Source organism: Epinephelus lanceolatus, chromosome 12 (assembly GCF_041903045.1).
Source record: "Epinephelus lanceolatus isolate andai-2023 chromosome 12, ASM4190304v1, whole genome shotgun sequence".
NCBI classification, from domain to species: Eukaryota; Metazoa; Chordata; class Actinopteri; order Perciformes; family Serranidae; genus Epinephelus; species Epinephelus lanceolatus.
In genome coordinates, this window is record NC_135745.1 from 14533500 (window position 1) to 14670082 (window position 136583).

Here is a 136583-nt window from a genome sequence, read left to right on the forward strand (position 1 = left end):
TGGTGGCAATTTCTCTGATCCCTAATTTCAAACAGCAACAAGCAAGAGAGCAAGGCAACACCGTCTCCCTGGTTGTCTTCCCTGGCTGTCTCACACTGATTACAGCACGATCAGACATCATACAATCTGTGACTGAGAACAGAGGGGGGTGACAACATCAATCACTGTTATGATCATTATAACTACTTATTTTTTCCCCTAGTGGACAGCATGCTGAGAGACTGTACAAAGCCTACTTTGATGATAAGTCCAGCTGTCTACAAAGTTGCATCTAACAAGAAAAATCTTCTTGGTTGGTGTTTCTGTGGAAAACATCTCATCAAATGTTGATCCGTGGTCTGAAGCAGGGTTCCTGACATGAAAAGCTTGCTGTGGTTTTGAACTAGACATCTGTAGGAGCATGCACATCATGTCATATCAGTAACATCACAGTGGCTGAGCTGCACAGATCTCTCTGACCTCTACATGTTATTTCACACATGTGCTTCCCAGAATGCTGTGACAGGAGATAGTACAGTTGATAACTTTAGCTTTAAGCAGATAACGTCCCCTCAGAACTAATGTTGTTTAGAGGTTTTAAAGTATAAAACTAATCAGCATGTAAAGGAAATCCTAAAGCCCAGTGGAGAGCAAACACTCAGATAGCAGATCTGATGTGCATTTCTTGAGGTGCAGATATTAATTTTTCTGTGGATCTGATGCACCGCAGCAATCAGATGAGAAATCAGAGACCTGAAAACAGCAGGTAGAGAGTCAAAAATATTGGCAATTTCTCCAAAATATAAGATATGCCCACAGCAGAATGAAATAAGCTTTTGCCCTGTGCCAAATGTTTTGCTTCTGCCATCTTACACCAGGAAATCTCTGACAAAAGAATCCATTATTGAGGTTTAAATCAGACCAAACAAGATCTCATCTGAATCAATCGTTCTGCCTTTTTGAGCATCTGCATTGCAAAAGTTTACTTTGTGATTTGCCTTTAATGTGATTTTTGATTGTAATCACCCCTTCAAAATTGGTATATGACCTATCTATGTTCTTTTTAAAGCTTACCTTAAAAAGGTGAACAGTTTGCTCCCAGTGATACGAATTTTAGTGCCATGCAGGTTGACTGTCACAGGAAAATGTAATTCAGACCGTTAGTGTCTATTAGCATCACCTACTTTAGTTGAGCGATAAAATATTATAGCAATTCACATATAAAAACATGTTTTACACACATTTTCTCACCTGTTATTTTTGTTGCTGTTTTTAAAATTTCTTTTAAATGTCTTGTTCGTTTTATCTCTCGGTAGTTTCCGATGTTTCTATCACTATCTTATTCATTTCTAGCAACAAGAAAACTGCTATGTTTTATTTAGCTTTACAAAAGTTACTCTTCATTAAGATAGTTTTGACTTAGCACCGTTTTATCACAGACTTCAACATCTTTTTTAAAGATTTGCCTGTGACTATGCTTCCACTACACTAAACAATAATTTAAAAGTGACACTCTTCATTTTTGCTCCCAATTTTCACAGGTTTACGTTAAAGATCTGTCACAGAAAGATCTGTGATCTGCTACAAAAAGCCATCTCCAGTGTCGTTTCCGTGAATTTGCTGGTACATCCAACCAGCCTCAAAACTGCACAAGTTGGTTACAATGACAGTTTGTGCAATTCTTTGGTTGTGTAAAACCAATTGTTGCATCAGCTGTCCAGGTGGCTGGTCTCAGACAATCTTGCAAGTGAAGAAGCTGGATGTGGAGGTCCTGGGCTGGTGTGGATACACCTGGTTTGCCGTTGTAAGGTTGGTTGAATGTACTGCCAAATTCACAAAGACAACACTGGAGGACTTATGGTAGTGAAATGAACACCGGCAACAGCTCTAGTGGACATTACTGCAGTCAGTCAGTCAAATGTGTTGCATTTATTTTTTGTTCAGTCTAGCTGAATGTTGGAAATTGATGCAGCAATGTTGCTGTCATAGCACTATCAGTATTATTACTCCACCAGACAATTTCCCTGGACAGAATGGGCTTCCTTAAGTTTTACATTGGAAATTGATGCAAAAATCAGTTTGTTGGTAACATAATTCAAAACTACCTCAACTTTAATTTTTAATTGCAAGCTCAAACATTTAAATATAATACTGATACTCACCTCTTGCAGGGTTAAAATGTGTCTCCAAAAGGTTTATAGTTGACTTCTTGGAAGAAGGTAGTTGTAGTTAGCTAACGTTAATCAACTGTTAGCTGCTAATATTTAGCTTGGATTTACAGATTGAAACAGATTTACAGCTGTTTCAACGTGACCCATTATGACAACAAAAATGTATAAACTGTCCACAGAAACCTCTCTCGTAACTAAATACACCAAGCCTCGGTGTTTCTGTATATTCGCTACATTACGAAGTTGCTAATACGAGACTCTCTAAGCAGCCGCTTAGCTAACAGCTTAAGCTAACCGCGCTAGCAACAAACATGCTATTAGGGCATATTTTGGACCAGTGGGAGAAATAGCTGCTGTATTCTGGTTTCCCTACACAAATGCACTGGTTTCATTTCCTCTTTCTTGTGTCTATTCCAAACAGAAACAAAAAATGCTTGCAAAAAATGACAAGCTGTGTATCGGTGGTGTGTTTGCAGACCCTCACTGGACAGTTTATCAAGTAATGTCCATATCTCTGTATTTCTGTCCTAAAAGCTCAATAAAAATGGTTCCCTAGCCAAAATACCGGCTTTAGTTTTTTCCACGAAGACCTAACTTAAATTAAGGATGGTTAAATTCTATTTCGCTGCATTGATTTTTAGGATCCTTGTCTCCTTCATGCTTCCTCACTGTCACTCTCACTGGAGCACTTGAATATAACAGAGCCATCATTCGTGTTGTTAGTAACACCTGTGCTTTTTCCTAATGTGACAGGTCAAAATGTCTGCTGTGAGAATGGCCTGTTTAAATTAAAATACAAATGTGACAAACCGTCCTCCAGCCCAGGCCCCTTCATTCTGTGGCTCAGAGGAAGAAAACTATCCTCTCCACAGGTGGAGCTCATTAACAGAGGAATCACAGGTGTCTTTAGCAGTTAGGACTCTGTTGTGCATGCTGTCTTAGCCTGGCACAAAATGGAGTCAGGATGTGCCATAAAAAAAAAAAAAAAAAAAAAAAATCACAATAATATCAGCAATAGTGATGTTATATATATTCCTGACGGGGTGGAGAAAATGATAAAATATTGCGACATCTGAAATTAAAAATAATTTCTCATAGAGCATCAAAATTATGAGTAGAAATTATGACAGACAATCTTAAAATTTGAACTGTGTAAATCAAAGTTATGGCATGAGAAGTCAAATATGACATAAAGTCATATTTATCAAATATAAAGTCAGGTAATCAGTAATAAAATGTTGACTTTCTAAATCAATGGCAATAGTAAATAAAATAAAAAATTGAATTAAAATATCTAATTTTGTCTCAAAATTTTGTCTTTGTATCACAAAACCTTTATTAATCTTTTACTTTTTAAAATCGAAGAACCCCCCCTTTTTTTTTAAATTAAGGGCTTAAATCGGTTTTGTACTAGAAATAGATGCAGAAATTGTATAATATACAATCAAACCTACATGGAACTATTGTAGCAGAAGTCTGAATGCATGAACAATGCATGTTCTCTATCACTCTGCTATCCGGTTTGCTACAAATGCACCATTTAAAACACATCACTGCACTCTTTACTCCTCTGTAAACTGGCCATCCCTACACACCCGGCGTAATATTCACTGGTTTATGCTTATATATAAAACTCTCCTTGGTCTGTCTCCTCCTTATTTGTGTCGGTTGTTGCAAACCACATCTGCTGCCTATAACACTTGTTCCGCTCACCATATTCTGTTGAAAATCCTCAAAACAAATAGTGTACTTGGACAGTCGTCTTTCCAGGCTGCTGCAGCCAAGGACTGGAACGACCTGCAAAAAATGCTAAAGCTGGAAAACGTCATTCCCAAGTCAATTTTCAAGGGCACGATTTTGGACACTCTCACTGAAACATGCAGCTGCTCTTGACCCAGTAGTATTTCTTTCTAGAACTTCTGTCTGTAGGCTGCCTTCTGTTTGCTCGTATGCTTCCTCTTCCTGCTGCTATTGTTGTTGCTCTGCCAGTCTGTCTTGCTATTTGTTGTTTGTCTGTTTGTATGTTTGTTGTTGTTTGTTGCATTGCTTGTTTTGTTTTTGCTGATGTTGCATTGTCCGTCCTGCTGCATGTGTGCGCTATTTTTGTTGTTGCTGTGCTGCATGATGCTGCTCTCTGTTAGCCACTTCATGCTGTTTGTCCCTTATGTGGTGCACCTTGTATGTGTTGCTGTTTCTTTTATCTTTTGATACCCCTCTAATCCCTGTCCCCTTCTCCTCAAGAGGCTCTTGCCTTTTGCCAGGCCGCCATTGTAAATAAGAATTGGTTCTTAATGACTTGCCTGGTTAAAGGCGCTGTGTGTAAGAATGTGGCCAAAACGGTTACTGCATTCAAATTCAAAATACTGCCACGAGTTGTGTCCGCCCCCCCCTCCCCTACAGATTCGAGGTTGCTGGACAGCAGCACACTGGAGACTGATTTGTTTGCCCATGGGCGGCTGCCTTGGCAGGGCCGCGTCGCCGCGTCCTTTATCTCCTTTTTCCAGCGGACCATTGGAAAAACGCTGCTAACGCTGCTGCCGGTGTTGTGTCCCTACTGGTTTCCAATTTAACTGGTTTCCTTACCGAACAGCTGCAGATGTGCTTTGCCTCCGTCAGCAGATTTGTCACAAATTCACAAACATACACAACATATTACTGGCGATTTTAAAGTCGCAGCCCACATCTACCACAGCGAATATGCTTCTGTAAGTGAGCACTATGTACCAGCGACATTAAAAAAAAAAAAGAAAGGAAAGAAAATATGATATACACAAACTTGCGTCAAGCTGGACTCGATTTCACGTCAACAAAAGACAATATAACACAAACCACATGTCTACCTGTGTGAGCCACTGAGACTCACAGAGTGCACAGCTTTCCTCAGGTATTAGTAAATTACGTCAGCATCCAGGTAACATTTTGATTTGGGCTGACCTGAGACAACTGCTTACCCTCGGCTTGCCTTGAAAATACCCACACATATTTATCAATGTTTCTTGTTCTTTTTCCACGAGTCTACAAACATATTCAGTGCCGCATTACAGTCTGCATAACACTGCACACTATGACAAAGCCTGTCATGTTTAAAAAGTGACGATCTAACTCGCTCACTGTGTACCTGTAGAGACAGAGATAACAGCATGACGTCACCTCTCTCGGACCATGGCGACATTTCTTTTAGTGTGCGTCCATAATTGTGAGTTTGTTCTTAGAGCTCATATGTCTCCATCAGAGCTAGCTGCCAGGTTGTCATAGAGTGTAATAGGCCTACTATTATTATTGTGTCATGGTAGTTAACGCTTATACAATTCCGTTTGCTTTTTTAAAATTTCGGCCGACTTTTCTTTTTTTTACTCGGTCACGGAAGTCATTTAAAATGCAGCGAAGCATAATACTTAAATTAAAACATAGGCTACTGATGTAACACTCAAATTAGATTTTAAAAAGTGCAAGTACACAAAAAACTACTCAATTACAGTGATGTGAGTAAATCTAAGTCCTTGTTTCACCTCTGTAATGATCCAGTGGCTTTAAGTGCTTGGTTTTTATTTACATATTATTAAGCGTATTTTGAGAGCATTTTCCGAGTTAGATCGTCACTTTTTAAACATGACAGGCTTTGTCATAGTGTGCAGTGTTGTGCAGACTGTAATGTGGCACTGAATATGTTTGTAGACTCGTGGGAAAAGAACAAGAAACATTGATAAATATGTGTGGGTACTTTCAAGGCAAGCCGAGGGTAAGCAGTTGTCTCAGGTCAGGCCAAATCAAAATGTTACCTGGATGCTGACGTAATTTACTAATACCTGAGGAAAGCCGTGCACTCTGTGAGTCTCAGTGGCTCACACAGGTAGACATGCGGTTTGTGTTATATTGTCTTTTGTTGACGTGAAATCGAGTCCAACTTGACGCAAATTTGTGTGTCATATTTTCTTTCCTTTCTTTTTTTAATGTCGCTGGTATGTAGCGCTCACTTACAGAAGCATATTCGCTGTGGTAGATGTGGGCTGCGACTTTAAGATCGCCAGTAATATGTTGTGTATGTTTGTGAATTTGTGACAAATCTGCTGACGGAGGCGAAGCACATCTGCGGCTGTTCGGTAAGGAAACCAGTTAAATTGGAAACCAGTAGGGACACAACACCGGGATACAGCTGAGGAGGAGCCGGCTGCTAATGCTATGTACCAGGACACTGCTAATGCTGCTGCCGGGATACAGCTGAGGAGGAGCCGGCTGCTAATGCTATGTACCGGGACACTGCTAACGCTGCTGCCGGGATACAGCTGAGGAGGAGCCGGCTGCTAATGCTATGTACCGGGACACTCCTAATGCTGCTTGCCGTGCTGCTGTAGCTCAGTCGTAACTGTAACTGATGCTGAGACTCTACTGACTGCGTGACTGGTAGACGGCGGTGGGTGGCGCAACAGGCCAAAACACAAATTCAAAACATAAACATGATTTGACTGTAAATTTTTTTTTTAAATGCGAATATTCTGGCTGTACTATTGTTGTCGGTGAGATCAGTATGTTATATGAACATTATTCCTTAGTCTCTGTGACATATTAGGAGGATTTTACTACTATTTGCTTTAGATTTCTTACATATAGCTTCTTTAAATAAAGGTTAAAAAAAACAAGAGTAAAAACAGCATGAAGAATATCTCCTTTGGAAACATTTATTATTAGAGGTCTTTATTCCAGTTTGATGAAGCCAACAGTTACTCTCCACAGTTACATTCGACAACCACTACGTTCACCTGACACACAGGTAAACCTCCACATCCCCTGTTCACAACTTTATTCACATCTGTTGGTTACACAACCATCACAAAATAGTGATTTCTCCCTCGATTCATATTTTTAACATTCCAGGCATACATATTTATATTTACTATTTGTACAACATATTGCCATTAAATCCATTCATCCATCCACCCCACCCTCATTCACATGCACACACATGAACACTGTACAGATTTATCAGTGGAGACATGTTCAAAGGCTGTTTGCCTTAAGATCTGATATCTATGAGTCGAGGAAAGACACAGCTGAGTACCATTTGTTTCTTTTTCAAGCTCTGACTGCCGCAAGATGATTTGTTCTTAAAGCCAAATGGAGGAGGTGGAGTGCAGATATATTACAGAGTGACAACCTCTAATGTGTTCAGAGGACCCCGGTCCAGTATTTCATTAGGGGAAAAGGTAGGAGAGCCAGATTTAGAGAGAGATGGAAAGAGGTAGAAAGGGGATCAAAACATTTAAAATATAAGGAAAGTGAATGGGAGAAGATGTTCTTAAACATCATATATTTCCTAAATAAAAGACCTCCATATCATCCCTTCTTCTCCTTCTTTCCTCTCTTGGTGTCTAAATGTCTAAAGCCAAGCACAGCAGTTTGGTTTCTTCTGTTAGTTCCCCAGTGTGGTTCATACAGGCGTGATGAGTCTATACAGGTCATAGGATATACAGTACAGTACATTCTCCAGCCTCCAATACTGACGCCTCCTCTTTATTCAGAAGCTACTGAGGCCCATTCCTCTGCTTTGGTCTCAGCCAGTCTGTGCAGTAGTAGAGGCTTGTTTGGCCCCTGCATTAGTTTTAGGAATCCAGTGTCAGGACAGGAGCGCGTCACCTTTGCAGTAAAGTGGCACAAATGCAGCTGCAGGAGAAAAAGAGATACTGAAAAGTGCAGAGAGTCTAAACTTTTTTTTGGTCGCTAGTTAGTTACATCTACGCGTTGGTTCATGACATGTTTGCGTGGCTTTGGTCCGGAGGTTGTACAAGCGTAGAAGCCAGTGACCGCAGTTTGGTTTAAGATGAAGAGAAGCTGCCCGGGCCCAGACTGGACCGAGCCAAGCTAAGCCAAGCCAGGCTGGGGTGTTTATGGCAGGGCCTCGCTGGGTTAGGAGGAGCTCTGCATTGGGAGTGGAAGAGAGAGAAAAAACAAAAGAGGCTCATCCTCCAGCGTCTCTTTCTACCTGCCGAAAATGTTCTCGTACTCCAGCAGTATCAGCTCCACTATCTGGTTCTGGTAGACCATGTGGACCGCGATGTTCCAGGTCTCGGTTTCAGGCCGCAGCAGCGTGGGGCCGAACACGATGGCTACACTCTGGGTGGTCATACGGTTTTCCTCACCGTAGTCGATCACCCTGGAGGAACAAGGGAGAGTAAGACAGTGTCAAATATAAACACTCTAAAGGAATAATCAAGTCCCAATGTCCTCAACCAAGACGATAATAAAGTCCTAATGTCTACAGTGTCTACAGCTGTTGGTCAAATTTGTTGCCATATCAAATTATGTACATTATTTATCACAAATAAACAAGTTTCAACAAATAAATTTGATCAGGGTTTAGACCTTGTCTACTTTTGCGTCGGGATCGGCTGCAGACTGACTTGGCAGAGATGGCTGCCATCTTGTTTTTACATGGGTTAGTGTATTGCACTCTTACTACCACTAGATGGCACAAAAGAGTGTCCACGATTTCAGGATGACAAAGTAGCAGGAAATAGAAATACTAAAGTGAAGTAGCTCAAAATACCATTCAAGTAAATGTAAGTAAGTAAATGTACTTAGTTGCTTTCCACGACGGCTGGCTGATACAGTGGAGGACCTTCAATTTATGTGCTAAAGATAATATTTGTCAGTGTTTGGCTTCTGACAGGCTGTTAAAGAGTCACTGGTTTATCATGACCAAAAATATATAAAGTGATGACTTTAATAGGTCTGCATTCCTGGAAAAAACATCTCTACAGTGGTCAAATAATTTGTCAATTGACCGATCTGTCATCAGAGAATAATCACTGGATAATTGGAGTAAACTAAAACTACCGAACATTGTCTGGTTCCTGCCTCAGTTAGGAGAATTTGTTGCTTTTCTCCATACATGTTTGAAAATTGAATACTTCAAGTATTCCTACATTTGCAGATGTCACTTTGGACTCTGGTAAATAAAAGGGACATTTTTCACTGTTTCCTGTCATATTGTAGACAAAAAACAAAACAAAACAAAACAAAAAAAAAACATGAATAAACAATTAAAATAATCTTCTGTCAAGTGCTGCAGCCCTAAATCTCTATATACATTGTTGTATGTGTGTAGAGAATGGTGCCTACTCATTGTTGTTTTGTTGTTTAAATAGGGAAAAATAAATCAGTAAAAGACAGTGTTTTTCTTACTTCCTGAGGTGTTTGAAGAGAGCCTGCATGGTGTCGTGGTTAGGTCTGGGCAGCTGTCTGACCAGATCTTTGATGGACTGAACTCGCTGTTTGTAGTCTGGAATCTCTGCAGCAGAGAAAACACAACATTCATCAATTCAAGTCTGATGTGAACAATCTGGATTCATCAGAAAACAACATGCATTCTTATTTCATACTGTGTCACTGATGCAATGTAGGATAGAGTGCACCTTGATGCTAGTGGTTTATGGCCCCTAATCACTATGTGAATGGTTTTCTGTGTGGGGTTTGGGGGCTTAAGAGGTCCATGCAAGTTTCTGTTAGGTTTCCAAACTCAGTAATTTGATTTTAATTCCCAACTGGACAGTAAAAAAGAATAAAAGCTCAAATCAAACGTTTCACGATCAGAAAATATCAATGCATTCAATCTAAATTCTCCAAGTGAGCAACAAAATCTGTAACAAAAATCTCTTGGCAAGGAACTCCTGGAAAAATGCTTATTTATCTGAGATTCATGACAATGAGAATGTTGGCAAAATGGTGGCTAAAACCACTGTGAAATCTATTGAGTCCAGACTATCTGTGTATACAGGCTACATTTCAAAAATACAGACAATACATTCACTTTAGAGTGTGAATTAATGCATGAATAAATAGATACATGTGTGGTACAGCTGTGTGTGTCACATACTGATGGCGCTGACAAAGTCATGGAAGAGAGCGTAAGAGAAGAGAGGCTCCGGCAGCTCTCTGAAATACATCTTTAAAGCTCCAGTGGTCACATGGATGTCCTCCCACTTTGCATCTGCCAGGTTCACCTTCTCATCTGGACACACACAAAACATGTCCACAGATACTTACAAAGTCCTATCTGACCAAAAGAAAAAAACACTGCAGAAATACAAATGAGAATATTTCCACATTGTTCTCTATGTGTTTCCAGAAAGCAATAGCTTACCATGATTGACAGCAAAGCGTAGTTTTTGTATGATAGCCAGGTTGCCACTAACTCTGTACAGCCCGTCTATGCACAGACCTGCAGGGGATCATGGGAGGAAAACATTAATTAGTTCAGTCATATCTGCAGATTATTCTTATGGTTTGTTTCTTTGCGTCAAGCAACAGAGGAGAACCATAACAGTCCACACCCGCCCTATATGACATGACCTTTGTTATCTCAAGGCAGTAACCCCACCCTTCTTTTACTGCAGCTACATTAACTATCATTCCCTTCTAAAACAGGTCTGGTGCCGTGACACATATGAACCCACCATTATTCTCCACGTGGTCGATGCACATCTTGACAAAGATCGGTACAGTGCCGCTCTCCCTGTGACACAAACTGGACAGACTGCAGCCGAACACCTGATCTGAAGACACGGGGAGATAAAAACCACGGTCATAAAAGTGTCCAAAGTCCATGTTTTGTTGCAGCGTGAGTTTCATCGACACCTCCCTGTGCCTTATTACTTTATATTAGAGATAAAAGGACAGTTTTCTTTCTGTGGACTCTTTAATGTCATGTAGGCTGAACAGATCATGAAACAAACTTTTATTACTGAACTATAGAACAAGAACTTTTCCTGATTCCTGTGAGCAAACTGACTCATTGGATGATATGTAATATAAAAACAAGATAAAATTAAGGTTAGTGCAAATGGATTTACGTTAAGAAGCTCTTAAACCTGTGGTTAAAAACCAGCAGCAAATGTACAGCATCGACCTACAATAGTTCTATATTTCATTAAGGTAATCTGATAGCAAAACTAACTTGACATTTATTGATTTCGCAAAAGAAATTAATCAAACTTTTTGCTGCCTATAATGACTTTTTTAATTCCATAATATCTCAGGAACTATAAGAAACGCGGGAGAACTGAGCCTTTTTTTTTTTTTTTACAAATATGAGAAAATGTCTGTGGTTCTAAGGGGAACTCATTGCCCTCTGATACCTTTGATGTATCCCTTGTCTCTGACGGCCTGCAGGGTGGGACGGCGGGTCAGGAACTTCTTCAACTTGTGTCTGGTCTTCTTGTTGTCCGAGGCATCCATGCTGGCGGAGGGCTTCATGGCTGCAGAGGAGAAATGGGACAGGACAGCGTTGTCCACCGCTCGTCTCAACACACTGATCGGCATGACGGGTTTGGAGGAAATGAAACTGATATGCAGCTGTTTTATAGTGCAGGTAGGGCACATGGCAAATGACGATTTCATTTTCAGTCTTGTATAATGAACAGTATGCACCCTTTTAACCCTGTTAACATATTTGCTTCTTTACCAATTAATTAAACTGTGAAAACTCTCATTTTTTTGTTTCACAGAAATGTTTATGTAGTACTTTACTTTTCAAATACCACCACCACTGTATGTGTTCATTTATCTGTTCAACATAGTGCACAGACCTCGGCCTTTCTTTGAGTCTCTGTGTTCTTTCTCCTTGTCATGTTTCTCCACACCAGGCGACTCCGGCATGTCCTCCTCAATGGCCTCATCAGATTCCCAGGCCTAAGACACACACACACCCACAAACACACACAGATATACAGTAAGATACAGGTTATAAAAACCTTTATCTGCTGCACCTTTGGACTCTCAGAGCAGGAAAACAGCAAATTTTATCTGTTGATTATTAAGTGAGTTGACCTGAAAACAATGCCATCTCCACCTCCAGGGTTATTTCAGAAACAACTGTCAAATATATACAGTTTTTCCAATTTTCAATTCAATCAATCAATCAATTTTATTTATAAAGCCCAATATCACAAATCACAATTTGCCTCACAGGGCTTTACAGCATACAACATCCCTCTGTCCTTATGACCCTGAATTTTAATTCTGTTATATTTCAGTCTCAATTTTCGAAGTGAGTTGAGTGGTTGTCCATGAATTTTTAGTGTTACTCTTGAGTGTTTTAGCAGGGTGTGTTGCATTTTGGGGAAAATAAACATAACTATTGATTAATTGACCTGCAAACACCAAACACTTGTACTGTGTTTATCACACTACTGTTTATGTTAGTTTGCAACCTGCAATTAAAAAGAGTAGCTGCTGCTCAACTGATGATACTGCAGGGTTAACGGAAATCTGAAATAAAAGTGAACAATCTTTGGACGCTCTTTACTGATTGCATTATTTTAAGCTGAACAACAAATCCTCTAATTGTGGACAATTATGTTTCTAAACTAATCTTTACACTAAGTGCAAACACAGGCAAGTGTTGCCAGATTGGGTAATTTTCCATCAAGTCTGGCTACTATTCTATTTAACTGAGTGGATGAAAAACTGTTTTGGGCAGGTTGTGATAATTTGGGCTGCTTTTTGTCTAATCTGGCAACACTGGCAGGAGGCAGATGTTTTGGGACTGGGTGAAGGTGTCGGGTCCTCACATGAGTGCTGATGGTGTCCTGCAGTGCTCGGTACCAGTCGCTGACAAGGCTGTCGTTTTCTGACTGGATCAGTAGCTCCGTGCCCTGTCGAGTCTTCACCTACAACCAGGAGAGGCACAAAGTTATCAATACAGATCATCACATACACTCTGATTTATTATTTTTAAACCATCTTCATAGTTTGTTTTCTCATGTTAGCTTTCAGTAACAAACTCATGATACTACATCTGAAGGATGTTTTTTTGTTAGTATTCAAGACTCTTCAGTGCCTTCTTTAATCATACAAGAAACACATATAGATCATCAAATCAATGAAGATATCCAGGAACTCCTCCCCACCTCTATAACGTTCTTCTTGCTGGACTTGTCCTTGGAAGCCCATTCCACCGAGCCACCCCTCAGATCCACAGTGAACTCTGGTTTGGACTGACCGCCTCCAAACTGGACAGAGAAAGAACAAGTCAAAGGAGGGCAGATTAACATGTGGAAGGGCCTGTTTATGTCTACTTCTTCACTCTTGACTGTTCAAACATGCAACAATCTGTGTAGATGAGAAAAATAAATGCTTCTTTGATAATAAAGAACACGTTCACAGATAGGAAACAAAGTGTGGATTCACTTTTCTGATCAGAGCTTCTGCCAAATTAAAGCTACACCTTCCTGTGCAGCTATTTAGCAGCTCAGCTCGATTAAACAAATCATTGTCGTGTTATTTGTGCCACTTCCATTTTGTGAGTGATTATTGATTGTTGGTTTTGTTGTTGTGGAGCGCTGCTGTTTGTCTGACAACTGCCACACCAAAGACACTTCTGAAAATGTAATCATCAAAGCTAACTTAAAGACATGCACATTTTCTATATTGTATCTTTTTGATTTTGAGTTAAAGTAAAGGATATATTATTTGATGCATTTGCATTCTGGATTTAAATTCTCAAGATCAGGGAAAATGACCTAATGACACAATCAAACTTCATTACCATTTCTTTTACCCTGAGAGCTCATTAACTGCAGAGAAAACTTTGCAAAAACTTTAACTTTCAGATAAGCAAATGGGTCCATCACGCACAACTAAAAGCTGAACATAATCCTCCACAGATCTCCATGAACTTTACAACTTCTACATTTCAAAGAAAACATCTCTGATTTAACCTCACAAACTCCATCCTGCCCTTTGAGGCCTATAATGTATAATAAATGTGTCTATTTAAAGTCAAGTCAAGTCACAGAGTCAAACGATCGAGCAAACACTGACGCAGTAATACTGTCCCTAATCTTCGCCCCATGCCAGTGACTAATAACACACAGAGGGGTTGGGGTCATGACAGAAAGGAGAGAGGTGGCATGCAGAGGAGGAGACAGAGACAGAAGCACACAAAAGGAAGGAGGAAGCACATACAGAGGAGGCTCTGTCAAGCCCAGAGCAGCCAAAGGAGACGGCAGGACGTTTCTTAGCGGACGGCTTCCAGTTACTCAACAGTGACAGGAGAAATTCAGGGAAGGAGTCACTGTGGTAGTATGGCTGCATTGAGGGGATGGTGGGGGATGAAGACAAGGAAGATGGGGGGGGGGGGGGGTGAAGCCAAAGGTAAAGAGATAAAGGCATGGAAAGAGAAGGAAAAGGAAACATCTAGAAGAGAGAAAATTCAACCCCATCTCCCGTCCAGTAACCTGACAAACCAGTGAGGAAAATAAACTTTTAGACCCTATGGGCATTATAACTGAACCCTGCAGCGCTATGAAGGCAAAGCTTTACATCTCATCATGTGAATGAACAGTGGCTATTTCTTCATACTTCTGTCTACACAGGATCTTGTTGTGTTGTTGTGAAAAAAGTAAAAGGTTCCTGTCACTAACCCAGCTGGTCCCGCCTCCTTGGCCTTTGGCAAACAGCAACGTGGATCCTTGGAGCACTGTCCAGGAAGAAGTCCAGTTTTTCCTGCAACACACAGTTCACAAACACTGTCACAGTACTCAGTAAATTTAAAACTGCAAAGACCATCCCACTACATGAGGAAGAGGTTCAACATGCTTGAACCACCTCAAAAGGACTACCAGGCTATTAGAGTAGATTAACCTTTTAGAAATGTCAGAGATTTAGTCCAAAGTGTACCAGAGCTCACAGACTTGAAGTAACAATCTATAGAAGAGGACTAATGTTTTTAAGCACTCTGATGAAGATGCACCTGGTGTCGAAACATTAGTCCTCTAATAAAGTTTGTTGCCACAAGTCTGTGTTTCAGTACACTTTGGACCAAATCTCTGAGGTCTCTCCAGACCTTCCCACTATCCAGCATTACTCATAAATATCAAACCTCAATTATTTTCAGATAGTGATTGCTATGTGTCCAAATATTAATGCTATTAAGTATAAAAAAACTTTCTTTGTGATAAGATGTTTCCTAATTTTAATCATTTAGTCGGGCAGTTTTTCTAAAACTGTTTTGTATTAGGACAAAATATCATACTGATGCATTTTTTTTCCTATTTGATAAAATAAGACTCTGTACAAAACTGTTTTATATTTCTAACAGGAGATATCCCAAGAATGTTAATTTGGCATTGGCACTGAAACTGAGGTATTATACTGATATGGGTGCTGAAATTTTCATAAAGATACACAGACCTGTTCAGCAAAGGAACAGTAAGACAATAACTCTTATCCTTCTAGCTAAAATACACACTCCTCACATTCATGGAACAAGCTTGGCCAAACACATAGCGATGATGCTTTTATTTTTATATATAAAAAAATTCTATTATTATTATAATAGAGTGTTGCAGGGATGATGTTTTTTTTGTAAGCCAACACAGAAATTAGTTCCCTTGACAAAAACCTTTAATTGGATTTTTCATGGGATTTTGGATTATTGAAGAGAATAAGCTCTGTGGCACTTTTATAATTTTTCAAATATAAATGTAATCACCAGAAGTACAAAGCTAACATTAGGCTATGAATGAACAACACCTCGGTCGCATGACTTTAACATCACCACCACAACGAGGCTCTAAAGCAGTGTTCAGTGAGACGATGCTTTGGAGTCACATTTAGCCGCTTGTTAGCAACCATCTTTTTTTAAGACAAGCTTCAAAATTTAAAAGTGGGATTTTTACTAATGTATTATATGCCGTAGAAGAAAACGTGAAACTATCTTAAGCTTGTGTTAACCACACATTATTTTAGGCATCTAACCAAAAACAAAGCTAACGAATTTCCGGGTTTTACGACTCATTCCTGCAGCACTCTATTGGAACATAAATGGTGACACATAAGCAGTAATAGACAAATAAATTCAGCTGTAAGTTACTCTGTGGAGAAGCGCTACTGGAGGTCAAAATCTTCACAGCGTACCTTTAAGACTAACTGCATCATACAGTATAATATCAACACTTGCCTACTTTTAGTCCATACTACTCACCTTACTTTCTTGCCATTTTCGGTGATCTTAGTCACATTCAGAATGCCGCACTTTTCAGATGGCTTGAGAGAAAAAAAAAGCAGGTTACACACACATCAGTCACTCTGATTAAGAACCTCAGCAGGATGACAGCACAGAAAGCTGCTGTCAAAACTAAATATCGGTAAACAATAACAATGTGTCACTCCTTTGTATAACACCACCACCACCACAAAATACCCCGCCACCAGAACAATCCAGCATTCAGTCTGAAGGAAAAACATTATTCCAACTCAAGAAAAACAAGTGACTAAACACAAGACAGTGACATCACATTAAAATAAATACAAAGAAAGTTAAAATTAAAAGTTAAAACTACTTGTCCAGCATTTAGCTGGTGATCTTTGGATTGACACTTTAACACACAGGGGAATTTCTTGGGCAATCACTGCACCCAAATAACCCAACAACTTATTACGAATTTGGAAACGTTAACCATCAGCACTGCTTATTAACAGGGATTCTACACAGGCTCACTCTCTTACTGCAGCTTTATTCCTGCTGTATAAAGGTGCAACAAATCAGACTATGTGAGATCAGATGACAAAGCTCATTGTAATATTGAGACAAAATCCTTTTCTCTATTTATTTCAGATTTTCCACACCTGTGTAGAAACCCTGCAGTCAGGTACAACATGTGTGACTGCCTACGACCAGTAGCCGAGTTAAACCCTGCAGGACAGAGCCTAGTGAATGATGAAGATGTGAGGTGAGGGGTGAGTACTAACAGAGGTGGGGGGCTTGGGAGACGAAGGGCAGGAGTCAGAGTCAGGAGAGGGGGGCTTGGGGCCCAGAGGAGCGTCCTAGTGAGGAGACAGGGATGAAAAAACACACTGTCACATGGGCTAACAACAGAAGGTTAATGAGAAGATGATGAGAGGTTAAGGGGACACAGACAGCTGAAAGAGCGTGATGGCAATTAGCAGTGAGATTATGATTCTGCAAAGTGTGTCGAGTACCTGTGTGATGTCCAGGAGGCACAAGTGGATTATTAATTAGATGTGAAGGCAGGTATTTATCACAGTGCCCATGCTGCTACTACAAACTACTTCATCTTCAGTATTTTTTTTGAAGACAAATCATTTCTGTACCATGGCAGCCAAATAGTTTATCAAGTTCATGATTGAGTGTTCAGTTTCTTGGTGGAATGATTGAAATGAACTCAATCAACTCAGGGAATCAGGCGAAAACAATTTCACATGAAGATGGGGATGCAATGATTACTCCTGTTGTGTGATTATTATCATGCACCCTAATTGTCTGCTTGGATTAGGGGACAAGCCGCTGATTGGTCGGCCCGACAGGCTACTGACTTGATGTTTGTACGGGTGGAGACGGGCAGAGCCTGAGCGAAAACGCCTGGTTTTTAACAGCCGCTGAAAAGCAATCAGTCTACACCTGAAACTCTGGACTCATGTCATAATTCATCCTACCAGTGAACACATCAGATACCAGCTCCATTCAGAACAAACTCATTATGTACAGTCTGTACATAAGCACAACTGTCAGGTGTCAAAGAAACAGATTATAAAATTTACTTTTCTGTTGAAAGTTTCACTGGAGATTTAGCAGTGAAATAAAGTGTTTAAAGTAGTTTGCAGATGTGGGTGTCAGACCTTGTCGTTGGGATCTTGGACATAAGTGCTGTGTCTCCACTTGGTGAGGACGATGGGCTCCACTTGTCTCCTGTCCAGACTGCGACTCTTTGGGGCGTCTCCAGGCAGCTGAGGAGGGGAGTGGTTGTACTGGAGGGGGACAAGGATTCATACTGTATCAATGTACTGTTAATTTTATCTCATGCAAACCTGGATATAAGAAGTATGTATCCTCAGTTACAAGAGAACATTCATCTTAATCACAAAGTGGAGCAGCAGCTATGATGATACAAGCACAGCATCCCCGTAAACAGAAATCTGTGGCTAGAACCAACCTACTGAAATAATGCCAAATATTATAGACATAAAGTCACACTATAGTATCTCCAGTACAGGGACCGAGCTCTTCATCTTCAGAATGTTGCATTTCAGTGCTTGATTTTGGACAAAAAACTGCCGACCACTTTGATAATCCACTAATTATTTTGGTAATTTGGGAATGGCAAACATTTGCAGGTTTCAGGATTTACAATGTGAGGTGTCTCTCTTACTCATCTCGTTTTATATCATTGTCAGTTGTCTCTTTGCAGTTTGGGGCTGATTATATGATAAAAAGAGTAACTTAAATAAAGGTTGAAACTTGTGCTGGGCCCTATTTTTCCACATTATTTAGATTAACCCATAATAAAAAACAATCCTAAGCTGCACTAACTGGAGATTCTCTTTCATCACTTTGTAAAACAGCCAGGTTGATAACTGAGCAGGGCTATGTTATCATCAGTTTTACTATTTTTTACAGCTACATCACTTTATTTTTGGGTATATACAGTAAGTACTAACTTAAGTATTACCCAAACATATAAGTTTGAACCGTATACATCTGATAAAGGATTGCTACATAGTCTTACCTTTGGCAGCTCCCATTCTGACCTTGAACCATCTGCACTGTAGTAATATGGTCTGCCCTGCTCATCAACGTGTTTTAACCACTGGTGATGACAAACAGGAGAAACACAAGACTCATTCGTGTGATTCCTGATGTTACCCAAACATCTGTGCAAGAACATTTAAACTATTAACCCACAGACAAACTTAAAGGTTCACCCCTAGTTCAATAACACGTATTTCTCCTCTCACCTGTAGTGCTATTTATTAATGTAGATCATTTTGGTGTGAGGTGCAGAGTGTTGGGGATGACTAAAATAGAGATGTCTGCCTTATCTCCAATATAATGGAACTAGATGGCACTTGGCTTGTGGTGCTCAAAGCGCCAAAAAAACAAACAAAAAAACAAAAACAAAACACACATTTGAAAAACTCAACAGCAATGTGTCTTGACAGATATCAAGACCCAGTTACTCAAGATAATCCACACCCCTTGTTGTGAGCAGTTTCATGTAGGAACTATTTTCTTTCTACTTGAGTGCACCCGCTAACTGTATCACTATGCAGCAGAAAGCGAACATCTACTCATGGAAGAGAGGCTCGTGCTAACGGCAGCCATAGAGTGTAAAAATAATGGACGCAGCTACCGTGACGTCCTCCTCAGCTGAGCTGTAATGTAAGGCAGCTCGTGGTGCAAGGTAAGATTCATTTAGTCCAGCAGTAGGTGCATGCATGATACGGTTGGCGGGTGCAGTGTGATGAAAAGAATATAGTTCCTACATGAAACTGCTCACAACAAGGTCTGTGGATTATCTTGAGTGATGATTTCTGGAAAAAGACATTGCTGTTTAGTTTTCAAATGTATTTTTTTGAGCACCACAAGCCGAGTGCCATCTAGTTCCATTATATGTGAGAAAAGTAGACATCTCTACAGCTGATTATATCCAACATTCAGCTACTCACATCAAACAATCTACATAAATATATAGCACTACAGCTAAGAGGAAAAATATGTGTTTTTGATTTGGAGTGAACTGTCCCTTTAAATCATAGTGTTGTTCATAAAATAGACTATAATGCTGTGGAAAGTCCTGGACTGTAAGTCTTCACTTTTCTTTAAATCTACACAATAAATCAATTGTTTGGATGTGCATGTGTGATTTCAACTATTTCTCGATAAAGAGAAAGGGGCCGTCAGTGTCTTATGAGGGAAACTGTAGAAAACAGCTTGATATTTCCATCCTTTCTCTAGTAGTGATCATCATTTTCATGCTGCGTGGTTGTGGAGGAAACATTTGAGTTGTGTGCTGTAGGCGGACATATACCATAAATCAACCCAAAACAAGCTCCCACATGCATCCCCAGAAATCACCATAATAAAAAGACAGCAGATCAGCCCCGTGCAGCCTGTACCTTCTCATTAGTATAGTCGCTGACGTACAGCGTGTGACCGTGCTCGTCCATCTCCTCCGACCAGCCACGTGGCGGCGAGCCATACTGACTGTCTGACTGGCTAGAGTAGGTACTGAAGCAGGTGTCCTCCGACGACAGAGGCTGGAGTCGCCCGATGGAGAGCGAGAGGAAGGGAAGGAAAGACGGCGAGAGCGAGAGAGGGGTGGTCTACCATGAGTGCAAAGAGAGAACAGAGGGCATCTTTCACCATGGAGTCACAGGGGGAGAAAAGACAGTCATGCACCCAGAACCAGTAAATCATCAGGAACTACCCAACACCACTTAAATACAGTACAGAGGAGCAGAAGACCCACCAGAGAGCTAAACATCACTCATGTCCATGCTTGATTTTGGAGAGTATAGCGTAAATCTGAAGGTAACTGCTGCAGTGTGACAGAGTAATTAAAGTGACAGTGATTGCTTTGTGCCTGTAGGTGGCAGTGTGGTACAGATATTTAATGAAACAGAGGACGACTCGAAATCAGAGGCGACTCCCTAATGATTCAGACTAATCTGCTATGACAGAGTCTGCCTGTTTGTGAGTGTTTCTCATGAAAAACACATACTCATTCTTTGTTCATCAAATCAATCAAAACTGTAATCATTTCAGCTACGCAAAAGACTGCATGTGTTTTTTTTTAAATCATAGTTTTTCAATTATTCTAGTGAATCAATGTTTAATCAAGCTTCCTGTATGAAAGAACAAAAAAATGTTCTCTCTAGGATGTTTTTTGTCTTTACTAACAACCTGTCAGTGCTGGAAAAACAATTCTACAGATGCCTCGCTGTCTCTGCAGGTACTGCATTGTTAAACACAAGCCACTCACAATATGTGATGAGGCACTGGCTTGCTGTGTTTGTAATCTATTTATTATTTGTCTTTGACTGATGATGATTGGACTGAGTATGTGTACGCAAATGTGTGAGTGAGTTCTTGTTTTCTATGCTTGTGCGAACCAGTTTGGGTTCAGAGTGACACCATTGCAAATTTTCAGTTAGTTTATGGCAAGGAAAATATAAAAGAAGGAACAGTCATGAACCAGATTAAAACATGCATTATGTGATGCTTACTGATGTTTTTATCTACTCAAACACGGTCACTGATGTCATATTTTCTTTGGCTAGGGCAAATACTTTCAATTGATTTCAATAAAATAAAGATTCTGAATGAACTGAATCAAAGAATTACGTCTGACATCACCATAGAGGTTAAAAGCCAATTTACACTCTATTAGGAAAGATGTTCATAAAGCAGTGTTTGTTATAAACCTTATCCCAGTCACACCTGCTTTCTGTAGTGATTCACCAGGTGTTTACATGTGTGAAATGACAGGGGACTTGACTCCACATTTCTCAAATTCCTCCTTCCTCCCCTGTTAGTGTTTACACCTGAGCTGCACTGACTGCATCTGTGTTTGCTGTCATGGAGAAAAGGTGTGAAACGTGGCCATCTGAGTGTCACCTGTAAAAGCAATGTTTTCATTTCTGTAGCTTTATTTTTTATGCCTTATACCAACAACTACCTGTAGCATTATAATCCCCCCTCGCCCTCTCACTTTGATGACAGCTTCTCGCCCCTCCTTTGAGGGTATCTGCTTTTAAAAAGTGTTTAGGACAATAAGTGATCTAACTGGAAGTTCTTCATTAAGATGAATAAAAATAATCTGTGTAAATGGGTGTTTTCGTCCATCTGTACAGTACATGATCCGTACCTCGGAGCTCTCTCCTGTGCTGTGGCTCTCTCCTCTGGAGCTCCCAGTGCTGGTGTCCCTGGCTCGGGGCGGCTTCCAGGTCCTCTCCTGGGTGGAACGGTTGTAATAGAAGTGCCTGCCATTCTGGTCCTTGTAGGTCTCCCAGTCGCCCAGCACATGGAGCGGGGACCCGGAGGGGAAAGGGGGCAGGTTGGTCTGGGTGATCTTCAGTTCCTGGAGGTTGGTGTAGACAGGTGACTCGGAGCGGCCGTGGCCTGACGAAGATACCGTCTGATGGGGAGAAAAGAAAGAGTGTGAGAGTGTGGAAATGTGAGTCATCTGTGAGTGCATTTAAGTCTGTTATATAATCAGGGAAAAGTTCCTCGACAGAGCGTGCTGTCAGAAATTCACAGCTTTCAGTGTAAATCAACAGCTGCCCATGCAAGCTGGCAGAGAATGTTATCTAAAAACACCCCCTAAGCGCACGTCAAACACTTCACCCCCACACTGTTAATGCCATGTTCCTACTGAGCTCCACATGGAGTCAGTCACTTCATCTTTGCAGTGTTGGTGCTGAACACTGAGTGGCATTGGAGAATATAGGAAATGACTGAAATGTGAAATATCTCTCTGTAGTTAAAGCTGACATGGATGTTGTTGACCACAGCGAAACAGAACATTGAATGAACGGGAGGACAAGAGGGGAAGGAAATGCTGTTGTTATATAACCGAGAGTGGCAGTGACCACTGTCAGGTAGAAATAAGGAAGTAAAACTGACTATCAACACGCACTGGTAAGACTGTTTGTCCAGGTTCATCTGCAGACAAAGCCAAATGTGGAATTCTTAGTATAAAAAAGATATACAAGTATTTAATTAAATACAGATCCACTAAATTGTATAGAAAAATTGCATAATTACTACTTTTTCAACTTCTTATGGAGACTTAAGTGATAGCTATGTATGAACGTTATAACATGAACATTTACTTTGCATAAAACTGATTTACCCAAAAACAGAATTCATACATAAGGGACAAAATTCACATACAGAATAAGAAAATAATCACCACAGTTCTCTTGATTCTGCAAGTAATGGTTCATTTTATTACCAATTTATCTGCCGAATGATTTGATATTTAAGTTACTAATTGTTTTTCGAGACACAATCACAACATTCTGAAGCCCAAGGTCCTTAATTTGTCTGATTAACAGTCAAAAAAAATAAAACAAATTCAGTTCATTATAATGTAAGATAAGAATAATCAATACATCATCATATTTGAGAAGCTGGAACCATCAAATGTTTCGTCATTTTCGCTTAAAAAAAGGATCAAACAACTAACTGATTATCAAAATAGTTGCAAATTTACTTTCTGTCAATTGATTGCTACGTTCGATTGCTCTTTTTAGAATTAAATTTTAATCAGAAGAAGTCTCTACAGACTGCAAACATTTTCCTGTTAATCAGGATTGGAAACCTGACCAACCACACACCAAATAATTATCATGATATTACTACTAAGATGGAAGAGCGCACTGTAACTATCACTTTGTCAGATGACCAAATCATCAACAATAACGTGGGCTGACAAAGAGTTAGTTAAGGTGCTGAATGTGGGTATGAATTACAGCTCTACTGATTGAAAAGTTACAGCCTGTATCCAGTCGAAGTACAACATTTCCACAGTTGTAGTGCAGCCAGCATGCTGCCTCTAATGACAGAGCATCCTTCTTCAAAAACCCTGACGCGCGACAGATCCAGTCAATGGGCTGCTTGTCATGATTATTTCATGCTGGCATTACAGAGACGCTGCCTGGCTTCAGAGCGACAGGGCATGGAGAGAGCAATAAATAATGCCGGGGCCCCGAGGCCTCCTAACACCGGCTCTGTGATGTTTTTATTGCATGGGGATCAATAGGGATGAAATATGCAGGACCTGAGCAAACAGCTGGAGGTACCCAGAAGAATCGAATATTCAGTGGACTAAATGAAGACTGAGAAGTGTGCTGTTTGATACAGTATCAGTATCACTGATGTATCACTGATGTTTTGCTGTGCTGTATCACAGCACAGCAAAATAAAGGTGGAGAGGGCATATATTATGTATAATATATAGCCTATATTACATAATTTACCAAAGTTTCCCTGAACCTGAGAAGACCTGAGAAGCAAGAATTTTAACAAAAAGTCAGAGGCAAAACGGGGAAGCTCTCTTTATAAGTTCTACCATTGAACCATTAAGCAAAGCACTAGACTTCCTAAAAAAAAAAAGCCTTCTTTTACCAGAAAAGCTCTGTAACGCTGTTGTGCAAAAACGGTAGACTGTGAAGCAAGGTGCAGCTTAAAAATTAAGTTATGCTCAAATTAAAAGATATAAAGTATTACCTCTGGTGGCGAGCAACTTGTAAACACATCATCATCTTCTTCATGTATTGAGATAGCTCGTAAAAAGCTTCTCCTCAATCGGATAATTGCCATCGTCCGTGCTTAATATTTTGCCTTGCATGCACTGCTCACTGGTGACACTGCTCTGAGGTCTTCCTCTATAACGCTGAGTGAACATGTGATTTAGTGCATGGACCTGTCAAAGGGGAAGTCTGGTAGTCAATAGACTGTTATAAAAAGCCTGTCAGGTAGTATCCTACTTCAGTGGCGGCCACAAAACCACCTTTTCCTCCAAAGGCTGTTCTGAAATTAAACTTCACTTAAGTGGTTAAGAAACTCAATAAACTTTCCATAAAAATGTTTAAAGGTGTTTCCCCAGCAGAGCTACACAGAAATTTTTTTTACCAATTTACCTGCAACAGCATCGAGTGGATTTGTGGGGTGTTAATCACCGGAGGGCTCAAGAAGATCAGTTATCAGTATTTAGTCTTGGCTGCTCAGATGTACGGTAATATTAGGCAATCTGCTCCCTTTCACGCTTTTATTCAAGGGAGAAAAAGTTAAAGATGACACAGAAAAAAGGTTTAAGGGTTTAGATACAGCAGACTACAAGGAGAATATTGTGTTTTTCGCGGGCAAATAAATGTCTCATGTCCTCAAATGGCACCTTAACAGCAATTTCAAGAAGTAGCCTTATTGTCAGACTGAGGAAACGTTTAGAAATGGATTTATAAGCCACAACGTTGCGAAACCGCCTCCGTTCATGTTAAGCCTGACCATAACAACTTATGTCCTCCAATGACAGCAGCAATGCAGGCTATGTCAAATAACAGCACTCATTATGTAACCAAAGGCTGCACTGCCAGGTTGGCTCATTAAAAATGCACAGGGTGTCTTCTTGACTCAATTACAGCAGTGGTATATTCCTGCGCAGCTGGTGCTGGACATCTGCTGTGAACAGACTGACCACCTAATCAATACTGAGCTCTAAAACCACTGAACCACAGTGGGACATTAAGAGGTTGACCTCTAACATTGAGGGAGCTGTTCTCTTTGAAAGTACACCGCGCTTTAGTCGAGGTTGCCAGGCGTACAAGTGTTATCATGTACTTCAGAGTCGAGAAGTGGCAGGAGTTACTGTGGGCGTCCAGCAGGGATATGAAATTAAAAGCCTTGATCTTTTTCTGCTTAGGTTATGAGAGGTGGTGAGCAGTTGGAGAGACATAAAACTCTCCTGATTTAATCTTGAATTTTAAAAAATACGGAGTGCTTTGATAAAAAGTCTGAGGTACAAGCCCAAGTATAAATGTGAAAATATAAAGAGAACAAGGAGAATACAACTTCCAAGGAGTATCTCAGTAAAAATAAAATCCAATCAATGATCTTAAAATGATGCTGTAGCTGCATGCTAATGCTAATATTCACTGAAAACTGAAGATCAAGCTTCATAGATCCCTGACGTGACAAACCCTTTTGAAAATGGATGAACTGTTAAAGTAATTTATCAAACAAAAAGGTTAAACATTATCTGGTTTTAGCTTCTCAAATGTGAGTGTATGCAGTTTTTTCTCTTTGTTATATCATGACAAATGACGTATTTTGGGTTTGGGACTGTTGGTCGAACAATACAAGCTATTTCAAGACAGCACTTTGGGCTTTGGGGAGTTGTAAGACATGTTTCTTTCTATTTTCTGTCATTTTATAAATTAGAATGATCACTAAATCTGATTGTGTGGAGAAAAGATAGTCATTTGTTTAAGACCTCAAATTGAGTTGATATGACTAATTACAATACTGATCAGAAAGCCTCAATCGGCAGAAGTCGTCCGCAACCACACATGTACTGTACAGTCTGCAGTAAGAAGCACTGAGAGCACACGACACTGCAGCAGCCAAATAACAGTTCTGATTGCAGCTCAGCACTCACTCCTAATTTCCTATTTCAGGCTAGAGCAGGAGTTAATGGGTGGAGAATAGGAGGGAATGGAGAGTGACGCTACCAGTTCCAGATAGGAGACCTGCATAGTCTTATCGGTGCTGCCTGCAGCTCTGCAGTGGAATAATAATCAACTGGTCCAGTGTTCTTCAGTTGGAGATAAACCACATCACAGCCAGAGAGAAGAAGAAGAAGAGACGGAGAGAGAGAAATGAGAGAAAACTAAGGCTTCAGGCACTGAATGCATCGCAGCTAATATTAGACAGAAATGACTGCAGATGCTTTAGCATCACAGAGTTTATATTTGGACTGGTCTGGTGTGAGATTCAGAACGCCGTGTTCATTTTATGCAAAGCTGCTGTCCCAATTCACATGAAGTTCAAGAGTAAAACTGATGGCTTGCTTTACTAAAAGCAGAGCAAAGCTGGTCCTTTCACTGTTTGTTTCAGTTGTGGTTTCAGTGAACGCGTCGGTGGTGTTGGGTCTTTTGGTTTAACTTCTGATCACTTCCTTTGTCTGACCGGTGTTTCAAACACAAAAAGATATCCAAAGTACAATGTGACACAGAGAAAAGCACCAAATATCTTTACTAGGAGCAGCAAATACTTTGTAGTTTTGCTGTGGAAAAAAACAACTTAAATGGGTCAGCTGATGACCCAATTGATTTATCCGCTAATCATCTCAGTAACAACTACAGTATGATAACCAATATGCATTCTAAAAAAACTAAAGTTGTGTATATATTCCACAGACAACATGTTAAAACTCCTTAGCTGATACCAAACTACTAAAAAAACTTCTTCTCTTTTCTGGCCACTTCAAACACAAAGAGAAAGTCACAGTTGTGCAGAGGTGCAGGTATCAATGTCCTTTAGGTGGCAGCCTGACAACAAACTTGTGAAGTCTGAAAAAGGGTTGGCTAGTGACAGAGGAGTTGGAGGTGGGGCTCCACATGTTCACCTCCTCCCTCCTCCCTCCTCCCCTTTTCCTGTTAGACACTGATGAACCTGCTCTGCCGCATACCTGCAGGGAGCTGGGCCAAAAAACATACACACTAGTAAACATACACACACTTGCTGCCAACATGCACGCGCGTGAGTTCGACTTATACACAAACTTGTGCAAGTTAGCACATGTACAAACGTGCCTGCAAAAGAGAGAACGCCTACCTCTTTTCTAGTTCCTCGTCCATTCAGTGTTTAGTTTCACTGGGGCAAAGTGGCACAGCAGTTCTTTGATGAGAGGCCACCAAATGACATACATTGCATAACGTGAGTAGGAAATGTTTCTTAACATTTCCTTCTCTGGCAACACTTTTTCCTTCACACGTGGGACACAGGTTTCATGTTAAAGTCGGTCACTTTTTGATTAGGATCTGGACAGCATTCCCAGAAGGTACAAAATGTGCTCCTGAGGCAGGTAGTCTACTGTACATACACCTTATACATCCCAGTTTGTCTGCTGAGGACAGTTCTCATAATTTTGGCAACTTTGCAAAGTTACTCTAAGCATAGTGGACAACAAGAAACACAGACACCCCACTAAGAAAGCCAAATAGCTAACTTTAATTTAGTCCAACCTTTTGACTCATACTGTAACAAATATCTATTAAAAATAATTTTGAATGAATTACACATCCTTCTTTCTTAGCTGAAAAAAAATGTGACTGCAGAAGGTTCTGTTAAATGCCACCTCATTCCCACATCACATACCAGTTTGCAATGGAAGCAGTTACTAATATAATAGCACTAGGTGCTGCATTAATTGCCTGATGTGGGACAAATGACCAGTGAAACCAGTCAGGAGAGCATGACGGAGCCTGATCGAAACCGGAAGAAAAGAGGTTTTATCAAAGTGGAGTTGGAAAATGGCCAAGCTTTCTTTCCGGGTGAGATTACAGCACAGATGTTATCACATTCAAAAAGCCTCTAAGGTTTTTGAATTTATTAGCTGTTTGATGGCTATTTTGATATGTCAAGTTTCCAGGCCTGTATCTTTATTTCTAAATCTGTCTTCATTTCTCCGATACATATCAATGTTGTAGGGGGGAGCACTGAGAACATAAAAGAAAGAGAAAAAGTTAGAGATGATAATAAGTGTCCAGTATACGAATAATCATCCAGGAGCACAAAAAGATAAAACATTAACGTGACTGAGTGGCTTAAGCTAAAAGGATATCCCTTAGAGACCCTTATGAACCTCAGACTTAGAAAAATCTATGTCCATTACGGCCTGGTGTCTCATTCAGTTTGGTCTGAGGTAATCTCACGAAATCTGACTGAAACGAATAATAGGGAAGAAACAGTGGACAAACACGCTGCAAGTCAACACAAAAAGGCTTTGAAACACTGGCACCACCCAAGGCAATTATGCAACTCCAAAGCAATTACATTCAACAGGAGAAAAGAGGAGACAATGCAATGCAGGCAAAACACAGTGAATAGCCTGAGGTGAGTTTGAGCCCAGAGTAACCTCTTGAATCTCAGACAGGAAGCGGTGACCACAGGACACTTCACAGGCAGATACATCCATATTTAAATACGGAAACTAACCCATGTGGTTTTGGAACAATTTTCATTCATTCACATGTCTTCATATACGGAACTGAGAGAGTGCTTTTGAATATTGTAAGAAAGGAGTAAATTGTTGTATGAAATATCACAAAGAAAATAAAAACAACAACTGATTTCGGGCTACAACTAGGGCTGGATAGGCTGGATACTGGCACTGATTTTCAATCAAATTGTGATTCAGAAAAGTCTCAACTGGATACATTTCAATTTGAAAAAAAGGACTTACATTAGATATATAGGCTACCAATATTGCATAGTTAAGAAAAAGCCTTTTCGATTTGTCCTGGATCCCGATACCGGTTAATCTTTTTATTTGACAAAGAAGCAGCTATCATTAACATCAGATTGTGACTAATAACTGTTTTTTGCAGGTTATAATAATTCAGTTTCAACAAAACAAACGTTACACAACCTAGCTGTAATATTTACAACATATAAACTATAGTCGAATGAATACTGGATCATTACACTGACAATTAAATGACAATTAATTACACAAAAATCCAGCTATAGCTGCAACTAACCGTATTTATGACCAATTAACCTATTAGTTAATCATCATTTAGTCTACAGTAAAAAGGTTTCTAAATTTTTTTTTAAAAATGCTCATAAGCTCTGACACAAACAACAGACAAAACTCCCCAAATAGCTGATTAACGATAATATAAAGCACAGAAAAGCAACAAGTCTTCACATTTGAGAAGCTGTCCTTTTGTGCTTAATAGACTACTAGCAATATATTCCATTATCAAAACTACTGTCAGTTTATTTTCTGTCCTTCCAGGGTATCAATTATCATCTCACTGTTTCGGTTCTAAGTTGATTGGTGTCTAAAATTGGCCAGAGTCCATATTATCAGATGCACCAACTTGCCTGTGATTGATACCAGATGCATTCAGGTACTTTAACATTATAGGCCGACAGGTTGTCTGGTACAGTTTTGCCTCCTTTGTGATATTTTGTGACATGTGCATAAAATCTGTTTGGAGTGAAAAAGAACAAAAAAAAAAAAAAAAAACAGTTTCTGTACGGTGCCCTCTTTTACATAATCTTCCCTGAGTGTAACATCACTAAAGTCTGTCAGAGAAGTAGGTCCACAGAGGAATCCTGGTCTTGTTCTGAATCTATCTCTGATCTACTCGTGTCTCTACACGAGCTGCAAATAGGTCAAATGTAAGACACAGCAGGAGGGGGAGAGAAAGCAATGAAGGGAGGGATGCAGGAAGGAACGCAGAGAAGTTGCTCAATGATGTTCATTTGGTTATGTTTCATTGAGATTTATCGTCGAGCATTTATAGCACCTTGTGACGCAGCTTGATCTGATTAGAAATAACATACATGAGAAAAAAATAACATAAGTAGTTTAAACAGCTGCTCTCTGAGCAGAAGTTTGTTGAAGATATAAGCACATTAACTGACCGGCCCATGTTACTTCATAAATCCACTGTTACAACAGTGACCCATGATGGAGCTCCATGTGTTTTAGAAGGTGTTCAGACTGAAAACAGCCTTGGGTTAAAAAACAAAGCAATGCCATGTGGAGGAAGGCATGCTGTATCAGACATTGAGACAATGAAGTACAAACCAGGAAGAAAAATAAACCCAACAGTTTGAAGGTTTATGAAATATTATGAGGGAGGATTCAAATGGAAGTTTCTATTATTTTATCTTTCACTGCGATGGGAAGGTAGACAGTAAAAATGTGGCTTTAAGGTAACAAAGTACTGTAAATCTACGGGCGTTGGCAAGATGGTGTTACATTATACTGTGGCAGGAGCTGAGCCAGGTTCAACTCAGGGCTGAATTTACTCATGCAGGGGAAAAGTTGGTCTGATTCCTCTTAGTAATAAACCAAAAACCATGTGGTACAAAATTAGAATTTCCTGTTCACCTCCTTGATTTCAAAGCAGTACGTCACATCTTCTCCAGCGTATGATTCTCTGTGAGGACTTTACACACTGGACTGGAATGCGTGACACAGAGAGTGAAAAGTGATTAGAGTTGGCACTGCCCAAATGGAGGAGGAAACTAACTCTTCCAGATGTTAGCATGTGTTTTTCTCTTCTGTAAAGTGTATGACCATATGTCTGTCTTGAAAAGCAGCTGTCTGGTTGCTGCTGTCTTCTCCACAGGGGGAAGAGGGGTGTTCCCTGCAGGCCGGGGCATGATGCCTAAAGCCATAGTCACTCTTTTTGTGCAGAGAATCTAATTTTACAGAAAGACTCTTGGTTTTCAGACACCTTACTGACATTTTTAACCATAGAGATTTAAAACAAGTGAGTGGGAAGGAGCTCAGTGTTGCTCAGAGACATACTTCCCCTCACTAGGCTTAACACTTTTCCCATAGTGATAAAGACTTTCTTAATAGTCTAAAAATGGCTGTGTAACATTCTCAGAGTTGACTCAGCTTTAAACATATGATCAGTGCTGTAGTGACGTTGCTTTTTGAGGCTGCACAGTAGAACCAGCTCGGGGGAACGCAGAGCAACGAGGCAGCTGACAGCTTCCACCGAATGATTAATCCTCTAATTCCATCTACCTGACTGGTCCCGGCTAATGACGTTAATTCAACTAGCGTGGTGGTTGGCTGGAGTTTGGAGGGATCCACTAAGGACAGCTGGCGTGTATATATGTATAAAAATATATATGCCTGTGTGTGTGTGTGTATGTAGGTGATTATGTAAGAGGGTAGCAGGGGGACAGGTGAGGTCACTGCTCAGAACAAATGATGCAATGTTAGGTGACTTGGAAAGACGCTGTGTGTAGCGTTTGACTCCGATTTGGGCTCTCTGGGGGATTTAATGTTATCATCCAATGCAGAAATATTAAGCCCTGTTGCTAGGTAGAAAATGCATCCTTAAAGTGTCATTTTGTCACTGGCTAAAAGAAGAATTAGTTTTCAAAAGCCAAAAACAGAAGACTGAAATCCTTCAGTACAAGTTTCAACAACAGAATAATCCAAATTAGAAAGATAACTTTCTCACTTTCACAAAAGAAAAGCCTCAAACTCAGCAGGGATTAGCCTATCTGCTGCCGATTTGGCTGTATCTCTTGGAATTAAATGGCCGACCACATCACAACAGCCTTTCAGACAGTATCTAAATCACCACTGACAGAGGTTTACATCCTGACGCCTGTTATCTCAATCCGGCTCTGTTGAACCAACAGAGCTGAGGAGGAGGAGGAAGATAGGAACTCCTGCTCCTCGGTTAATGCCAGGCTCAGTCTCAGCCTCCTCCTGGAGACCTGTGGTTATCTGAATCTATCCTGTGCCACACCACAGGTATTAAATTGAGAACTTTATGAAAGTCCTGGGCAGAAAGACCTAATTTAATGTGTGTCTTTATTCAAACTGTGTTTATTTAACTTGGGAAGTTACACAAATTCTTCTTCAGCAGTGCCCTGTTTCATATTCATGAAGTTACACGCTCTCAGGCATAAAAGAAGGACTGTTTTCTACCGTTGGCTGCTGAGAAACTTCATTAGTACAGCTCTTTGTTTAATGCAGTTTTCATTTACTTTCCGACCAGATTTATCCCAGCCGGTCTGGGGATTTGAACCACTGACATTCTGGTCACAAACCCCACAAATGTACAGCTGCTCTTCAGTGAGTTTGAGCCAGCAAGATGACCTAGAAAACCAAAACAGCAGTAACTATGTAAGCAGGGCAAAAATTGACATTCATGTCCGGTTCTGACAAATTAATTATTGGTGCAATAAGAAGCAAGTATGGGTAAAATTCGGGGGTGGGGAGGGGGGGGTAGGGAAGAAAAATGTATTACCTCTACAAAAATATCTCTTGAGTTGAGCTGCTCAAGGGTCACTGACATATACAACCTGTTATGAGAGAATATGAGTAGATACAAAGCACTAAAAAAAAGTTGCTCAACAGGGACTGTGTGGTGATTTATATATAACTTTCAGTAATGGCATACCATCCCTCTGCAGGTATTGGCCTGCTTTTGAAAACATGCATCTTTTCTAATTTTTGAATGTATTCCTGTCAGGATATATTTTCATGGGCAAAATGATGAGTAAGAAAATGCCACAGACAAAGCGAGCAGAAAGGGGTGAGAGACTTTACAACCACAACAATATTTACTCCTCACTGTCTGCAGCAGCGGATGTCAACACAACAGCCCATACAGCATGCCTAATGTTTCCCACTAAATATAAAATGGGAAACTGTGGGTTACAGTGCAGAAGAGAGAGTGAAAAGAGAACACCTGCAGCCTGGTGCACCTGTCCACTCTTTTCCCTCAGCCTTTTATTCTGTACTGGAACACTGTGCATCACCATGTTACACCAGTATAACCACCACCTGACCTCTCAAGTGAAGAGGTCAGTCTCTCATAGCACAGTCTGACCTCAGCTACACATCTGAAGCGAGTGACAAAGGCATTTAACTTACTGTCAGATGCCGTTTAACCTTTGTCTGCCTAATTTGACAAACCAGACCTCTGATTTGATTTGATAGTGGTAAGACAGATGGCTGCGTATGTGTCTGTGTGTTGTAATCCCTCTGTGGCAGACAGGGCACATGCAGTTCATTTCCAATTCAGCAGCACATTAGAGAACACAAGTGGGAACACACAGCCTGGAGTCTACTCACAACGCGGTTATTTTTCAGCTCCATTCAGTACACTGTATATCTCAACAAAGTAACTGCAGTTAAATATTTAGCTGTGGCTAGAAAGATTTCTATTTTAAACATACTATTGATTTTGATTACACTCAAATACATTTTTGATTCTAACATCTTTTAAACTACTCTGATGAGTTAAGCTAAACCTGCATCAATGCAGCACTGCAGGGTTTTATTCAGATGGATAGAGAGGCGAAGGATTCCGAGAAAGAAACCACTCTAGCACTTCTGAAACAAGTGTACAACAGCACTGGATGTTAGAAATGTGAAATCCTTGACTAACAATGCAGTTGTTTATTAGGTTTTTTACAGATTCACAGCTGGCCCTCTGTAACTCCGTCCTGTAAATAATTCGTATCGCCTGTATTCGACATCTCTCTGTCTGCATCACCTGAGTCATCAGACGAACTGGAGGAAGATGTGCTGACGACTTCTTCATGCAGCTGAACAAAATTCAGAATACTGCTCAGGTAGATCCATATGTATTCAAAGATCAAACTTAACCCTGAATCTTCGCTGTCAGAGTCAGAGCTTGGCCGAGCTTCATCCTCCTTGTACTGCTGGAAAAAAGTTTTAAGACGCTTGCTTCCACTAACTTGGAGATTTGAATTGGGCTTGATGGCTAAATCCTTAGCTCTCCTATCTGCATGTCCATCATTGCATTGTTGTAGTAGATGTGTTCAAAGGACTTTAGACTGGTGTGCAGGTGAACAAGCTTGTCGTCATCATTTTCGCTGTCACTTAAGTTCTTCCCAGCCTCATAGTCGCTCTCATCTGACTGGAGGTCTAACGTTAAATCTTCCAGAGACATTTTTGTATCCGTTTTGTGTCCAGCACCCTGTGCATGTGTTAATATGCAAATGTATACATGTAATCAGAACCAGTGTTGCCACAGTAAATTCAAACTGTTTATTGTGCTTGACAACCATTTGGTGCTTAGATTTGGGCTTGTTGTGTTCTGGACTGCTGTTGGGTGGTCTGCAGTGTCGGGCTGCATCTGAAAATTCCATACTAACATGCTATTTAGTATGCTACTATGTCAGTTTTTTTAGTATGAAGCCAAAAGTACATAAATTGCATACTATTTCCGGTGAAATTTATCAAGTTAATGTTAGCATGTAGCTTATTTAATTATTATCTGGCAACAAAGGTGTCTGTAACATAATGTCACACATTATGATGAACAGATGTGATGAAAACCAAAAACTCCAGAGGTTTATCATGCATGCAGATGCTGGTGGAGTTAAGTTTGGCACAGGTTACCATGGATATGCATCTCCAAACGGCAAGGATGCTTTCAGGAAGTGGTGGGATAATTACAGCTTAGCATGTCAGAAAAGATACATACTACTGTTTATGAATACAAAAGTATGTTGAACAATATTATATATGTTGGGTATTTAGTGCATAGTATGCAATTTTGGATGCAGCGTCTGTTTGTGTCATCTGAGCTGAGAGTCAGAGTTGGATTTCTTTCCATTGTCCACCTCCTGTTTTGGCCTATTCTGTTTCCTGTTTGTAAAAAATCTATCTTCCTGATTCCAATGGAGAAAGCACTGGTGGTTGCAAACTATATTTTGCTTTGTAGCTGTAACCAAACTGCATGAATGTGCAGCCTCATGAAAATGTGTTTATATTTAATACCAATATCAATCTTTGATAAATTAATAAAGTTAACTGTTCCACTGTAGAATAAATATATCTATCTATCTATCTATCTATCTACATATCACAATGTTGACTACAGACCTTGATATTGAGGGTGCAACGATGTTGTAGGGTTGAAAATTGGTGCTTTCACAAAATATTTACACAATGAGGTTTTTGATAAATAATGATAAGTAATGATTACCATGACTAAGTTTAGCTCATAGGGCTGTTAACATCTGTCACCCTGAATGTCCCACTAAACTCTGCTAAAACTTCCAAACTATGTATGGTAAAAAGAAATGAATAATCAAATACTCATACTGAGCAGCCAAATCTGATTTGACTGTCATAATTCTGAGTCAGGTACAGCTCTATAATTGTGCATCTGTCTTAAAATCCTTCTGGGCTCTAAGCTGTCTTCATCTTCCAAATGCATCTCCGGTATTTACCCATGTTTTACCAGGTCTTTGGTCATTTTAGAAATATGTCAAGGATTCTTAGGTCAGATAGAATCTAACATTATCACTGTTGATCCAGTTCGCTTGCTTTCTGGCTTCCATGGCTGCAGCATGCTGCGTTTACATGCCAATTTGTTTCATATCTGGTAATCTAGGTGTTGAAATGGGCATTGGGTAGGATCACACAGGCCAACACAAAAACACATTCCGCAACAGAAGAACGTCCTGGCTGTTTTCCTTTATCTCAGATGACATATCATGGTCATTTTATCATTTAATACAGTCCTTTAAAGAAAACATCTAACACTGTATTGAGCACTGAGTTGAAGACATTAGATTTCTTCCCTGCTCATCCTGCCGGATCACATTACAACAGACACAGCTTCACTGTTGAGCAGCCTGACCCAGCTGGGCAACACTGAATGGGTTAAGACCAAACTCAGCGGGGAGGAACAGAACTGAGTATTATTCCTTCAAACATAGACACGGGTCCTTTAAGGCCATCAGTTCAAATGTGCTGCATGTCCATTCATGGACATGAATGAGGCTATATGCCCATTAACCCAGCAAACAGGGACACAACACAAGCATGATGCACTGAGCTCTACACAGTGTGACTGACAAAGATAAAAGGGGGTAATTATCTAAGGAGACTTTATTCATTCAAAGCTACATGTTTGCTCCTAGTGAGGTCACCAGCTGAAACACAGTTGAGAAACATCTATAGAAATGCTGAATGTTGTTTCACTGTTTCTGGGCCTGGCTCTTCTCAAATAATAATGGGACCTCATCCATGACAAGGTGTCAATATCACAAGCAGTGTCCCCAGTATTTACACAAACTATGCGTTGTAATCATCTATAGGAAGAGACTCTACATCCAAAACAGTGACAAACAACCAATCAAAACTCTAAGTGACCTCTTAAAATCAGTTATTCATTACACACCAAAAGACTACATCATGGAACAATATCAAGGACCCCTGGAGGTCCGCAGACCATCAGCAATAAACACAAACACCAACCCAACATTACAGCTTTAGTATAGTGCCCACAGCAGTTTCTTCCCACTTCATGAAAAGCCACATTCTCCCCCCCCGATGCATTAATAATGGCTGTGAGGTCAAACGTGTGGGTGACAAGTCAAATGCCAGCAGGGCTGATTACAAAGGCGGTCTGAGGGACGATAGGTACATCAAACACAGCCTACAGACTATATGATGACTCAATGATGCCAATAAAATTCCCTAATAATAGAGTGTAACTGACAAACATTTCAGGGCCGGGACAAATGATTTGATGACTCAAAGTGCTGGGAGGAAGTTAAAGAGATGTAAGATGAAAAACACATTAAAAAAAGAGAGCAAGCAGAGGATATTATTATGTTAATAGAAATTAATGAGAGTTATATATTCAAAGCCCTGAAACCATGAAACAGAATCAGAAAAAAGCTTTATACGGTTGTAAAATAATGGAAACACCGGCCTAAATGTCACAGACGCAACAGTGGACTTTGTACATGAGTGGGCACTGGAAAAGAGTGACTCACGCCTGAGACATGACACAAGTGGCCTTTTTACTGACAGCACAAATCATAGTTGAACCCAGACATTAAGGGATTACTGTAAGTGAGATGAATATGTTACTTAACAGGGAGGATTGTGTTACAAAAGCACTAACCCCGATGGTATTCTGGGTTAAATGTTTCTCCCTTCTTCCTCCGAACTTGGTTTGAGTCATAAATGTGCTTTCACTAAACAGATTTCTACTGAAACAGGGCTGGACACAAGTATTTGTTTACCTTCTGACCACCGTATCTGGCAAAATGCAGCACCAAATGATACCACTTTAACAGCCACCCAACTTTTCTGAATACAATAGCATCAGTCAGTAGCACTGGTTCAAAACAGCTGCAGTAGTAGATAAAATAATCTTTGTTTGGCTGCTGTTTATTACCAAATCTGGTAGCTCAAAACAACCCTTCACTTTTGTATAAAATGTCTGGACTCACACTGTTGTACTCTCTTTTTAAGAGGTCAGTGCCGTGGCCTGATTAGATTAACTGGGTTACTGGCTTGACATCTCTATAGAATATTCTCACTGATGGACCCAAATGTATTATAAACTAACTCTGCTTTATATAGAAGGCAGACAGATATGGGATGAGATACAGCAACTCATCTCTTGTACTTCCAATGCATTTCATTCCATTAAGAAGCAGCACTGAATCAATGTTCATGTCCTCCTAATGTAAATACAAAGGACACTAGTTTTACACTTCATTCTGACTTATCTTTAAAAACTGTATGATACCATGACATGAGCAATCAAACTTCCTGGAAAACTCTTCAGCAATGACCTCATGCTGCTCTAGTAGCTTCAACTAACAAGTCCAAACAACGAGGTCATCAACAATCCCAAGTTTCTGTCTGTGCTATCAAATCAAACTGCTTTTGTCTCTATAACTACATTAATATCCCAATAGTTTACACTTAACACTGATCCCTCACTGTCCTGTTTTAACAGGAAACACATAACATTTAGAAAGTAGTGAGGTTATGATTGCATGGGACCTTAAGAGCATCTGTAAACTTTGTGGGAAATTAATTCTGACCAAGGTATAAAAGTCAAAAGCAGAGCTAAAATGATTAGTTGGTTTTATCAATCAATGAGTTTTACAGCAAAATGACCAAAAGCTAATGGTTCTAGTTTCTGTATGTGCTACTCTTTCTGTTTTATGTCATAGTAAATGGAATATTTTAGGGTTGTGGACAGTTTGATCATAACAAAACAAAGACATTTGAAAGCATATAATTCCATTCTGGAAAAATATTTATCGGCATTTTTCATTATGCTTTAATATTTTGTAGACAAGAAAATAATCAGCAGTTTAATCAGTGATGAAAATAAGTGTAAGCCCTGATTAAAAAAATACAGATCTAAAAGTAAACCCAAAAGGCAAAAAACACCACAAGGACACTACATGCCTTCAGGTCCACAACACCAGTTAAACACACTGTTGTACAGCAAGTGAAGAGGCCAATGAATGCAATTCAGGGAAGCTGAGCAGCAGCATGCAACAACAACAAAATGACACAGCAATTAGAAAAGCGCAGAGTGTAATTAAGCTTGACAATGTGCCCAAATATTCCCACTAAAGTCTTTTCACAAGGTCAACAATAGTGCAAAGTGATTGTCGTGAGTAATGAGGAAATAATGGACAGCTAGAGTCAATCAGTGCAAAGATACATCAAAATAACTTGATGGATAATAACCCTCACTATGATTTAAGTGTTCAAAGGACAGCTAGATATAATGACAACTCCTATTTCACTGCATGCCTTAGTTTCACTTTTTTCCTGTGGAGTAAATCTGCATCTTTCTCAGCCCATGTAGGTTAGCCTGCTGTGCCTCATTGATCATAATGTATCCCAGTTAAACCACGGGACGCTGCAGAGAGCTGTGTGTAGAAAAACAGGCCAATGCTACTGTATTTTCTCCTGGTGAAGAAACCTAAACACACAGATCATTTTGCAACAGAAACAGTTTTTTTGAATATGGGCACAAAATATCTGCTATTGAAACAGTAGAACCCTAATTGTCTCTTCTAAAATGTCTTCTTTCTTTCTATCAGTCACTTTCTTCTTTTCTGTTCATCTTTTCTCAAAGCTTTCACAGCTCATTTCACGCTCTTTTTGTTCACCAGGGAATCATGTATCGGCTTGTCTCTTACACACCTTGAGGAATGTGGCAAAGAGAGAGAGAAAGATGAAAAAAAATGTACTCAAATGCTTTTCACCTCCTCCAGCTACAAAGAAGAGGCCACGTGTCCCAGTTTCCTCACAGCCGCATGCCTCGACAGCGCACCTCGTTATGGAGAAGGAGGAGTGTAAAGGGCAGGTATGAGGAAGGCAGAGGCAGGAAGAGAGGTCCCCCTGGCTAAGAATGAGCCTTCATTCAGCCTGTAGCACGTCACGCCTCCTCCTTTTAAAACGACTTTATGGGCTAAAGTTGAGAGAAACTTGTGTGCAAAACTTAAGCTGACAAGCAAAACGCTGCCGACTTCAAAGAATCTGTTCAATCACATTTCAGACTGAAAGATTAGGGTTTAAGTGCTGTTGAACTCCACTGTCGGAGTGTGATATTTAAAGGAGACATCCAACCTAAACATGACTAAGTCACACATAAGTCCTCTCAAATTTACTGACAATGTAATCTCTAAATTATCTATATGTTGCAAAATACGTAAAACCTGAACATGAGCTACTACTGCGTATATAGAAAAACACAAAAGGTACCCTGTGAAGTTTCTGACCTCTAGTAGGACAGGTGATGTGATCCACAGTCCTGCAAGTGGTTTCACACTACTTCACCCAACTACAAGTGGCTGTAATAAGCCAAGAAACGGTGCAATGCCCTAGCAGAAGCAGTGAATTAGAATGAGTGCTAGCTACAAATAGAATTACCGTCCAGCCATGTCTGTAAAAACAGGGATGCTTCACACCCATCACACCCAAGATCAGTGTCAGTATCTGACCAAATGTTTCCCCTTCTGTTCCTGAGTTATGAGCTGAAAAGTGTTTTATGCAGAATATTAAGATGTCACAGTGAAGGTGCCCTTTGACCTTTTGGATATAATATGTCATCACTTCATTATTTTATCCTATTAGACATCTGTGTGAAGTTTTGTCATTATTAGCATATTAATTTAGTTATGGCCAAAAACATATTTTGTGACACTGACCTTGACCTTTGAGTTTCAGTTTATTCTTCAGTTCAAGTGGGCATTTGTGCTAAATTTGAAGAGATTCCCTTCTTTGACCAACAAATTCGAATGAGGTCATACTCAAGTCCACGTCAACCTTTTTGCCAAATTTAAAGAAATTCCCTCAAGGCGTTCTTGAGAAATTATGTTCATGAGAATGAGGCAGACACGGTCACAGTGACCTTGACCTATGACCACCCTAAACTAGTCAGTTCACCATTGATTCCAAGTAGATAGTAAATATTTAAACTTGGCAGACAGTCCATAGACTTTTCTCAGTGATTAATATTCAGAGACTGAAGGGGTGGGCAAGGAGTCCTCATCCCAGCTATTCTCAGTGGATAGCTCAGTAACCAACAAAAGACTTAGAGAATGTACTAAGATGCTATTGTTGCTAACACACTAAGAAAGTGTGTATTCAGCTATACTACCCATGATAAACAAAAGTTGAAATGTGGGGAGCACAGGGAAAGTGGTACAAAATGAGAAAGGGGGAAAACTGCATTGCACAGGCTTTGTCAGCTGCTGTAGCTTGTCTTCAAAACGACTCCTGGCAGTTTTCCATCAACTGGCTCCGGGGATGAAGCAACATGGAGAGAGGAGCCCGAGATAGAATCTGCTGGCTGCGATCCCTTCAATGACCATGCAAATCCTGCAAGGTCATTCTGATAGGCACGCAGGGAGGTGGAGAGGTAGAAGGAAAACAAAATTATGCAGTAGTGACAATAATTCAACAGGGAGCTCTGAGGAAACACTGCACCATACAGCTATTTCCCCCAGACATGTTTTAACCTGAACCAAAAAAATGAGAATTTGCCCAAGAAGCACACAGGAGCACTCAAGGATTACTCAGTTTGAGTAAGTGATATAGTGGCAAATATGGCATTAGTAAATGAAACTCAAAATTACCACAGTCTATGAATACATCCATAAGTGCTACAGATCAAGCAATGGCTCATTTCTCTCTGGGACAAAAACCACAGATCTTAATATTTGGTCACACTCAGGAAAAGTTGAACTCTTATCACAATATGTGGATTGTTGTAGATGGCTGAGATACGGTGTGCTCCATAACAAAGGTGCAATGAGACAAATTCTAAGTACAATTTGATAAGTGTATGTTTTTCCCATGAGAGATGTAAGGGGGACAACTTCAAACAGCAGAATCTCAGCTTCCTGTACTTCTGACTTTGATTATTATGTCTATACAAGGAGTCATGTTCAGAAACACTCTATTTGTACCCTCATTGTTGTCTACAAACCAAGTTGGGTTCACTGGTATTCACCAAGTCAGCTGCTAAGCTTTAAAAACTTAGTGAAACCACACCACTATGACAAAGTCTTAAGGGGTAAGAACAGACTGTAGCAAAGACAATGACTTATTCACATTTTATTTTAAGGGTAAATGTCATAGTGCAGGTACCGGAAATGTCTGTAATACTACCTCACTGCACAGGAAGACAGGAGGTTAGTCTGTATTTCCAGATCTCAGACATTATCTTTGTGAGTTAGAATGTTAACCAACAACAAAAGGAATGGTGGTCAAAACTATAAATACAAGGCTAAAATTGTAAAAGACCAGAAGTTTGGGTGGGCAAACATTGGCCATGATGACGCAGCACTGAGTAAAACACTAAATTCCTACTAGTTGTTTTGGGACTTTTTCCATCTTTTGAAGACGTACCAAGCATGTGCAAGGCAAAAATACTTTACTGCAAGATGTTGTAGATCACAATGTTGCCTTAAAAAGAGGAAAAACCTATTTATGTTGGAGTCTACAGTGTGCAGACCTCCATTGTGCCCTGTAATTTTTCATCTTTTATCATTATTTACTGTGGCCTTCAGAGGGAAAAAATGCTAGCATGCTCTGGGTCAGGATAAAACATGTTCTTTAGCTGCCTTTTTCTTCGTGAATACATTTTTATCTCTACAAAAGCTGATAAAAAAACAAAGCCAGGAGCTGCAGAGGTCTCCATGTTGGTTAGATTTAGTGGCTCAGTCTCAACACCTCACTGATACATTTACACAATTACAGTGTGCAGCAGAGCAGCAAGGCGAAGGATCAGATTCAGCTTGCACTTAAACAATTACAAATTACCAGAATACAGTGAATGAGCGAAAAGCCCTGCACAGAGCAGGTTTTGTGAAACTGACAGATAACAGCGAGCACTGTGTGATTTGACTCTGTATTCAAACAGGCGTACTACAATCCAACTGTCCTTGGAAAAAAGAAAAGGAAAAAAAAACACTTGCTTTTCTCTGTTCAAAATACCAGCCGTTCACTGGGCCTGAACCTGTATTTCTGGTCTTGAATGCAAATGAACAAAAGTGTGGATCACGTCTTTGGCTTCTCAGACCGCAAACCTGAACACGGTACAAAAAAGTTGCTCAAAACAAACCAGTTTAACGGGACAAAGGGGGGGCTCACTGGATTTGCTCTGTGGAATTTCAGTGCATTTTTTCAGATAACCACAACAACACAAAGGTACACAAATACTGTAGAATGCTACATTACATCAGGTGTTGGAAGTTATAGAAAGGCAGAAGTAGGAGGAAGAGGAACAGGCAGGCAAGACTTCTAGAATAATCTACTAATCTAATCTGAAATGGAATTATCCCAGGGGCACAGTTCAAACAAGAAGTTAAGGAGCTTTTATCGTGCAGGAGAGGAGCTGACATTAAACCTCGGAGAGCTGACAGGGTGCAGCTAATTTCCCAGCATGACTCTGCAGGCCCATCTACTCGCGCCGTAATCTTTGTTCTTCTTTGTTTTATCGGAACAATTCAATTGCAGTGTTTCGCATGGTGTATTTGGGAGCTGGTTTCTTCACTTTGTGGTGTGCACGGTTCACAGACAGATGCATGGAGAGCAGGCAGACACTGGTGGCTGCACAGCTGTTTAATGACAGGTTGATAAATTAACACAAAAGCTGCAGAGCAGGGTTTCAACTCGTAGCTATGCAGTTAAAGCGTCCAAGTATTACGCCACACTAAAAACTACACATTATGCTGTGGAGCGAAGATTTCAACAAATACTTCAAGAGCTCGCCTAAACATGTCTTAGCTAATGTGAGATTAAACTCTGAATAAGGAGACCTGACCTTGAGCTATGAAGAAACATAGAAAAGGCTCAGATGAGACCAATCAGTTTGTTCAGACGAAAGTTATGTTGAACTGGAAAAAAAAAACTGTGACATTCATTTAAAGTAACAGTTATTTATAGTAATATGTATTTTAAATATATTTATAATGATGTTGCCTGATAAGAACTGATCACCCATCATGAGTCATCCATCCAGGTCTGCAACAACAGCTTGCCGGTTCCCACTTCCACAAAGATTGAGAGCCTCTGATTTAGTGGATTAATATTCAAACTACCCTGACAGCCTGAACTTGCCACCAAATGCTTAAAGGAACAGTTTAACCCAATATCGGCCATACAGATGTCTGCCTTCTCTCACATATAATTAAAGTAGATAGCACTGGGCTTGTGATGCTGCAAGTACCACAAGAAAATACACTTGAAAAACTCAATGGCAACGTCTCTTTCCAGAAATCATGACCTGGTTACTGAAGATAATCCACAGACCTTGTTGTGAGCAGTCTGATGTGGGAACTATTTTCTTTCAACCAAACTACACCCGCCAGCCGTATCACTACACACCTAGCACCACTGAGCTAGCTAATGTTACAGCTCAGCCGAGGAGGATGGCATTGATGTTTACATGAGCCTCTCGTCTATGAGTAGGTGTCCGTTTTCTTCTGCGTGGTGATATGGTTGGCGGGTGTAGTTCAACACTCCAGATTATAAACACAGTGAACCATCCCTCTAAATATGTCTAGCAATAAATGCAGATACAAATGATCAACTTTTGTCTGAAACTAACACAGTAGATTAACAGTAGATGATCAGGCACTGGGTGAATGTTTCACCTGACTGTCTAAAAATATGTGGCTACCATCAACAGGTGCATCTGTAAATCTTTTGAAAGTGCTGGGGCGTAATGATGTGCACATAAAGACAAAGTAGTTACAACACAGTGCTATCCTTTTCCCAACTGTACTTTTGTTATACATGGATGTGATTGAAACATTTCAACCACAAATGGATCTTCCTCAGGATCTGAGAAGGACAATTTGTGGTCATAACGTTGTTTAACAACATTGAAAGATAATGCTGTTCGTTTTTTCTACATTAAGAGCATTTAGAAAGAGAAGCCTTCACACGCCTACATTGTATGTCATACACAGCAGAACTAGAACAAAGCTTAAGCTGGGATCATCCTGTCATTGATCCCCAACCAGTTCACATTACTACCATTTAGACACCAGTTCTTTATCCTATGACCTCTGCCCCAATCGTAACCACACACTAACAACCAGCCTGGATGATATTATTGAGCTACATGTACAATGAAAGGGTTAAAGAAAACTAATTTGCTGAAGATGCAGTGCCCCACTGACATCCAACCTTCAACTTGTAACGTCCATATGACACACATTGTAAGCCCTGGGGTGAAAGTAGATCTTTGTAATTGAGGGCTAACCAGCCTGACTGCCCAATATGGAGATATATCTCATTTTAAGCCTGCACATGGCTCCTACACATGTTCCCATTTCTACATGACATGTATGCTCCAGGCCTTGGAAATGAAGGTGATTGTTATCCTTATCTATCCTTATCCCCTTATCTATCTGGTTACCTGACCTAAATGATCTATGTCACAGATAAAGAAAGTAAAGAATTAAACACAAATAATACCTCAGCAAAATGAATCCAAATAAATACAAATGGTTACAGGTGCCCATCAAGTCAACATTGTTTGGGCTGCAAGTTAACTAATGATGATTTCCATCTTCACTTAATATCCCAATTAACTGGTAATCAATAGTTCACCAAGTGTCAGATAGGAAAAAATGCCCATCACAATTTCTCGAAGTCCTGTGTGAAAAGTTTAAGTTGCTTTCTTGGGTCCAGTCAAAACAGAGCCACTAACAGTCAAAAAATAGAAGATTAAACCAGTGATGTAAAACTGAAAAAGGACGCAGATCCTCGCATTTGAAGTGGTCAATTTACAGACTAGTCTTTTCAACACTAGACTGCATTTCGTCATGTTCCCATGATACTTAAGAAAAAGACAAAAGCAGAAAGTATCAGAAAAAGCCAGTAAAACTACATTAAAGATGCTTTAAAAAATGTGCAGTTTGTTGGCTTCAGTCAGACTTTGAGGAGGTTGAGAAGTCTTGAAGCAATGACAGCAAAGGCACGACAGGTCCATGTCATTGGTTCGACAGCCCATTGGTTCGACATCCCATTAGTCCGACTGTCCGCAGTGCTGAACGGCTCGCGGCGGGCGTATGGTGCACTGCAACCGGCTTGAGGCGGAGCAGGCTCACAGCTTATGTGTTTGTCACTTTATTTTTCATTTTAACCCACACCGTGATCTTTTCCTGACCCTAACCAAGTGGTTTTTGTGCCTAAACCTAACCAGACCTTAACCACAGGGCATCATGATGATTTCGGAACGGACTTCGGAACAATGAGTTTAATATGGTCGGAACAATGGGATGTCAAACCAATGGGCTGTCGAACTAATGGGCAGTTCCCAGGCACGACAATGCTTAGTTTTCAACATTAAAACAGCTTTGCTTAGCTTTGCTATGAGGACCTGAGGCTCTTTACTTACAGTCTATGCAGTCTATACCGGTAATAAGCTAATTTCGCATTATTATGGAAACTTTTCAGCATATTTTTTAACACTGCTTACCACTGGAAGTAAAGACATTGTTTTTTTGGACTTTTCCCAAACCTAAGAATTCAGTCCTAGAGGGCTACATGTTCTTAAAGAGGGACATTACGCAAGTTAATATTGCTCCATTGTTTTGATTCTTTTCTTCCTGTGTCTTTCATAATGCATTGTATTTACACTGAAACTAGGCTTACTGTAAGACTGTAAATCTTGTTGCCATGATGCAAAGTTAATAATCTCTGACTCTGAACTTCACTGGGGGCAAAGTGCACTATGCACCATGGCGGTCCTTTCTACTGGAAAGTGGGAAATTACAGTGCACGCTGTCGCCAGCCAGACAAGCATGAGTACACATGGGCAGGGCCACAAGCAAACCTTTATTTATACTGGACCAGAGATTATATGGTGCAAACTGCTCTCTGTCATTTAGTGGCTGCTCAGATACACACGGCGGTTTGGAGGGGATTGATAAAGTCCTGTTTAAACACAAACTATATTAAAAAAGGAGCATTTTCTTACTTATTAAGAGCTAGGTTGAGCTTACAGAAAAATCTAGTGGTGGCCGATAACTTGTAAGAGGCAATATGTAGGCACTTTGTTTGTTTGTTTTTCTTCTTTGTACAGTTCTTAAGATGCTAATGCGTACACTGACAATTTTTAAATGTTATGTTTTTGGTGCGACCAGCAGCTCTGTAGCTCGCTCTGTCTGCCAATTGGTCCACAAAAAGATTCCCACCCTTTGGCAGCCATAGTTTTTGCCACTGGAGGCTAAAATTTGGCATAGAGCTCGAAGCTATTGTGTATTCACGCTTGTTGTCGGGTGTGCAATGAAACATAAAATGGATAAAATAAAAGAAATGGGAGAACACGGGTTGCTCAGTTTTGCTATGTATGGCAAATGAAGACAATGTGAGGCAAGAGGACAACACTTTTTTGGAAAAAACATTGTTTGTTTTTTTTCTTTTTAAAAAATCTTTACCTTTCAATTGAACAGTTTATCGCTTGACACCGCCATTAAATCCATATTTCAAAACACTAAAGATAACTAAGAGTTAAGTTTACACTGAGCTCATAATGATTTTGAAAAATAAAGTACTGTTCTGTATATATACTCTGTTGAGTGCACTCAATATGTAAAATATCAGTCATCCGAGCTTATAAAAATAAAGCTACATTTTATCTGAAATCCAAATAAATATCACAGAATAAACTGTCCTGACTGCTACCCCGCCTCCTCCTCCTCGTCCTCTCTCCCATCATCGCTGCTGCCCCGAGCTCGTCTCAACAGCCAGCTGTCCAAACAAATGTTACGTAGCCAGGCTTATGTAATGAAGCATGGCAAGTGCTTAGCGCATCCTCTGAGCTATCCTGTTGCATGCCATCATCAGTTCATGCATCTCAAAGGGTACAAGTGAACCCCTGCGTCTGTCTCTTCTGGCTAGAGAGTAGCTGTGGCTCAAATAATCAATGTTATTGATTCGCGGTGAACAAATGGGTAATAAACACAAGTCACTGCCCTGAGCTTGTGAACAATCTGCAAGATCAGCTGCTCTGTGTGTGTGTGTGTGTGTGTGTGTGTGTGTGTGTGTGTGTGAGAGAGAGACAGAAGGGCAGAAATACAAAGCAGAGAAGGAATAGTCACATAATCTGAGTGCGTGTATATAACTTTAGGGATCAACACTCTGCTTGCATGACTGGGATCCAAATATGAGTGCATGCCTAATGAAATTGAAAACAAACAGCATTTCATTTGAAGATAATTCTCTCAGAGTGCAACAAATACAACAAATGCTATAAATGCCAGCTGGCTGGTGTGACTTCATGTGTTTCCAACAACTCAGAAAGTAATGAATGTCAGTTACTGTGCAGCACTTTGATACAATACAATACGAGCAGGGATGTGCTGACTTGGCAAAAAAAAAAAAAAAAAACATGCACGTAGCTGTATGAACACACCGAGTTGTAGGCATCTGACTCTGTATTTCTTAGTGTCCCTGCTGCCAGCTCACATGCACAGATAAAGAAGCTGTCTTACCGTCTCGTTCTCATCTGGGTACATGCTGTCCTGTGGCTGAGTTGCCGCTGCAGAGGAACAAGTCTTGTAACCGGCGGTGCGGACGAGGACACTGATGATGCAGAGAAACACAGCAGCCTCTGCCTATTCACAAACTCTCTCCCTGACTGACATGTCACTGTGGCTAACCAGATAGTGTCACTCTGAGGCCCGACACACACTCAAACACACACATACACATACACACACTGACTCTTATTCACTCACACGTTCTTACATAAACAGAGAGAGGGAGAGAGTGCGTACGGAGCTCAGTGATGCTCGCTCTCCCTGAGCTGCCACAACACACACTGCTTGACCTGCCCCACCATAATGCCACAACACACAACGCCCCAGCTGGAACAACACACACACACACACACACACACACACACACACACACACACAGATATCCAATTGAAGCTCCCAGAGGGATTAAGAAAAGCTCCATAAAGTGAGAAACATTGTGGCCCCTGCCCCCACACATACATCTTCTTTGTTTCTAATCAAACAAGTCATATGGGGCAGAGTTACGCTTTACACTGGATGATCCCTTATAATCACTATCCAGGATATTTATTATACTGCTGACTGTTGTGAGTTTAAACTCTTCCTGCTCATCAACTTCCATCATTTCTCACAAACCTCTGGAAGGTACTGATACAAACTATGATGTAGCAAAAATCACACAATCTATCTACAAGTAAAGCTTTCAGTTCATGATATGCCTGATCTAATAACGATCTCTTTCTGGTCTATTTACTGTGAAATCTGTAAATCTTCACATCTTGGTCACACTTTTTAACACAACTCCCACAGTCTTGCTCATATGTAAATTACTTCAGATGGTGGCAAACGACTGGAAAACAACACCTCTGGGTTTTCATTGTATGATACAGCTGTCATTCAGTGACAGTCTGACAAACTGGATTGATAATGGACCGATGCTGGACGTAATAAGTCAATCAGGTAGCGGCCATGACATGCACTTTTCCTTATTCAATATCATTACGAAATTCAGTGTTTCTACCATCAGTAATACTTATTCAGACCAAGTGGCAACCTCTTGGGACAAAAACTGCAGTTCCTCTCATGGCCACTTAAGACTGCATCCAGATCAAATCAATCCCCATTGACCCCCACAGTGAAATGGCTAACTTGACAGCAGAAATAAGCGGTGAATTTTTATATAACTCATCCGTTTACAATTTATTAGGGCTTAAAGTTACTCATTTACTCATTTAAGGGCTTGGCCGTTTGTCCGTGAGGCGTCACCACAGTCTGAGTCAGATCCACCCCTCGCTCCTCCACAGCTCAACCCTCTCATTATTACAGGTCACTTCTGGCTCTAACAAACCAAGATGGTGATGGCTGAAATGCCAAACTCGAGGCTTCAAAGTGGCAATCCACAAACCAATGGGTGATGTCACGGTAGCTATGTCTCTTACTTTATACGGTCTATGATTCAGACACAGGAGCTTACAGTGAGCTCTGTCCTCATGTAACCTTAAATAAAAAACAATGCAAGAGGTGTCATGTAGTGATTCATTTTTTATAAAAAATGGTACTCCCCATCAGATCCCTTGATGGTATAGGTTTGCTATCCTTATGAACAGACAACAACATGTGTATGTTAAATACATCATGTATAAGAGATTGTATCTAAGTGAATATAATAAACTGTTTATTAATTTCAGTGTTTAATCCAGGAGCAGATAAAGGCAACTGATCAACCGGGAAGCAAAATGTCAAAAACATGCTAATTATAAAAAATAATAAACACAATAGTTAAGCATATTGATAACCACTTCTGGAAGCATCCAGCACAATATGGTATTGGGCATTATGACACATACCATGAGACAATAGGAAGTGTGTCCATTGTACCTCTCCCTTTAATTTTAGCACTGTAGGCAGTGCTGTGGATTAAGGACCACGACTGCAAAGCAATATTGGATTAACTGAATTTTTTCCTTAATGTAATGAAGTAAGCATGGTGATTATACAGTTACTTCATTTTGCTGGATTAGCCAAAAAAGGCATTCCCATTTAAACCCTTTAATTGTATCTATAAAGGGTTTCTCAACTGAATTACAATTTATAGCGCAAAGTAGGCTATATGGATATTGGCATATAAACCTACTTATACTGTGACTGAAGATTTTGTCCATATCATTCAGCCCTTTGCGCAAAACATGTATCATTTTGTGGTATGGAGCACCCTTTCTTTAAACCTCAATTCAGTGCAGAACAGCTGAAATAGGGCTGAAAGAGAAGCAGGTGAATTCTAAATGAAGGTGGACGAAAAAAGAAAGGAGTGAGTGAGAAAGAAAGAGATGCAAAGTGAGGGTGTCAAACCTAGTCTTACCCCTACTCTGTTACACAAGAGCCAAACACACTGCAAAGCAGTCGGTCAGCTGCCAGACCGCCTGGAGCTCTGTGTGTGCGTGCATGTGTGTGCGTGTCCCAGGTTGAGAACAGTACAGAACAGTACTATAAGCCCCTCTGGGCTGCTTTGTAACGTGTGATGAGCACACAGAGCTGGCACTACCACGGTCTGCAGTACTCCACTGAGACTTTCTGTCTTATTCCCAAATGAACTGCTATTTGCTCACGGTGATTTTCCTAAAAGGAGACATCTGTGAGGTCATTTTGAGGCTAAAATTCACCAAAAAACAACAGAATACACAAAAGTGCAATAACTGCAGTAAATATTTTGTCTTCATTAATCAATGTTTATGCATTTCAAAATAGGACTAAGATAAACATCAGACCTGAAACCATCAAACAGAAAAGTGATTTTGATAATCAACCTCAAATTTACTGGTTCCAGCTTCTGTTTATCTTTGTCTTATGGGATATGAAGTTTACTTTCTTTGGGTTGTTTTTAGCTCAAACAGGATGATTGAAGATATTACTGTGTTGGGAAATTACTATGGGCATTTTTCATTGTTTTCTCACATTTCATTAACCAAACCATTATTCGATTAATCAAGAAAAAACACTGCAGATGACATAATCATTAGCTGCAGCCCCTATTAAACAGCATGTCATTGTGCTAACAGTAACAGTCATCTGGTTGGCTCAAGACTGACCCAGATGTGAGAGCAGTGGCTTTGTGACAGAAGGTCACTGGTCGTAATCCACAAACAATCTGGCAGGAAACATGACGGAGTAAGATAAGACAAAAAAGAAAGAACATAAACATACAACTAAGGTTATCAAAAACACCACGTAGTAACAAATGCTGGGGTGACAGCAAAAACAGTGAAGTCTGGGAAAAAGTGTGGACTGCTTGTTTTAAAATTTCAATGTTACTCCTCTTCTGTCAACAGTGAGTGACAGAGTGCCCTTGAGCAAGGACTTTCATTAGAGGAAGGAAAAAGAAGATCCTAATGTGTAAGCAGTATCAATGGAAAACCAAGGTACAGGTTAAAAAAACTGCAATTAATTGATGCGTCATTAAAATTCTTTCCAAATCGGAGCCAATTGTTTATTATGTTTCCATCTGGGTGTCCTCACCGAGAAAACATTTGGGACCCCCTGAAAGAGAGGATGATTTAGCATCTAAATAACCCTGCAGTGAGTTCAGACTCTTGCTGCCAGCATGTGATATAATAAGCCTTTTTTAATAAGGCACAGAAAGAGAATTAACAGTGGTGCAGATGGTTTGGCTCCCACTAACAGATCCCTCAGACAGTGAGTGTGTGTGTGTGTAAGTTTATGAAAGCTGAACAGAAATTTGTGTGTGTGCATGTGTGTGAAGAATGAATGAATGGATGAGTTAATAGATTACTTATTCTGTGTGCTACAGACGTACATTAATGTGCATGGATGGGTGTGTTCAACTGCTTCATGTACAAAAAAGGCGTGACAGTGTAAAGACATCAACTTGCCAACTCCACTTCCTGCCGCACACTAGGTAATCAAAGAAATGAGGAAGTGCTTCCTCCAATCAGTCATCCCGCTGAGAGTCATTAGAGGTTTTTAGTTGATTACAGTTGTCATAAGGAACGATGGGAGTCTGCAGGGTGAGTGGGTGTTACTGACTGTGACGATCACAGGTGGGGGGTTACAGAGAGCAAGCAACTCTTAAGTGCCTGATACTTTAAAAAGTGAGACACTACGCAGAAGCTGAATGCATGGTGCTAAAACTGATTCATGAACTTCTTTGAGATGATCCTCGTTTTTGGTAATTATAGATTTTTGAGGCCTTTATTATGAGTCTCTAAATTAGAGACTTTCTTAAGAATTGCAGACACGCTGGAAACATACAGAGACAAACAGAGGTTAAAGATAACTTGCAGTGTTGGCAGCATAACAGTCTCAGGTCAATAATGAGACTTGTGTTAAATCATCTAATCAGTCCATGTATCAGCTAATATTGCTAAAAGGACACAGTGAAGAAACTTGGCTTAATGTCTTTGTTGCCTTTTGGGATCGACCTCAAACTAGTGCTGCACGATTTGGTAAAAATGTGCGATTGCGATTATGGTGGACATTATATCAGGGGGGCAGTGACCTGACATTGTTATGGACAGACAGTGTGTCAATGACCATCAACAGACTGAGCACAGTCAAACACGCGGCTCACACAGCAGCGCAGCATGGAACTGTACACACAGCGGAGCGAGCATATGTTGCGTTCAGGCGTTGTCACATAAATGACAAATTCCAGCGCCATAGCACAACACAGCAGCATGTCAAGTGGGCCGAAACCAAGCAAAATTGCTCAATTTTTCATTTGTTATGGAGTCCATGATTTCCCTGTGACACTGACAAATGTTTGCTTAACTGTGCTTGGATGTTGTTTTATGAGGCTCTGGCAGCTTTCAGTTGTCTCTTTGTCTTTAACGTTACACGGCTCAGCTTTCTCTCACATGCACTCTTCCTACTTTTCCCTGAGCTGTGCTGTCTCAAGTGTTGATATAGATTGGTCTTGTTGCCACGGGACATGGCGACTTTAGCTTTTAAACTTTTACACAGCACGTCTTTCAGGTACAGCGACGTTGGACAGAAAAACATGGTGTGTAAAAGCTTAAAAGTTAAAGTTGCCACGTCCCGTCTCAAGTGCTGATATAGATTGGTTGTGTTGCTGCGGGACGTGGCGACTTTAACTTTTACACTTACACAGCACGTCTTTCTGTTCAACGTCGCCGTACCTGAATCCAAAGTATTGCCATGTAACAGATGTTTTTTTTACCACCAACTCAGCCTGTTCATGGTCGTGCTCATGCTCTTCTTCAGCGTCTGTGTTGGTCACTGCTGCACGCCGGCTGCACGCACAAGGATAGCTTGTGGGCGTGATGTCAACAAACTCCACACACTACAGGAGAAGCAGTCACGTTCACAGGCACACACGTTAACATTTATTTAGCCTACATTAAATCGCAAATCGCAGCCTTTTATGCGGTTATGTAATCGCACAGCCTGACATCGCGATTGCAATTGCGATTAGATTAATCGTGCAGCACTACCTCAAGCACACCATTTGAAGCTTGATGAACACTGATTGGTATTTTGCAAGTTTGCAAGTCACATTAATGTTAGCCAAGTGCTCTAGTCATCTTTTCATCCACATGCCACAGAACTTCAATCAACCAAGTAAATAGAGTTAATTAGCGAAACAGTGAAGTGTTGGTGTGATCTGTGCACCTGCATCAATGAATGATTCCAATTCCTGTTCATTTATTGTTCTGAGAAGTTCAATTTACTCTGGTTTATCACCTGAAGGGAGCAAATGTTTTGTCATTTAAGCTTAGAAAACCAAAATTAGATGGTCAAGTTTTGTTTCATGCATGAACATTAAACAATTACTGACGGTTGTAAAAGTCTGGCAGGTGGGTATTTATGACAAATACAAAATGATCAAAGATTTAAGTCTGTTACACACCACATTATTCCCCACCTGGAGAGCCAATTTCTCCAGCTGTCATTTTTTAATATTATCTCTGTAAACCTGGGACTTCAAAACAGCTCGTTTTCTGGAGCCAACAGTGAGTAATCATTTACAAAGCTAATTATATTAGATTCTTACATGCGGAGCATATAGTACATAGCATGCTCAGTGTCTCTCACAAGTGCTGTTGGATTATTTTGATCCTGGATGAGGAGGGGTGAGGAAAAGCAGAATGGATGAGATGGTGCAGTGAAGCAGCAAATTAAAACACACTGAGACCTTGACAGCCATTATATTCAGTGGCTAGAGGGGAACATCTGCTTCGGTGGATACAATGTCCAATCCACCGCGGCCGGGGGCTTTAAGACGCACCGCATGCATGAAAGTATCAAGTGATATCTCAGTTGGTAACTTCAACATTTTCCAACTAAGGATCAATGGCTGCTGGGCTTATGGGAAACTCACTACTAATGTTGTGACAGCTCTGTGCTGTTTTTCAAACATGCCTGAACCATTTGTTTTATTACTTTATAGTTGCACTGCAGCACGTCTATGAAATATGTACCTTCTGCTTTAGATGCAGGGGCTGGTACCAAATGGGGGAGGTGGTGGGGATAATAGTGTTTTGTTTTGTTTTTTTAACCATATCTCGACCCTGACATAATTGCAAATGCAGATCTAAGTCAACTTGTAGCCTACACCCAAATTTGACCTAAGCTAAACTACTAGCAAAGACTACGACTCAGCACTTCCTGTAGCTACTTAGCAATAAATGCTATTATTGATTCTGTTTATTGGAAGGGCGTGTCCCCCTGAAACAAGTGGGACAACGATGACAATTCCATTGGAATTAATTGATTTCTTGTTCCTGCAATTAAATTGTTAGATTCTAGTGTGACCGGGCCTCAAGATGGAGTGAGAATAAAGAAACAATAAACAATAAAAGCTCATCTTTTTAATCAGTCAGTCAGATATCATCAAAATTCTGGCAGTCGAGCGTGAGATATTGGATAACTATCCTTTCTGGGACATTGCTAATATTTTAGAAAAAAAAAAAAAACAGACATGCAACATTCCCAAACTTCATTAAAAAGCAACTCAGCTGACAAAGGTATGACATTATCACAGCCCCATAATCTAACCTCCTTAAAAAAGTCCCAAGTAATGACACCTGGAGAATGACAGAGCAGTGGCTGTTGAAAGATGACTAGCCACAGAAGTAGTGACAAAGTGGGCCCCAGTGTCGGGTCCAATGTAGCAGATAAGAGCCTGGCAAAGAGCTGTCCGGCTCTCCAGACACACTCATTACTGCTTATAAGCAGGGAGCTTATCAGAAGGAGCTGGATGAGCGGGCAATAAGGAACAAGCCCGGGCAGCTGGAAAACTCACAGCTCTATTTTTCGAATTTGCACTGCTGCCTTGGTTTTATGTTCAGTCGTCCTTCTCCTGCTTTAAAAGCCACTGATTTATTTCTTATTCTCTTTTAAAAAATTACGCTGCAGGAAAGGAAAGACATGAGAAGAGAAAATATGAGAGCAGTAGAGATAGGAGAGGGGTGGGGTTTGCATATTTTAGGAAGTCCTGACTCACATCTGAGCTGTTGTCACCAGCAGCACGCTGCCAGGGCAGAAGAAAAACAAACAAACAACCCACTGAAACTGGGACGGTTTCACATCACCACTTCTGACTCACGAGCTGTGTAGGACCATGTATCCACCTTATCAAAGAACAATCAGTCACCTACGGAAAAGCATGGTGTTAACAAGTCAGTCATTCACATGTCCTGATAAAGGACAATACTGAATGAGGTGTAGGTGAAGAAAACCACATCACATCACTTTCCCATAAACACCGCAAACTGCATCACCACAGATACAAGAGGGCCACTTAACAAATGGAAACCACAATTTGGGTTTTAAATATTACTTTCTTACTCCCGCATCAACAGAAATGATATAAACAAAACATTTACAAATATTAACAGGGCATACAGCATTAGCACTGCTGCTGCAGTTACTTAAATCTTAATACAGACAGCACTGCCACAACATTGATATAGAAGTGTCCTGATATCTAAATTTAACAACCAGTTTAAAATAAACACTTACAGTTTCCATGGTATAAAAGTGCTTCACCCATCAACTAGAAAAAAAAAAGGCGGGAGGATAAAAAAAAAAAAAAAAGAGAGAAGCCTTACAGAGATTTTGTATTTGTTGTAATATTTGCATTTGCTGATCAAACGACTCACAGAATGAGAAAATCACAAAGTGTTTACTTTCAGACAAAGCTAGAGTGGGTGTCTAGATCACCGAAACAAGCTTGACTACTTTGACCTTGTCTCCTGCCATTTAAATGGCACACAGAGGGACCGAGGAAGGAAGGAACTCCATTGTGGACTGGGCTGCGTTCAGAGAATATACGGATTTTAAAATTGTATATGCTCACTGTTAGATAACCTTTAACAACACGCTATACCGAGTCAGTGGTTACGTCATTGTGTGATACATCGCTGTGAAATCTGTACTTCGGAATAGTTGTTGACAGAGTGCTTGTGTGACCAAGACCAAGACACTCACTTACAGTCAAGTGTCAAGGGTCATTTAATGGATCTGAAGCTAAATCTTTCAAGTCAATGTGAGTAAACTAGTAAAGCTACATTTTGGGAGTAGTTTGACAGCACTGTGGTTGACTAAATGCAATATTTTTGTCACTTAATACTCTGACCAAAAGTCCATTTCAGAGGACACCCCAGAATATGTGGATTTCATAAAAAGTGTATTAGTTTGTTCATTTCATGCTGAAACTGAAATTTTTTGTAAATTGAATAATGGTGCTACAGATAAGTTTGATGTTCCATTTTTAAGGAAGGTTCTGAATCCCAACATAATCTCTTATACGAATAATATAACTACATGTTGAAAAAACATTAAAAAACATGTTTCATAAGGTCACAGTGACCTTGACCTTTGACCATCATAATCTCCTAATCTAATCTAAATTCATAGTTAAATCCAGGTGGACGTTTGTGCCAAATTTCAGGTCATTTCCTCAAGGTGTTCTTGAGATATTGTGTTCATGTCAGCGTGAAGGTATGACAAGAAAAGGAAGGGTAGGAGTGTAAAGAGCTACACATTGGCTCATTAAACCTGGACTACAGCAGGCAGAAGTTAGCTAATCTGGGGTGAAACAGACTCACAGACAAACACCTAAATGACATACAACTGCAAAATCTGCTACAACTCTGTCCAAGTCAAGTAACACAACAAGCTTTGTGCTCAGTGACTGTTCGTGTTTGCCAAGGTGCCTTGGCAGAATTACTATTTATGACATTAGTATCCAGGTCAAAGTTCCACAAACTGTAAAAAGCACTACTCTATATATGTAACTTGAACTCAACTTGTACAACAATCTCTTCCTTTATACACACAAAAAAAGAGGTCTACACCCAGTGGCAGCACCACACAGACCCGGTTTCTATTTTCTCACTGGCTTTTGTTCAGCAGCAGACTGAGCTAATGATTTCAGGAACAAACACCCCCACTGACCAGGCTCTAAAGTAATCAGCTGCCTCATCTCACTGAGGTTTTTCTGGCTGAAGCTGCACTTGTCTGCAGCTCGGTGGCTTTAGGCCTGGGGTGGCTGATCACTCCCCTGCTCAACAAAACTTTCTGATTTAGGTCAAGAGGTCAGATCACCTTAACATGTCAAACCGGTTTAAATGAAAAACATAAGTAGAGCCAACTGCACAAAACTTGGTGTGATGCTTTCAATGTCATACACAACACTAAATGTGTGATTAGTATTGTTCCTTGTAGTGGTAGATAAAGACAGCTCCATTGCATGCAAGACTTATGGCTCTCACAATGCCTGTGTGGTGATGTTTGTTGTGTTGTGTTATTTAAAAAAGCCTTGGACTGATGTTTAATCCTAACAAACACCAAGCCTGGATTGGACCCAGATTTTTAACTGCCAAGCTTCACATGTACAAAAAACATACAACAGCACAACAGTTCATTACGTTTGTATGGTTTTACCTGGAGATGTTCAGTGGAGCTGCTGCTCAGTTCGTCTCCTGACTCCGAGTCGTTGGTGCGTCTCTCTTCCCCTGCAGAGTCACAGTGTTGGGTGCTGTCCACATCCAGCGGGGCTCGGACCAGATCTGGGGATCTAGCTCTGGTACGGGGTAGAGAGCTGGACGATCCTTTATGACCGTGATGGGGGGCTCCACCACCATGGACAAGGATGTCAGCCAGAGCTCGGTCATGGTCGGTGGGAGTGCTGGGGGGGTGATGGGGGTTACTGTCCCTGCGCTGCCTGGGGGGACTGAAATGCCCAGAAGAGGCAGTGTGTGCAGAGGGTGAGCGCCGATAGTTGGACTCTTGTCTGTGAAGGTTCTCAGTGGGCCGGTCCTGGAGTCCCAGATCCAGACTGGTTGGCTTTACCCAAATTGCACCCGCACTTAGTGGAGTTGCGTTTCCACTGGCAGCAGCAGGGGCATGTGGGAGCACTTTAGGAGGTGGCATGAGGGCTTTGCGGACCTCACGGACATACTGAGCAGGTACATAGAAAGCTTTAGTCCCTTCCTCTTTCCTCACCTGCCACCAGTCCTCATTGGTTTTCTTGACCAGCATGTAGCATTCTCCTGCGTGGATGGTGATGAGGCGGTCCTTGGCCTTGTATTCATAGTCGTACTCCACCTCAATGTAGACCTCGCCCGGGGCAATAGGCAGATCCGCCATGATGCCTCTGACTGTCCACCAGGCAGCTTACCGCAAGAGGAAGACGTCTATTAGCATGGCTTCATGAGCAGAGCTGGAGGAAGAACAACAAAAATCTAAAGTAAGTATCTAACACACTTCAGTATAAATACATTTCCATTTTCCTATTTTCAATCATCATTTTATCATCCGCACTAACGAGTAAATCAGCACCTGGGCTTTAAATGTTTCTTGGATGTAAGAGATTTACAATATAATCTCAAAGTCCTTGAGGAAATTTGTTGTTAGTTGTTCAAAAAATGTGTTTTAGTATCATGTTTGTTTACTCTAAAGCTGCATTCTCTCCCGTCAGTGTCTGTTTCAATATCATGCAAACACAGAGAAGAGTATCAGGTTCTGTGAAAAATGTCATATTACTGGTTTTTCAAAAAGCAAATAAGAAAATACACTGCTAAAATAGCATGACAGTGAAAGTGGTTTATTGTACAAGGATGTTGTCAGGCTGAACATTACGTCGTCTTCTCATTTATTAAACATATTTTACTCTGAAATAAATTATTTAGGGAATACAAATCTTAACACTGGGAAAATCCTTCAGCACAAAGAAAGCTGTGTTTTACATTTCTAGCAGCAGTGACTGCAGTTTCTCTGGAATAAGAAAAAGAAAAACTGTGGGGCAAACATCAGCAGCAATATTGATTTTTATACTTTATTTTCCAAGGAAAAATTTGCTATAATAATGGAAAATTGGTTTAGGCTGTCGTAATTCCCTTAAAGAAGGATTTTAAAACAGTAAAAAACGGTACAAAAAAGCACAAATTTTAAATGACAATTTTATATTTTATCACTTTAAGCCTCGTTAATGCACTTACAAATCAAAACATGCCTATTTTATTCTTACACAACACATACTACAGCAAAGACACAAACATCCATGACTTTTAAAGCCCATTTTACTCCACTAACCTAATCACAATGAATAAAATACAAACTGAAGAGCTGTAACCCTCTTCCAAGGGTTGAGAGCAGCAGATAACGAGGGGAGACAGTAATATGACTCACATGGTCTTCTTCCACCTCTGTATCTCTGTTTTTCTGTGTCTAACTCTGTCTGTCTTTCCCTCTCTGTTCCTCTGTCTGATCATCACAGCCAGTCAAGCAGCAACTGAGGCATGTTGCTGCTGAGCAGAGAGATTAGTCGAATCACACACACATAGTTTCCCGCTGAAGTCACATGTGTACACACACACACACACACACACACACACACACACACACACACACATATCTCTCTCTCTTACAACATTAGGTGAGGCTCCAGCACACCTTGAGCAAGCTTTAAAAAATGGTCATAACTCAACTCACAGTGACAAAAAGTTGCATGTCATGGAGCCAAACCTTAGACCCTAAGACATGTCTTATTGGCAGCGAACTTCAGAGGCAAACTTGAGTTTAATAACAATAATCCAAGAAAAACAAAGACAAACAAATTCTTAGAAAATATTCAATCAAATTATCAGTCAACTTTTTGTCCTTGTGACATAATAAGATCCTGTCACATTGCCTCAGGTGTACCTCTGTGCATGGGCTATTTTGATAGGAGATTGTTCCATACTGCTACTAGTGCTAGCTGTAAAAGACATATTTCATGGTCTAACAATCTAAGTTCAAAGATGTGCATCTTGCCTGGGTAGCTCTATTAAATGTTGACCCACTGACATTTTAGGTTTTACTAGAAGCTTGTGTTATATTTAAAATTTAGTACTTGTCTTGCTGCAGTGTTTGACATGCATTACAACACAGATTTCTTAACTTCATTACAACAGTTTTCTGGAATGCTAGTAATCTAAGAAATTACATTTGCCTTTAAGGGAAACTTCTGTGTTTTTGAACAGGGATCCTATTTCCCCATGTTTTTGTGTCTAAGTAAAAGAAACAAGCACTTTTAGGGCAGTGGCTGCAACGTAATCCCTAAGGGCAATTGTGGACCGAAATTTACATCCCCTAAATGTGCTTGTTTTTGCCACTTACAGGCTCAGAATGACAGACCTGCCTGTCGCCGATCCGGTCTGTTTGTTTGAGAAGTCTCCTGAAATCTTGTACCTTTCCACCGCTACTTTCCTGCAACATGTCACCTGTTGCAAGATTTTTAGAAGACAAGTTCTCCTTGAGCCAGAGTCATATAGCAAACAGATAAGTGAAAGGTAAGGAAAACTTCTTTGTGTCGCTTTTCTGTAATGTTTCTGTGGCAATTATAATAACAATCTGAGCCTGTCAGTGCCAAAAAACAAACACTTTTGATGGACGTAAACTGACCGTGTACAATTGCCCTGGACAGATTTAAAAAATTATTGTGTCCACGAGTTGCTAAGGCATGAAAACGTGAGAACATAGGATCCAGGTTCATTCCTTTTAAACGTACCCTGTCAGCAAGTGAACATGCAAGGACCACTATAGACCAGTAAAGATGTTTGTTGGATGAATTCATAGATGCATCATCCCTTTGAGTTTGTAGTCTTTTCAGCGTAAGTTCTTGACCAATGCAGAACAATAAGATCATAGTGCAAAATGCGTCAGATCAACAGTGGCAAATGTCACACTGTGTTTATCATTTTGACATTTATTTCTTGCATTCACAAACATGTTATTATCTGTATAATATTTAACATTTTAATGGTTACCAAGTTCCCATTCAAAGGCCTAAAGTAAACCATGAGAAAATGCAGCACTTCTCCTTGTAATAAAAGAAAACTGATGCTGTAATGGGCTCCCTTTGGCCTTCTGAAAATTAATCTAATGTTCCAAGGCATCCAAAACAAAATGAGGTTAAAATAACCTTCCCCCCATTTGAGTAACAACCCAGACAGTGGTTTTAAAGAAAGTGGATGTAATCTGATCTAGATGAAGTGGCAGGATATTACAGCGTCAGGAGCAGTTACAGGAGGATATTACAATGACAGCCATAATTACAATCAGTCATCAGTGAGTCACATCCTGGCAGAACTTTGCCTTAAAAAAACAAAACTATGATTTTAATAGACAATCAAGACTAAAAATCTCTCTTTCTGCTTTTCCATTCATTGTGCACACAGAGACACAGAGCCAGCAGCACTGCAGCAGACTGGGCACAAAACCAACCGCACAACAAATGACTTTTAATGCCAAGTCTGTGTAGTGGTTGTGGCGGCCAGACAGACAAAATCCTGATGGATCTATTTGGGGAGCATATTTTCAGAGAGTTATTTTGTCATCCTAATTGTATCCAGTGTTGGAGTCTAATTAATCCATACATCATAGGAAGTATCCACAGTCTACACACATAAAGCAACACTCACTACGCCTTTTTACAGCCACATTAACAGGCACATCGTTTTACAGCCAGTACACGTGGGCTAGGCAGCTATTATCCATTATTACTATGTGGTATTTCTCTTAACGTTTACCAGTTGTGTCTAAAGATCTGTGATTAGGCCAACAGCCCTCTGGATTACTCCTGATACGATGACCGCAGGGATAACATCATCATGGATTACCTCGCTGGTTTAGGCTAATAGGCACTGAGGGAAATCTCACCAAATCTATGGGCTATACAGAACGTCCATTAGCCAAATGAAACAAAACGCTGCCCCCGATGCCAATTCACAGCTCACAGTAACAACACCCAGCTGGCTAGTGAAGCATTACACTGTCTGGACTATGGGCATATATTATAACAAGAGCTGGCAGCCTTCTTCATTAACCTGTGAGCAGCTAATTTAGCTGGCGGGAAGAAGACTACACTTCTTCTATTTCTATCTAATACTTGTGTCGAAGACGTGTCGACTGAGGTTGAGGAACTTTGCCTTATAATCAGAATAATCAGAATTAGCATTTCTTGCCCATCCCTGAGCAGCCATTCTTTAGAGTTTTCTATCAGTCTTCCCTTACATCATCCACAGTAGTGGGTGTGAGATTTTATCAGTGCACACTGCTGCACTGAATGCTCCATTACACAATCTGCCACGCTGATGCACTTCTTATAAGAAGTCTGTGGTTTGCCCAGAGTCAGTTTGGTCAGTCATGCCACATCCTGTACTTCTCCAATTCTGGGAATAATAACTAAGCCCAAACAGTGGGCTTGACTTTCTCCACCTGCTCAACAGCAAACGTCATTCTTTTGGGGCTTATAAGTATCAACTGGCTGGTAAAATAACCAGAGTGGCTGGGAAATTTTGGGACTTAAGTCACTGCAGCAGCACACATACAAAAGTTAATTTCCTGCCTTCCTTGCACAACATTTCCCCCAGTTATTTTCTTTTTACTCTTCCACTCCTTGTCAATATCCTGCCAGAGATTTTAGGTAAATCTCAAACCAGTCTGACAGCTGTTGATTCAAATCGTATCTCAGACTGAAAAACGTCATCTCGCACAACATACTACAGCTAAAACCAACAATAAAATGTAAGACTTTGAAGCTTTTTCGTGACATTACAGCTTATGTGCAAACATAAATGCAACAGAAATTGAGACACTTTTTAAAAGTTCTGTAGTTGGAAGCAAAATATTTTAGAGCTGAATCCATTTGATTTTTCAATTTGTCAATAAACAGAACATTAATTGGCACCTATTTTGATGGCTGATTCATCATTTGAGTCTTTTTCCTTTTTCCTCAATTGTGAGTATTTGCTCCTTTTTTGGTGCTGGATGTGATAATAAACTGAATTACTTTGGGTTTTCGACTGCTAGTCCAACAAAACATGCAATTTAAAGCTGGTACCTTGGCCATTGGGAAATTGTAATGGGAATTTTTCACTATTTTCTGACAATTTTATAGACCAAATGATTAACAGATTAATTGAGAAAAATAGGCTAATCTGCAGATTAAACAATTAAAACAAGCAGTAGTTGTAGCCTTACATTTTTAACCAATGAAACATGACTTTTCTTTAACAATCTTCTCTCTCTATGCTTCTCATTGCAAAAATGCCATGTCTAAAATATCCTAGCATTAATATCAATTTAGTGACATGATGCTCTGAAAATGGCATTACCCTGATGAATTAACCTGGACAGGTCAACAAACAATGCACATATTGAGTGAGACTGTCTGGTTGCTCTCATTCTTCATATTGAAGGTATTTAGAAGGTTAAGTCCCTGTGGCTGTTGTCTCTTTCACTTATCCCTGTCTACATTAAGCTCCATCAGTGCTGCTATTTAGTGGACAGTACAAATCTGTCCACTAAATCGAAGGGAGCACCTTAATTTGATGTGATGGTAATAAGATTTACAGTGCGCTGTGGGGTGGATGGGTGGGTCTGACGAATAAAACCATCCAGAGCTACAAGACAATGATGGCACGACCTTGGCTTAAGAGTCTAAAGTGATGGGAAGGTAGAAGAAGAAATGCGTGTGGGACTGTTTGAACGAATATGTGGTGGAAAATCCGCCGTTGTCAGCGCATGTAGGGAACACACCCTCCCCTTTTCTCCCACCTCAGCAAAACAGAAAGCGTTATCTGTGAAAGAGATTTTCAACGTTAACACATGAACTGTTTCCACTGAAACACAGACAAGTGAGGCAGTAGGGTCACTTCTCTAAATCGGCTCTCACGTGACACTTGTTAGCAGTGATCAGAGGGTTTCTGTCCAGAGCCAACCAGCGAGTGATTACTCTGAGTGAGTTATTTCCATCAGGGAGAGCACATTTCTCTCCCACTGCGGAGTTATTTAAAGACAAGGGAAATGAGGTTATCAGGCTCAATAAGGTCATTTTTAAAGGTTCACATGGTGTCATGTCTTTTCAGAAACAGAGATATAATTCAACTCAAGTTTATTCACAAACACCACTGTTTTCTTTGGAACTACTGTCCACCAAATAAGTCATCCATGAGAAAACTGTTGACAATGAGTTCTGCGTAACTTTGACATGTTTCTGGAAAAGCTGCCTTCAAGTTTTGCAAATGAATATTTCAATGCTTTAAGCAGCAAAAACACCATTCACCTCTAGTATAATGGGAACGTTTTGGAGATTGAGACGTCAAACAAAAACTATCAGCAAGGCTCATAAATGAGAGAATGTGTTTTTCCTGCGATCCTGGGTGAACTGAACCTCAAAAATTGGCATCTCAAGCCGCAATTTGTAACATCTGGAGCCAGCAGAGTCAGTCAAGTGCCGTGCTGTGACCTTCGCACATAGTCACACCAAATATAGGTCCACGTTCCCCTAAACAGCCTGGATTCAGCACAGGCTGTCCCAGTTAGGCACCTCTCACCACGACTTTCCTCGTAACTCAGCTCCCCAAGGTCCCCTGCAACTGTCATCATAACCACAATCTGTCACACTTCAACAAATCACAGCCAGCTGCAGCTCACTTAATGTGGGCATCTTGAGGGAGGAGAGATGTGAGGACAGGAATGAAACACAAATAAAGGTTGTATTGAGAGCCAGGTAGTTCGTCCATTGTAAGAATGAGAGCAGGGTTCAACACTTGACAAAGTCCATCCAATTCAGCATGACATAACATTACACTAAATCCTACTACTCACAGTTACTGTAAACAAACAATGAGGTTGCATCCACAACCATGTGGGGAAAAACTATGATGTGATTTGTCCATTCCCATTTTGATAACCAAATTTAGAGTTGCAATGAACAGTTAATATATTGTTTTACTTTGCATGACTCCACTAATGTTTTAGCCTGTGTCGTAAAAATGCAAAACATGTCCATCACAGCTTTCCAAAACACAAGTTAATAACTTCAGATTGCTTAATTTGTCAAAACCAACAATCCAGAACCAAGATATATTCAATTTACAACAAAAGCAGCAAAATCTCACATCACATGAAAAATGTGTGGCATTTTAGCTTGATACATGACTGAAACTATCACATATCTGTCAACTGACAAATCACTTTAGTTAATAGGTGACTTAGAGCTTCATAAGTGCAATAAAAATGTATCATTTATAATGTTATTTAACACTGTGGGGAAATTTTAAAACCTCTAATATGAAGACATGTTTCTTAAACACACTGTTATTGAACGTGCATTGTACCTTCAAAAGGTAAAATGACCTGTCACCTGCTTTGTGCTGCACCCTGACAGGTTCATGTTACTGTTGACAGCTAATAAAGTTAACGCACACAACCAAAAATTTACATTTCTGTCTGAGTTAGCTTAACAGCAACTTTATGGTACAAAACAAATTCCCCAGGGGACACAGCCTAGACACACCTCTCTCAGGAGCTACTGTTGATTTTCTATGGTTTGATTATAGCACTTTAGCTCCTACAGGAATTAGTTGCAGTTCCTGGTGTGTGTACAGCATTCCTCTCAACTTAACTAGCTATGGGAATACTTTTGTACACTTTCAGTAAAGGTATTTAAGCCCTACCTTTAACTTATATTCACGTTTTACAGTGTTAACATGGGTTTACAGCCTCTTGCCTTGATTTACAGGAGCTAATCTGTCGCTAACGTTAGCTAGCTAATCAGCTAAACATTCCTCGGTGTCCCAAACAGTGCCGCAGTCAAACATCCGCACCTTAACCTACCTTCTCTGCTGCGGTGGGACACTCCGTGGAGAATAAAAGAAAAAACCCTCCAATGGTCCTGGGCGAGTTTAAAATCCCGTGTACTTTCCTGTCGACCGACCACCGTGTGAAACTGGTTCACTACTTGTCAGGTTTGTCAGATAGCAGCGCTCCCGTCTCTCCTGTTCTTCCCTGGCCGGTGTAATCCACAGCAGTGCTCGCTCCCGTGGACTCACGCCTGCCCTGACAACTTTGGCAACTACCTTTAAGCAGAGATCGTCTATTGAGGACGATGTACCACTCTGCGTGTTTTTTTTCCCCGGGACAAAATGACTCGCCTTCCGGTTAGCGAAATACAATGACTACAATACAAAACTTTGGCGTTATATCACCCGATATTTCACATAAAAATGAATTAATGTTAAACAACGGTTTGTTCATATATATATGTATATATATATATATATATATATATATATATATATATATATATATATATATATATATATATATATATATATATATTGACTGTCTGTCGGCAATTTTATATATATATATATATATATATATATATATATATATATATATATATATATATATATATATAATTGCCGACAGACAGTCAATATCTATCAGTTAGCTTTGGTTTGTTAGCATTTCCATTAATTTATCAAAAGCACCCCCATGTTCCGAATGGGAATACATTCAAAGTGAGAGCTCCTGTCTGGTTGTATACTCTATGGTACGAGCCGTCAAGTGTTACGGGACGCAAACGGGGAATTAGCGCCACCCTATGGTTATAAACTGGAACTACTGAAACTAAATAAATACAAGAACTTTAATAATGTAATGTTTCACTGTTTTTCTCAATCGTGGTAATGCATTTCTGTCTTCTAAGACTGTAAATGTCATCACTGAAATATTACCATGGTTGGATATGTTCAGTGTTGGAAAGGTTACTTGTGAAATCTAAGAGGTTACAGATTGTTACCCCGTTGAGATGTAATAAGTTATGTAAATGTTTTAATTACTCCATCAAACTTATTACATTTGATTACTTTTTGATTACTTTTCTAACCAATGTTAAACTGGATAATAACGCTGAATAATATCCGTATATAGGCTATGCTATGCGATGCAAAGTTATATTCTACATATAAACTTTTTGCCATAAACAATATATTCTGATGTACCATGTGTGTAGTCACCAATATTTAGATTAATAATTGTAATTTTATTACACAATTTTTCTCAGTAGCTGTAACTGAATACAATATTATATATTTGTAATATAATTACAGTTACATGTTCTAACTAGTTACCTTCTGGACATTACACTGGATATGCTACATTTAAAACATTTTTTTTTGTGATCCTCCCATGTGTACAGATGACTGTATATGCAGTCTATGGTCTCAAAATGAAGCTACAGAGAATGTAAAGTTGTCATCACACTGTGTATTGGCGTGTGGGCGCCCTCTTGTGAAGATCATGCTGTGTTACCTAGGTTATGCCTGCTACAATCGTCAAGCAAATGCATTTGGAGAAACTAATCACAGTGAACAACATAGATCCATATGACTTGGCAGCTTGAAGCTGGATTTCAGACCCACATGCAATACCTCCACTCTCATTCCTGAACCAAGTCATACACTGATCAGCCAAAACATTAAAACCACTGGTGGGTGAAGTCAATAAAATTGATCATCTTCATCTGCAATGTTCTGCTGGGAAACATTTGACCCTGGCAATTATTCAGATGCCTCTAGACGTGCTCAATCCACCCAAATACCAGACAACAGCACTCCCTGATGGCAGTGTCCCTTGCAGCAGGACAATGCACCTGCCACACTGCTCAGGAATGGCCCAAGGAATGTGATGAAGAGCTCAAGGCATCAACCTGGCCTCAAAGTTCTCCAAAATCCCAATCCAATCAATCAATTCATGGGACATGATGCCGGTATCCCAGAGGTACCCACAATCCACGGTGGGCCCTCCTTGGATCAGACTTGGCTCTGACCTGTTGAGGCATGGACACAGGAGCTCTGGGGATGTCCTGTGGTGTCTGACACTAGGATGTTGATGGCATATCCTTTGAGTCCTATGGGTTGTGAGGTGGGGTACCAGCATGTCTCACAGATGCTCGATCAGATTGGTATCTGGGGCATTTTGAGGTCAGGTTGATACCATGAGCTCTTTGTCATGTTCCTCTGACCATTCCTGAGCAGCTTTTGCAGTGCAAAATGGTTGCACATCCGGGGGCATCCACATGAATGCCAGGACCAAAGGGTTCCCAGCAGAATCTTGGATTGTAACGAGAAGTTCTACGTTATTCACTTCACCTGTCAGTGGTTTTAATGCTTTGGCTGATCGGTGTACACTTGGGTAGAGATAACAGAGCACATAACCTGAAGATGCTGCCCCTGCCCCACACAGCATGACGTACCCTCACAACAGCCATCAACCAAGTAACTTGGCTTCATCTAGCCTGGCTCTGTGCAAGTATAACATTAACCTCTACCAGCACATCTAAAGCTCACCAATACTTTACACTTTACATCGCATTCCTTTATCCCATACATAAAAGCCAGAAGAATGTTAACGCAACAATTCATACTTTTAATGGAGGGTACGTGCCGGAGTACTTCTTGGCCAGGAGCAGTTGCCAGGCAACAAGCAGAGAGAAGTCTGCATAAACTGTGGAAAATTTAAACATGGGTTTCCCCTGGGGGAAACATTTTCTAATTTTGTAGTAGACATCTGTGGCATCATGATATATAAAATATTATATATTTATACATAATGTCAAATAATGTCATTTGTCTTTATATTAAAATAAGTGATCTAGATATGCTTGCACTTCATACTGTAAATATTTCAAAAATCTTCATGTATGACATGGATGATTGCATGAGTTCGTCATTTCAATCAATTTCAATGTTCAGTACTTTTAGATGTATCAGATAGGGTTGAAGTTGGGGCTCAGTGCCGGCCACCCTTAACTGGGAAAAGGGGTTAGGGTTAGGGATTTCTTCATGGAGCTGGCTTTCGACAACAGGGAATTACCTTGCCCCCTGTTGCCAAGTTATTAGCACAGTATTGTCTTAAATATCCCTGAGTGCTGTGCATTATGATTTGTAATTGGAACTGGGGGGTGGGGGCAGTCCCAGACCAAAGAAATACAATAATCTTTCTTGGAAATTAACAGTATCAGATTTCACAGAAACAGTTTGTAAGCTTATTGATCACTTTAGCATTAAATGGCCGTTACAATTATCTTAAACACAACAAAAAGGAAAAAAAAAGATAGCGAGTGTTTTGTCATAATTATTTAATCACACATACATTTACATCATGCAATCAATCCAAAACTGTGATCTCATGTACTTCCCATCTCCGTCCATATCAGAGCCCTGCTATTTGTGCCCCAGTTCTCCAGGAATGATCCAGTACCTTGTCCACTCATGGATCCTCAAAACTGTCCTTTAAAAATTGACCAACTATTACACAGTAATAAAAAAAGTGGCTACACTTTGTTTTTTTCTTTCTTTTAATTTAGAATTAATGCAAAAGTCAAATATTCTTTGCTGTTAATCATTATCTATTTTTTCCCCATTTCATATCCAGTTTTGGTGGAAGGTCAAAGGATAAACATTTTGAGGTCCATGCTGCAAAGTCTCACCTAATCTAGAAGATTACACAGAGGGAATAAACCATCTCGATAGACACCAAAAAACCATCCTGTCATAGACACGGGAGAGTGACTCCTCCCGGCAGCTTGTAGAACGTAATTATTACTTCTTAAATTATTTGCTGTCATCAAACAGTTCCATTTACAGGGCTTTGGAAAACTTCTCTTTCCTCCAGTCAAAAACAGCCACATGGAGTGTTTTTCTGAGTGCAGGTTTTGTGAAGAAGTGCTATTAAACCCAACATTCCTGTTACAAGATGACAAGTTTTAGTATGACATGTTAGAAAGCCAAAATTCTGTCGCACTTTTTCAAGCTAGATTTGTTCTGCTAGTATTTGGCTGCAGAAAGTTTCTTTTATCTCTGTTTCTAAAAAGCTTTTATTCATTTGTAATTTAAATATCTACAAATGCACTGGATAGTAAAGTGTCACCATTTTGTCATCAAAAGGGAGTTTACTGTCTGGCACAGTGGTAGATACTTTATGTTTAAGAATATGGTGTGGAAAATCTGCTGTGTCATGTTTTAGCTTTTTAGAAATACCAAAAGAAGCCCTCGATGAGACACCAAATGTTAGCAGAGCAGAAGCTAACGAGGAAGAAGAGCTTTTGACTCCACATGGCAGGATTACCGCTGCAAGCACACCCTGATCACACCTGCCAGTCGACTGATATTCAGTGTATTTTACAGTATATTGCACTTGCACAAGATGTTAGTGTTCTCACGCTGGGGTTACAATTACAACAAGCTCTTTGCCGATGCAGTGGGGCTTCATGGGATGCAAATTTTAAAAAAAAATCAAAGCTGTGGTGGGGATTAGAAAACACAACAAAGACAATAAAACACAAAATAAATCCTACACCCCGGACTAGACTGAATTAAATAAACCCCTCCTACAGATGATGACAGAAGATTGTTGTGCAATTTAAGACCCTGCTCTCCTGACTGGCTGATCAGCGGCAAGGGTCCGACCCATCGACTGACACTCCCCCCACCCACTGCGAATATGCATCTAACATGATCTATGGAACAATGAAAGAGATACAGTACATAAAAACCCAGCAAAACACATTGCTTTTATGCAAATTTACAACCATAAAGGGGCAAATACAGTTACAGGTCCTAAATCTATAAGAAACAACAAAAAAAAGGGGTGTGGGAGGGAAGACCAAAAAAAAAAAAAAAGCCGAGGCACCCTTAAAAAGAAATCATGATACGGTACGGCAGGGGTCAAACAGTTACGACTAAAAAACAAAACAAAAACAGGTCCTGGAGATGAGTGAGTGACAGTGACCCAGCTAGGACAGGACAAGCATTGTGTGTGCTATCTCAGTCTATATGCCTGCAGACTATGTGCTCCAATGTGCAGAGAGATAAATAGCGCTCATTAACACAGCATTATTAACCACTGAGAGAAGTAAAAACAGTACATTTAGCTACTTAGCATAGGCTATGCTAAAAGGTGGAAGTTTGTTGTGTTAACCAGATCATTCTCTTCCTTCCTTCCTTCCTTCCGTCTACATTCTTTGCATCCTTCTCATGAAGTCACCAATAACGAGTATAGGTTTTATTTTAACTCAATGATAAAAACAATTGGCCTCCACAGGTATTTAGTTAAATACATCTACAGTACACTGTCGCACGTCGTGGCTGTTTGTTTTTTTATCCTTCTTTTAGCCGTTCCCTCTGCTGTTTCCGTACAGCTCTCTCTGTCTCTCTCCAGGGAAGCGTGTGCAGTAGTGCCAATTTTACATCTGTACAAGACTGGACAGAACAGTATGCTCGACGCCATCTAGTCAATTCAAAACCATACAGTTTTTTTGTAGTTTTTTTTTTTTTCCTTAAAGTAGCATGTAAAATCTATTCAGAGAAAAGTGTGGTTAACACCCAATAATAGTAATGATGAAATGTACAGAGGTTAGCCTATAGGGACAAGCTATTTCTCGTGGTAGGGTCTCCTTTGTTTTTTTGTTTTTTGTTTCGTTTTAGGAAGTGTTTTCATCTTTTTCGGATCTTGCTACCCTTACATTCAGCATGGCACAGTGCAGAACTACTCGCACGACGACGACGGATGACGACAGACTGTGCAAAACAAAAACGAAACCCGAGCTACACGTTTTGAGGTGTTCGCCGGTTTCGCTCGCCGAGGCTGCGCTCAAGACTGCGTTTGGTTCGGTGGATACGAATATTATCTTGCCTTTTGTAAATTAAATTTGTTCTTTTTTTTTTTTTTTTTAAATTATTATTATTATTATTATTATATCCAGTACGAGAAAAAGAGAAAAGTCATGATGAGAATTGGGGGGGGGGATGGGGGAGTGGGTGGAGGTGTCGGGGCTGGAGCTGTACAGGCCAGGAATATTTATATATATATATTTATAATTCAGAAACTCCTTCGTGGCTCCAAAGCAGCGACGAGGAGCCTGTTCGCTGTAATGGAATGACAGGTTGTCGGGGTGGGCGGGGTGGGGGTGGGGGGGGGGGGGGGATATTGGCTTCTTCAGTGGTGTCGTCCTTCTATCCCGCTGCTCTTTAGCTGCAGATAAACGGAAAGGGAGAATGCTGTTAGTAAATGTCAAACACTTCTGCACAGAAAACTGCTCCCATCCATCACGCCTCTGACAGCTTATATCCATGATGTGTCAAACTAGTTTTAGTTTAAGCAAAAAAGGAGGCTGTTTTTGCATTCATGCGGCTGCTGAGTCATCATAACACAAGTACACTGAAGACTGGATTCAATACTTTAACGACTATTTATTAATAACGTTTATGTGATTACTGAGGCAGAGGGATTATCACTGTGGAATTTTTGTAAGATTTTTGCCGTAGGGGCAGTACACATGCCGCATCTTTAACCGCCTGGAAAGCACAAGGTTGGGCGCTGGGTGCTACTTTTGTGCCAACTTTCAAGAGCGCAGAGGCAGGTTGCGTCTGAGGTCACTATGCAACTGTAACAAGCACTGTATCATGGTGTTCTTACCTGAAATCCTGAGTGCAGAGCTCATCTTCTATCACTTTTTTTAAGTGTGTCCGTGGGACAGATTTAAAGCTCTGGGCAGCCCAGATTAACTTCATCTCCTTATTTACCACAAACTGATATTTACAGAAAAGGGGAAAGATATCTGTTGGCTGTGATTGGTCGTTTCTTGTCACATGACATGCGGTGTGCACTGCTGCATAAGTTGAACTCTGTTTATCTGAGGGCACAGGTTCGCACCTTGGTAAATAGAAAGCCGCTATTTCATCCAGCATCGCCCTGGCGTATGAGCGGCATGCCATATGTCTACATTGAAAACCATGGATTTGAGGGCGCAATAAAGGCGGCATGTGTACGGCCCCTTAAAGGGTAAGTTTGGTATTTTTCAAACATGGATCCTATTTTCTCATGTTTTTGTGTCTAAACGGGAATAACAGTTTTTTTTTAACTGGTCTTAAATATCACACATCGTCTTGTTAGCTATGAGAAGGGAAAGAGCGATATTCCTCTTACTTCTTGTCTGGCTTGCCACCGCTGCTTCCTCCCCTGATGGACACCGTCTGGCTGTTCTGGTAGAAACCACCTCCACTGCGGTTGATGTTGGGGTGGGTGGGAGACGCCACTGGCTGCTGCCCAGGCCGGATAGGCTTGGCTGGGGAGACAGAGGAGAATGAGGTTTGGCCATTTCAGATGATCAGATAATGTTTGCAGTGTTGGGGAGATTTGCATTTTATTTAAAACAAAACAATATTTAGACTGTCAATCCAGTTAGAAAAATACATAAAATCTCACCGAAAGTCGCAAAAAGTAACTGATGATCAATTCTGTGTTTTCTGCCCAGAAACAAAGATGTTGTAGATGTGTTTCTCATCCATCCATACTAACCGATCTGGGCTGAATGTCCCCTCCTGGCCATGTTCTTGGCCCTGACAGCCTCCTTGATGCGATCAACCTCCTGCTGGTAGCGCTTGCGGTCACGGGCGGCGTTCTCCTTGGCCTCCTTCAGAGCAGATTCAAGGGCCTTGACCCGCTCAGCTGTAGCACGAAGACGTTTTTCCAGTTTAGGAAGCTCACAGCGCAGGTCTGCATTGTCACGTACCAGCTGTGGGACAATTTGCATCGTGTTAAATCATTATTTTCATCTACCTTTCAACATATATCTACCAGTGGGGAAAAATGATTGAGCAAACATAATGATAGCAAGAGGAAGAGAGTGGAGCACACTGAAATCGAGGTCAGAGAATAAAATGGATAAAAGGCAAGAAGACAAACTGAACAGAACACTGCAAATAGAGTTCAGCCAGAGAAGGTAATGTGAGATCTTAAACGGACAGCAATGATCTCCGAGCTGTTGCTGGGAGTGTTCATTAAAATCCTACCTGTTTGTGAACCTTGGTGAGTTGCTCAAGATTGTTCTCAAGAAAGGAGATTTTCTGTTTCTGCGCTGCGCTGCCGCCTGTGTCATCTGAGTCCATCTCAGCGCTCTGCACAACGAGTAGTACACAAGCATTAAAACTTTATGCAGTGGTATTTTTCACTAAACAAACCCCCCCTAATTGCATTTGAAGAGATTTTCTTGCATCAGAGTTTCACCTTTTTCACTCTGGTAGCCAAATCCTGGACAAAAAGCTTCCTCAAATTGTGCAGGGTCTGCAGCTCCTTGGCCTTGAATAGAAAAGACAAGTAATCAAAATCAGTAAATAACTTGAAAAGACTGAAAGAACCGGTGTTATATCCAAGAATTTAACACTGCAGAATATCACTTTATATCAAAGAAACTTAAGCAAATGTGCACAGATATCCCTACGTTTTAAAAACCTCAATACTGAGGCTGGTGTTGAATTCAAAATGAGTCATTAATTTGCTTTGTATTGAATTTACTGTAAAAACTAACAGGGAAAAAAGGAAACAAAATAAAAAATGTATGGAATACTTGTAGCGAAGATAACTGATGTGGCATTTACGACTTGCAATAATGTGTCGGTACAAGCTTTTACGAGAAGTCAACTCACCGAAACAATCAATTGTACTTGCAAATGGATGTAATCCCAATAACTTATATGACAAAGACCCGCAATAGGTGCTTTTGTCATCAGTTGATTTGGATAAACTCACCACTGTCTCCTCCAGACCCTTCAAGTCCTGTCTGGCCTGCTCCCTTCTGTCCTGCATCACCCTGTACAACAACAACAATAGCAACAACAACAGTTAACATCTAAAGAAATGCACATGCCACAAAGTTGGTGATAAATGGCATCACGGTTATTGTATCTGTAGCGTACGTAAGCTCATGCAGCTTGCGGCTCTTCTCTTGGTCAGTGGATTTGAGTTTCTCGTGCTCTACTCTGAGTCTCTCCTGCTCCAGCATGATCTTCTGGTTCAAACTGGAAGAGACGGCAAAGCAGAATGTTTTAATAAATTAAAGGTGTAATCTTTGCATTTGTGTATAAAGGGTATTATTTACTGTTATAGTTGTAACAAGATGAAAAATTGTCTTTTACATAGCTACTACTGTTTGCTACTTCAAATATCAAAATATTGTAACTGAAACAATGTTTTAAATGATTCTTTATCTTAATATTTATCCCCATTGCTGTCCTCATCTTTTTAACAAAGCACTGACTGACAAAACAGAAATGTAAGTCTTACTCCTGCAGCTCAGTGATGAGTTTCTCCTTGTTGTCCAGCTCATCTCTCAGGCTGCTGATCTGCTTGTGATGAGCTTCACGGTGGGAGTGGATCTGCTTCTCCACCGCTTCCTGAACACACACAGATACACCACATTTGCATTTATTTAACGGGATAATTAAGAAAACAATGAAAAAACACCAACGTACTGTGAAGGTGATTCAAAAGTTTAAAGGACCATTTTGGGCATGTTGAGATTTTTTACACAGTGTTTTTGGTGATAGACCTAAGCTAAGAATCTACAAAACAGTAGTGTTAACTTGTTTCCACTTATCAATGGATCAGGAACATACCTTGACTTCATTGGCAGTCTGGATCTCATTCTCCTTCTCCATAGCATGAACTTTCTCTGCAAAACATAAACACAAGATGCACTGTTATGAGATGGGAGTAGTGATGTTAGTGTTCACTGAACCCTACAAATATGAAAATGAGATAAGACTGGGTTTAGTTTACACTTCATACCAATTCAAATTTGGATTAAGATTAAGAAAGGAAACTAAAATACACTTAAGCAGCTAAATTTAGACTTTTACAGCCTGAGCCTGCCCAACCTTTTGTCATGCCGCGGCAGTCTTACACACACCTTTTTGGCACTTACTCTGCCACATTGTAAACACTAAACAATCACAAGTTCTTGAAAATCTGGAGCGGGTTACTGTTCAGAGCCAGTTCTTGAAACCCAACCTTAGTAAGTTTTTGAGTTGGATAAGGTTTAAATGTGAGGCTATTTAACTATTAATCTACAGCTCCTGTTGGTGTTAACGGCCTCCAATAGTATGTAAGTGGACTTGAAGTGAGTGCCTGTGCCCCATTTCCAGCTCTGTCCTTTAACAGTGACATACCCTGAGCGCTGAGCTTGACAAGCTCCTCATTGAGAGAGTCCACGTTCTCCTCCAGCTGCCTCTTCTTGTGCTCCACGTTTTGCAGGTACTCAGTCAGAGACTTGATTTTAGCCTCGTGCTGAAGACAGAAGAAATAAGTAAGGTATTTATACACATTATCTCAATAAGGATTCAGAGATGATTTTTTTTTTGTTGTTTTACAGGGATCAGTAAAGTGTATGTTTTCAGTTCATAACAGTTGTAGTTAGTTCCTACTTACCTGGGAGATGCGCAGCTGGCAGGCAGCCAGCTCCTTCTCATTCTCATCCATCTTCTTGTTGCTCTCTGATTGGGTGCCTTCCAGCTGCTTGCAGCGTTTCGCCATGGTCTTCACTTCGGATTTCATCTTACTGATGTAGAGGCGGGCCACTGTGAACTCCTCATCTATCAGGCCACTGCCCTCGTGTTGCTGGAAGGGAGAGGAGGAAATTTGAGAAAGCACAACCACACAGAGGAAACAGACAGAAGAAAGAACCAGGTGTTCGTGCATTATCTCATCAGAATATCCAAACTGACACGGTACCAGATATGTGTCATGGTGAGTCACTGGGCCTCAAAGGATTTTCATCTCATAGTAAATCTAATAAGTAATCTTCCTTCTTTCTCTAAATTCCTAGAGTTTCGTGTTGCTACTGTAGCCATAGTTGCTATAGTAATGATGTGCAAGGCATGCCCATACCTTGATGTCATTGCTTCCTACAGCGATGCCAATCTCAGCCAGGTCTTTGAGCAGTGAAGACATCATCTCGGTCACCCTCTTCTTCTGGTGGTTGGACATCTCCTTCAGCTTCTGGAGCTCAGAGTCCAGAGACGACAGAATGGACTGCAGGAAGAGAGAGCAATCATTCTTCATGTCAGTGTGTTCCTTTATTGTTATTTATTTATATTCCAAGATTCTTATTTTAAGTTCCTCTATTTGGTGATTTGTGTAATGGATGTTTGTGTGCATGTGTCTGTAGTTCTTCTATCCCTGAAGGTTGTACGAGTTTAATTATCGAGTTGCATGTCTGTGTGTTACATATTAACACAGCCAAAACAAAGGACAAATAAAAGGCACATGACCAAAAATAAAGCGTGCTGACATCTGTCCCAGGCTCACCGATTTCTGGCTGAGCTCTTCGCTGATGGCCTCAAACTCCTTGGTCTTATCCTCCACCTCCTGGCTCTTCTGGTCATAGTTGACGGCCAGCTCTTCCAGAGCCTGCAGCACCTCCTTCACCTCGTCTTTGGAGGCCTCGTTCTCTGCCTGCAGGCGGTTCAGCTCTGCCTGGAGGTTCTCGTGATCGCGGCGTGAGGAGGCTAAGAGCTGGCAGCAGAGGAGAGAAAAGTAATTATAGTACTTGTTTACAAACGCATTAAGGCTGAAGGGTACTATTCAGTATTTGTCACAATATGGATGAATAAGCAATTTGTATTTTTAACTGTTATCTTTATAACGTCACTGAAACAAGGACTTTAGTACCATCTTTGATTGTAGTAGTAATGTCATGACATATCAAGTATGCAAAACTCACTTTTCTTAACAGCAAAACATTAAAATTGCTACTACAAAAGCGAGTAACTGTAGTGTGAACTAATGGATCAAATTATCAAAGTACATCCTATTGTAAAATTAGAAATACAACTTGACAGCTGGGATAGCGTCATGTGTTACCTCACACCTCTGAAACTACAAAGATCCAGAGTTTACTTTGCACCTGTGCCTTCCCTACACCTGTTGCACCTCCAGTACTCACCTCCTCCTGGTCCAGCATCTGCTGCTTCAGCTTTTCAGCCAGCTGGCTCTGCTGGTTGATTTCCTCGTCCTGTAAAGCACAGAGACAGAAAGTCACATTAGCATTCACACCTGGCACTGAAAAAAAGCCTTGGAAAAAATAAAGACTGTTTTTGCCTTTTTCTTGAGAGAATATCTGAATTTGACCAAAAGAAATCAGTTTTATTCAATTCTATAGACATTTTCACACAATTCTGTAGCTGGGGAGCAGCTGTTATTTCCTGTCAGCCAAAGCATAAGCAAACATTCAAACATTAAATATAAAGGAACCCATTTAGGATGTTTATACTGTCAAGTTAGTGACTGATGAAGCCCTGCTAAACAAAGATATATATATTTATATATTAGTTTGCCCTATTTAAAAAACAGATTGCATATTTATGCAATAATGACCAGGTGTAATTTTCAGTAAGCTACTATCCTTCACGAAATTCTTATTTTCTTGGCATGAAAACCATATGCAATAGTCTCTAAAAGACAATCCAAACATTTCACAAAGACATCCAACAACTACAAAACGGAAATTCTCAAAGTGTCCTTGTTCTTCAAGCTGTGCCATCCTTATATCGTGTCAGACCAGCCAACACGACATCTAAGGAGACGTCTAGCGTGTAACATTTACTCATGAGAAATTGGAAAAACAATCTCCAGATTTGGTGGCCTACAAACCAAAGACCAGCAGAAACACATTTGAATCAAACAGTGGCCTCGGCCCTCTCTAAACCTGTTTTAAGATAAATACTGGATGGAAACCATGACGCTTGAGGCAGAGGAACGCCTAAAGGACTCAATCTTGTTTACCACTCCTTAGTTACTAAGGCATGTAATCATTATGCCTGCATGTTATGAGGAAAATATGTAATATTGTTGCTGAATATCACAATACTGACACTATTTGTGACATATAGACATTTAAGTGTACTCTGTTGTTGACTCAGTCTTGCACAGTGCCTGTGTTTGTATATTTATATTTACTTTATGTGGGTGTGGGGGGAGCTGCAGGGTTTATTCATGGACAAACTGAAAGCTACACTGTGCATTTACTACCACTTGACAGCTTCCCTGTTAATTTCTCCTCTGCTCTGATGATCGCCATAAGCTGTCAGCTCTGAGTGCACACACGGTTACTCTCCTACTCAACCACATACTCGCTATGCACTGAGCTCTCCTTAAAGAAGCCACGCTGCTCTTACAACACTACTTTTCATTCTCAACCCAGCTGTATGTTTTCCTCCAAGCCACCATATGTTCTTTTGCGATAAAACTCATATGCTGGTTTAGGATTTACCACCATTTATGATCCATAAAATAATCCAGCCTTGTAGTTAGTGTATCCTGTATCCTGCAATCCCTATTGTTTGACTTTGCCTAATGGCGAGGGCGCTGTCTGATTGGCCAGCACCTGCAGACAGAGTGTAATTTGATGCGTTGTTACTTTATTCAAAGAGCAAAATCACTCTTTTGCAATGTTTATTGCAACTGTTGACATCGCGATGACGATTAAAAGAAACGATAAATGGTGCAGTAGTGGTCATCTTGTCATTCTTCCTTTTTTTGTTACAGATTTTATCTATTTCCCTCCAGATAACCTCCAGCAGTTACAATGTCGTTTGCATATTTTATTATGCAATTCATTATGACGTGTTCTTTTTTCAGTGTGTCAGTAGTGTGTTTAAAACCTGTTCACACAATGTATAAGTCTACAAACACACTTTCATACACCTCCATCACTCACCTTATCATCCAGCTGTTTGTAAAGTTTGGCCAGCTCGGCCTCACACTTGTCCTTCTCCACGTCGGTGAGGCGAACACCCGGCACGTTGGGTGTGGAGGCCTGCTTTTCGTTGATGATGTTGTCCAAGGCCTGCACCTCGGCATTGGCCTTCTCCTTGTCGAATTGCTCCTCCACTGGCACACTTTCACCTGAGGTGGGGGAACGCACACACGTTGAATATGCATCTGTAAAGAGCTTTATTTGTCCTATATAAATAAAACAAATACCAGCCCTTTAAAGTATGTGCAGTTAGCAGTCAGTGAACACAAAAGAAAACTGTCATCACTCCTAGGTGTTAATGCAGTATACTGATACAAAAATGTGTACTGTTGTTTCCTTTAGTAGGAACCTAAGACAAAGTCTGTTTCTGGCATTGCAACCTGCACAACACACTGCAACACACAGATTCAAAACACCAAAAGAATCTGGATCAACATAAGAAGTTTTTACAGCACTGATTAGTTTTTCTAAGGAATCTGTAGGCATAGAAGAAACAATGGAATAAGACAGTCTACTTCCTCACCATTCCTCCAGCGGTTAAGCTCATTCTCCAACCAGTTGATGGTGTTCCTCAGGGTCTTATTCTTCTCCTTCTCCCTTTCATATTTCTGCTTCCACTGCTCTGCTGTCAGCTCCACGTTCACAGTGACAGTGTTCTTGATGGTCTTTGCTCTGGATAAATGAAAAACAGCTTTTATTCCACTGAAAGGACTCTAATAAGGACATTTTATGCACAATTATACTTTAAAAAAGGTACCGAAATATACCAGCAACTAAGCTTGAACCATCACTGGACCAACTGTGACAATGATTATGAATACATGTATGCTTTCCATTACCTTTCTACACCTATACATGGGCTTCTTCAACTCTATTTTAAACTATTAGTTACAGAGTGAAATAAATTACACATAGCAGTTAAGCTTGTTTTCATCCTACTGGCCTACCAACCTTTGTCCAAACATGAGGGTGGATTTGGTTTCGGCCTCATTATAGGAGGAAGGCGAGCAGCAGATGACAATGGTGGTTCGACAGTTACCGCCAAGAGAGTCCTGAAGGATACGGGTCATCTTGCTGTCTCGGTAGGGGATGTAGGCCTGGTGTACACAAAAATACATACAGGAACATTTAATGAGCAGAAAGCAAATTAACTGACTGTAGTGAACCAAACAAAATCTGTGTTGTGGTAAAAAACAAAGAAACAAAAACTTTGAATCATTATTGTCCTTCATTCCATTAAAAATAGTTCAACAAAATAATGGAAAAAGTGCGTTTTGACGTGGGATGCATCTATATATGAATGGCAGTCCACCTTGATTAAGGAAAATTTGACAATACCCTATGGGATGGATTCTGGAGTTGGAAAGAAATACAAACGAAAGCATAGTATTCTCTATGTTCAGAAAATACACTTGAACATTTTGGTCCTGCTGTCTTGAAACTGAAGAAGCAGCCAGGACAGAGCTAACAGGATGTGATGGCTTCACTTACAGAGCTCCTGAATTTCGTAAAACTAGATGGCACTGAAATACTAACGTGATATATTATCAGCGTTGATACAAACAGCTGAGCTGCAGTAGTGTGCTGTAATTCTTTTGAATCCACGATGCTCAGTCGGGAGTGAGACATCTCTGCACAATAGCTCATTTGTTTTAGATGATCACAAATATATCAGAGGCTGTCCGCCCCAGGTTGTTTACAGAGCGAAGGAGCCTGACAACAAACCAACTGTTGATTAAAGTGAAAAGTGGGAAACCACTATCAAGCAGCTGAAGCAAAACATTGCTTGGAGGAAAGTTTTTATCTGCTCAAATGTTTTTGTGCGGCACAAAGGACCTGTAGATGGTTGAAAAGCCACTTTTGTAGTAAGATAACCGAAAAAAAGATGCTGGTTTCCCAGCTGCACACCTAGCTCTGGGCTGTGCAGGTGGTGAACAGACTTCCCTTCTGTCTGCTACATTAACAGTAATGTCTGTCATTTCAACATGCTATAAAAATAATTTGGGTGGAAAAAAAAACATCACCTGAGGTTATAACAGATCTAACACTTGTTGCACTGAATAAGATACATGGCATAGACAAAAATTTGGGCTCATTATGTTCTGAAGTACAGATTAAAGTTTAACTGATGAGACAGTTAACTCTGCCACAATAACCTCAATCAGTAAACATATTTATCTCAGATAATTCACTTTCACTTACAGTGCAAATTAAAAAAAACACAAAGCCCACAGAACACCACAATAAATTCAACAAATGGATCTCTCTATAATTGCAGAGACAGATTTAATGGCAGATTACAAATAGAGTTGACATTGAGATACTGACTGTTCCTTCTGCCAGAGCAGAGATGACGTTTCCCAAGGACGACAGAGACTTGTTGATGTTCTTGGCTTCATCCAGCACAGCTCCCTCTGCTCCTGTTTTACTGACCTGAAAATTACACAGACAATAACCTCAACAAGGTCTCGTGAAGCTCAATGTTTAAGACAAACAAGGGACTCTAATCTAAATCCAACTCAAGTAGACAACACAGGGGAAATGGGTAAAAAAAAAAAAAAAAAAGTAAATTAAATACTTTATTACAATATAATGACTACGGCAAAATCAAAGAAATCTACCACAATGTATAACAGATGGTTCTCAATACCTTTTCACTGCCAGCCAGATCCACCAGGTAGAGTTTGCCACTGAGCTTCTGCTCTGTCTGAGTGTTCTCCTGTTTGACATTTATCAGGAAGATACTGTGACTCCTGGAGCTGTGCTCGTTCATGTCTGAAAGAGAAATTACACCCGTGTGGTTAAAATGTATCAGCCTCTAAAATGCAAAAACTGCAGGTAATGGACTCGATGGTTGGATGAAAGGATGGTATCTTACTTGTGACTGCTACATGTCTGTTTGATTTGCCTTCATCAATTGTGTCCATGACCTCCTCTGGGCTGCAGACAAATCTCTCAGTGCAGCCCTTTAAAGAAAAGCAGAACGTGAGGATTGATTATCGGTCTTCACAAACAAGTTTTACAGAATACTTGACATGTGATATGAGGTTAGGTCTCACCTTGACGTATGGTACTCTGTTTTTGTCTTCATGCACTGACAAATTGGTCTTTGACACTGGAGATGAGAGAAAGAAGGTGTCAGGAAAATTGACTTTGCACCTGAACATATGGCATACCATGTGTAAACCACTTATAATTTTACTGCCATGAACATTTTGTTTTGCTTTATGAGGTAAATGTTGAATGCACAGTGTAATGGCTACAGAATGATGACACCATGGCCAATTAGATTGGTTCCATATAAGCCTTGCTTTCACTATGCAATTCTGTCTGCAACCAGGTACAATCTCCCGGGAAGATAAAGCCTTGATATACAGCACAAAGGGAGTGCATCAACCATTGTGAAACCAAAACAGCAAGAGGACAGCATCTTCCCCAGTTGATATCTTTCTCCTGTTATAAAAGATTATCTCTCTCCAGAAGTGGAAATGGTGGACGGTGGAACATCTGAAATTTTCCTGAACTTGAATGGCTGTAAGTAACTTCTGAAATTCCCCACTGACTAGTTTACAACGTACGAAACCAAAAAACTTCCACTCAGCTGGTTTATACAGTTTAATACAGATGAGCTAAAACTGTTAGCCAATCAGAACATGTATTGCGGAAGCTGTCTTTGAGTTAATTTAATACCTTTCCTTTTCACTAAAGGTAATTGCAAACGAATGTAATTCTCACCACGTCATAGTGTTTTGTACAACAGAATCGTAACATTAATGAGTAATATGAGAACATCACATGATATAATGCAACAGGTAAAACTTGTTTTTCATGTTTCTGCAGCTCATTTTGACACCAGTCAAGGTGGTGGTGTCTTGTACAGTCCTGCTTAAAAGACTTACTTGATTCTCAAATCAAATTGAATATCAAATGTACAGTATATCAAATAACAAATCATGTGTTGTTGTATATGTAAAATACACACATTTACAACTGATGATCAACAATGAAGAACAAAGTCAGTGTGTTTACAGCTAGCATCCCCCTCCATCATATTCCTAACACAGACGCTCATTAATTTTCTCGATGTTTCACAAGCTTTTAGCAGCTCATTGTGTCACATCTGTTACCACTGTGTGGTACAACTAAAGGAGAGAGAGGTTCAGTGCTCGCTGCACCATCACAGCCACTTACCATCCAAAAGGTCCCGGATCTTGTCTAAGTAAATTTCAAAATATGAAACCTGTGAACAGAGAAAAGAACCTCATTATTTGGCGATCCAGCTGAGAGATCAGACCAGAATCACAATACACACAAGGGGCTGTCTTGTTTACTGCAAATGATAAAAACAGCAGCACAGTAATACACAGGTTTGAAAACACACAGAAAAGACAAAGATGCCATTTATTACTAATTATTACAAATAAGGGAAAACCCAAGAGGAAAAACTGTGTAAGAGTGTGGTTTCTACTGTTTTTTTCCAGATTCTTTCCTCTACTAATTTTGTTTATTTCTTCACACTTGCCTTGCAGGGACTCTGATAATTACACTACTACTACTACTACTACTACTACACACACAGCTATATTCAGACAGGCAGCTAAAGTCTAATATATCAGCAGAGTCAACACGAGTTAGTCAGGTATTTTCTGAACAGCAAAAAATACTCTAAATTCAACATGATTACGTAAATATCTCATCACCTAAACTTTCATATTTCATTATTTCTCTTATACCCAACACAAAACTGTGTGTTGCAATGCAAGAGTACAGTTCAACAACAGCAGAGAGTCAGCCAGGAAACATGATGCAGCAGCACCAAGTGGCATGTTGCACATCACTCATTCTGTCTCTGGAAAAATGCTTTGTAATAGCCATCCGCAAAACAGGAAGTACGTAGCTTGTTGCTAGCACCCTCAGTCTGAAATAGTCAGCCATAAATACCAGTTTTAAACACATTATCTGAAACTGGAACTGGAATTTGAGAATTTTGGAGGGCAGCGTTTCTTGAATCACTGAAGCACTCTGTCTCCTCAAATGGAGTTGGGACGGCTCAAAGGCTTGCCCCTTCTAACTACTCACTTTGATATGAAACTCCAGGTTTTCATCCATGGAATAGATGTAGTTGAAGATATCTTGAACTATCCTGGGGATGATGCCCATTGCATCTGTGTCATGGAGATTCCCCTGCAGAAAGAAAATGAATCTAATGTAAGAATGTTGGAGTAAAGATTCCTATTCTAAAAAAGGAAACACTTCATTTGAAAACAGTGCCAGCTCTAAGAAGTCATCCTTACCTCCATGGTGTGTGTTTTGCCAGATGATGTCTGCCCATATGCAAAAATGGTTCCATTGTATCCCTCCAGAACATCTAAAACACACCACACAGAGGGATTTTGTCAAGTCAAGATTTTAAAAAAGGCTGGGCTTGCTGTCATTTGTTGTGTATATGCCTGTAAAGAATCATACCTTTTACAATCTTCTGGGCGCAGGCGTTGTACACTTGTTCCTGCGTTGTATTTGATTGAAACACTCTGTCGAACATGTAAGGTTTGCCCTGGAATGAAGAGAATGAGAAGAGTGAGTAACAGCTATAGTATCAACACAAAAACTCACTTTGTGTAACCTCATCCAAATGAAAACACAAAAACACAATTAAATCCTTGTCAAGAGCAAACCAACTAGCGGCATTGTTACCGTAACCCTGAAGCCACACAAAGAAGAAGAAGATGATGTTTGTCAATCAGAAATCTGAGAAAAAGCCGGAAGGCTACCTGGATCAGCGACTTCGTAACGCATTCTGACACCTCTGTTTCTCAATAACGTGGAAGAGTAACGGTACATTTATGTGTAAACCTTTAAAAGTCCTGTTAGCAAGGTTAGAACCAGCACTGTCGTGGCCATCTTGGCTGCCATTACAGGTAATGTCACCTCATTTGGGACCCCTCACAGAGGAGATATCACACACTCTGCATACTCTGACTCTGATGTTACAAGCCAAAACTCAGTTTTCCCTGTCTGTGTGTCAACACTGAAAACAGAGCTCCTGAAAATCTTCACCCTGCCTGGACAAAAGTTCAGTTTTTTAGTGACCTCTAATGGAGTTTTGCGTTGACAAATGGCCAAAACACATAGAAGAAGCTTCGTTTTCAATATAACCACGTACCGGTGGACTAGGACTGTGACATCTCGTAAACGGATCTGTGTGCTACTTTCTTTCACCAACTGACAAACAAATAATTAGTGACATTATTTAGGCACCAAGTAGCTGATGAATGCTTCCCAAAATGATGCATTCTGCACATAAAATGTCAGTAACTGTAATTTGTTTGAAATCAATATAGCATAATGAGTTATTGCTGTGATGGCTGAGGTGGCAAAAAAAGAGAGAGATCTTCATGCAGACACTCTAACTTCAGAAAAAGGCATATGCATGCATCCCTTACTGATCCTTTACACATTTCACCTCTATTTATAACTAGATTTTCAAAGTGCACAAGTTTCACTGATGGACAGATATTTTCTTTCAAATGTACATTTATCCACTGGTGACAATAAAGAGGTGACAGGAAACAAGGGTAAACAGAAGGGATGCAAAAAACATCCCCTGACAGACCCACACCAGGGGTGTTGCATTACAAGGTTAGTCCTACCACCAGGATGCCCCCAAGCTGTCACAATTTGATGTTCTCAACCTAATTCACCCTCTGCTGACTGCATTCTTGCTAACCTCTGAAAGTTAGCTGTCCTGATGCAACTTCTCCCATCCCATTTGAAACTCCTCTCCAACAATCTCAGCTCAGCATTCATGATGAACTAAACTCGAGCTTTTAATTTTACCACTGGCTAAAGAGCCAGCCTACTTCAAACAAGTGCGAGGGTAGCTGATTGTGATGTCCCACGGGCCAGTCAAAACTTCAAAGCGCAATTCCAGTGAGATACCGATCAATAGCTGGATTGAAGAAGGCAACCGCAGGGTAATAAAACTGATGGTACAAGCAATTCTGAGGTTCAACTGAGATGGCACGTTGTCTTCAGAGGTTTAAAGTCCCAGTTGACTCATCTTGTCTCCAGCCTGATGGGTGGGGTTCCAGCGGTGGTGCATTAAAGAGTTTAACACAAGACAGCCTCATTTGATTGTGATACCTCAGGTTCCAAAAATATACATGCCTTAGTGGCATCTGTTTTTGAGTCACTGTTAACAACCTGTTAGTGCAGGAGCAGCAGAAAGTTGACAAGTAGCTAGTGTCACCCTGGAGATGCCTCGGATTAGGCTTTCACGTTTAAGACCAGTGGTACGTAGGGTTGCAGCAATATACCAGATTTATGGTATACGCGATACAGAAGTTGATGGTCATTTTACCATGTACATTTGATGTCTACGATATTTAAAAAACCTTCCATTTGCACTCCTTTAACAGTCGTTCTGACTGATAATAATAGAAATTCTATAATACCATGAAACTGCGATATTTTATGACAGTTACTGTGCTGTCACTTACTATTGCAACCCTAGTGGTACGTAAACACATTCAAACCTCAAGGGGAAACTACAGATGTAGCACTGCCTGGCATTGAAATTTAGAGCCACCTTTACTGGTACTAGAATTATACAGCTGAGATGTCCTCAATTTGCACTCCGGCTCATAATCCCCTCTGACAGACGGTCACATCTAAAGCACAGCTCGGTGCAACACAGAGCAGCAGCATCTTAAGACGCTGATAATTCAGTCCAGCTAGCCACATCCTGGCAATTAACCCAGTCCAGAACAGGAGCGCTGAGCCACTATCAGGCCTGCCAGACACTGTCAGCAAACAATGGCGCAGCCTGAGTTTAAAGTCCTCATTGTTACTGCTGCTACTGGCCCCGTTACCTACACTTTTGTCTGATGAGATTACTTTCTGCAAATGTAATTACAGTGAAAAGCATTGTTAAAGTATTAATAAGTGCCCTGTCACGTTCTTGTCTTGATGGCTTTGTTATGATACTTACCCAGGCTGAGCCATTTAGGAGAGACAGTTACATACAGTCCAAGGTTATTCTGCAGCATCCACACAATTCTTGTTGTATGATGCATGAAATCTAATTAGATTTGTGCTGCTAGGCAAAATAGGTCAATATTCCATGATTTATCAATTTGGATTTGTTGGCAACCTTGCTTCCTGGTAGTGTCTCTGTTATTTACTTGTGTAAATGTGTTAGCAGCACTTTAACTTATCTCTCTAATCCTTTTCTTTTCTATCCCTCACGCAACTGCACCACTACAGTAAAAGTAGCTGAGTCGTGTTCTTGCGGGGCGTCCCTGGCTACTGTATGCAAATAGGAGTTGTAACAGCAAAGCATGTGGGAATGACCTGATGTTATATGTGCAAAACTGACACGGAAGTAACGGAGGCATGAATAATTCACCTGCTGCACACTCACGCTACACTGGCAAACCTAGCTTTGCAAACTGAGCTAGTTACAACACCCATACCGTCTCATCTGGAAACTTCGTCTCCCTCCCTTTCCGGGCAGAGACTGGCAGGACTTTAAAGTGAGCCATAGCTGAGTAAGGGCGTACAGCAGGATAACGCTCTAGGAGAACGGAATCTCTGGTGTAGGGAATATCCACAAGCATCAAAGTAGCATCACCAAGGCCTGAAATGGTGAAGCTGCTCATTAGCGTTTTTACTACGCGCAGTGTGGTCAGCCTCACCACTGGCTTAGCACTGCTGTTGAGGCTTTAGCCCTAATACAGGGTCCCGCCCTAGATTGTTTCAGAACGGATACAAATATGAGCTAAGTGAGTCAGTCACCCTGGATAAGAGCATCTGCAAAACAAAGTACATCACCATAATAACTACCCTCCCCACCCGGAGAGATTGCCCAGCGCCCGGCCAACTGCCGCTCTGATTGGTCGAACAGCTGGTTACCAGGAGAGAAAACACACGGGGATTACCCAGGAGGCCTGTGCTGCTGCTTATGGGCACTGTAAGTGTTGTACTTCTCAAAGCAAATACACCAGCAGAGGATACTAGGCTCTGCCCTACAACACTTGCGTCCTTCACAATGTCCACTGGTATGTTGGCACTATGACTGGTACTCTCAACTGGGCTGGGCCACATCGTGCCTGAGGGGCACAGACAGTATGCTTGCTGTTAGTTAAAGGCCTGGAGTCAGTGTCAGCACAACTATTCAAGAAGTCACCACAACTACAAGTCTTCTCTGTTTGCATGACAGAAAATGAATAGTCACGTTGTATTCTAAATTCACCACCTAAATTACAAGTGTACCTCCAAAGCGGATGTGATTCATATCCACTCAGCTGAAAATCTGCAACTTCACAAATGCAATTCACGATCAGTTTCTACTGCCTTGTAAATTCTTTTAAAGCACAGGTAAGCAAAGACACAAAGTCCACTGAGAGAATGACAATAAGGTGCTGAGGAAACCTAATGTTTAACCATGACTTTTGTTCAGATGATACGCCATTGGCTTTTGCACGTTTAGCATGTACAAACATGAGATGTCATCCTGGCTTTTATGCTGTTGTTATGCCTCCTAATTACTTCAGTCACAAAGCATGTGAAGAGAGACCAACCTTTTTTCCTATTGTACATGTTTTTTTTAAATAGCGTAGAGGCACGCAATGGCACGAACACAGGCTGTGTAAACAGTGCTTTTTTAGGGACATACTGCGTAGGTAAATGATGACAAAGCATCAAGCGCACATCATTTACAAACTGACCTCAGGGCAAATTCTTTGTTGATTCAGTAAAGTGGAGGTAACATGGCACTGCATTAGTAAAGGCATTTCCTTCTTTTGTTGTAGTGGAAATTCTGCCCATGCCATTTTCCTTATCAAGTACTGGATCTGTATCATCAGCAGACTAATCAAACTTAAAACAACAAACTTTGGTTTGTTCCCGCCCTGAATGTCCTTATTAAAAGAAAACAGACTCAATATGTACTCAGATTTTTGAATATGTAGTTGAACCTGTTGAGTTATGATCTGCACAGTGTCCAGTCCCTGAAGATCAACAGAATACCACTGACTAGCCTGCATTTCATTTGACATTTCCACTGCCAATGACATTATTTTGACTTTACCATTGTCTGTACCCACTCCTTAATAGAAGCTTATTTAGATTATATGAAATGTTCAATGACAGGTCATTTCAATTTAGTCTACAAAGAGCTGGTTATGTTGCCAGCTGGTCAGCTAGCTAATATTAGCTTTAATTAAGCAACAGTATTAAAACTAGCCAGCTAGCCAAGGCCGGCTAATCTGTCAACTACCAGCTGGCCTAGCCTGCTAGCCAGCAGTGTTAGCCAATACTAAATCAAAGCTGGCTTACGCTTTATGCTGACGCAAACTGTTCATAATTAATAGCTTTGTCGTTACAGATGCAGGTCTACTCATTAATTAATGTCGTGATAACAGTGCAGTGACTAGCTTGCAGGCTTTCAAGGCTAACGCTGGCGACATTATAACCTGTGCCAGCCAATGAGTTTGTGGCTTTGTTGAATGACAGCTCGCTAGCCATGACAGGGCAACTGCGAATAGTGACATATAACGCCAACAGCAAATGGACTGGCTTTGTTAAATGTTAAATTGAGTGCTACTACCCACTCTCCACGAACTGGAGACCGAATAAGTTAAATATTTAGGTGGCGCCATAAGTTGGATTCAGCTGAGGGCCAGCGGAACAACGCAACGGTGAACAGGTCAGCCCTTGCTAACGTTAGCTAACAAGCTAAGGTGCTAACTACCGTAGCTACAAGACAATCAAAAATGGCGTACTGCTGACTGTGCCGGAGGGCTCTGTCAAATAGGTAGCTAAAGCCCTTCAACACGAAATAACTCACCGAGATAATAACGTTTTCTTCCCCTTGAAACTTGGGAATGTATTTGTCGCCTCTGGCCACCTCGGAGCTGTTCAGGGGCCTAAAACGGCACATCACTTTGATGGTGCACTCCGCCGGGTCGGCCATCTTCCACGGTTTACGAATGGAAATTCACCGATAAAATTAAAGTATATCCTGGATCCCTTTGGGGCGGCCGTGGGGGGCGAAAAGGGAGGCCGGGCCCCTCTGTCCCAATCTCAGGTTCTGGAAAGGATGATAATCTGTCGGGCATACAAGAAAAATCCTTGTTTTCCTCCCATTCACTTCCCCCTCCTGTTAGGAATCCATGATACCGGTGGATCAGCGGCTGGCCGCCTCGCCCCTCCTGCTGCTGTGGATGTGGATCAGAATGACGTCACCTCGGCGCTCCCCTCCTCACTGTTTCTGAATCAGAGTCCGGTTTATTGCCAAGAAGATTTTCACATACAAGAAATTTACGTTGGCATTATGATGCAAAGGCAAGACACATACATAACGAAAAAATAATAAAAAATATACATTAAAAATACAATTTAAAAAATACCCAATGTAACTGTTTAAAATGAAAGAGCTATGTTGGAATGTGCAAAATCATACTCTATGGGATGCGTAAAGGTATTAGAATTAAAATAATGTGCAATATGCATAAATAGCAATCCCAAGGATGTGCTTTAATGTAACACATATAAGGACATTAATGTAACATGTAGTGTCTACAGGGGACATAAAAGTCTGTGTCAGTGTGTCCCGGGTCTTGTTGATGAGGCCAGCTGCAGATGGGAAAAAACTGTTTTTGGGGCCTAAGATTCTGACCCTGATGTTCCATCGCCTTCTGCTTGTGACCAAGGTGGAAAAGGTCCAGGGTCCTGGAGGCATACAGATTCTTTCAGGATGGCAGATTGCAGCTGATCACCTTCTCTGCACAGCTACTGATGCGCTGCAGTCTGCCCTTGTCCTTGGCAGTGGCAGCAGCATACCAGATGGTGATTGGAGGAGGTGAGGATGGACTTCATGATGGTAGTGTGGAAGTTCCCCATTGCTGTCCTTGGAAAGTTGAACTTCTTCCTCCACTGTGCTTTTTTTGATGAAGGAGCTGATGTTCAGCCTCCACTTGAGGTCCTGGGTGATGATGGTGCCAGGGGGTGTAAGGACTCCTAAGTGTCAGCAGGGGAGTCACACAGGGTGATGGGGTGGTTGGAGCTTTGTTCTTTCTAAAATCTACAACCATCTCTACAGTTTTGAGTTACAGAGATGAGTCCAGTGAGTGTGGTATTGTCTGCAAACTTCAGGAGCTTGACGGTGACCAAGGGGCAGCTTTTGGTGTGCAGTCTATCTGTTCTATTGTGATAAAATACTCATTAATTAGTAGTGGAAAATAAGTACATTCACTCAAATGCTGTACTTAAGCACATTTTGAGGTACCTTGCAACTGACTTGAGTATTTCCATTTTCTCCTGTTCCACTCTATTTGAGAGTCAAATGTTATGTTATATATTGTGCCAGATGTGATGTCGACATATTATATAGATTAAGCTGCAAATTTAGCCCTACCTTTACCAGCTTCAACACTAAATTGATTTATATACTGTATATGTAGACATTTTATTTTTTGTAGGCCTACTCCTGCTAACTCTGTATATGATCAGTGTATGAACAGTGGTGCCATTGTTATACCCAAAAGAGGATTTTACTGTAGCCTGTGACTCAGCTGTCTTGAAGAGAGGGAGCCGCAGCTGTGAGACCTCCTCTTAAAAAAAAAAAATACATCATGTCTGACCTCACTCAACAGATGCCATAATGGAGCAAAAGCCACGGCAAACCACTAGTGGCTGAACACATTTTCTGGCCACTCCCCGACACAGTGAGGGATATCCTTTTTCATGTTGGAGTGCTTAGCTAATCCAAATACCAGTTCTACGGGCCTCTTACTGGGAGTGAAAGGGTGTGGTGTGTCTGTGTGAGCCAACAGGGTAGTCTGGTTGTCCTTGAGCAACAAGTCCCCAAAGACCACATTGTTCATCATCTATGGGACTGTTAGAATAGATGGGAGGGTTTTTCAGTCATATGAGCTGGTTTTGTTCCTCTCTTTACACATTGTGATACTGTGCTGGAGAAGAAGGAAGCAGGCTCAGGTGTTAATATATAATACTGAGATACATATTTATAGGAGACCCTCCACCCCACCCCAACTGTGTACCAAATGGCTCAGCGTCCAGCTAAGCCTATTAGTTGACAGCTGTGTCTTGGTTATTAAAGTCTTGTAGCGTGTTGATTTACTTTCATTGTTAATTTGTTATGCTGCGGACATATGCGTTTGGGGAATAACATTGCATTAATCTACATTGTCTGTTAATTAGTGTTTACAAATTAGGAAATAGCTATTTTATTTCCACAGCGATCTAAACACTTTAGAAAAAAACAAACAACAATCACCATTTAGTGTGTAAAATAAAAAGTCTGTAAAAGTCAGTTTATTGACAGAAGCCCTCAGGGTATGAGTGAAGTTTAAGAATAATGCATGTTAAGGCAGCATATGAGGCTAATGTGATGAAAAAAATCAGAAATTTAAAATGAAATAAGAATAAAAAACAAACAAAAAAGACATATAAGTCTTATAATACATAATAAACTTAAACAAGCAAACTCACTTCAGTGAAACTAAATTGAAAACAAAATAAAAATAGAAACTAATGGAAAATACAAAACTATAACAACTGATGCAAAGTATACAAAATTTATAGTTAATGGGTTGAAATATGCAAAAACACTAACTCTTTAACCCTCAGGAGTTTTTCCCTGATAAAAGACATTAAGCCACAAAGTACTGCCGACCTAAACAGTTGCAGGGCTGAATAAATGAAACCCATTTAGCTTAAATTTTCCATTTATTTATTAAACCTCACAGACAGAAAAGTGCGACATGCAACATAAAGATTAAAGCAGTAAAAATGAGATAGATTACAGAACCATAAACAACTTTATTATTCAAATTCAGCTGCAGCATGGCCTTATGGTTGGAAAACCGACCTATGAGCACGACTGATATGAAGTTAAAATCACCTCTTCATCCACTACATGTAAATGGGTCTGTATGAGTGTGGCTAAAAGCTAAATGAAAACTGGAGTAATTCACTAACAAGTCACTATTTTATTATTACTTTATTTTATAAATTTAAACTGAGGAATAACCTCACTACCAAAAGTCAAAACATGCTTTTTAGAATAATTTCAATATCCTAGCACATTGATTTGCATAAGTTTGCATATACTGTTTGCCATGTAGGTAACTTGCCCTGAAGTTTCTGCTGCAGCAAAATTATATGACAGAGACGCTGTCAGTTGACAGTGCACTTCTTCAGCTTCCCTTGTCTTCCAGGCTGGGTCACTAGGACGAAGAAGGATGGACAAATGCTGATCCAGGAAAGAAACGTTAAGGGACTGGTTAAACATGCCTGACTTAAATAGGACTTTTGCACAGTGAGAAATTTTGAAAATGTACATAAACAAAATAGAAAAATAATGCAACTGGTGACCTTTTTGGTTCCCTTAAAACTTTGACTTCTTAAAAAGAGCCATGTGCAGAAACATACAGACAGCAGCTATCAGACAATATGGCACCAGAAGGCACCTATGGTAAATACACACAGAGACATGTATGCTCATTAAAATCCTCCTGAAAAGACCATGAAGTATTTTGAGAGCAGGGTGGGAAAAACTTAAAAAAGCAGCACTTGTTCTGTCAACACAGCACGGCAGATTCTGTACACTAGATATTTCTCAATTCGTCTTTGCCATGGGCGCACATACATTAGCTGTGGTGTGTGGGATACCTCAGTTTCACAAAGTAAAAACATTTCAGCTTTAGAATTTTTTTTTTTTCAGCATTTTAGAACTGGATATGTACATTTGATGATGAGACTTTTATGACTTCAGCTACATTAAAATCTGTCAATTTAACTAGGCCACATTTCAGCGATCACTGTAATTACAGTATACTGTATATACACTGAACAAAAATATAAACGCAACACTTTTGTTTTTGCTCCCATTTTTCATGAGCTGAACTCAAAGATCTAAAACATTTTCTACATACACAAAAGACCATTTCTCACAAATATTGTTCACAAATCTGTCTAAATCTGTGTTAGTGAGCACTTCTCCTTTGCTGAGATAATCCATCCCACCTCACAGGTGTGGCATATCAAGATGCTGATTAGACAGCATGATTATTGCGCTGGTGTGCCTTAGACTGGCCACAATAAAAGACCACTCTGAAATGTGCAGTTTTGCTTTATTGGGGGGGTCTGGGGGGGTCAGAAAACCAGTCAGTATCTGGTGTGACCACAATTTGCCTCACGCAGTGCAACACATCTCCTTCGCATAGAGTTGATCAGGTTGTTGATTGTGGCCTGTGGAATGTTGGTCCACTCCTCTTCAATGGCTGTGCGAAGTTGCTGGATATTGGCAGGAACTGGAACACGCTGTCGTATACGCCGATCCAGAGCATCCCAAACATGCTCAATGGGTGACATGTCTGGTGAGTATGCTGGCCATGCAAGAACTGGGATGTTTTCAGCTTCCAGGAATTGTGTACAGATCCTTGCAACATGGGGCCGTGCATTATCATGCTGCAACATGAGGTGATGGTCGTGGATGAATGGCACAACAATGGGCCTCAGGATCTCGTCACGGTATCTCTGTGCATTCAAAATGCCATCAATAAAATGCACCTGTGTTCGTTGTCCATAACATACGCCTGCCCATACCATAACCCCACCGCCACCATGGGCCACTCGATCCACAACGTTGACATCAGCAAACCGCTCACCCACACGAGGCCATCTTGATAAGCCACACCTGTGAGGTGGGATGGATTATCTTGGCAGAGGAGAAGTGCTCACTAACACAGATTTAGACAGATTTGTGAACAATATTTGAGGGAAATGGTCTTTTGTGTGTATAGAAAATGTTTTAGATCTTTGAGTTCAGCTCATGAAAAATGGGAGCAAAAACAAAAGTGTTGCGTTTATATTTTTGCTCAGTGTATATTTAAATGGCAATGCTCAAAATAGTGCTAAAGCAATAAAACAACGCTAAACATTCATTTTGATAATAGATCATTTTGGCCATTTATCGATAAAAAATTCCAGACATTTGTCGATTCTGAAATAGGCTTAACTGTTTTAACCCTTTAAAACCTGAGCAAACTGGCTTGATTTTTTTAAATACATGGGAAGAGGGCAACGAGCAACGAAAGAAGTAACCCCAAAAATTGCTAAAAAAAAATTAAAAAAAATAAAAATTAAAAAGAGAAAATTAAAAACAAGAACATTTGTAAAAAAATAATAATAAATAAATAAATAAATAATAACAAAAAATATAAAAATTCTGTACCATAATTTTAAATATGTAATAATAATAATCAAAAATATAACTTCCCCCTCACTGTTTTTTCCCTTGTTTTTTATTTCAAATAATTTTCTATAAATTTTCATTTTTTTCAATTTGTGGGACATTTCTTACCAAGTTGCTCATTGCCTTTTTTTGCCATGTTTCTGAAAGAAATCACACCAATTAGCTCAGTGTTCAAAGGTTTAAATACTTGCGAAATGTGTCCAAAAGCAGCACAAGAAAAGTGATGTCGCTTCAGGTTTCAAAGGGTTAAGTAAACCTGAGTTTAACAGGGTTATTGTAATAAGGATATTTTTGCATGTTTCACCACAAAGATGTTTCTCAAGACAAACAAAATGCTCCTAAAGAATTCATTTAGGGACATTGCACATGAACACCAGCATGACTGTTTTTTATGTTTTTTAAATTATTGCTGGCTTGAGACCAGCATGTAGTCAAACTAACAAGCCACATATACTAAAAGCAGAGAAGATCAGTTTGCATAGAAGGATTGGTGACTGTTTGAATAGACCCCTCTGGCTCTTGCAAAACAGCAACGAAAATGGAACTGTTGTTTAAGAAGTTATATCTGGGTTCATGGGAGGAGATAATAAAATTAGGACAAGAGACCTGATAAAAGAAGCAAAGATCAGTTGGAAACACACAACTGATGAAGTCCTGAGAATCACTGAGCTTATTGTGTAATTTGTCAATTCTATGAGCATACATGTCTATGTGTCTACCATAGGTGCCTTTCTGGTGCCTTATGGTCTGTTAGCTGTGGTGTGTGGGATACCTCTGTTCCTACTGGAGACTGCAATTGGTCAGTACACCCAGGAAGGATTCATCACCTGCTGGTGTAAATAAAAGAAGCAAAGATCAGTGGGAAACACACAACTGATGAAGTCCTTGATGCTGAGATGAAGAGAGAAAGAAGAAACAGAGAAAATCAGAAGAGGGCTGAAGACAGAGGACAGTGGGCCAGTAAAACAGAGTATATTCTGGTTGTTGCAGGAAATGTGGTCGGCCTGGGCAACATGTGGAGATTCCCTTACCTCTGTTACAAGAATGGTGGAGGTGAATATTATAAAAAAAATTGAAAAAATGGTAATATGGATGATTGGAGATTAAAATATATCCTATGTAATATCTATTAAGGTGCCTTTCTGGTGCCATATGGTCTGTTAGCTGTGGTGTGTGGGATACCTCTGTTCCTACTGGAGACTGCAATTGGTCAGTACACCCAGGAAGGATTCATCACCTGCTGGAGTAAATTGTGTCCACTGGCACGAGGTGAGTTGTGAGATTGAAAAGAGAAATAGTCCCATTTGTACACAAGTATTTATTTATTTTAATTAAGAAATGACATATTTTTGTCCAAAGTTAACTCAACTCTGAAAATGTAGTTATAGAAACATTTAACACATCTCCAGAGATTAAAGAATGCATAACTGTAAAAAAAAAAAAAAAAAAAAAGAAAAAAGTAAAATGTTTTTTATTTGTTTTTTAGGGATTGGATATGGAAATTTTATGATGAAAATATATGACTTCAGCTACATTATAATCCAGGTCTGGGCTCTGTTCTACCTGGTGTTCTCATTCAGATCCCAGCTGCCCTGGGCCACCTGTGAGAACACATGGAATACAGGTAAACTCTAATGTTTAAAGCTCACAAAGAAGTCCTTGGTTCTACCATATATTCACATTTATCCAGGGACTTTCATGTGTTGATTTGTATAATTACTAACATTTATTCTTTGTCCACTAAACTAGCTAACTGTATGGATCCTCAGATTTTGGATTCACCTTCAATAAATCTGACAAATCGGACTGTGTTGACCAACACCACCTTTGCTGCTACTGAGTTCTGGGAGTGAGTTTGAATTTGTTTTCTTTGTTTTCATTGTTTTCTTTTAATGACCAATGATGACATCAAAGTGACTGAATAGCAACATTTTTTATACAGTAAAGATAATTACATAATGGTATCCAGGCAAAATACCTTAGAAGTGCAATGTCATTAATGAACGTATTCTCAATGTTTTTGTATTATATCCTATGACACACACATCCTATGAATTTGTGCACCATGAATGACATTCCGTGCTTAGTGTAAAGTTACACACTTAACATAAAGTTACGTGGGTTAGGTTTAGGTCAAGTTAAGTTAATGGTTAGGTTTAGGAAAGAAACATGGTGACAACATTCACTCAAAATTCACAAGTTTTCAAACACCAGTCTCCTGGGTTGCGGGGAGAGTGGGTAAAGTCTTGAGTTTTGTGACCTAGTCACCACCCCAAGCTACCGCCTTTCAGGACTACCTCATTCTTTACGTCTGTCAGAACATTGGTCTCTTGATTGCAGCATTCTCAAATATGTGGGTTATACACTAATAACAGGATCATGATAATGTGGGACATGTACAAAATTTAATGCATCACTTTCCGTAGGAAAATGTAAAAACAGTGCCCGACAACAGCCTGATTAATGGAAGCCTTTCTCAAAAATGCTAAGTCATGAGCATTTTGGTGCTACTCTCAGCTTCAATTTGACATCGGCACTGTGAGTCCATTGAGTTTTTCTTTGAGTTCTGGAATTGGATGCGATTGGTTAAACATTAGATGTTTGTTAAACAATCAAATGATCATGAATGGGGTTTGCAAGTTAACAGTGAGATAACCTTAAAGGATGATCTTGACCCAAAATTATTATTTTTCATCAGTTTATCTCTCTCTGTGATCTCGAAGACTTGAAAAGTTTGCACTCCCACTTTTTTCATTATTATTATTATTGAGAACTGAACTTCTTAATGTGATAGCCATTTCCTCTGTAATGATGTTGATCAGATGGGGTCATCCCTATGTTTCCAGGGTTCTATGTTCCCCACTTAACCCCGCAAAAAAGCTTCTATGTTCCCTGCTTACACAAAAAGGGTTCTATGTTTCCCACTTGTTTGAGCAGGCAACATAGAACCCGGGAAACATAGAACCTTTTTTGTGTAAGCGGGGAACATAGAACCTTTTTTGCAGGGTTAAGTGGGGAACATAGAACCCTGGAAATATAGATACACTCCCGATCAGACACACAACAGAAAAACAATATCAAAACTTACTTTCATACATTATGTCAAACTCCTTGTGAACCATATTCCACATCAGGTAGCCTATCCACTTGTTGTTTGAGGATACTCCTTAAAAATACATGTAAATAACTGGAGGAGTTAATTAGTGCCAGTTAGACTGTCCTAGTTTTGCTCATGTGTGCACTATGTTAAAGACGTGACTTAGGGCCGTTTCATAGTTGATGCACGCAACGCGAGCAAGCAACGCGAGCGATGCACTTTTCATAGTCAACACATTGAATGCAAGCGGCGCTCGCGCAATAGGGGGTGGCAGAGTCACCGGTACATTCTGGCTAGCTAGTACTGCTGTAGCTAGCTAGTACTGCTATTTTATTAGAGTGCAGGGCACTAGAACTGTCATATAAATGGGGGTGTGCCCGTAAGAGTTTGCAAAGTTTTTCCTCCTCGCCCGCCATTTCATACCTGCTTCTTCTGTGATTAACAAAAAGTGGTTAATTTCAAGTACGTCGCTTGCATTATCACCCCCGCTGGCAACACATGGTATTGCACGTGTTGCTGTGTCGCGTATCAAAAAAATGGACAACACATTTTGAGACTCAAGCACATATCATGGCGGCCAATGCTTCCCAACGCGTGCCTTTGCGTTGACTATGAAACAGCCCTTAGGGTCACTGGGTCGTTGGAGTCTCCTTAATAACAGCTGCCCCACTTGCTACCCTTGTTTACACTGCCATATCTACATAGATAGCAGGATAAACATATTCCACCAAGGATTAAATTATCATTTAGTAAAATAAGTTATATGACGAGACACCACTCTGTTAAACTAAGCCAAATATCTAGAAATCATGAATCATAATTTCTTGTCATATCATGTGTACCTTTTAAATTTTGCCTCTCCACAGACGGCGTGTGCTGGGCATGTCTCGAGGCATTGAGGAGCTGGGCAGTGTGAGATGGGAGCTGGCTTTGTGTCTTCTAGCTGCCTGGGTATTCTGCTACTTCAGTATTTGGAAAGGTGTCAGATCTTCTGGAAAGGTCAATGGAAATACTTTCATTTAACATTTAGACCTACAGTACACAGAAACTATCATCATGAATTTTACTTACATGTTCTATCTTATTTGCATCAGTAAACTCCATTAATTCTGGTTATAACACACACATTTTTTTTGAGACTTTCTTTCTTCTTTTTTAAGGTAGCATACTTCACAGCCACTTTCCCCTATGTGATGCTCCTGATTCTACTCATCAGAGGCTTGACTCTTCCTGGAGCTGGGGAAGGGATCCACTACTACCTGCATCCAAACTTAAACCGCCTGGCTAACCTTGAGGTTACTTGTATGTTATCATGTAGAGCATATTGACAGTTGTTGTAGGTGAGGCTGGAGAAAGACCACCACATAACTGGTTAGTAATCTTCTCAATAACAACCCATATTTCATTTCCTTCTCCATAAGCATCATTCATGCATTCATTCATTATCCGTAACCACTTATCCAGTAAAGGGTTGTGGGGGGGACTGGAGCCTATCCCAGCTGTCACTGGGCATGGGGGTTTACCCTGGACAGGTTGCCAGACTATTACAGGGCTGACACATAAAGACAGATCACCACTCATGCTTATGTCCACATCTTCGGTAGAGTCACCAATTGACCCTTCACTAAGTCCCACCCACGGACACAGACTGGCTATTAATAACGTAGCATCAGGCCAGCTCAGACCAAGTCTGACTCTAATGCAATCGTTTCAGATTTCCTTCATTTTTAAGGCTTGTTTTGTGGATTTCGAGCAAAATGTTGAGGCCTGGGACACGTCTTGTAGTAATGATACTTGTTACCTGGAGAGGTTGGAAAAAGATACACTTTTCTTCCCTGCTCCGATACCAAAATCAAACCCTGAAAAGTGTAGGGTTAGCTAGCTAGCTGCTGGAGATATAACCTACTGAATGTATACACATGCTGCTTTTGCTTTTTAATGATTATAACACTGAAAAAAGACCGACCCTGCTGTACAGGAACCAGTGAAGGGAAGCAGGGAAACTTCTGCTCCTATTCAATCAGCTGTGTGTCATCGCATTGTATGTACATGAACGTTGTTTGACTTCCCCTATAAGATACCTGCAAAGCCAAACACAGTTTATCTGCACACACTGTGATGCCACACAGCTGGTTCAATATCGCCAAAGTTTCCCTTTATATTCATTGTCTTCTGTGGCGATCAGCAGTGATGTGGTGGTTCACTTTTATACTGTGATCTGTAGCCTATAGTTCGGCTATCTTTGTCTTTTTACCCTGTTGTTGCTGCTGAGTCAGTTTGACATACTGGATATATCATTCAACCACAGACTGTAGACCCCTCTGTCTGCGTCTCTCTGGAATCACTATTTTGTTTTTCCAAAAATATGATATGTCTTCAGGGAAGGCAGTTGGTTACAGTGTGGGCTCCATGCTTACTCCAACAGCTTGTCAGACCATCACAAAGGGGCGGGGCTTAACAAAAGGTCAATTAACCTAAGCCCTTTTCTACACAAATATTGTGCTACATAGGGCAGCTACAAAGTCCCTTTTTCATGCGTCTCCTGCATGTTAACACAGAACCAAACGACGGCAGCATCATGTCACTCCAGTGTGTGATTATAAGCTACATTCCAGCATTGCGCAACCAAAAGAGGTGTGACGGGGTTGACATGTAACACAACAGCATCAGCCTCTGGTGTTACATATACACATTGGCACTGCTTTTAAAACAACAACAATGATATAACATGGCAATAACAATTATTTACCATCCTGTTATATGGCAGCTGATCTCGTCCTCTGTTTAAAGGGTAGCTTCCGCATCTCATTATTTTCCCAATTTGCAGTCGTATATATGTTCTTCTTCTTCTTTGAGTTAGCTGCTAACTGCTAACAGCTACTTTTAAAATCTCCTCTGGTAAAGTCGCACACATAACATGTTGTCAAACACGTAGCACGAAGCTGGAGAATGACTGGAACTTTCTATTGTGAAAAATCACCACTAAAAGCTTCTAAACACAACCAGACATGTTCCAACAGGAATATGATCTGAAATCAGGGAGAAATTAACGACATCGGCAACCAAGATAACATGTTTTCCTGAATAGCATGTAGCTACACGTGGCAGTGTATGTGATGTAGCCCAAAGACTTGCAGTAGCTCGCCTGGAGCCGAAATCCGTCATGACCTGGTGTCAACTTGTCTCTCCATGTAGGAAAAAAGTTGGAAACAGAATATTTAGAATAATTATAGATTCTGGATTTACATTTTATACATTTACTTAATTATTTGAAACTTTGGCTGCATTTAACATGCTCAAGGCCTTGGCTTCCAGCAGCTCCGGCCTGGTCTCAGGTGAGGGGCCTGACAAAAGACAGCACAGTTGGCCATGACACTAACAAAAAAATCTTTAATGGAAACTACAAAAAAACTTGAATTAAACAACTTCTTGTGATATTACAGGTGTGGATAGAGGCGGGATCTCAAATATGCTTCTCCTACAGCGTGACTACAGGAACTCTGACTGTTCTGGGCAGCTATAATCGGCACCACAACAACTGTTATAAGTAAGGATAAACTGCAAACCACAATTACTTATGTACCAATATTTGACTTTAAAAGTGTGTGGGATGTGGTAATCATTTTCAAAGAGAGTAAGAGTTAAATGTCACAAACAACAATCAAAACAACAGAATAAAGGACATTTGTATTGTGCTACAAATTCACTTAACTTTTTTTTTTCATATTAGGCCTACCATTTTCAAGTCGCAACATACCTATGTCAATTTCCTCTCAACTGATATGAATTTCTCTGACCTGTAGGGACTGCTTTTGGCTCTGTCTGCTGAACAGTGGGACCAGTTTTGTTGCTGGATTTGTCGTCTTCTCTGTGCTTGGATTCATGGCTCAGAAACAGGGTGTTACTGTTGACACTGTGGTTGAGTCAGGTCCAGTATATTTGAAGATATCATCATATGCAGTGTCTAAGTCTGTAAATTATACAAAGGTGAATACCATGTCCTAACATAAATAGCTGTATAGCTTAATGGTAAGTCTCTCCTTGTTTACTTAACAGGTCCAGGTTTGGCCTTCATTGCTTACCCTCAGGCAACAGCTATGATGCCGTTGCCACAGTTCTGGACTGTCTGCTTCTTCCTGATGCTCATTCTACTGACTGTTGACACACATGTAAGATGTTTTATTGTGCTGATTACCAATGCCTTGCAGGCACAAAAATGAGTTATTTTGTTTATTGTACTTTATCACCAGTTTGTGACGGTCGAGTGTTTTATCACCTCAATAAGTGACTTGTTCCCAGAGCTGTTTCGTAAACCAGGGAGACATGAGCTGCTCGTTTTTTCCATCTGTTCATCCTTCTTCCTCATAAATCTGATGTTGGTCACTGAGGTGAATAAAATATTTCACTGAGGATACTTTCAAACATCTATTGTCACAAAATGTTTTAAAGCTATTTCTCATATTAAAACCTTGTCTCTTTCTATTGCAGGGAGGGGTTTACATATTCCAGCTTATTGATTATTATGGCACTACCAGAGCTTGTCACTATTTCATGGCTTTATTTGAGTGTCTGGCTCTGGCCTGGACTTTTGGTATGCAAGAAAGAAAAAACAACAACTTTTATGGTCTTTTTAATTGTCGTCATATGATCTCACTATTTGTATTTATCTGTGCTTCAGCTGTCTTTCTTCAATAATCAGTTATGATGTCAAGTTCTTCCCTTAAACCTCCAACCTTGGTCACAATCATGAATTTTGATCAGGTGCTGATCGTGTTATTAACATCATTGAGGACATGACAGGACAGAGACCCTCTGTTTTCTTCAAACTGTGCTGGAAATACGTGATTCCTCCACTGTCACTGGTGAGTCAGTTTTAAGAGAAACAAGATGCAGTTGCTTTAATAACAAGACTAAACAGTAGATCTAAACATGAATTACAGCCGATGATGACAAAGATGTTGTCAGTTTTGCAGGTATTTGGTCATAAACAGAACGGACCGGAATGGAACAGAAAAGTCAAAAGATCACTAAAGTTCGAAGGATTTGTTACACCCGCAAACGTAATAACAGCCCACAAACGTAATAAACCACAAACGTAATACAAATCTGCAGCTTTTAATGTAATAATCCTGCAAATGTAATAAATTTCCCACAAATGTAATAGCAGCTGCCTACTACAAACGTAACACACAATTTTATTTTAGGAAATTATTACATATGTGGGAAGGTGAAAATCTAAACTGTAATAACTTCCCATAAATGTAATATGAGACTGAATAATGATCTTTGTGGTTGTTGTTGTTTGTTTGTTTACTTATACACCTGCCAATAGTGATGCGTGTGTTGACAAGCAACCCGCAGGTTGGGTGGGGCGGGTCAGAAAGTGACAGAGCAGCGTTCTGAGTAGGGATGGGAATTGATAGGATTTTATTGATATCAATGCCATTATCGATTCTGCTTATCGATCCGATTCTTTATCGATTCCTTATCGATTCCTCCTGTGAGTTAATGATATCACCTCCTGTTGTTTGTAACCCAATACATCTGCTTTCAGAACGTTTTATTATGAACCTTAAAGCCATGGTCTAGTTTAGAAAGATGATGAGAAAGATTTGAAAAAAAGCATCCCCAGCCTGAGTGTGTCAACACCATGCAGCTAGTGCAGCTATCTCAGGTGAGGCAGCTAACGCAGCTAGCCCAGTATATTATAACAACAAATAGCGTGCAAATCTACTCAACTGCCCTCATCTTACCATCCTTGGTGTTCCCATGAAATCCGACAACAGGAGCGGGGATGCGCCGAAGCTCCACAGTCGGCTAGCAGCTCCAGTGAGGCTAACAACAACAGCGCCCCGCCCGCCTTCCACCTGGAGCGGGGATGCGTCGAAGCTCTGGGCTAGCAGCTCCAGGGAGGCTAACAACAGCGTGAAGTGAAGCTACGGCTTTGGCTGCTTCTGTCTCTCCGCCATTACGTCTTCTTTGTTGTTGAACGGGCTGCTGACTGACGAGCATAGATTCGGCGTAATGAAAAGAATCGATAAGGGAATCGTTAAGCATAAAGGCTAATGATGTCGATGAATTGGACCAGTTGGAACCGATTCTTAACAGGAACCGGTTCTCGATTCCTATCCCTAGTTCTGATTAAGTTAGAAATAACTTACAGAAACACATACACACACACACACACACACACACACACTGGTCATTCCTTGTCAGTTCACAGAATTACTCTGTGGCAGCAAATATGTCGTTTAATTGGATTTATTTTATTTTGTTCTGCCTCTTGTTAATACGGATTTCTCTGCAGCATCTGGCCTACAGTACCTGTTCAGCACCTCGGACAGCAGCGCTGCAGGATGGGTTGGCTCTCACAGGGGGTCAGGTGCAGGTTGTGAGGTTTTAAAAACCATGGTTTACAATAACTTAATCCTCCTCCACTCAAAAATGTGTTTTCTTCTTGTTCCTACAGATGAATGTTTGAGCCTCACTGTGCAGAATGATGTATGTGCAGAGCTTGACACTCAAAGGCTGTTTTCACATTTATCTGCTGAAAATGCTCATATGGTTTTAAGGGCTAGGGCTACGAGCCTATGTTGGTGGCTTATGTAGCCTATGTTTGAACCATTTAATTAAAATATGTCTGCATATCAAAAGCCAAAAACTTAAATATGTTGTTTATTCTTTGGAAGGGTTACAAGCATGATTTGTGACATCACAAATATTTTAGAAGCCAGTCATGGTCCAATGTTCAACTTACACAAGTGTGATGTGGAAACTTGAAGCCTCCAGTGCACATACACTGAGAATGGACTTAACAGTGAAACCTTTGGGATGAAGAATAAAATTGGCATATTGATAGATTCTAGCATTTTTAATGAGGGAGAAGGTGTAGATGTCATTTTAAGGATTTTAACAAGATAATTGATTTTTTTGTGGAAAAACTGTATCATACATTATTATGTGTGTGTGTGTGTGTGTGTGTGTGTGTTTCTGTAAATTATTTCTAACTTACTCAGAACGCTGCTCTGTCACTTTCTGACCCGCCCCACCCAACCTGCGGGTTGCTTGTCAACACACGCATCACTATTGGCAGGTGTATAAGTAAACAAACAAACAACAACAACCACAAAGATCATTATTCAGTCTCATATTACATTTATGGGAAGTTATTACAGTTTAGATTTTCACCTTCCCACATATGTAATAATTTCCTGCAAATGTAATAGTTATTACATTTGCAGAAAATTGTGTGTTACGTTTGTAGTAGGCAGCTGCTATTACATTTATGGGAAATTTATTACATTTGCGGGATTATAACATTAAAAGCTGCAGATTTGCATTACGTTTGTGGTTTATTACGTTTGTGGGCTGTTATTACGTTTGCGGGTGTAACAGGATTCATCCTCTGATGACCATGAATGCCTAGACAAAATTTCACATTAATCCGTCCAGTACTTGTTAAGATATTTCAGTCTGAACCAGGTTTGTGGACTATCCAGCCAACATTGCTAGCATGTCTTAAAATTAGAGCTGACGCTGATGTACATGTCATTCTGTAGAACGTAAAACCTTTTTTCAGCAATGATGCATGACATTATTGTGCAGAATATGTGAAGCTATTTGAAAGGGGCTCTGAAGGCCTACTAATATTTTTTTTAAAGTTAAACTCTTCACTCCATCCCCATTCTCAAGAAAAGAACTCAACTCTGTACACCTTTACAGGGTTCCTTTATCCTGTACCTGGTTGATTTCAAACACCTCAAGATTAATGACTGGTACATTTACCCTGACTGGGCATACGCCTTGGGATGGACCATGACACTCTCCTCTGTTCTCATGGTGCCACTGTGGGCAGCTGGGCAGATGTGTTTAACAGCAGGAACCTTCAGACAGGTCAGTGTGCAAAGAAGACATTTCTGCAACTCTGGATGCCTCAAAAACATGATGCTCTTTGTTTTTTCTTTTAGCTGATGACTCATCTGCTCATCCAAATCCTTTGGTGTGTCCTATACTTACAGCTCTGGGAGCCAAAAAGTACATGAGTGTCATAGCTAATTATCAAAGTAGTGTTGTCAACTCATTTTGTCTGTTCCTTTGTTCCAGCGTTTGTCTGTCCTGTGTCGCCCTGCTGAAGATCCAGCCTGGCAGAGGAGAAAAATGGAAGAGGAGGGAACAATTGTTGAACTGAGGACGCCTGCGACAACTTAGTGTGACCTGCAACGTCAAATCTTGATAGTTTAATCCATTATTTGGACATTTATAAAATGAGTTAAACAGTGTTTTGTTGCATTTCATTGGTCTTTTTTCAGAAATAGTATCATTTCAACCTCTTATCAATAGCATCCCTGAATCTTTACTCTCACTCTTGTAATATCTATATGTATCTATATATAAAAAGTATATCATAGCTGAGTATTAATAGTTCTGTTTTTAGCTGCACAGAACTTATATTAAGGTGAAGAATGCAATAAATATAAGCTACTGGAATGTTTTTTGTCATCAGGTTGAATAATTAAAAATAAACTACTAACTAACTAACTAATATACTACTACTAAACAAACACTCTAACCTGGTTTTTGCCAATGCTACATGTCTTGTTAAATGTAAGGGGAGACTTTGGTGAATTGCTTTGTAGATCAATATATTTGCTATGCACATATGACATAGGACAGAAAAAAAAACTTTCCCTCTTCTGATCCTTGGTTGTTAACTCCCAGGGACAACTTATAATATTCACATTTGTGTATTAGTTTTTACAATAAGTATAAGAATTTTGACAAAAACAAAAATGCCATTAATGTCTTCCTGTTATTTTATTATTGTACATATTGATATTAAAATAGGTCTGGATATGAACCATGAGAGGAAATCAACTGACTTGGACAATTAAAGGTATACTATGCAGGATTGTCGGTTACTCTTTGTAAACATGCTCATTATGGAAAGTGAAAGTAAAAACCAACCCAAGATTCACTCCCATTTGGTGTTTTGCCTTGTTATATTTGTGCTTTGTTAGCACTGTGTCTCTCTGATGTCTGCTGCTTATAGTCTGGCCCCTGGTCACTATCTTTATTAAAAACTCCAAACTCACCTGAACGCAGTACAGTACATGCTCATAAATCCCCCAAACACAGAAAATAAGAAGAAAATCAGAAAATCCAGGTGAAGGGCAGAGTCACTGCAGAAAAATACATCACCACACACTTCCAGTGGGTCATAAGTGGATTACTTCTGTATGAGTCTATACATTAGTATATCTTTAGTAAATGACTTTATCACAAACATAATAGCAGTTAAATATTTTAAGATCTATCACCTCACAGAGATGGACCAACGTCAAGGCGAGCTCAATTATCCCACGAAAAATTTAAATAGTGACAGGTAGTAGGCCTTTATTGCTACATCACAATTCATAATAAGCATAAATTAATACAAATAGTTGACAAAACACACAAGATAAAAATATCAAAGTTTAAAAAGCCAGTGCTGCAGTCCATATAAGCGCTTCAGGCTAGGCTGGAAAGGGCACTTCTAGGCGCACAGATGGTAAGTGAACACTGATATGGCTACAAATGTTATTTTCAGAAAGAACACACTGTATATTAAAATCTGTCAGCCATCTCATGAATTATGACACTCTTGGGTAGGTGTATTAGCAAATCCTGACCTTTTTATTCTTACCAACTCAGGCAACCAAAGGAACTGCATGTGTGTGAAAAGATAGTGCAGGTTACAAAAATATGTTACAAGTGCAAGTTGTGCGATTGAGCTTCCTACTCTCAGTTCCCAGTAAACATAGTAAGTAAACACAGACAGCCCAGACAAATGTCTGGGTGTAAAGACAAAATACTGTGTGTTTATGAAAAGACATCTGCTATAGGTCAGAACTGAGGATGTTTCTAACACATGCCACCTGCACAAGTACTGGCTGCTAAACTTCTTTTCTCTGTCTCCTGGTTGACCAGCTCAGAAGTCCATTTGCAAATGTTTGACTAAACATTGCAATAAATACTCTAAACTCTCAAAGACAAGCTTGCTCTTGTGAATTCAAGGTTTATATAACGAGAAACATTTCCAAAAAAAGCAAGATCGGTGGGTTAGCAAGGTATGTTGAGTCTAAAGCCAGTTTTCCATTTCATGAAATTGGCCCTCTTTTAACCTGGCTAAATCACCATGGTAATTTATGCTGGTCAGGACCCATTTTAGTTCTGAGTTTCAACTTGAAATTGGCTAAAAAGCACTTTTCACAAATCAACACCTTGGAAGTAGTGCCACTCTATAGTAAGTGGTCAACCCCGGCGTGGCCACGTGACTTTACGCCAGCACAGATGAATTCTCACCTGATTGGGTTTGTCTTTGAATTTCACTGCATTCACTCTGGACATGCTGACAGGAAACCTAGAAACTCTTTAGAGACCTTGACTGAACCTCTTATCACTTTAATCTGCGGCAGCTGTAAAGCTATAAAAAATAAGGTCCAGTAGTGCTGCACTTTTCAACAACACAGTGGATTCTGTACTCTAAGGTCCTAAAATGAATCCAGAAGAAAAAGAGAAAATCAGACGAAGGCTGAAGACAGAGGACAGTGGGCCAGCAAAACAGAGTATATTCTGGTTGTTGCAGGAAATGTGGTCGGCCTGGGCAATGTGTGGAGATTTCCTTACCTCTGTTACAAGAATGGTAGAGGTGAATTGTACAGACTGCCAATGGATTTGTTCATCTATTTATTTTTATTTTTGTATTATTTAATTCATCATTTCCATGAGAATACATGTCTATGTGTCTACCATAGGTGCCTTTCTGGTGCCATATGCATAGCTGTGGTGTGTGGGATACCTTTGTTCCTACTAAAGACAATGCAATCAGTCAGTACACCCAGGAAGGATTCATCACCTGCTGGGGGAAACTGTGTCTACTTGCACAAGGTGAGTTGAAGTAACCTATGATGAATACACACAGAGACATGTATGCTCATTGAAATAAAGTAATTTGAGAACAGGGTGTGAACAACTCAAAAAAGCAGCACTTGTTCTGTCGACACAGCACGGCAGATTCCTTAGACTGGATGTTTGTCAATTTGTCTTTGCCATGGGTGCACATACATTTCATACTCCTATAGGTGCCTTTCTGGTGCCATATGGTCTGTTAGCTGTGGTGTGCGGGATACCTCGGTTCCACAAAGACTTAGCAGAAGATTAACTTTCTTAGATTAACATCTGTCAAATTAACTGCTTTATTTCAGCGATCACATAAATACAGTATACTATATATTTAATTGCCAATGCTCAAAATAGCGCTTAAGCAATAAGAAAAAACTTAAAAGCAATTTTAATAATAACGCAGTAAAGATCAGTTTGCATAGAAGGATTGGTGACTGTTTGAATAGACCCCTCTGGCTCTTGCAAAACAGCAACGAAAATGGAACTGTTGTTTAAGAAGTTATATCTGGGTTCATGGGAGGAGATAGTAAAATTAGGACAAGAGACCTGATAAAAGAAGCAAAGATCAGTTGGAAACACACAACTGATGAAGTCCTTGATGCTGAGATGAAGAAAGAAAGAAGAAACAGAGGAAATCAGAAGAGGGCTGAAGACAGAGGACAGTGGGCCAGTAAAACAGAGTATATTCTGGTTGTTGCAGGAAATGTGGTCGGCCTGGGCAACGTGTGGAGATTCCCTTACCTCTGTTACAAGAATGGTGGAGGTGGATGATACAAACAGCCAATGGATTTGTTCAGCTATTCATTTTTGTAATGAGAGATCACTGAGCTTATTGTGTAATTTGTCAATTCCATGAGTATACATGTCTATGTGTCTACCATAGGTGCCTTTCTGGTGCCATATGGTCTGTTAGCTGTGGTGTGTGGGATACCTCTGTTCCTACTGGAGACTGCAATCGGTCAGTACACCCAGGAAGGATTCATCACCTGCTGGAGTAAATTGTGTCCACTGGCACAAGGTGAGTTGAAGTAAAATGTAAAATCTATAGGCCTGCATCACACAATGCTGTCAAGATGATTATTAGGCAATGTAATTCCAAAAATGATTCAAGCCCTTCCAACAAGCTAAATTCAAATGATCTCGACATTTTTAAACCATGGTGTTTATTCTGTTATTTCAGGAATTGGATATGGATTTTTCATGATGAAACTTTACGACTTTTGCTACATTTTAGTCCAAGTCTGGGCTCTTTTCTACCTGGCATTCTCATTTAGAGCCCAGCTCCCCTGGGCCACCTGTGAGAACACCTGGAATACAGGTAGGATTTACTCAAAATGAACCATGAAAGCAAGATGTTTTCCATGCAGCATCTTCAGCGTTAATCTGTACTAGAGTGTGGTTTCAGTTGTGGCAACTATTAATAATAGTTACACTATCAAGCCACTGTTGGTATACGCTATTATTTTAAATGGTAGTCGTCCTTCTTTCATTTACCATCATGAAATCTTTGTTTGTTCCTAAACTAGCGAACTGCCTTGGTCTTGACACTTTTAATTCATCTTATGTGACTGCAAATCAGACCAACACCACCTCTGCTGCAACTGAGTTCTGGGAGTAAGTCTAATTAAATGTAACTGTGTCACGAAACTACATAAAGATTCAGATCAGAATGTCAGTATCATAAATGTACCCATGACAACATTGTTGGGTGTTTGCTCTACATTACTGCAGACTATCATGCACTTTGGAAATGTAGAAATGTCATAATGTAATATTTAGATATTATAAGTACAAACACAGGCTATTCAATACTTTTTCCCTCTCATGCAGGCACAGAACATACTTGCATGTTATCACCAGCTGTTGTAGTGTTCATGTGCTTTTATTTTGGCATTTTTGCCTTGATAAGACAGTTGATGCTACAGAGGCAGAATGGAAACCAAGAAAACGTTACTGGCTGGGATTGGATGCCTAATATTCACAGCGTTTTGATGCCAAATTTGAAAACTGCACATTCATTATGAAGTTTTCTCTTTTTACTAAAACTATGAAATTGTTTGTTAACATTCGCCAATTTGTCCTTCCTCTCAGACGGCGGATGCTAGGCATGTCTGGAGGCATTGAGGAGCTGGGCAGTGTGAGATGGGAGCTGGCTTTGTGTCTACTGGCCAGCTGGGTGCTGTGCTACTTTAGTATTTGGAAAGGTGTCAAATCATCTGGAAAGGTCTGTGGAAATATTTTATCTGCTTTATTTTGCACAACAAGAACTACTGCTTTTTCACTAAGAACTTTACACTACATTAGTCATCAAGTATTACAGTGTTTACATTGATGTAAGCGCCATAAAAAAACATATTTAAAATTCCATTTTCTTTTTAGGTAGCATATTTTACAGCTACGTTCCCCTATGTGATGCTCTTGGTCCTACTCATTAGGGGCCTGACTCTACCTGGAGCTTGGGAAGGGATCTACTTTTACCTGTATCCAGATTTGAACCACTTGACTAACCTTGAGGTGACCAGTTTATTTGATACTAACTTTAGAATTAGGTATCACTAAAATCTCCTTTAGATTAGTTCTGTTTTAGATACTGTTTTGCCTTTGATTTGGACCATTAGTACAGACATGTGCACTAGCTGTAAATTAAACCTCAACAGCTATTTTGGTAGAAACAAAATAATGGATGATGAGCATGCAATGATAGGGGATGTAGAGTGTGTATGAAACAAGAATAATAGTCTGCCGTGCAAGCAGCTCTGTGAGGCTGTACTAAGCCACAGCTGTGCCACGAGCTGAATGCTAACGTCAGCATGCAAACATGCTTACAATTATAATGCTAACATGCTAATGTTAAACAGGTATGTTTGCCATCTTTACATCTTAGCTTAGCTCATTAGCGCTGAACACAAAGTCCTGTACAGCTTTAGTTGATTGGAATGACATTAGTATTGCAGCTTTTTGCTCATAAACTAAAGTATTTGACTCAAAGATGTGATCACTAAAACAATTACAATTCATCCTGAGGTGGACATGAATATGTGACCAGATTTCATGGCAATTCAATACTGCACAATACTTTCAAGACATTTCATTCTAAAACACAAATGTGAATGTCACAGTGCTAGAGGAAAAGTCATGGGATCATTAGGATTCATCCTCTGGGGACCACAAACACCTGTAGATAATTTCATGGCAATTGCAAAGTGATGGACTGACCGATGGAAATTCTAAAAACACAAATTTCAATGAGCTGAAGAGTCATAAGAGTCACTATTTTTCCTGACATTACAGGTGTGGATAGAGGCAGGATCTCAAATATTCTTCTCCTATAGCTTGACTATAGGGACTCTGAATGTTCTGGGCAGCTATAACCCGTACCACAACAACTGTTACAAGTAAGTTTAAGGTAGATATTACATAACTTTATCCTAAATTGAAATTAGAAATGGGTTTAGTTATTACATCTCCCATTTCTATCCTATTTTGTCAGTGGCACCCCCAGAAATGTTTCATAGGGCCGGCCAGAAGGGGACACTGAAAATCTTGGGGTGGCACACCGAAACCAAAGTTGAAAATTCTTCCACTATAAAGACTTAACAAATCGCATACTGATATACTTTGATTTCTTATTTCACAGTTAATATTACTAATTATCTGATTGTGCATAAACAAATAGTGAAACAGTAAACATTTTGAGTTCCACAACGGCCCTGTTTTAATGTGTTATCTACAGCCTACATGTTAGGCAATTCATTGTTCTTGTATCAGGTTAGCCACTGGATTCATGCTGTGTTTCATTTGTAAACTATTAAAACTCTAAAAATATTAAGGGCCTTTTGTCTGACTTTCTCTGACCTCTAGGGACTGCTTTTGGCTCTGTTTGCTGAACAGTGGAACCAGTTTTGTTGCTGGATTTGTCGTCTTCTCTGTGCTTGGATTCATGGCTCAGAAACAGGGTGTTACTGTCGAAACTGTAGCTGAGTCAGGTATTACTCTTTCAATGAGCAAATATTTGAAAATTCAAACATAGAGGTAAACGTATATCTTACATGTCAGTATTGTCTCTCTTCTTGTTGATGTCCAATTTGCAGGTCCAGGTTTGGCCTTCATTGCTTACCCTCAGGCAACAGCTATGATGCCGTTGCCACAGTTCTGGTCCGTTTGCTTCTTCCTGATGCTCATTCTGCTGAGTGTCGACACACATGTAATACTGTTGCACTAACTATTGATTAATTATTGCTAAAGGCACACTTATGGGTAGACACTTACAGCATAAACCACACTACTTGCTCCTTTCTCCCCCCCCCAGTTTGTGACAGTAGAGAGTGTTATCACTACTGTGAGCGACATGTTTCCGAAGCTGTTACGTGCACCAGTGAAACATGAGATCTTTGTCCTCCTCTTCTGTTCATCTTTCTTCCTCATACATCTGACCTTGGTGACTGAGGTGAACAAAAGTTGACAAAAAGCCCACGTATGAAGCATATTTCAACATAAAATGACACTGATGTTTATAATGGTTTTCAAATTATGTCTGTTGCCATCTCTTTCTGCCCTAGGGAGGAATTTACGTATTCCAGCTTATTGATTATTATGGTTGTACCAGAGCCTGTCAGGATTTTATGGCTATATGTCAATGCCTGGCAATGGGATGGATTTTTGGTAAGTAAAAATTACTTACCAATGACCTCAATTAATAATGCCATTTTTATATGTGATTTGGCTATTCATGTCAAACATTGACTGCTACTTCTGTCTTTCTATTTTGGTCTCCAAGACACTATTGATGATAAAACAAGCAATATGAGCACAAAAATAACTGGGAAAAGCAGAGACATACATTTTTCAGTCATCTGCATAACTGTTATAACTGACATTGTTGCCCAGGGGTCCATGAATGAAGCAAATAAAATTGGGCCCAGAATGCTTCCTTGAGGAACTCCATAATGAGTAGCAAGGGTTTGCTATTTTCAGAGGGGCTGCAGAAGATGAAACAGTTGCATCGGTCTCATTCATTTGTGATTTTTTAAATTGTTTTTATAACCCATATGATGGAAGAAACAGCGGGCCCTAAGATATTTTCTCATGATCTAATCTGACCCCCTCAATAAAAAAAGTTTGGACACCCCTGTTTTTGAACATGGGCTCGTCTATATAAATAAGAACTGAATATGCTTCAGAAAAACACAAATTAAACAAACAAAAAAAAAGATGTGTAAATGAGGGAGAGTGATCAAGATTTTTTTTTTTTATAAATGTCAGGAATCTAATGCTGGATAAGAGAAATACTATAATTTTTGTCTTTCTCAGTATTTTGCAATATAATTCAAATAAGTACATTAAAAATCTGAACTTTCACCAGGTGCTGACCGCTTTTTTAACATCATTGAGGACATGGCAGGACAGAGACCAAATGTTTTTTTTAAATACTGCTGGAAATATATGATTCCTCTGCTGTCACTGGTGAGTCACTTTTTGTTTGGCCCTTCTCACCAGTCAGCAGTTGAATTTCTCTTCCAGGGTCCACATGGTACAGCTGAAATTATTTATTTGCATGTTAAGTTTTACTTTCACCTACCAGCATTATCAGCTGGAAAACTGAAACCAATTTCCAATGTTGCCAACTCCTTTCCAATGAAAGCAGTTAGCACTAGCTCCAAAAGTCACCAGATTCATTTATGTACTTACTTGTAATTCATGTTCCTCCAATGTAGACTAAATAAATCTAACTATCCCCATTTCCCTAACCACCCTCCAGGGTCTCTAAACAACTTTCTTCTGGCTTTGGATCCTATTCAGAAACGCTCCACCTCTTTTTCTACGTGCGCTAGGCATGGCTTATTACAGTGTAGGGTTCTTTTCATGGTACACTACACAAATTCCCAATTGGAAATAATTGTCCCAGATACCAGTGATATTTGTGAAATGTGCAAACACTCACCTGCTCACCATACTCACATGTTCCTGTCCAAACTTAACAGATTTCTGGTGTCAAATATTTAGCACACTTGGGACAGGTTTTGGCATCAACCTGAATCCTGAACCTCTCACAGCCCTATGTGGAGCCCCGCAACCTGCAACACCAAACTTCCCATTGATAAAACAGCATGTTCTGACCTTTACAACTCAACCCTTTTGAGTGGAGGTACACTCTTCCCCCCTCACATAATAGTTGGTTTCAAGGTCCAGTGTGTAGGATTTAGGGTAATATATTGGCAGAAATGGAATGATGGATGGATGGATGTTTTCTATAAGGTATAATCGCCTGAAAATAAGAACGGTTGTGTTGTCCTTACCTTAGAATGAGCCATTTATATCTACGTGGGAAGCAGGTTCTCACCCACAAATCCCACCATGTTTCTACTGTAGCCCAGAATGGACAAACCACTGGCTCTAGGTAGGGCCATTTGCATTTTCACATCAGCTACCATAGTTTGCTGACAAGCTCAACAATGTCAGAAAGCACTGATTTTTACGCGAAATTGCATTATTCAGAGCTTTTACATGTTTTAAACTTCTGATTTGATGAACAGACCTCTGTGGATAATTCGGCACTGAAGTTTCAACTGGCTGCAATCTGCAATCCTCACCGCCAAGTGCAACTAAATCCTACACACTGCTACCGAAAGGAGATTCTAAATCACACCAAACTCGAAAAGATTAGATTATCACTGATAGACCCTGGTATATTGTTGACAAGACGTGGATGCCCTGTATTGAGTATCTGAATAAGGCTACCATCCATCCAGATGACACCTAGATGGCACGCCACAGCTATCCTCACTAATGTCTCATAAATGCACCTATTTTCCTGTCACTTGATATTGGTATTCATTTATTTTATTTAGTTTTTGTTGTTGTATTTATTTATCCTTGTCTGTCTTTTTCTATGACCATTGGAAAGGATTTAGAATATGGGTGGGAGGGGTTAATGGATATGGGAAGGTCGAGTAGTTCATACAAATGATTTGTTCATGTTCTTATTAATGTTTGTGTGCCTCGTAGGTCAAATCAGACACCAGTTCATTCTGACATCTTATTATTAAATATTATAACATAAATATTAATACAGGTGTAAATTGAAGGAAAAAATGTAAGTTATGGTAACTCAATATTATTCAGTTTTGGAATTTAACTGCATTTAATTAAGGTGCATTGAGACTGCTTCTTTACTGTGTTTTCTTTTAACGGTCTCCTGATTTGTTTTTCAGTGACACATTGTCAAATTCATTTATGTTTGTCCCTGGAATTTTCTCTGTAATCCTCCCCTTCACAGAGTTCCTTTATCCTGTACCTGGTTGATTTCAAACACCTCAAGATCAATGACTGGTACATCTACCCTGACTGGGCATACGCCTTGGGATGGACCATGACACTCTCCTCTGTTCTCATGGTGCCACTGTGGGCAGCTGGACAGATGTGTTTAACTGCAGGAACCTTCAGACAGGTCAGTGTTTAGGGAAGAGTTTTAGATTATGTATCTAGTTAGTAGAATGCACAGCAGTAGCGACACAAAAATCAAACCAGTATTATCCTTAAAATCTAAAAGAAATAGTGCATGAGATTTGGACAGTCACAGGCCACCTGCCTCCAGATGTGAATATACATGTGGTCTATCTGTATTTATCAAAATCACTTTTCTGTATTCCAGCGTTTGTCCATCCTCTGTCATCCTGCTGAGGCTGTAGCCTGTGGGATGCAAGGAGAAAAGGAGGAGGCAGATGAACTACAGACGTCTGCAGTAACAGCTTAATATGAGCTGCAAAGTCACTTTAATTTAATATTCCAGCTGTCATATAAGCTTTGAGCAATCAGTGTAGTGTAGCTAAGAGATTCAAGCTCAGATTGCAGCTGTAATGAAAACAATTTAAACGCATTAACGATTTCGAAAATCTATCATTTAAGCCATTTTTTTAATCAACAAAAGATCAACAAGCAGTTCCCTTGCTCTTATAATCAGATTTTAGGTGGCAGACTTAAACACATCCTTGTGTCTGTTTTGAGAGAAAAAAAAAACACCTGTTCAGTTTCAGTTTTTAATGTTTATTGAGTAGTACAGGTATTCACAGCTGGAAATGGTGAGGTGAAAAGTAAAATGGTTGTCATCCTGACTTGGTCACGTCCGTGTAGTTGAAGTCTTTCCAGAGGTGATTTGATGTTTCAGCTGTTAGTTTCCCCCAAAGATCATTACAGAAAGTCTGCAGCAGTGCTTGTTGTTGCTCAGTGCCAATAAAAGAGTCTGACACTGTTCTCCATCATTTCTTTTGGAAAAATCCCATAATTGAAGCTTGTTTACTTCCTTTATTTGCGTTTGCAGACGCTTTCTTTTGACTTCTCTTCTCGTCCTGTTTGGTACTTGCTGGTGGTTTTGCAGCGACGGGATCTTTTGGAGCTTGTTTGGTGGTCTGAAAGTCGTCTTCTGTTTCAGAGTACGATTCACTCTCGTAGCCTTTCTCTGTCACTGTGGGGGGAAAATATATAATCAGTGTGACTTTGGGCTTGACTTGTGTGAATATGGCAGTAGTGTGTGTTGGTGTATTAAACTACTTTATATTAAAGGGTCTTTAAAGCATTTTGCCTTTTATATACATGTGGAAACTCCATCAAGAGGACACAAACATTGTACAGAGGAACTGAATCAGCGCTAAACTGACTATTTTGATAATTGAGTAATAGTTCAAGCGCTTTTTATAAGCAAAAAATGCCCAAAATTTACAAATTCCAGTTTCTCAAATGATAATATTTGCCATTTTTTTAACCAATCCATAACAGTAATGCAAATATCTATGGGTTTTGGACAGTGAGTGGCGTAAATTGTGATGACCCATTTTGACAATTTTTAGTAGCCAATTAATCACAAAAATACTTAACTTAACTGATCATCTCAACTGATAGTTGTAAGCTTTTCATTGGTTGCACCCCTTAATCAAATTAACACCTCTCTGTAGAAGTCTTATAAAAGTAGCAACTTATTTTTTTCGGAGAATATAGTGGCCATACCATGAGTGTCATTATTACGACACCTTGTCATACTGGTGGAAGTTATAAAGATACAAATTCTGTATAAAGTTGTGTTTTGTAAATGAAATATATGTAGTATACATTTAACAAATGTAACAAGCCAGAGGATGAGTTTCCAGTGTCTGCTTTTCGTACCTATGCATCCTTCATCGTCTAAAAAGGTACGAGATTTCAGGACTCGTCTCCTCTTCCTCGTCTTCACTTCAGAGTTCCCTTGCTGCAGAAATAAAAACACACACACACACACACACAAAAAAACATGAATTGTGGATGAGTTAATCAGAGACAAATACAATATTTTTACATTAATATCTAATCACCAGGTTCGACCACTTACGTGTGATTGTGAAACAGACTCGACCTCCTTCTTAGGACTTGGTGTTGGTTCTCTTGTTTCCATCTGCTGTGGAGAATCTGGAATGACTGAAGAGATGAACAACTATTAGTCTTTTATAAACTAAGCAATATTTCTCTGAACTGTAACCAAGGATATTCTTGTAACACTATACCATTATGACATACTGTACAACAGCCTGAAATGTGAACTCATAATTAAAAAAAAGATATGAATTGCTTCCCTTTGGTCAAAAATCCAAATTATTTTTCAGTGTAAATTGCAGCCCATTAACTTAGATTCATCTTTTAAGTTTTCAAAAGAGAAAAAAAAAGGAAAAGGAAACTGCTCACCATCTTCATCACTGCTGTCTGGTTCAGGCCTCTTAATCCTTCGCCTCTTTTTCTTGTCCATTTTCTCGTCCTCGCTGTCAGAATCCTCAATTCGCTTTGTTTTGCTTCAACAAAAGAAAGACTTTAACTTGAATATATTTATAGCCATATTTGACTTTGGTGAACTAAGTCCATCATCGCTCAATGAATAACCCTTAATTTCAAAAGCTTTTAAAACTGCATTTTTATGGCAAGTCTTGATATTCAAGGAGAAATGCAAAATCCTGTTCTTGTCTGTGTTTCAGCACAAATCAATAATATAGTTTGAAATAATCCACACTTAAAGCCCCTTTATACTGAAACACACACCTCCTGGAGTCTTTCTTGGTGTCTGTCGGTGGCTCCACTGCAGCAGCAGCTTGTTTTCTTTCAGGCGGTGAACTCTGACGCTGCTGCTGTGCTGAGGAAGATGATGGAGCTGTTTCCTCCTGCTTCACAGTTTTGTCTGGTTTCTCTGAAGAAGTGGGGAGAGTTTAATTGGACGAGTTAGAGACTGAAAAACGGCAGCACACGTGACTCCAGTGATGATAGCAACCACTACGTGTGACAAACCTACATGCTGTCTGTATGGGTTGATGTTGGCGTTTATCTAAAAGGTGAAGAGGGTTTACCTAAAGCTGGGATTGTTACCTCTGCTTCATACTAGAGACTGTAAACAGCTCCTTGAGTGACAGGAATTGTGTCCAGAAAATGGCAGCTGGTCAATTTTTGGGAGAGGAGACTTAAGGTGGAGGAAACCAGCAGTAAATGCACTGCCTCTAAATGACAAGTTGTTAAAGTGGCTATAATAAGTCTCGAAAATATCTGTAGCAATCAGAAACAAGAATAACCATTATGGTGACGCAGTGAAACAGAAAAAAATAAGACTGATAGACAAAAATATTTGAAGACTACAGTCAAAGTTTCAATGGCGTGTGCCAAACACCACATGATGCTGCTGGCCACAGCTATTAAACCTTGTGTATTTTGACTCTTTCCAACATTTTTTGTCATATTTGTACTTTTAGGTTTTTGTCTGTGTCCTTTTGTTTGCAATCTCATTATCCTCAAATTGCCTCGAGGGAAATATTAACCATTTCTAATCGAATCCACCAAATTATATGCAATTTAAAAAGGAAACAAACAACAAAACAAACCTAGTAAGCAGACATTCCACTAAGATTTAGAAAAACCACACGAGTGATAGTGGTGATGATATTACTCACTTGCTGCTTGACTGCCAAAGAAGTTCATCATTGGATTGGCTTTTGCAGCTGGTTTGCTTTTGGAGGCTTCGACCTAAAATACAAAACACAGTAGTAAAACACTACAGCGATCGCTCTGCTACTGTGGTTCATTTCTTTGTAAAGAATACCAGGCCGTACCACAGGTGTTTCCTCTGTCTGCTCTGACTTGACATCTTTGCTACTGTCCTGGTTCTTGGAAGCAGCCTTATTTCCAAACATTCCCATGATGCCTTTCTGTGGCTTGGTGGGAGGTTTTGAAGCATGATAAGCATCTCCATTCATGCCAGATTTTTTGTTTTCGGGCTCTGGTACAGGAGCTCGTTGGATTTCTCTTGCCTGCTGCAGCTCCAGAGACGACACGGGCACTGCAGTGGCACAGCGGATGGCACTGTATCTGCACACAAACAGAGGAGAAATTAAACACTTTTCCCAAAACTGACAGACCTACAGTTAGATGTGGTTTTTCTGTCTTCCTTTTTTAACCCATAGGCTGCTGGGCTGCATTATTATTCACTAGCTCCCACTATAGTGTATGGAGTAGAAAATGGAAGGAAAAAGCGGACATTTTGATTTTGTTGTTATAGGAACCATCCATTCAAATTATTGCTCTACAGCATCTACAAAATCTCTGCAGGGTACCTGTAACTTTTAAGTTAAGCTTTTGTAAAGACCCTGACTACTGTCAGCTTTAATAAAGAATACAACATACTTGGTGCAGTTCTTCAGATTGTCTTTCACAGCATCATAGTCAACGCTGTAGAGGGGGCCGCTGTCTTTCAGTAAAGCTTTCTGGACACTGTAGACGTGGACACTGACTATCAAGCTCATCTTGGATTTGAAATCTGGAAAAAAAAAGACACCTGAGGTTAGATGCAACAGGTATCTCCCTAAATAAACAAAATAGAGAGAGACAGAAATAATCACACTAAAATAATTATTGTTTTAGTTTGCAGCCTCGAGGCAAACAGCAACAGGTACAAACAGTCAACAGTTCTGCACAAGTACAAGGTAAACATATTTACACACCTTCCAGCTGGTCCTCTTTGACGACTGACACCTTGTGACTCTGAAAGGAACGTCATTGTCAGCAACACACACACAAAAAAAAGTCTTTGTGTAGAGAAATATGCAAACCATGCCAAAGCAAGTCTTGATGTTAATTCACTGTGTTTCTCACCGTCTGGCCATTGTCCATAAACTTCCCCGACACGAGATAGGTGGCATGGAGCTGAGCTGAACTTTCCTTCCTCTTGTGATCCAAATAATGGTAGAGCATCCTGAAAACAAGTCAAACATTTGAATTGTTTTATTATTAAAAAGTTCCCAGCCACTGTATTAACTATGACCTTAATTATCTTAGTAACAGTATGTGACATCACACTGTATTCCAAAATAAGTCAGACTGATCTAGTGATTACTGAATAGTCTTCTGTATTTTTATCAGGGCTGGGTAGTGTTTACACATTACAATACCAGTAGCAATACCTACATCCTTGAAGTGACACTGATACCAATAGTGTTCTTCATTTGATACCTTTTTTCCCCAACTTAATTTAATACCCATCATGGAAATAGAAACTTTCAGCATCTCGTCATGCTGAGCTGCCAACTCCATCACACACATACTCAACATCACTACACCACAAACTGTATGGGCTGTAGCTGCTGTGGTAGTGGGCCAATCACACGCTGCATTAAACCGAAGAACAACAGCTGTGATTGGCTGCGAGCAAAACCCTACACAATTTTTTTTCTTTAGATCTGGGTAGAAGAAGAATTCAGGTATCCTCTGACTGGGGACCCTTTGATACTACTTGGAACCAGGTTATTTTCGGCGATACCTTAAAAAGGTATTGAGTATCGATACCCAGCCCTAACATTTATCCAATCACAGCACATAAGATTATATTTCACTTTCAACATGTCACTTCAAACTGTTAGCCCCTATCAAAAGATTTCAGTACACCTCATTGGGCACTGAAATTTCTTATGCATCTCTTGCCATATCAAAAGCTTAGCAGTGATCAGAGTCTTAGTCTATTTTACTGACTAGTTTCTTCTTGATTTTAAGTATAATTTGGACAATTTAAGACTATATTTTGCAACGTTAATGTACAGCAGCAACATTAAGACAAAATTAAATGCTGTAGATGAATGTGAGGATTCCCTCTGTGCCCTTGGAAAAGGTTTATGAAAGAAAGCACCTTTGAAAACCGTCACCTGCCCAAAAGTCTCGCAACTAAACCATCCTCACAACAACTGAGCAACTCCATCTGCTAAAGGCGGCTGCAAGAATATTTTTCTTCAGCTAAACGGGTGTTTTCAAGAAGGAAATAAATGTATAAAAAGAGTTTTATAGAAAATATTGCTCTCATTGTGAGGTTATCATACTCAGACATCATTTTGGTATGTGTACTCAGGATGCACCTGTCAAAAAATGTAAATATGAACAGACTTATTCAATTTCTTACAGACTATATGATGCGGTGTTTGCCATTCCAGTTACCCAGTGTAAATCAAGGAAACTTTAAGTATAGTTTCATTATTACAAACAGGAAAACCTGGTGTTTATCAAGCAAACTCTTGCTATGATAATTTGGCTAATCTTTCATATGTGCCAACAGCTTGAGGAGAGGAGCAACACTCACTGTTTGGCTGTGTTGACATGGACTCCAAGAGTGAGGCTCAGCCATTTATAGGTCACCTGTTAGACAGAAAACACATCACAACATCTGTGTCTAACATTATTTAGATTTTGCTTTACACGTGAAGAGACAGCCGGTAGTAAAAGACGATAATGAGTCGCTTGAGTGTGGCTTGCGCAGGTTAGCTAACGTTAGACAGGTTAGCTAATGTTAACTAACCTGACATTCTTTTTAACGTTAGCCTTTTGGTTTCCATCATTAAACTTGATGCAGATAAAAATTTAGGACCGTGTGTAACAAAGGGTCAACCTTGACTCATTTTTAACATATACATCCTACAGTATTCGCCCATTTCTGACACAAAACGTTGGCGGTTAACTGCAGGGTTAATCAACTGTTAAACATAATGTTACGTTACCTTTTTGATTAATTCAGGCACTATTTTAAGATAATTTACAAGCCGAATTAATCAAAAGCCCAAACGAAATCGTAGATAGTTGTAAGTCATTGCATAATAAATAGAAACACGCCTTAAAAGAAAGCAAACCGCAAACCAGACAGTTTTTTGGACGCAGTTCAGCGGCTAATGATAATCGGGGCTAACACGGTTCTAACGTCGGTAAACTGACATTATCTCTGTCAGAATACCGTTTATAAAAGACGACACCACGAAATAAGAGTGCACTCACTATCTTATCTTGGTCGTTGACATATTCGTCGATGTTATCCAAATAAAGCTCGTCCATTTTTTCGGATTACCCGTAAACGCGGACGTCTTGTTGAACCAATTTGACTGCGCGGGAATGCAGTTTATTTACTTCCTGTTGAATGTCACATGTGCCTGCGCTTCCTTCCGGTGGGATGAGAGGCTGCAGACCGCCCTCTACAGGCCAACCTGGGCTACACACTGATGATTGACCTGTGATGGAGATACTCTACATTCTGTTATTGTCAACAAATAAAAATAAATACACTATTTTCTTCAGTTTGAGTAATGTTGGATTAAAAACTACATTTAATATTTACACATTTAATATATTAACAAACCACAGAGTCTTTTTTTGAAATTAAACTAGGCTATATGATGAAGTAGGATTTGTTGACACTAAGAAGATATAGTCTAACACCAGCCTATCTTTTAACCCTTCATACAGCGTTTGCTCAAGCACTGTATTTAAGTGCAATATTTAGCTTCTTTACTTGAGTATGTCCACTTTGTAAAGTACTTTTCCTACAACATAATACAAGGTAATGGTCTTTTTTATTGTAGATTAAAACTGTACAGAAAAAGCTTACTAAGTGTTGCTGTTTTAATGTAAAAATGTATCCCAAATAAATCAGCTTCTCACTTTTGACACATACATGTATCTAAACTGTTTACTCAACCCGAGTATCTTTCAATTGATCTGACTGTAAGAAAAATCCAAAAGCAAAGGTAAAAGAGACTTGCGCAGGCCATGTACAAAGCCTCATCTCCATTTTTTGAGGGGCACAAGTTCCTTTGTAAAATTATATTTCAGTAAATGCTGTCTTTCATAAACTGCACTTGAGTAAATGTTTCTTTATTGCTTTATATCTCTGGGCACTTTGCATTACATTACCTGCATGATATAGCAAGGTCTTCTGTGGTTAATGAAGTGCACTGTGTGCTGAGTAAAAAAATGCCAGCAGGGCAAGAAATTATATCTTCTGTGAATAAAAAAATATGTGTTGTTTAACTGGCTGCTCTTTTCTTGATTATATGAAAACACCTATAAAACACCAAAAGTTTTCTCCCAGGTGTACGTGATGTTTCATCGCCCTCGGGTGTGATTAAGTGTTTGCACTTTGAGAACAGTTTGTACTGTGATATCTCAGGTTTTTCACCGATTTTAACACATACAACTTTTTGTACTTCACAAATACTTTTTCTCTCAGCCTGCGATGTTGTGAAGCCACGGGACTACTGGTCACCTTTGTCCTAAATATTTGTTGTCGTCATTCAGAAGATGGCTGAGGGTTTGGAACAGCAATGTAAAGAAACAGTGATGAATAGGAGAGGGGACTAATAAGATTTTATTAACACCAATGCCATTACCGATTCTGTTTATTGGTCCAGCTCTTTATTGATTCTCTTATTGATTCCTGATCTGTTTTCCCTGTGGAAAAAAGGAGGCCAACACAGCATCAACACAACTGTTTTATTCATCATTTAAAATGGATAAAATGAGAATATGTTTGTATGTATCTATATGTATATTATTGTCAGAATTCGTTTTCATTTAGGACTGTTGGTACCTGTCTTTGTGAAATGAAGCCATGCTTTGGACTGTTTCCTCCTCTACCCTATGAGTCCTTTTTGTTGCAACTTTTCAGCAACGTTGACCAAGCAGCAAACTCCAGAGCTGAATGGATCCCACATGGAAGTGCCAAAAACTGCAGTTCCTCTAATGACCACTTGAGGCTGACTCCAGAAGCTTTCTTTGACTAACCCGTACATGGGCCCTATTTCCCCATGTGTATGTGTGCGTATGATTCATAGGTACAACTCGTTTTAAAATTGGTTCAGTATTGAGGGAGGCGGATGCAACCTGGAGCCGCGAAACGAGCTAAAACGGTAATGGGGGCAAATGCGTCCCGTATAAGTTTGCGCATTAAAAGTGCTTTTTTTCGCCACTGACCGGTTCAGATCGCCAGTGCTATCTCTGTAAATAGCATACTAAGCGTTTCCCTTACCTCTGGGCTCTGTGACGTCATCTCGCGGGAGCTTTGCTCCACTGTGTCTGTAGCTCTCTCTACTCATGGAACAGCCGTTTTCTTGAGGAAGAAGTGATTCGGGATTGGATGTTTTCTCTTCTTCGGCTGGCAGTAGTCATCTTGGGGGAAGTGAGCACTGCAGACCCGATGGTCTGCAAGGCACAGTGTCTGGACAGGAGTGTTAGCATCCATTTGTAGCACAACTAGCCACAACTTCAGCATCTCACCGTCCGACAAAGGCAGCCTATGAAAGCTGTACGGGGTGTTGCGCGACATTCTGTTCTTGCAATTCGGATAAGCACAAACACGAACCATTGTTTTCAATCGATGCAGTAAAACTCTCAGCTGTACTCCGGGACAACCAGCGTCACTCTGAGCGGTGCTCAGCATTTTAAAACGAGTTGTACCTATGAATCATACGCACACATACACATGGGGAAATAGGGCCCAGGTTGAAAAATACCCAAGTTATCCTTTAAGGGCAGGAATGCTTTGAATGACAGGCTGTCTGCCGATAGTGTCCTCTGCTTCTCAGTCAGATCCACCCTTGCTCCTCCACAGTCGCAGCTTCTTGTCCAAATACGATCACTTCTGGCTACAAAAAACAAGATGACAACTGCCGAAATGCAGAACTCGACAATTCAAAACAGGACTCCATAAGCCAATGGGTGACTTCATGGAAGCTACGACCATTATTTCTACAGTCTATGATGCAGACACATGAGTTTGACATTACTGTTTTGCATGAATGTGCAAACTGTCAGACAGACATGTCGGCATCGATTAAAGGAGTTGAAAGGCTTAAGTTGATTCCGATGTATAGAGCAATCTGGAACTGGTTCTCAATTCCTATCCATTTGTCAGTTTGCAGCAGCTTCTGTATTTGTTCAAATACTAAGTCAAAGACATTCACAATTGTAAATGTTTTATGTGCCTTTATTCGTAACACAAGTGGAAAAATATTTTCTGCTTCCTTCAGTATTTTTCTGTCATACACCTTTGTGCTGTTGGTTTGTCAAGTATTTGAAGTTCTTAAGAGTTACACCGTGACCGTTCTCATTCCCTGTCATTTTGATACTGTAAAGTGACTGAAATGCTGGGTGGCACAACATTTGATAATAGCTTACCTCAGATGATAGAAATCACCATGACAGAGTATCAATGGCTTGTGAACCTTGAAATCTTTCTAATAGGTTTTGCTGTATCTGAATTGTGGCACTGCTCTTGAAATTCAAACCGGCTCTTTTAAAGAAAAATATGCTGACGACGCTGGATTAAAGATCATAAAATGGTTAATGACTGATAACCGCTGCTTTTAATATATTTTAAATAGAGGAACCAACAGGCCAGGAAGTGGAAATAATAAGCCTTGCACCAGCAGCAGAAGGCATTTATAAAAGGAGAGGAAGAGGCTCCTCCGCAGGCTGCAGGGAAGAGATCAGCAGCAGTTATTAGTGCATCACAACACAAGTCAATATAAATTTAGAATTTTAATGAGCTGCTGTGACAGAGATATTCAGGACGGACAATGCTGATATATTAAACCTTCGGCGACCTCATCATAAATTGTACATTTTCCAAACAAATCACTGGTCAGCGTGAGGGCAACTTCCTCCCAGCTCCACTGCTTGTCATCATTTGTCTACATCGGGTGGAGCTCATTATGTCTGGAAATGAGACTCGTGAAACGGCCCATACATCACTTGTTAGGATAAATCTTTTTTCAGTGGAGTTTAGAAAAAAAGATGATGAACAGAGGAATGAATATTCATGGCGTGCATGATTTTGTTGATTTGCCGTCGTACCAATAAAAAGCAACATCAGCCTGATAGAAGCCGCGTTTGTCGAACAAGTAAAAGACCAAGAAATGATGCAGTGAAGGTCAGAGTCAGGTTCATTACGGGCATCATGACGTACCAATTCAAGTGTGGAAAATAATAATGGTGACAGGTCTCTGGGGGCTCCCATTAATGCCACCTGTTATTGTAATAACAATACAGCAGCGGTGTTTCGCTACACCCTCACCCTCCATGCAGGAGGCCAAGGTTTGATTCTGGGAAAATGCAATAACCTTTTCAACCTCAATCATATCAGAAAGAATAATAACAACTGCCCTTTCAACCGCAACATATCATCGATCGCACAGTGGTGAAGTCCACACCTGCAATGTGGGGGGTCTGCATGCCATTTCTGGCCAAAGCAATAATACAACCTGTGTTAAATTAAAGCAGAGTGAAAAGGTCTGTCCTTAGCATTGATGGCACAGTGGTCGACTTCCCACCAGTGCAATATTAATCTGCTAGCAAAAAAAACCAAAACAAACAAACAAGAGAAAATCTCTAATGAAGCCTGTAAACAAAAAGTTTGCTGCTGCAGACACAAGAGCCGCTGTCAGTGCGGCGACAACTTTAATAATTTGTGAGCCAAACAACACCCATGCTTGTTAGATAAGCAACAATATTTTGCTTATTAACCCCCCAATGCTGATAAGTCTAAATCACCATGTTAAATCACACGCTGCACATATGATGATTTATTCAGGTGTGTCGTCGCTGTTTTTGCACCCAGATGATCTTATATAATATTTAGAGAGAAGCAGCTCTGAATCTTCAGTTCACCGAGAATCTGATCAGCCTGCCAGCTTCTAATAGAAATGTCAAACAGAAGGGCAGCGACGTGCAGCAGAGAAGGGAAAAATATTCCCCTAATGGTGACGAGAATCATGGTCTCACCACAGAGTGCAAAACAGAAATCCTCAGATGGATCACAGTTGGTTAAGATGATGGAACAAGACAAACATGATCTTCTTTGTCTCTCTTCCTAGCTTTCATTGTTCAGGAGTCAGATTTGCCTTTGTAACCTCTGTGTTTTCAGCTCATTCTGGGTCAGTCCATTATTGGTTTGTCTGAAGCACAGCAGAGTTAGAAAATATACCACAACAGGAGATGATTTTCTGAAAGTATAGAGGTAAAACTTCTCCATATGACCAATACAGCACCACAGCAGCAGGGTGCTGCTGTAACATGCATGTAACTTCCATCTCCAGCTGAAGTGCAAATTGAAAACTGCAACCACACTGAGCTGCTGAGAAGATTTGTGTATGAAACAGTTGCTGTTCATCGAGTATTATGTATTGAATGCAGTATAGATTCAAATATACCTTGGTTCAATGGTTAGACTAATGTGTAGTATACGACCATTTAGGGTTTCTATTATTCTGTTATTTAAAGTGAAAACAGACAAGTTTTTTGCTAGAACATCTACCTAAATCATGTCAAGGTAAATATCGACTGTGCAATGTAATGGCTATAGACTATTGACACCATCAGCATTTGCACTGGTTCCCTTTAAGCCTTGCTTTCAGTATGCAGTTCTGTCTGCCGAGCCCGGTCTCACTCTGAAGTCATCAAAATCTGACACTTGGGCAGTGACTTACGGCATCAGAAACCAACGAAAAAGGCGTCCTTTAACGTCGGCATGATACGCAGTCGGTTGCCTTTATAGTTTAACAGCGCCCGGCAGCATCAGGGGGAAACGCAACAGGACAAGGATGAAAGTTAAGGCGGCGAAAGTCCGAGAGGGGCGGGTAGGAGAGGTGGTGGATGCGTCCAGCAAACACCGACCTTCATCCAAGAGAGCGGTGTTAGCGTCCCCCAAGAATCCAAAGCAAAACCCTGTTCTTTATTTGCTACACCTAACCACATGTTGTTGTTGCCTAAACCCATCCATGTGTTTGTTGAGGGGAATACAAACGTAAGTTTGCGGTGTTGTACCGACGTAGTGCATTTATTTGAAGAGAGCCTGTATGTAAACGTTAATTTTCCTGTTAAAATGGAAGTATATCTTGAAAGAAGAGAACCTGACACGGTGTCCCAGAACATCAACAACCAGCGCACCCAGGGTACCTTGTATGTTGTATGTGGACGTGGAAAGTCCATGACCAAAACGTCAATATGTGACAGGTTGGAGTGAGAATGTGTTGGTCTGCCAGTGGGTACAATCTTCTGGGAAAATGAAGGCTCAGTTTACGGCACTAAGGAAGCGCTTCAACCATTGCACAACCGAAACAAGAAGATAGTGCTCATGTCTATCCCCAGTTACCAAAGAGTACTGTCCCCTGCAGCGCAAATGACTGGTGATCTTGAAGCATTTTTTGTTTCCTCTGTTTCCTTATTTTTACAGTCTATGATTTTGTCCTCAATTAGGGTTTGTCTGTGTCTTAATGGGACATTTAAAATCCTCTTTTTAAAGCTGGGTTTGGTTGACTCCATTTTTGAATTCAGTTCCAATTTAGGAAAATAACCTTTGTTAAGATCAAAACATCATTTTTGTCCTTTTATTAGAAATATTAATGTAAAACTTTGATGAGTAATTTGATTAAAACAAAAAGCAAATAAGAAGTAGGTCTTCCAAAACTCCAGTTTTTGTTTTTAAATAAATTCGGGGTTAAACCCAAGTATAGTGTTATGAAGCTTATACGTTTTAATGGAATTTGAAAGGATTTTGTCTCAGTTAAGAGGTTTGATTTACTGTAAGCAGATTCAGTGGACTGCTATTGAACCCCATTCTAATGTCAAACCAGAGTGTAATCTGAGAGCCCCAACGGTCCCTCTGGTTAGCTCAAGTGCCTCTCTGGTTTGACCTAATGGGGCAAAAGTAAACCTTGATTGTAACCCCAACCCTGCACATAGAAGATATATAATTTCTTATTCTTGCTCCAGAGAGACTCTGTGGTCACCACTGTTTCTGGGGAAGCAAAGATACAGTATTTGGTACCTTTATTCACTGGGCTCATGATGCCCAGGAAATAATGTAGTTTTTCCATCCTGCAAAGAACTGATCAACAAATGTTCACACTATGGATATATTGCAATTAGCGTAATATAGCTTCAGGTGTTCCTGTTATTTTGTCCACCCCCATGTATGCTGTCACTGTCTACTGAAGCAGAGAGGGAATGAGTCAGCATGACAGCCATCTGATAGCAGCATCTATTAGTTTAATCTGATAGTTCTACTGGAGCTTCTGCTGTGCTCTCCAGGGCTGGCAACATGATGCATCAATCACACACACCCACACCCACACACCCACACACTGAAGCTCAGACTTGTGTGTGTGTTTGAACATGAACTTACTTGAGCATGATTATCTGTCATGATTATCTGTCCCGTATGTTTTAACCCACCATTCTAATATCAAGAGACCACTGTGAGATTAAATCTCCCTTTCAGTGCAGTCAAGCACACAAAAAGCTGCAGAAAAACATAAAACAAAAACTTCCAAAGAGGAATTAGAACCAAAATCACATCGAAGCAAAGCACAAAGTCTATTTTTTTCTATGTGGATGCTCACAAAGGCTGCAGCATTCCTCTCAGAAATTAATCTGACGACATCTTTGATGTCTGGGTTAAACTTTGCAAATGGATTCTTTTATCAGCGGTATCATGGCATAAGGAGGCAAATGCAAAGGATTTGGAAGACGGAAAAAAGGCCTCTTTTATTCTGCTGTGGAAATATATTCTATGTTGGAGAAACTAGCAACATTTTGACTTTCCCACCTGCTGCTCTTTGGCCTCCGATATTGCATATGACTGTGCTTTAGATCCACATGAAAGATATCTGCTCTCAGAGAAATGCATAAGGAACGTATTTTGTGCTGGCTGCGAACACATTTCAGAGGTGTTTGTTCTCCAACAGGCTTTAGCATTCCCTCGACAGAAAAGTCTGATTGGTTTTATGATTTAAAACCTCCGAAAGGTGATAGCTCTGCAGGGAAGTTATCTGCTTAACTCCACGGCTGCTGACTTCCTCAGCTGTACAACAGCAGCTCCACCTCCCATCACTGTAGTCAGGGAGGCAGACGTGTGAAATAACGTGCAGAGATCAGACAGATCCATGCAGAAACACAGCATACAAACAACATGCTGTGCAGCCTCTGGTTCAGAAGCCTGGATTCTTTTTCATGTCAGGAGCCCTGCTTCAGACCACAGATCAACATCTGATAGGATGTTTTCCTCACAAACACCAGCTGAGAGGATTGTTGTCATTAGATATGACGCCCGATCTGAATTGTAATTGTCTTCACTGCAGGTGGAGAGGTACTGTAACAGTGGGAGGGGGGAAATTTATGATGAAAACATTTTTAATACGCACTCTCAGCATGCTGCTTCGGAGTGACAAAATAATGACATATAACTGTAAGTCATTTTCTGCAGGCAGCAGACTTAAAGACGTGCCACTTGGGGAAACAAACAATCCAGTTTAAATCTCAAATGACACAAAACATACTGACTTCTGGTGGCATCATGCAAACAGTTTTGGGTTTATTTGTCGAGGTTTTGAGAAATAAACGGAATTTTGTTTGTGGTACTCAGGACATTGCCAACAATGTTACTGTTAGAAGAAGATGATATTAGCAAATTTGCACATACCATACTGTCTTATTTACTGTTTACTATTATCGTGTTCATCGTGTAAGTGTATTTTTTTGACAAAATGGAAGTTATTACTATATTGACAAGTATGATTCCAGTGAGAAATATGCTGCCTTACTTAGAGACTATTTTTACAGAGGAGTACAGAGGATTCGTTACATGCCACTTCGAGCTTGTGTTGGACTACCAGAGGAACAGGACAGGACAAAAAGTTTAAGCCATGTCTGTAGACAGTGCTTCAAATATGAATATTGCTGAAAAGACACTACAAATTCTTAAATATGGATGCTTCACACTCATCTTCAGCCTGGCCATACAGATGATCTATACAATCAGCACAGTCTCAAGGTTTGCACCCAAGATTAGTGTCACTACTTCACTTACTTCAGTAACTGACCAAATATCTCCCTGTCTATTCCTGAGACATGATGTTGAGAATGGCCAGAAAAGTGTTCTTGCAGAATATTATAATATCATAACAGTGAAGCTGACCTTTAACCATTTGGATATAAAATGTCATCACTTTTGTGTGAAATTTTGTCATATTTAGCGCATGAATTCTTAAGTTACGGCCAAAACCATGTTTTGTGAGGTCACAGTGAGCTTTGACTACTGAAATCTAATCATTTTTTTATGTAATCCAAGTTTGTGCCAAATTTGAAGAAATCCCTCAAGGCGTTCCTGAGATATGTTCACAAGAAGGGGGCGGATGTGAGGTCAGTGACCCTGACTTTGGACCTTTGACTACCAAAATCGAATAAGTTCATTCTTGAGTCCAAGTGGACGTTTGTGCCAAATTTGAAGAAATCCCTCAAGGCATTCCTGAGATATCATGTTCAGGAGAAAAGGACGGAGGTGAGGTCATAGTGACCTTGACCTTTGACCCCCAAAATCTGATCAGTTCTGACACAAAAACATAGTGCCTCCAGCTATGGCTTGCATTACTACGGAGGCATTAAAGCAATCTCCGTGGTGTAGATCTAGTGAACTTACCCTTAAATAAACCCCTCACTCCAGAGCTAAACTCTTCTGAACTCAGTAGAAGTTAAGTCTTTGTAGATATATTAATCCTGTACATCAAAGGCTGCACTTTTGTAAGAGAGCAGGAGTAAAGCACATAAACCAAATACAAAATAATGAGAGGTGTTTCTAAGGTCATGGGCACTAATGGTATTTATGTAAGATAAAGAACAAAAGGTCAAAGCCAATATGACAAACTTCAAAGTGCTTTGCTGTATTTGTTGTCTCTGTATTTCTCAAAGTCTTTGTCTTTCTACAACTCAGTGCTTTTAGTCAGTAACCACATCCACTCCACTCACTGTTAAAGGCACTTTTACTTGAGTACTTAATCTGAAGAGATGAATGTGATACCTTCAATAACCTGGTTTATATGGATTAGATTCAATTAATACTTGGACTGCACTTTGCCATTGCAATGATCAATGTCAAAGCAGCAGTTTAGCTTTGAGGTTTGACAGCATGCCAATGGACATGTTGCTGACTTGGTGTTTTATTTTTGTAAAAGAAAAAAAAACAAAAAACGTATTAATAGAGATCTTTAGAGGTCGTTTTGGTTAGTTTGGCTAGGTAAAAAGGCCAAATGACATTAAGCAGTACCAGGTTAAGCATTGTCCCATTGTATTGCCGTGGGTCTTAGTCACATTACAACCACAAGTCAACCAGTGGAATACTGTAAAACCATTGGCAGGAAAGTGTATCTCATCACTTGCATGTGTATACATATGTGGCCTCATGTGCATGCATGAGAACAAACAAAACAGAGACCTAGACATAAAAGCTTTGCTCCTGTCCACACACATCCAACACCTGCCAGTCCACCACATCCATCTCGTCAAGCTATAGGCCGTCACCTGTGAATCATTACCGTCTGCCAGTATAAAGAGTCCTGCTTCACAGACTCTCCTTGCCAGATTGCTCTTTGTCATTCAATGCAAGACTTTCCAGCATGTGTTCTTAGACTGCTTTCTCACTGCTGACCTCGTCTGTCTCTGACTCTCCTGCTTCGCCTGCTCCCCAGTAAATCACTCAGCCTTGTGTCCCTGACCAAGAGCTCTGCTTTCACTTTCCTGGTTTCTGTTTGCTTGTTCCCCGTGGCTGAGTGGAGGGACTGCCAGTCAGCTTGTCATGTGGCTGCATATTCTGCCTTTGTGTGTGTGCCATGGCATCTGCTCATCATCATTGCTGGTTCCCTGACTCCTTGCTGGTTCTGACTATCCTTCAGTCAGCTCCTGACAATACTGAACTGTTCACTGTTTGTGTGTGTCCAGTGTATACCAGAGACTCTGTGCTTCAGCTACTGGACTAAAGCTTCAGGCCTAGGAGTAAATCTTGTTTGCTGTCTCACTTGCCTGTTTGTTTTGTGTGCTGCAAGTGGCCTCATTAAAGACTATTACAAACTGTCCTTCTGTTGGTGGTGCTGCTGTTGGGTTCTTACCATACCTGTGACAGTACCTTTAAATTGAACTAAAACACATCTTTTTTGGGTTGGCTTTCCACATGTCTGTTTTGAATTCAAATAGTCCAATGAGTCCACAATTTTGGACCCTTGAAGACCTCTATTTTTCAGTTGGGTAGTCCTCTTCTTCCTTAGAAAACTACAGAAGCATGCAGACTATACAGTATTTTTTTTTATAAAACAAACAATGGCAACAATTATGTTTTGCCTACTATTATCTCGCTGTAAATGTCAGTAATCATTGATGCACTCTGCTCTTTTCCAATCTAATCTGGTGACTATACAACCATCAGCCTCATTTTACAACCACCCAACTGCTTGGATGCCACAGACTCTGTGTACTCAGGCTTTATATGATGAGAAGACTCTTCTGTTAACATTGAAATTACACGGTCGCTGTCACTGTTGCTGTTGGTCCTCCAGAGAGAGACTCTCGTGGTGGTGCCCAAGGCCCAGTGTCACACTCCTTCAGCGGGGATGATCATGATGTCTCCCTAAGGAGCCGCTCCCCCCTCAGCATCCGCTCCACTTCACCGTCAGCCCTTTGTGGCTCCTGCTGATAAGGCCAAGCTAATATCTGCTCAGTCGCTGGCTGCATGGGAAATGATAAACACAGGCTGAGCATCTGTCCACTCCATCAGGACAATAGCAACTGGAATCTATCCCCAGGCTATTGTTATTCTACAATAGAGGATAGTGTATGTACAGCCAAAATCCTGGCCAGGTGCTTGAAACAACAGAAGACAGTGAAAGGCTGACAGATTGACTTAGTGGTTACAAAATGTCACGGTTTCCACCCCTGCAAAAGTCTGTGTCCAGACTGCTAAAATGTCCTCGAGGAATATAATCAAACTGATGCCATCCATTTAAAGTCACTTTGAATAACAGCAGCCAAAAATCAAATACAACTAAAATCACCTGTTATCCGTGGTTACTGTGGGTAATTGTTGAGCTTTGTAATATATACATTATTAAAATTTATAATATTAAATAGTAATTGCAATGTCCTGTACATGATTTCAACATTGCTAGAATTATATCACACAAATGTTTTCTTCAGCTTCTTTTTTTGGC

The 136583-nt window shown here is 40.2% G+C and overlaps 5 protein-coding genes across 13 annotated transcripts; 2 read left to right on the forward strand and 3 right to left on the reverse strand.

The window, feature by feature from the left end:
* Window positions 1–6812: 6812 nt before the first annotated feature.
* LOC117272019 (rho GTPase-activating protein 12-like) lies at window positions 6813–66376 on the reverse strand. 7 transcript variants are annotated; one of them, XM_033650674.2, is made up of 19 exons: window positions 66163–66376; window positions 57943–58720; window positions 21815–22084; window positions 20064–20270; window positions 18674–18754; window positions 17787–17915; window positions 17484–17546; window positions 16899–16973; window positions 16132–16193; window positions 14570–14651; window positions 13055–13156; window positions 12716–12814; window positions 11732–11834; window positions 11282–11401; window positions 10601–10699; window positions 10288–10365; window positions 10021–10155; window positions 9330–9435; window positions 6813–8298 (listed from the first exon to the last, which is right to left on the reverse strand). In XM_033650674.2, the coding sequence occupies exons 2-19, from the start codon at window positions 58645–58647 to the stop codon at window positions 8124–8126; spliced, it is 2691 nt and encodes an 896-aa protein (XP_033506565.1). In that variant the 5' UTR covers window positions 58648–58720; window positions 66163–66376; the 3' UTR covers window positions 6813–8123. The 7 variants fall into 7 exon arrangements, with proteins under 7 accessions (XP_033506565.1, XP_033506567.1, XP_033506570.1 ...); XM_033650676.2 differs by lacking the exon at window positions 66163–66376 and adding an exon at window positions 59689–59709; XM_033650679.2 differs by lacking the exon at window positions 20064–20270 and having other exon boundaries at window positions 66163–66375.
* A 3079-nt stretch (window positions 66377–69455) lies between these two features.
* Window positions 69456–91162, reverse strand: LOC117272021 (kinesin-1 heavy chain). Its single transcript, XM_033650682.2, has 26 exons — window positions 90777–91162; window positions 85394–85481; window positions 85222–85295; window positions 85007–85111; window positions 84119–84167; window positions 82987–83042; window positions 82806–82893; window positions 82578–82702; window positions 82256–82360; window positions 80879–81024; window positions 80451–80599; window positions 79889–80076; window positions 78116–78184; window positions 77479–77685; window positions 77059–77202; window positions 76600–76788; window positions 76341–76458; window positions 75789–75844; window positions 75457–75566; window positions 75090–75191; window positions 74923–74983; window positions 74401–74472; window positions 74187–74291; window positions 73693–73909; window positions 73321–73459; window positions 69456–72366 (listed from the first exon to the last, which is right to left on the reverse strand). Exons 1-26 carry the CDS (start codon window positions 90900–90902, stop codon window positions 72363–72365), a joined length of 2892 nt encoding a protein of 963 aa, XP_033506573.1. The 5' UTR covers window positions 90903–91162; the 3' UTR covers window positions 69456–72362.
* Window positions 91163–96336: 5174 nt separating this feature from the next.
* LOC117272022 (sodium- and chloride-dependent betaine transporter-like) lies at window positions 96337–108286 on the forward strand. 2 transcript variants are annotated; one of them, XM_033650683.2, is made up of 14 exons: window positions 96359–97262; window positions 97344–97478; window positions 97696–97833; window positions 97959–98058; window positions 100173–100305; window positions 100467–100601; window positions 102750–102853; window positions 103110–103234; window positions 103363–103475; window positions 103557–103694; window positions 103795–103897; window positions 104068–104168; window positions 107029–107199; window positions 107410–108286. In XM_033650683.2, exons 1-14 carry the CDS (start codon window positions 97106–97108, stop codon window positions 107512–107514), a joined length of 1758 nt encoding a protein of 585 aa, XP_033506574.1. In that variant the 5' UTR covers window positions 96359–97105; the 3' UTR covers window positions 107515–108286. The 2 variants fall into 2 exon arrangements, with proteins under 2 accessions (XP_078029113.1, XP_033506574.1); XM_078172987.1 differs by lacking the exon at window positions 103557–103694 and having other exon boundaries at window positions 96337–97262.
* A 1602-nt stretch (window positions 108287–109888) lies between these two features.
* Window positions 109889–118505, forward strand: LOC117272154 (sodium- and chloride-dependent GABA transporter 3-like). Of its 2 annotated transcripts, none has more exons than XM_078172988.1 (14): window positions 109889–110232; window positions 111131–111265; window positions 111428–111565; window positions 111774–111861; window positions 112339–112471; window positions 112627–112761; window positions 113539–113642; window positions 114109–114233; window positions 114339–114451; window positions 114557–114694; window positions 114807–114909; window positions 115610–115710; window positions 117524–117694; window positions 117899–118505. In XM_078172988.1, exons 1-14 carry the CDS (start codon window positions 110118–110120, stop codon window positions 117998–118000), a joined length of 1701 nt encoding a protein of 566 aa, XP_078029114.1. In that variant the 5' UTR covers window positions 109889–110117; the 3' UTR covers window positions 118001–118505. The 2 variants fall into 2 exon arrangements, with proteins under 2 accessions (XP_078029114.1, XP_033506805.2); XM_033650914.2 differs by lacking the exon at window positions 109889–110232 and adding an exon at window positions 110824–111010.
* On the reverse strand, window positions 118275–124705 carry pold3 (polymerase (DNA-directed), delta 3, accessory subunit). Its single transcript, XM_033649531.2, has 12 exons — window positions 124555–124705; window positions 123869–123924; window positions 122398–122497; window positions 122247–122286; window positions 121930–122062; window positions 121359–121614; window positions 121200–121272; window positions 120304–120448; window positions 119956–120059; window positions 119606–119691; window positions 119404–119485; window positions 118275–118708 (listed from the first exon to the last, which is right to left on the reverse strand). The coding sequence occupies exons 1-12, from the start codon at window positions 124609–124611 to the stop codon at window positions 118503–118505; spliced, it is 1338 nt and encodes a 445-aa protein (XP_033505422.2). The 5' UTR covers window positions 124612–124705; the 3' UTR covers window positions 118275–118502.
* Between the last annotated feature and the right edge of the window lie 11878 nt (window positions 124706–136583).

Coding starts and splice junctions, on each gene's coding strand:
- LOC117272154 (XM_033650914.2), top strand. CDS start 110,854: ATGAAGAAAGAAAGAAGAAACAGAGGAAATCAGAAGAGGGCTGAAGAC. Junction 111,566..111,773: donor TGAGAACACCTGGAATACAG/GTAGGATTTACT, acceptor TTCCTAAACTAG/CGAACTGCCTTGGTCTTGAC. Junction 112,472..112,626: donor GTGTCAAATCATCTGGAAAG/GTCTGTGGAAAT, acceptor TTTTCTTTTTAG/GTAGCATATTTTACAGCTAC.
- pold3 (XM_033649531.2), bottom strand. CDS start 124,611: ATGGACGAGCTTTATTTGGATAACATCGACGAATATGTCAACGACCAA. Junction 122,063..122,246: donor CAAAGAGGACCAGCTGGAAG/GTGTGTAAATAT, acceptor TTTTTTTTCCAG/ATTTCAAATCCAAGATGAGC. Junction 121,273..121,358: donor AGACAGAGGAAACACCTGTG/GTACGGCCTGGT, acceptor TTTGTATTTTAG/GTCGAAGCCTCCAAAAGCAA.
- LOC117272022 (XM_033650683.2), top strand. CDS start 97,106: ATGAAGAGAGAAAGAAGAAACAGAGAAAATCAGAAGAGGGCTGAAGAC. Junction 100,602..102,749: donor ACCGCCTGGCTAACCTTGAG/GTTACTTGTATG, acceptor GTGATATTACAG/GTGTGGATAGAGGCGGGATC. Junction 103,235..103,362: donor TGACACTGTGGTTGAGTCAG/GTCCAGTATATT, acceptor TTTACTTAACAG/GTCCAGGTTTGGCCTTCATT.
- LOC117272021 (XM_033650682.2), bottom strand. CDS start 90,902: ATGGCCGACCCGGCGGAGTGCACCATCAAAGTGATGTGCCGTTTTAGG. Junction 78,185..79,888: donor ACAAACAGCTGGATGATAAG/GTGAGTGATGGA, acceptor TGTGCTTTACAG/GACGAGGAAATCAACCAGCA. Junction 75,567..75,788: donor AGACTGCCAATGAAGTCAAG/GTATGTTCCTGA, acceptor GTGTGTGTTCAG/GAAGCGGTGGAGAAGCAGAT.
- LOC117272019 (XM_033650674.2), bottom strand. CDS start 58,647: ATGGCGGATCTGCCTATTGCCCCGGGCGAGGTCTACATTGAGGTGGAG. Junction 20,271..21,814: donor GCACAGGAGAGAGCTCCGAG/GTACGGATCATG, acceptor CACTCATGGTAG/ACCACCCCTCTCTCGCTCTC. Junction 9,436..10,020: donor TGACTTTGTCAGCGCCATCA/GTATGTGACACA, acceptor TCTCTGCTGCAG/AGATTCCAGACTACAAACAG.